Raw genomic sequence first — 144,179 nt, 5'->3', positions numbered from 1 at the left:
ATGAAGAACACAGAATATAGAATATGGAAAACAGAATAGAAAACCCAGAATTGAGAATATGGAATGCAGAACACAGAATTTAGAATATAGAAAACAGAATACTGAATATAGAATTTCGAATATAGAATGTTGAACACAGAATATAGAATAAAGAATAACGAATACTGAGTATAGAATTAAGAATATAGAATGTAAAACACAGAATAGAGAATATAGAATAGAGAATATAGAACCCAGAATTTAGAACATGGAATTTAGAACACAGAATTTAGAATATAGTATACAGAATACTGAGTATCGAACTTAGAATATAGAATGTAGAACTCAGAATATAGAATAGAGGATACGGAAGGTACAATATAGAAGAAAGAATATAGAATGTAGAACACAAAATATACAATAAGGAAAACAGAATACAGAACCCAAAATTTAGAACATGGAATGCAGAACACAGAATTTAGAGTATATACTACAGAATACTGAATATAAAATTTAGAATATCGAATGTAGAACACAGAATATGGAATGTAGAATACGGAATGAAGTATATTGAATACAGAATATAGAATGTAGAACACAGAATTTAGAATATTGAAAACAGGATATAGAACCCAGAATTTAGAACATGGAATGCAGAACACAGAATTTGGAATATAAAAAACAGTATACTGAATATAGAATTTAGAATATAGAATGAAGAACACAGATATAGTATATAGAGTATGGAATGCAGAATATAGAATATAGAATATAGAATAATGAGCACAAAATATAGAATAGAGAATATAGAACCCAGAATTTAGAACATAGAATGCAGAACACAGAATTTAGAATATTCAATACCGAATACTGAATATAGAATATGAATATACAATGTAGAACACAGAATTTAGAATATAGAATACAGAATACTGAATATAGAATTTAGAATATACAATGTAGAACACAGAATATAGAATACAGAATACGGAATGCAGAATATAGTATACAGAATATAGAATATAGAACACAGATTATAGAATATGGAAAACAGAATACAAAACACAGAATTGAGAACATGGAATGCAGAACACAGAATTTAGAATATAGAAAACAGAATACTGAATATAGAATTTCGAATATAGAATATAGAACACAGAATTTAGCATATAAAATACAGATACTAAAAATAGTAGTTAGAAAATATAATGTAGAACACAGAATATAGAATATAGAACGCAGAATTTAGAACATGGAATACAGAACACAGAATTTAGAATAAAGAAATCAGAATACTGAATACAGAATTTAGAATATAGAATGTAGAACACAGAATATTGAATATAGACTACGGAATGCAGAATATAGTGTATAGAATATAGAATGATGAACACAAAATATACAATATAGAATAGAGAATATAGAACCCAGAATTTAAAACATGGAATGCAGAACACAGAATTTGGAATATAAAAAACAGTATACTGAATATACAATTTAGAATATAGAATGAAGAACACAGATATAGAATATAGAGTATGGAATGCAGAATATGGAATATAGAATAGTGAGCACAAAATATAGAATAGAGAATATAGAACCCAGAATTTAGAACATGGAATGCAGAACACAGAATTTGGAATATAAAATACACAATACTGAATATAGAATTTCGAATATAGAATGTTGAAAACAGAATTTAGAATAAAGAATAAGGAATACTGATTATAGAATTTAGAATATAGAATGTAGAACACAGAATAGAGAATAGAGAATAGAGAACCCAGAATTAGGAACATGGAATGCAGAACACAGAATATAGAATATAGAATACAGAATACTGAGTATAGAATTTAGAATATAGTATGAAGAACACAGAATAAAGAATATAGACTATGGAATGCAGAAAATAGAATAAAGAATATAGAATGATGAACACAAAATATAGAATATAGAACAGAAAATATAGAACCCAGAATTAAGAACATGGAATGTAGAACACAGAATTTAGAATATAGAATACAGAATTCTGAATATCGAATTTAGAATATAGAATGTAGAACACACAAAATGGAATGTAGAATACGGAACGCAGAATATTGAATACAGAATATAGAAAGTAGAATTCAGTATATAGAATATAGAATTCGGAATGCAGAATATAGAATATAGAATATAGAATGATGAACACAGAATATAGAATACAGAGTAGAGAATATAGAACCCAGAATTTAGAACATGGAAAGCAGAATTCAGTATTTAGAATATAGAATACAGAATACTGAATATAGAATTTAGATTATAGAATGTAGGACACAGAATATAGAATAAAGAATACGGAATGGAGAATATTTAATACTGAATATAGAATGTAGAACACAGAATTTAGAATATTGAAAACAGGATATAGAACCCAGAATTAAGAACATGGAATGCAGAACACAGAATTTGGAATATAAAATACAGAATACTGAATATAGAATTTAGAATATAGAATGAAGAACACAGAATATAGAATATAGACTATGGAATGCAGAATATAGAATATAGAATATAGAATAATGAGCACAAAATATAGAATAGAGAATATAGAATCCAGAATTAAGAACATGGATTACAGAACACAGAATTTAGAATATTCAAAACCGAATACTTATTATAGAATATGAATATACAATGTAGAACACAGAATTTAGAGTATAGAATACAGAATACTGAATATAGAATTTAGAATATACAATGTAGAACACAGAATATAGAATATAGAATACGGAATGCATAATATAGAATACAGAATATAGAATGTAGAACACAGATTATAGAATATGGAAAACAGAATACAAAACCCAGAATTGAGAACATGGAAAGCAGAACACAGAATTCAGAATATAGAAAACAGAATACTGAAAATAGAATTTCGAATATAAAATATAGAACACAGAATTTAGCATATATTATACGGAATACTGAATATAGAATTTAGAATATAGAATGTAGAACACAGAATATATAATATAGAATAGAGAACCCAAAATTTAGAACATGGAATGCCGAACACAGAATTTACAATATTGAAATCAGAATACTGAATACAGAATTTAGAATATAGACTGTAGAACACAGAATATAGAATATAGACTACGGAATGCAGAATAAAGAATATAGAATATAGAATGATGAACACAAAATATACAATATAGAACAGAGAATATAGAACCCAGAATTTAGAACATGGAATGTAGAACACAGAATTTAGAATATAGAATTCAGAATACTGAATATCGAATTTAGAATATGAATGTAGAACACAGTATATGGAATGTAGAATACGGAATGCAGAATATTGAATACAGAATATAGAATGTAGAACACAGAATTTAGAATATTGAAAACAGAATATAGAACCCAGAATTTAGAACATGGAATGCAGAACACAGAATTTGGAATATAAAATACAGAATACTGAATATAGAATTTCGAATATAGAATGTTGAACACAGAATTTAGAATAAAGAATAAGGAATACTGAATATAAAATTTAGAATATAGAATGTAGAACACAGAGTATAGAATATAGAATACGGAATACTGAACATAGAATTTAGATTATACAATGTAGGACACAGAATATAGAATGTGGAATACGGAATACAAAATATAGAATACAGAATATAGAATGTAGAACACAGCATGTAGAATATGGAAAACAGAATACAGAACCGAGAACTTAGAATATGGAATGCAGAACACAGAGTTAAGAATATAGAATACATTGTACTGAATATAGAATTTAGTATATAGAATGTAGAACACAGAATTTAGAGTATAGAACACAGAATGCTGAATATAGTATTTAGAATATCGAATGTTGAACACAGAATATAGAAAATAGAAAAGAGAATATAGAACCCAGAATTTACAACATGGAATTTAGAACACAGAATTTAGAATATAGACTACAGAATACTGAGTATCGAACTTAGAATATAGAATGCAGAACTCAGAATATAGAATATAGAATACGGAATGTAGAATATAGAATAAAGAATATAGAATGTAGAACACAGAATTTAGAATATAGAACGTAGAATACTGATTGTAGAATTTAGAATATAGAATGTAGAACACAGAATATAGAATATACAACACAGAATATAGAACCCACAATTTAGAACATGGAATGGAGAACAGAGAAACTACAATATAGAATACCGAATACTGAATATACAATATGAATATACAATGTAGAACACAGAATTTAGAATGTAGAATACAGAATACTGAATATAGAATTTAGAATATAGAATGTAGAACACAGAATATAGAATAGAGAATAGAGAATATAGAACACAAAATTTAGAACTTGGAATGCAAAACACAGAATTTAGAATATAGAATACAGAATACTGAATATAGATTTTAGAATATAGAAAATAGAACACAGAATATAGAATATAGGACAAGGAATGTAGAATATAGAATACAGAATATAGAATATAGAACACAAAATATAGAATACGGAAAACAGAATACATAACTCAGAATTTAGAACATTGAATGCAGAACACAGAATCTAGAATATAGAATACAGAATACTGAATATAAAATTTAGAATATAGGATGTAAAACACAGAATAAAGTATATAGAATACGGAATGCAGAATATAGTATGTAGAATATAGAATGAAGAACACAAATATAGAATATAGAATGGAGAATATGGAACCCAGAATTTAGAAACGGAATGCATAACAGGGAATTTCGAATATAGAATACAGAATACTGAATAAAGATTTTAGAATATTGAATTTAGGAAACAGAATATAGAGTGTAGAATACGGAATGCAGAATAAAGCATGTAGAATATAGAATGAAGACCACAGAATTTAGAATATAGAATATAGAATACTGAATATAGGATTTAGAAAATGGAAAGCAGAACTCAGAATTAAAATATAGAGTACAGAATACTGAATATAGATTTTAGAACATGGAATGCAGAACCCAGAATATAGAATATAGAATACAGAATACTAAATATAGAATTTACAATATAGAATGTAGAACACAGAGTATAGAATATAGAATACGGAATACTGAATATAGAATTTAGAATATAGAATGTAGAACACAGAGTATAGAATATAGAATATGGAATACTGAATATAGAATTTAGAATATAGAATATAGGAAACAGAATATAGAATATAGAACCCAGAATATAGAATATAGAATACGGAATGCCAAATATACAATACAGAATATAGAATGTACAACACAGAATGAAGAATATGGAAAACAGTATACAGAACCGAGAATTTAGAACATGGAATGCAAAACACAGAGTTTTGAATATAGAATACAGAATACTGAATATAGAATATAGAATATACAATGTAGAACACAGAATATAGAATATAGTCTAGAGATTATAGAACCAAGAATTTGAACATGGAATGTAGAACACAGGATTTAGAATATAGAATAGACAATATAGAACCCAGAAATTAGAAGATGGAATGTAGAAACAGGATTTATAATATAGAATACAGAATACTGAATATCGAATTTAGAACATGGAATGCAGAACTCAGAATTTAGAATATAGAATACAGAATACTGAATATAGATTTTAGAACATGGAATGCAGAACCCAGAATATAGAATATAGAATGCGGAATACTGAATATAGAATTTAGAATATAGAATGAAGAACACAGAATACAGAATATAGACTATGGAATGCAGAATATAGAATATAGAATATAGAATAATGAGCACAAAATATAGAATAGTGTATATAGAACCCAGAATTTACAACATGGAATGCAGAACACAGAATTTAGAATATTCAAACCGAATACTGAATATAGAATATGAATATACAATGTAGAACACAGAATTTAGAATATAGAATACAGAACACTGAATATAGAATTTAGAATATACAATGTAGAACACAGAATACAGAATAAAGAATACGGAATGCAGAATATAGAATACAGAATATACAATGTAGAACACAGATTATAGAATATGGAAAACAGAATACAAAACACAGAATTGAGAACATGGAATGCAGAACAAAGAATTCAGAATATAGAAAACAGAATACTGAATATAGAACACAGAATTTAGCATATATAATACAGAATACTGAAAATAGTATTTAGAAAATAGAATGTAGATCACAGAATATAGAATATAGAATATAGAACCCAGAATTTAGAACATGGAATGCAGAACACAGAATTTAGAATATAGAAATCAGAATACTGAATACAGAATTTAGAATATAGAATGTAGAACACAGAATATAGAATATAGACTACGGAATGCAGAATATAGAATATAGAATATAGAATGATGAACACAAAATATACAATATAGAATAGAGAATATAGAACCCAGAATTTAGAACATGGAATGTAGAACACAGAATTTAGAATATAGAATTCAGAATACTGAATATAGAATTTAGAATATGGAATGTAGAACACAGAATATAGAATATGGAATACAGAATATAGAAAGCAAAATTTACAACATGGAATGCTGAACACAGAATTTAGCATATAGAATACCGAATACTGAATATAGAATATGAAAATACAATGTAGAACACAGAATTTAGAATATAGAATACAGAATACTGAGTATATAATTAGGAATATACAATGTAGAACACAGAATATAGAATATAGAATACGGAAAGCAGAATATAGTATACAGAATATACAATGAAGAACACAGAATATAGAATATGGAAACAGAATAGAAAACCCAGAATTGAGAACATGGAGTTCAGAACACAGAATTTAGAATATAGAACACAGAACACTGAATATAGAATTTTGAATATAGAATGTTGAACACAGTATTTAGAATAAAGAATAAGGAATACTGAATATAGAATTTTGAATATATAATGTAGAACACAAAATAGAGAAAATAGAATAGAGAATATAGAACCCAGAATTTAGAACATGGAATTTAGAACACAGAATTTAGAATATAGTATACAGAATACTTAGTATCAGACTTAGAATATAGAATGTAGAACTCAGAATATACAATATAAGATACGGAATGTAGAATAAAGAATAAAGAATATAGAATGTAGAACACAAAATATAGAATATGGAAAACAGAATACACAACCCAAAATTTAGAACATGGAATGCAGAGCACAGAATTTAGAGTATATACTACAGAATACTGAATATAAAATTTAGAATATAGAATGTAGAACACAGAATATGGAATGTAGAATACGGAATGCAGAATATTTAATACTGAATATAGAATGTAGAACACAGAATTTAGAATATTGGAAACAGGATATAGAACCCAGAATTTAGAACATGGAATGCAGAACACAGAATTTGGAATATAAAATACAGAATACTGAATATAGAATTTATAATATAGAATGAAGAACACAGAATATAGAATATAGACTATGGAATGCAGAATATAGAATATAGAATAATGAGCACAAAATATAGAATAGAGAATATAGAATCCAGAATTTAGAACATGGATTGCAGAACACAGAATTTAGAATATTCAATACCGAATACTTATTATAGAATATGAATATACAATGTAGAACACAGAATTTAGAATATAGAATACAGAATACTGAATATAGAATTTAGAATATACAATGTAGAACACAGAATATAGAATAAAGAATACGGAATGCAGAATATAGAATACAGAATATAGAATGTAGAACACAGATTATAGAATATGGAAAACAGAATACAAAATCCAGAATTGAGAATATGGAATGCAGAACACAGAATTCAGAATATAGAAAACAGAATACTGAAAATAGAATTTCGAATATAAAATATAGAACACAGAATTTAGCATATAGAATACTGAATACTGAATATAGTATTAAGAATATAGAATGTAGAACACAGAATATAGAATATAGAATATAGAAACCAAAATATAGAACATGGAATGCCGAACACAGAATTTAGAATATAGAAATCAGAATACTGAACACAGAAATTAGAATATAGAATGTAGAGAACAGAATATAGAATATAGACTACGGAATGCAGAATAAAGTATATAGAATAAAGAATGATGAACACAAAATATACAATATAGAACAGAGAATATAGAACCCAGAATTTAGAACATGGAATGTAGAACACAGAATTTAGAATATAGAATTTAGAATACTGAATATCGAATTTATAATATGAATGTAGAACACAGTATATGGAATGTAGAATACGGAATGCAGAATATTGAATACAGAATATAGAATGTAGAACACAGAATTTAGAATATTGAAAACAGAATATAGAAACCAGAATTTAGAACATGGAATGCAGAACACAGAATTTGGAATATAAATTACAGAATACTGAATATAGAATTTCGGATATAGAATGTTGAACACAGAATTTAGAATAAAGAATAAGGAATTCTGAATATAAAATTTAGAATATAGAACGTAGAACACAGAATAGAGAATATAGAATAGAGAATATAGAACCCAGAATTTAGAACATGGAATGCAGAACACAGAATTTAGAATATAGAATACAGAATACTGAGTATAGAATATAGAATATAGTATGTAGAACACAGAATATAGAATATAGACTACGGAATGCAGAATATAGAATAAAGAATATAGAATGATGAACACAAAATATAGAATATAGAATAGAAAATATTGAACCCAGAATTAAGAACATGGAATGTAGAACACAGAATTTAGAATATAGAATACAGAATTCTGGATATCGAATTTAGAATATAGAATGTGGAACACACCATATGGAATGTAGAATACGGAATGCAGAATATTGAATACAGAATATAGAATGTAGAAAACAGAATATAGAATATAGAATTCGGAATGCAGAATATAGAATATAGAATATAGAATGATGAACACAGGATATAGAATACAGAGTAGAGAATATAGAACCCAGAATTTAGAACATGGAAAGCAGAATTCAGTATTTAGAATATAGAATACAGAATACTGAATATAGATTTTAGAACATGGAATGCAGAACCCAGAATATACAATATAGAATATGGAATACTGAATATAGAATTTAGAATAAAGAATGTAGAACACAGAATAAAGAAAATAGAGTATAGAATATAGAACCCAGGATTTAGAACATGGAATTCAGAACACAGAATTTAGAATATAGAATACAGAATACTGAATATAGAAATTAGATTATAGAAAGTAGGACACAGAATATAGAATGTAGAATAAGGAATGCAAAATATAGAATACAGAATATAGAATGTAGAACACAGAATGTAGAATATGTAAAACAGAATACAGAACCGAGAATATAGAACATGGAATGCAGAACACAGAGTTTAGAATATATAATACAGAATACTGAATATAAAATTTTGAATATAGAATTAGAACACAGAATATGGAATGTAGAATACGGATTACAGAATAGAGAATACAGAATATAGAATGTAGAACACAGAATATAGAATATGGAAAACAGAATACAGAACCCAGAATTTAGATCATGGAAGGCAGAACACAGAATTTAGAATATAGAATACATAGAACTGAATATAGAATTTAGAATATAGAATGTAGAACACAGAATTTACAATATAGAACTCAGAATGCTGAATATAGTATTTAGAATATCGAATGTTGAACACAGAATATAGAAATTAGAATAGAGAATATAGAACCCAGAATTTAGAACATGGAATTTAGAACACAAAATTTAGAATATAGGAAACAGAATACTGAGTATCGAACTTAGAATATAGAATGTAGAACTCAGAATATAGAATATAGGATACGAAATGTAGAATATAGAATAAAGAATATAGAATGTTGAACACAAAATATAGAATATGGAAAACAGAATATAGAACGCTAAATTTAAAACATCGAATTCAGAACAAAGAATTTAGAGTATATACTACAGAATACTGAATATAAAATTTAGAATAAAGAATGCAGAACACAGAATATGGAATGTAGAATACGGAATGCAGAATATTGTATACAGAATATAGAATGTAGAACACAGGATTTATAATATTGAAAACAGAATATAGAACCCAGAATTTAGAACATGGAATGCAGAACAAAGAATTTGGAATATAAAATGCGGAATACTGAATATAGAATTTAGAATATAGAATGAAGAACACAGAATATAGGATATAGATTATGGAATGCAGAATATAGAATATAGAATGTAGAATAATGAGCACAAAATATAGAATAGAGAATGTAGAACACAGAATTTAGAACATGGAATGCAGAATACAGAATTTAGAATATTCAATACCGAATACTTAATATAGAATATGAATATAAAATTTAGAACACAGAATTTTGCATATAGAATTCAGAATACTGAATATAGTATTTAGAATATACAATGTAGAACACAGAATATAGAATATAGAATATGGAATGCAGAATATACAATTCAGAATATAGAAGGTAGAACACAGAATATAGAATATGGAAAACAGAATACAAAACTCATAATTGAGAACAAGGAATGCAGAACACAGAATTTAGAGTATAGAAAACAAAATACTGAATATAGAATTTCGAATATAGAATATAGAACACAGAATTTAGCATATAGAATACAGAATACTGAATATAGTATTTAGAATATAGAATGTAGAACACAGAATATAGAATATAGACTATGGAATGCAGAATAAAGAATATAGAATATAGAATGATGAACACAAAATATACAATATAGAATAGAGAATATAGAACCCCGAATTTAGTACATGGAATGTAGAACACAGAATTTAGAATATAGAATACAGAATACTGAATATAGAATTTAGAATATAGAATGTAGAACACAGTATATGGAATGTAGAATACGGAATAAAGAATATTGAATACAGAATATGGAATGTAGAACACAGAATTTAGAATATTGAAAACAGAATATAGAACCCAGAATTTAGAACATGGAATGCAGAACACAGAATTTGGAATATAAAATACAGAATACTGAATATAGAATTTAGAACATAGAATGCGGAACACAGAATTTACAATATAGAATACAGAATACTTAATATAGAATTTAGAATGTATAATATAGAACACAGAATATAGAATATAGAATAGAGAATATAGAACCCAGATTTTAGAACATGGAATGCAGAACACAGAATTTAGAATATAGAATACAGAATACTAAATATAGAATTTACAATATAGAATGTAGAACACAGAGTATAGAATATAGAATACGGAATACTGAATATAGAATTTAGAATGTAGAATGTAGAACACAGAGTATAGAATATAGAATATGGAATACTGAATATAGAATTTAGAATATAGAATATAGGAAACAGAATATAGAATATAGAACACAGAATATAGAATACGGAATGCAAAATATAGAATACAGAATATAGAATGTACAACACAGAATGAAGAATATGGAAAACAGAATACAGAACCGAGAATTTAGAACATGGAATTCAGAACACAGAGTTTTGAATATAGAATACAGAATACTGAATGTAGAATATAGAATATACAATGTAGAACACAGAATATAGAATATAGTCTAGAGATTATAGAACCCAGAATTTTGAACATTGAATGTAGAACACAGGATTTAGAATATAGAATAGACAATATAGAACCCAGAAATTAGAAGATGAAATGTAGAACACAGGATTTATAATATAGAATACAGAATACTGAATATCGAATTTAGAATATAGAATGTAGAACACAGAATATAGAATACAGGATAAGGAATGTAGAATATAGAATACAGAATATAGAATGTAGAACACAAAATATAGAATAAGGAAAACAGAATACATAACCCAGAATTTAGAACATGGAATGCAGAACACAGAATCTAGAATATAAAATACACAATACTGAATATAAAATTTAGAATATAGAATATAAAACACAGAATATAGAGTATAGAATACGGAATGCAGAATATAGTATGTAGAACATAGAATGAAAAACACATATATAGAATATAGAATGGAGAATATAGAACCCAGAATATTGAACATGGATTGCAGAACACAGAATTTAGAATATAGATTACAGAATACTGAATATAGAATTTAGAACATAGAATGCGGAACACAGCAATTAGAATATAGAATACAGAATACTGAATATAGAATTTAGAACATGGAAAGCAGAACTCACAATTTAGAATATAGAATATATAATACTGAATATAGATTTTAGAACATGGAATGCAGAAAACAGAATTTGGAATATAAAATACAGAATACTGAATATAGAATTTAGAATATAGAATGAAGAACACAGAATATAGAATATAGAGTATAGAATGCAGAATATAGAATATAGAATATAGAATAATGAGCACAAAATATAGAATAGAGAATATAGAACCCAGAATTTAGAACATGGAATGCAGAACAGAATTTAGAGTATAGAATACAGAATACTGGATATAGATTTTAGAATATAGAATGTAGAACACAGAATATAGAATAAGGCATGCAGAATACACAATAAAGTATATAGAAGGCAGAAATCCGAATATAGAACATGGAATGCAGAAAACAGAATTTAGAATATAGAATACAGAATGCTGAATTTAGAATTTAGAATATAGAATGTAGAACACAGAATTTAGAATATAGAATACCGAATACTGAGTATATAATTTAGAATATACAATGTAGAACACAGAATATAGAATATAGAATACGGAAAGCAGAATATAGTATACAGAATATACAATGAAGAACACAGAATATAGAATATGGAAAACAGAATAGAAAACCCAGAATTGAGAATATGGAATGCAGAACACAGAATTTAGAATATAGAAAACAGAATACTGAATATAGAATTTCGAATATAGAATGTTGAACACAGAATATAGAATAAAGAATAACGAATACTGAATATAGAATTTAGAATATAGAATGTAGAACACAGAATAGAGAATATAGAATAGAGAATAGAGAACCCAGAATATAGAACATGGAATGCAGAACACAGAATTTGGAATATGAAAAACACTATACTGAATATAGAATTTAGAATATAGAATGTAGAACACAGAATTTAGAATATAGTATACAGAATACTGAGTATCGAACTTAGAATATAGAATGTAGAACTCAGAATATAGAATATAGGATACGGAAGGTAGAATATAGAATAAAGAATATAGAATGTAGAACACAAAGTATACAATATGGAAAACAAAATACAGAACCCAAAATTTAGAACATGGAATGCAGAACACAGAATTTAGAGTATATACTACAGAATACTGAATATAAAATTTAGAATATAGACTGTAGAACACAGAATATGTAATGTAGAATACGGAATGAAGAATATTGAATACAAAATATAGAATATAGAACACAGAATTTAGAATATTGAAAACAGGATATAGAACCCAGAATTTAGAACATGGAATGCAGAACACAGAATTTGGAATATAAAATACAGTATACTGAATATAGAATTTAGAATATAGAATGAAGAACACAGATATAGAATATAGAGTATGGAATGCAGAATATAGAATATAGAATATAGAATAATGAGCACAAAATATAGAATAGAGAATATAGAACCCAGAATTTAGAACATGGAATGCAGAACACAGAATTTAGAATATTCAATACCGAATACTGAATATAGAATATGAATATACAATGTAGAACACAGAATTTAGAATATAGAAAACAGAATACTGAATATAGAATATCGAATATAGAATATAGAACACAGAATTTAGCATATAAAATACAGAATACTAAAAATAGTATTTAGAAAATAGAATGTAGAACACAGAATATAGAATATAGAATATAGAACCCAGAATTTAGAACATGGAATGCAGAACACAGAATTTAGAATATAGAAATCAGAATACTGAATACAGAATTTAGAATATAGAATGTAGAACACAGAATATTGAATATAGACTACGGAATGCAGAATATAGAGTATAGAATATAGAATGATGAACACAAAATATACAATATAGAGTAGAGAATATAGAACCCAGAATTTAAAACATGGAATGTAGAACACAGAATTTAGAATATAGAATACAGAATACTGAATATCGAATTAAGAATATGAACGTAGAATACAGTATATGGAATGTAGAATACGGATTGCAGAATATTGAATGCAGAATATAGAATGTAGAACACAGAATTTAGAATATTGAAAACAGAATATAGAACCCAGAATTTAGAACATGGAATGCAGAACACAGAATTTGGAATATAAAATACAGAATACTGAATATAGGATTTCGAATATAGAATGTTGAACACAGAATTTAGAATAAAGAATAAGGAATACTGAATATAGAATTTAGAATATAGAATGTAGAACACAGAATAGAGAATAAAGAATAGAGAATATAGAACCCAGAATTTAGAACATGGAATGCAGAACACAGAATTTAGAATATAGAATACAGAATACTGAGTATAGAATTTAGAATATAGTATGTAGAACACAGAATATAGAATATAGACTACGGAATGCAGAGTATAGAATAAAGAATATAGAATGATGAACACAAAATATAGAATATAGAATAGAAAATATAGAACCCAGAATTAAGAACATGGAATATAGAACACATTATTTAGAATAATGAATACAGAATTCTGAATATCGAATTTAGAATATAGAATGTAGAACACACAAAATGGAATGTAGAATACGGAACGCAGAATATTGAATACAGAATATAGAAAGTAGAATTCAGAATATAGAATATAGAATTCAGAATGCAGAATATAGAATATAGAATATAGAATGATGAACACAGAATATAGAATACAGAGTAGAGAATATAGAACCCAGAATTTAGAACATGGAAAGCAGAATTCAGTATTTAGAATATAAAATACCGAATACTGAATATAGAATTTAGATTATAGAATGTAGGACACAGAATATAGAATGTAGAATAAGGAATGCAAAATATAGAATACAGAATATAGAATGTAGAACACAGAATGTAGAATATGGAAAACAGAATACAGAACCGAGAATATAGGACATGGAATGCATAACACAGAATTTAGAATATATAATACAGAATACTGAATATAAAATTTTGAATATAGAATTAGAACACAAAATATGGAATGTAGAATACGGATTACAGAATAGAGAATACAGAATATAGAATGTAGAACACAGAATATAGAATATGGAAAACAGAATACAGAACCCAGAATTTAGATCATGGAATGCAGAACACAGAATTTAGAATATAGAATACATAGAACTGAATATAGAATTTAGAATATAGAATGTAGAACACAGAATTTAGAATATAGAACACAGAATGCTGAATATAGTATTTAGAATATCGAATGTTGAACACAGAATATAGAAAATAGAATACAGAATATAGAACCCAGAATTTACAACATGGAATTTAGAACACAAAATTTAGAATATAGAAAACAGAATACTGAGTATCGAACTTAGAATATAGAATGTAGAACTCAAAATATAGAATATAGGATACGAAATGTAGAATATAGAATAAAGAATATAGAATGTAGAACACAAACTATAGAATACAGAATACAGAACCGAGAATTTAGAACATTAAAGGCAGAACACAGAATATAGAATATAGAATGAAGAATATAGAATGCAGAACACAGAATATAGAATAGAGAATGCAGAATACAGATCCCAGAATTTAGAACATGCAATTCACTACATAGAATTTAGAATAAAGAGTATAGAATTCAAAATATAGAATGTAGAATATAGAATGTAGAACACAGAATATAGAATGTAGAATACAGAATACAGAATATAGAATGTAGTATACAGAATGCAGAACCCAGAATTTAGAACATGGAACGGAGAACAGAATTTAGAATATAGAATACAAAATACAGAATATAAATTGTAGAATATAGAATGAAGTACAGAGAATATAAAATATAGAATACGGAAAACCGAATATAAAATGTAGAACACAGAATGTAGAAATAAGAACGCAGAATACAGAACCCAGGATTTAGAACATGGAATTCAGAAAAAAGAGTTTAGAATATAGAGTACAGTATACAAAATATAGAATGTAGAATATTGAATGAAGAACACAGAATATAGAATTTAGAATACAGAATACAGAACCCAGAATTTAGAACATGGAATTCAGAACACATTATATAGAATATAGAATACAGAAATAAAATGTAGAATATAGAATGCAGAACACAGAATATAGAATATAGAATACAGAATATAGAATATAGTATGAAGAATTTAGAACACAGAATATAGAATATAGAATACAGAATACAGAACCCAGAACTTAGAACATGGAATTCAGAACAAAGTATTTAGAAATTAGAAAACAGAATCTAGAATATACAATGTAGAATACAGAATGTAGAACACAGTATATAGATATAGAATTCAGAATACAGAACCCAGAATTTAGAACATGGAATTTAGAGCACAGAACATAGAATATAGGATACAGAAATATAATGTAGAATATAGAATGCATAACACAGAAAATAGAATACTGAATACAGAACCCAGAATTTAGAACATGAAATTCACAACACAGAATTTAGTATATAGAATACAGAATACGGAATATATAATGTAGAACACAGATGGTAGAATATAGAATACAGGATTCATAACCCAGAATTTGGAACATGGAATGCAGAACACAGAATTTAGAATATAGAATAAAGAGTACAGAATATAGAATGAAGAATACAGAGTATAGAATATAGAATACAGAATGCAGAACCCAGAATTTAGAACATGGAATGCAGGACAGAATATAGAATATAGAATACAGAAATAGAATGTAGAATAAACAATGTAGAACACAGAATATAGAATGTAGATTACAGAATTTAGAACCCAGAATTTAGAACATGGAATTCAGAACACAGTATTTAGAATATAGAATACAGTATACAGAATATAGAATGTTGAATATAGAATGTAGAACAGAGAATACAGAATATAGAATACAGAATACAGAAGGCAGAATTTACAATATGGAATTCAGAACACAGTATATAGAATATAGGATTCAGAAATAAAATGTAGAATATAGAATGTAGAACACAGAATATAGAAAATAGAATTCTGAATACAGAATACAGAATGTAGAAAACAGATTGTATAACACAGAATATAGAATATAAAATACAGAATACAGAACCCAGAATTTAGAAGATGGAATTCAGAACACACAATTTAGAATATAGAATACAGAATACGGAACATAGAATGTAGAATATAGAATGTAGAACACAGAATATAGAATATAGAATACAGAATGAAGAACCCAGAAATAAGAACATGGAATGCAGAAAACATAATATAGAATATAGAATACAGAATACAGCAATGAAATGTAGAATTTAGAGTGTAGAGCACAGAATAGAAAATATAAAATGCAGAACACAGAACCCAGAATTTAGAACATGGAATTCCGAGCACAAAATACAGAATAAAGAATACAATACATAGAACACAGAATACAGAATATAGAATACAGAATACAGACCCCAGAATTTAAAACATGGAATTCAGTGCACAGAATTTAGAATATAGTATACAGTATATAGAATATCGAATTTAGAATGTAGAACACAGAATTTAGAATATAGAATACAGAAACCAGAATTTAGAACATGGAATGCAGAACACAGAGTATAGAATATAGAATACAGAAAACAATACCCAGAATTTAGAACATGGAATGCAGAACACAGAATATAGTATATAGTATGCAGAATATAGAATCTAGGATACAGAATGTAGAACACAGAATTTAGAATATAGAATACAGAATACAGAACACAAAATTAAGAACATGGAATGCAGAAAACAGAATATAGAATACAGAATACAGAACCCAGAAGTTAGAACATTGATTTTAGAATACAGAATTTAGAATATAGAGTACGGAATATAAAATGTAGTATACAGAATGTAGAACACAGTATATAGAATATAGAATACAGAATGCAGAAACCAGAATTTAGAACATGGAATTGAGAAAACGGAATTTAGAGTATACAATAAAGAATACAGAATATAGAATGAAGAATAAAGAATGTAGAACACAGAATATAGAATATAGAATTCAGAATACAGAACCCAGATTTTAGGACATGGAATTCAGAACACAGGATATAGAATATAGAATAAAGAAATAAATGTAGAATATAGAATATAGAACACAGAATATAGAATATAGAATACAGAATACAGAACATAGAATTAAAACATGGAATGCAGAACACAGAAAATAGAATAGAGAATTCAGAATATAGAATGTAGAATATTTAATGTAGAACACAGAATATAGAATATAGTATGGAGAATAAAAAACCCCGAATTTAGAACATGGAAATCAGAACATAGATTTCAGTATATAGAGTACAGAATACTGAATATAGAATGCAGAATATAGAATGCAGAACACGGGATTTAGAATATAGAATACAGAATATTGAATGTAGAAAACAGAATGTAGTACACAGAATATAGAATACAGAATACAGAATATAGAATGTAGAAAACAGTATGTAGAACACAGAATATAGAATTTAGAATACAGAATACAGAACCCAGAATTTAGAACATGGAATTCAGAAGACATTATATAGAATATAGAATACAGAAATAAAATGTAGAATATAGAATGCAGAACACAGAATATAGAATATAGAATACAGAATATAGAATATAGTATGAAGAATTTAGAACACAGAATATAGAATATAGAATACAGAATACAGAACCCAGAACTTAGAACATGGAATTCAGAACAAAGTATTTAGAAATTAGAATACAGAATCTAGAATATACAATGTAGAATACAGAATGTAGAACACAGTATATAGATATAGAATTCAGAATACAGAACCCAGAATTTAGAACATGGAATGCAGAACACAGAATGTAGAAAATAGAATACAGAGTACAGAATATAGAATGCACAAAATAGAATGTAAAACACAGAATATAGAATATAGAATACAGAAATAGAATGTATAATATAGAATATAGAATACAGAATGCAGACCCTAGATTTTAGAACATGGAATTCTGATCACCGAATTAAGAATATATAGAACAGAATACAGAATATAAAATATAGAATATAGATTGTAGAACACTGTATATAGAATATAGAATACATAATACAGAATAGAGAATGTAGAATACAGGATGTAGAACACAGAATTTAGAATAAAGTATAAAGAATACAGAAACCAGAATATAGAACATGAAATTCAGAACACAGAGTTCAGAATATAGAATAAAGAATACAGAATATAGAATGTACAATACAGAATGTAGTACACAGAATATAGAATACAGAATGCAGAACCCAGAATTTAGAACATGGAATTCAGAACACAGAATTTAAAATTAGAATACAGAATATAGAATGTTGAATGTAGAATGAAGAACACAGAATATAGAATATAGAAGACAGAATGCAGAACCCAGAATTTAGAACGTGGAATGCAGGACAGAATATAGAATATAGAATACAGAAATAGAATGTAGAATATAGAATGTAGAACACAGAATATAGAATGTAGAATACAGAATTTAGAACCCAGAATTTAGAACATTGAATGCAGAACCCAGAATTTTGAACATAGAATACAGAATATAGAATTTAGAATATAGAATACCGAATACAGAATATACAATGTAGAATATAGAATGTAGAACACAGAGTATACATTATAGAATGCAGAATATAAAATGTAGATTATAGAATTTAGAACACAGAATATAGAATTTAGAATGTAGAATACAGAACCCAGAATTTAGAACATGGAATTCAGAACAAAGAATTTAGAATATAGAGTACAGAATACAAAATAAAGAATGTAGAATATAGAATGTAGAACACAGAATATAGAATTTAGAATATAGTATACAGAACCCAGAATTTAGAACATGGAATTCAGAACAAAGAATTTAGAATGTAGAATACAGAATATAGAATATAGAATACTGAATACAGAATACAGAATGTAGAATACAGATTGTAGAACACAGAATATAGAATATAGAATACTGAATACAGAATACAGAATGTAGAATACAGATTGTAGAACACAGAATTTAGAATGTAAAATAAAGAATACAGAACTCAGAATTTAGAACATGGAATACAGAACACAGAATTTAGAATATAGAATACAGAATACGGAAAATAGAATGTAGAATATAGAATGTAGAACACAGAATATAGAATATAGAAAACAGAATGCAGAACCCAGAATTTAATCATGGAATGCAGAACACAAAATTTATAATATTGAATACAGAATACAGAATACAGAATGTAGAACACGGAATTTAGAATATTGAATACAGAATACAGAATATAGAATATAGAATACAGAATGTAGAATACAGAATGTAAAACACAGAATTTAGAATATAGAATTCAGAGTACAGAATATAGAATGTAGAATACAGAATGTAGAACACAGAATATTTAATATTGAATACAGAATACAGAACCCAGAGTTTAGAACATGGAATTCAGAACAGAGAATTTAGAATATAGAATACAAATAAAGAATATAGAATGTAAAATATAGAATGTAGAACACAGGATATAGAATATTGAATACAGAATACACAATATAGAATGTAGAATACAGAATGTAGAACACAGAATATTGAATATTGAATACAGAATACAGAACCCAGAATTTAGAACATGGAATTCAGAACACAGAATTTAGAAAATAGAATACAGAGTACAGAATATAGAATGTAGAATATAGAATGTAGAACACAGAATATAGAATATAGAATACAGAATACAGAACGCAGAATTTAGAACATGGAAATCATAACACAGAATATAGAATATAGAATACAGAAATGAAATGTAGAATTTAGAATGTAGAACACAGAATATAAAATATAAAATGCAGAATACAGAACCCAGACTTTAGAACATGGAATTCAGAGCACAGAATACAGAATAAAGAATACAGTATATAGAGCACAGTATATAGAATATAGAATACAGAATACAGAATACAGAACCCAGAATTTAAAACATGGAATTCAGAACACAGAATTTAGAATATAGAGTACAGTATATAGAATATCGAATATAGTATGTAGAACACAGAATATAGAATATAGAATACAGAACCCAGAATTAAGAACATGGAATGCAGAACACAGAGTATAGAATATAGAATACAGAATACAGAACCCAGAATTTAGAACATGGAATGCAGAACACAGAATATAGAATACAGAATTCAGAATATATAATGTAGAATATTGAATGTAGAACACAGAATGTAGAATATAGTATGCATAATACAGAACCCCGAATTTAGAACATGGAATTCTGAACATAGAATTTAGGATATAGAGTACAGAATACTGAATATAGAATGTAGAATATAGAATGTAGAACACAGAATATAGCTGTGCCTGCGCCGGCGAAAACCGCTCTGCCCTCCCCACTGGGACCCAATGAAGCTGCCCTGCCTGCAGCCGGAGGGGAATCAGGTGCTCCATAGAGCTGGAGCTTGGGTCTCTCTATTTTTAAAAAAATTTTTTGAAGATGTTTTTTGTCTTGCACCTCAACTTACCAGATATTTATTGAGAGTCTCTTTTACCCAGACACTGTTTTATTTATTTACTAAAAAAAAATTTTCTGTGGAGGAGGTAATTAAGTTTACTTATTTATTATTACTTTTTTTTCAGAGGGAGTACTGGGGATTGAACCCAGGACCTTGAGTATGCTGAGCATGTGCTCTACCACTTGAGCTATACTCTTCAGTTTTTTAAATTCTTAAAATTTTTTTTCCATTTTCTTTTATATTTAGGTCTTCATGAGACAAGGAAGATGGTTTTCAAGTCTAAACACTGGAGTAATCTCAATGACATTAATATTACAATCCTCATCTAACGGAAATGAAATGTTTGAATTGAAAAATAGTATTTGATATTTAGCTTTCAGAACATAGAAATGTCTCAGAAAAACTGACACCAGTGTATGTATATCTGAGGTAGTTCTTGTATAATTAACAACTCTCACAGTGATGGGAAACACTGCTTTTTGGATATATCACACATTAACTTTCTATGTCAGGAATTCCACATTGCTGTAAAATAATTTCAGTTCACTGCTATGGCAATTATGCAAATAGATGTAAACTCCATTCCTAGAAGAACTTTTAAAAAGCAGAATGCTTATGAATTATGTGTTAACACAAATGTCAACAAAAATCATCCAACAGGTGTAGAAGCACAGTAACAGAAATGCAATTATCAATATAGCTGCCCTATGAGAGTAAACTACAGCATTTCCCATCCTCTGGTCCATGAACAAAGGTTTTCTCTGCTACTGAACCTAATTCATCTCTTTCTGTTGGCTCCAATTATATCTAGCAGAAGGATCCTCGTTGGGGCCCGGCTCAGAGCGGTCCGTAACAATCGGACAATCCTGCTGCCTTCATGTCTTCTTGTCCTGGGCCTTGCTGATGTCCCCAGATTTTAAGAGGAATCAAATTGGCTGCCAGCCTGCAAATGAGTGGGAGAGAGAGCCTACCTCTAATGTTTTATTTCTGAACAACAAAATAAGAAATTAGGCAAATCGGGCAGGTTAAGAATGAACAGGACAAAGAGAACATTGGTGTTGCTTATGTTCTTCACTTTACTTTTCAGTGGGGTGAGATGTTTAACTAGCATAATACAAAAAAGAATATAACTTCCCTGTGTGGCAGGGAAGACTAGGTTTGCTCATCTGGTTGGAAGAGTGAAGGCTGGGAAAGCTGAACAGTGAGAATTGAGTTGGGGGAAATGTTGACTTCCTTATTTCACCAAAAGGAGAGTTAGAGGTTAATAACTGTGTACCTTTGATAATAGAGTAATTCATATGCATTTGTTCACTTTTCATTTTTATAAAAAATATATTCCCATGGAAGTAAAAGTTCAAACAGCGTGGAAGGATTTAAATGAAAGCAAATCGTGCAATTGTTAGAGCAGTAAAATCATATATTCTTTATAAATTGTCAATATCACTACTGATTTTTTATCTCCTTATTTTACCAGTTACTGACAGATATGTGTTACATTACCACATTATGATTGAGAATTTATTTCTCTGTTCAGTTTTGACAGTGTCTGCTTTCTGTATTTTGAAGTTTTGTTATTAAGTGAATTATAAATTCAGAACTTTCATATCTTTCTGGTAGATTAACCCTCATCATTATAAAATTTTGCTCTTCATTTGTAGCAATTCTTTCTGCCTTAAAGTCTCTTTTGTCTGATATTAATATAACAACACCAACTTTCTTTTGATTAGTGTTTGCATGATACATCTTTTTCCATACTCTTACTTTCTACTTTCTTGTGTCCTTTTAAAGTGCATCTCTCTCTTTCTCTCTCTCCTTTTTTTTTTTTTGGCGGTGGAGGTAATTAGGTTCACTTATTTTTGGAGGAGGTACTGGGGATTGAACCCAGGACCTCCTGCATGCTAAGCATGTGCTCTACCACTTGAGCTGTGCCCTCCCCCTAAAGTGCATCTCTTTTAAACAGAATAATTCTTTAAAAATCTAGTCTGACAATCTTTGACTTGAAGTATTTATTCTATTTATATCTCCTGTAATTACAGATGTATTTGAGTTTAAATCTACCTTCTTACTATTTGTTTCCTACTTGTCCCACCTAACTTATGCTTCTTTTTCTCTCCTTTCTCGCCTCTTTTTAGAAACAACCTGAATGTCTATCATTAAAGGACTAGTTGAATACACTCCGTCCAAACAATGATATGCATTGTAATGCAGTAATATGCAACTGTAAGAGGAGGAATGAGATCTATCTCTGTGATCTCCAGGGTATATTTTTATGTGGAAGACGTGGAGAGACATGTGTATAATAGGTTACAGTCTAAAAAAGGGTGGAGGGAATATACAGTTGACCCTGGAACAACATGGGTTTGAACTGTGTGTCCACTTACATGTGCATTTTTTCCATAAATATGTATTGCAGTACTGTGTGATCTGTGGTTGGTTGAATGGGCGGATGCTGAACAGAGGAGGAAGGGACTACTGTAAAGTTATACACGGCATTGCCCACAGGGTCGCTGCTCCTAACCCCCTCGTTGTTCAAGGCTCAACTACATATGCATACATTTTCTTATATTAAAAAAAAAGGAAGAACAAACTGTAAACTTTGTAAATGGTTAGTTTTAGGGGAGGGAGGAGATTGGGTAGACAGTACTTTGTTTTATAGATTTTACTTTCATAGCATGAAAAACTTTACCTAATTAAAATACAAAAATATAGTAAAGAAAAATAAAGCAATCCCTGAATTTTGTAAAGTGACATGAAACAAATGAAACTGTGTATATTAGTGTCTTGAAACCACTGTCTGGACTATGAGAAACGCTGCCAAACAGAAGACCCAGTTTCTCCAAGAAATACGTTAAAATAAATAAAATAGAAATGTCAGAGTGCCTTACAGATTGAAAAAGAGACTTAGGTGACGTATCAACTTAAAAGTGTGCAATCATCTAGGATCCTGAATCAAATGAACAGTGTAAAAAACCAAAAAAAAAAAAATCAAGCAGGGAAAGCTAAACATTTAATTGCTTTTTATAATACAAAGAGGATTTTTTTTGATGCAACAAGTATATGGCCCTATGTTTTAAAAGTCTCCATCTTCAGAAGTGTACGCTGAAATGCTTACAGGTAAAACACTATGAGGCTGAGATTTGCTACCAAATAACAGGCAGTGAGTGTCGGTGGCGGGCTCTGGACTGAGACCGAGACTGGCTGGCTATCCAGGCAGGTGCACAGGTACATGAGGTTCACCTGGAGACAGAAGAGGCGGCTGCACTCTTGGAGGGAGGCGATGGGAGCGGTTATAATGCGGCCGTCGCGGCTGCTCGACTAGCAGCGTCGACCAGCCGCTCGGTCCTTGAGGGCTGAGCTCAGGAAACAGCTGCAGGAGGTGTCGGGGTGCGCGCCTGGGGCCTGGGGCGGTGCGGGGACCCCGCTCCCTCCTGTTCCCCGCTGCTCCCCGACCGCCTCTGCACGGCCGGGAGCGCGCAAGCAGGTGCTCGGGGCCCGAGGGGCGGAGCCACGACGATGGAGGTGCGCCTGCGCCGGGAGGCACAGCCCACATTTCCCAGGAACACCTGCGTGCATGGCCCCGCCCAGCGTCCCAGAATCCCTTTCAAGCCAGAAGCTAGGTATCCGCATACGGGTGCCTGGTTTGTGGTCTTGAGGTCCTTGACGCTTGGTTCAGGGAGGGTCGCTCCGCACGAGCTTTATTTCGGACCCTCTCCTTGCAGATGGTGAGCTTGGCCTCTGGCCGTCCCTCCACTCACCTGACAGCGGGCCGTCCCCGGGCGGCGAGGGGTCACCCCCCGACTGGGTGGATCTGCAGCCCTCGGGGCGGGCGGAAGTTGGGCGCTGGCGGCGAGGGGGCCTACAAAGAGCTTCACGGTTAGGAGTGGAGGGGGCTCTCACTGCCAAGGAGCCACGCTCCCTGCTCGTGTGGTTGAGCGGCTGCAGTTAGAGCAGAGCTGGGGCGAGTTAACCCACGGCTCCTTTCGCAAGGCTGGCAAACGATTCCGTGAACACCGGCGCCTCCAGGAACACTCGGCTAACCCGCGGGCCTCCGCTCGCATTGGGAGGGGGCTTGTGGGCGCCGGTCAGGGGGTGGTCGGCTCGTGCGGGGCCTCGGCAGTCCTGGCCGCTGGCTCCCTGAGCAGACGCCTGTGCTTCCCTTGTTGGCCCGGACTTCTGGCGATGCCCGTCTAAACGCCTTTGCTTCTGAGCTCTCCTGACCTTTCCTAACTCTCACTCTCCTCCCTGCATCTCATGAGTGATGCTCTTTTTACTAATTTGCCTGGTGTCTGGCTTAGTCAGTAGACCTAAGCCCCTACCTTGCTGTGCAGACGCCGAATCAGTTGACTTGTTCAATAAAGGGTCAAAATTACTGATAGTTCTGGCTTTGCGGTCTCTTTATGTAATAAGAGTGTTGTCATAGAAATCTGAATTTCATGTGTCAGGAAATATTTTTTACCCAGCCATTTACATCTCATGTATTACACTCTAGTGCAAAGCATGATGCCCAAAACGAGATAAAGTATCCCAGGTGTATTCTGGGGGGCGGGGGTACCCAGGTGTAATTTTAAATCAGTGTACAGTGGTGTGAAATCATTACTCTTCAACCTCTGGGTATAGGTCTGATTTGGTATGACCTAAGATTTTTTTCAGGAAAAGACCTCTACTCTAGGCTTGAAACAGGCAATTTCATTTTGCTTCCTGTCTTCTTTACCTATAAGCCAGAACAGCCACCAAGTTCTCAGTGGGAGATTTCCAGTCTTAAACACTAGAAAGGACACTGTTGGCAGGGGCAGCATGCCATAGGCCCTGAGCATCCCTACCTATTTGTGCTGGGCATCCAGGAATGCCAGGTCTAACTGTCCTTTACCTGGGCCACGTTTGCTTACAGGTTTGCTTACAGCAGGCAGTGTCTCCCAGGACAGAACACACTTGCTTACAGTTCTCTGTAAAAGCAGCAATTCTCTCAAGTGTTGCTTTTCTGTAGTGCAGCCCACTGTTTGTGCTGAAATCCATCTAGGCCCACCAGGGTCACCCTCTTGTGACTGAGGGGTAGGGGAGGTAGTGCTCAAATGTGAAGTCTGGCTATTGCTTTTGCCATGAGTAATAAAGTCCTTTGTGACCCAGGAGTCTCGTGTCTTCAGCCAGCACCCATGAAATAACAGGCTAGTTTATTACCTTGGTAGGTTACAATCCCAGACCCTTTACTGTTCTGGATGGACAGGTGAGATAACTTTTCTGAGGAAATAATCTTGGTTATTGTGCAGAAGTTTCTGCAGAGACGCACTAATCAAACATTTATTGAGGGCCTGCTTCCTACCAGGTGCCGGGTGCTGTGCTGGGTACAGGCGGTAGAGAAATGAGGATGACATAGTCCCCCTTGTAAGAGCACATTCTCTAGTAACAGAGACAGTTGTCCCTGAGTCCTCTCTGTCTCACTTCCCAGTCCAACTCATCAGCAAGTCCTGTATTCTGTCTTCAAAACACACCCAGTGTTGGGTCACTTCCCATCACCCCTACTGTGACCTCTGCTATTTCTCCTCTTGTAAACATAGCTTCCTAACTGGTTTCCCTGCCTCTGCCCTAGCTCCACTTTAGAACATTAGGAACACCTGGGGAGTTAAGGCGTCCTGAAATTCAGGCCCCAAGCCAATGAAATGAATCAATATTCCTGGAGGGGCAGCCCTGGCACTGGTAATTTTAAAAGCTCCTCAGGTCATTCTAATGTGTAGCTGGGAGTCAGATCCACTGCTGTTGACAATGAAAAGGTGCTGAGGGCTTTAAGCAAATGGTGACTTGGTCACATGTACTAGTCAGTCTGCACAGCTGGACGTGCTGGTCCTAGTTAGATGTTTTCAGATGACTTTGGCAAACGTGGAAGATACACCGAAGGGAGCAAGATCAAGGGCAGGATGAACACTTACCTGGGTACGAGATAATCTAAACGAGACCTGATGAAAAGTCTGAAATGAGGTAGTGGCTGTGGGGACAGAGAAGAATGAGCTGAAACATAGGGGGGTAAAGCCTAAATCTGATAGTCCGGGTGGTCCCTGACCACATGGTTCTGAGCTGTGGGGGAAGATCTGGGTGGGAGGCCCAAACTGGAGCGGGGAGTGCAGAGTGCATCCTTTGTTGGGCTCATTCTCATTTAAAGATTTGAATCTAAGAAACTCTACGGGAGGGGAGACAAAACTTTCAGTGCTCTAATCTCATAAAAATACACAACTTTATAAAATTGTAGGTACATACCTTTTGTGTAATGAATTTTCATTTAACTCATTTTCAGGAAGAACTCAACTAAGTGCTGAAGCCAGGGGTTCCAACCCTTATTCTGTCGCTGTGTGTGGCTATGATGTCAAACAAGACACTCCAGCGTCCTGGGCTTCACGCCGCTCCCATACAGAGGACTCGATGCTGCTGACACGCTCACACGCACATTTATACACATCACCGTAGTGTGCATGCTTGCCATTTTTAATGGCTGTGTTCTAAGGGGGTAATCATTAGAGTGACATACAGAGCCATGAGGAAAATGACAGAGACAAAGGACTGGAGTACAATTAAAGTGAACTGATACCAGAAGATAGAGAAATGAAACCTAATGACTTTCACGTTTCAAAGACCAAACAAAAGTTTACCAGTACTTGGCATGAAATAGATGCTCAGAATTCAAATTTAGATCAGAAACCTGCCGTAAGGAAAGTGATGGGAAAGGAGTGTGATTAGCGTATCGATACAGTAAATCATCAAGACATGCAATAGGTAAGACACTACACAGTAGGAGCCATACATTTAGTTGCTCTTAATTGCTCTCCTTAACCCACTTGCCAGGTTAACCGACCAGCTCCCTTCCTCTGTAAACACACTGCTGATGGCCTTGGCACAGGACCTCTTGCAGTTGAGTGTGCTGCTTCCCTAGTACAGGTAACACTTGTGTTCTCTCCAGCTTCGCTGTTTGCTCCCAGAGTCGTGGGTCTGGGTGGGCCTCCCATGTTCCATAATTAGATATGATGTAACTGGTGAAACGAGTGTGGAGCTGCCTTTACGCAGACTCCGCTGAGTGGCTGGAAATGCTCGGCACACGTGCTCAGCACGCCTGCAGCAGTGAGCCTGCCTACTGCCCAGATCCTGGTTTCTAAATTGCTGCCTATTAAAAAGAGCCAGGGATTCCTGGAGAAATGGCTCATCCCACACCTGGGGGTACTTAGAGTGCAAGCTGAACCTGGGAGACCTTTGTCAGAAGGCAGTTAGCTGCCAAAAGCTTGGAGAGGAGGTGCCAAAGGACTGAAGAGCTACTTGAACGGCTCTAACTGGCTGAATGGGGGACCATTTGAGCCTCACAAACAATGATCATAGCTGCTTGTGACTGGTGAGCCACCTGTCACCACCGCCAGTAACTCCCTTCTCTGCAGACTGCTAACTCAAGAAGATCTGAGCGTGACCCTGCCCCTGGCGCATTCCCAGGTGACGGAAGAAAGCTCTTCCTTACAGAGTGCCAGTCAGTAACGGTAGGACGACAGGATTAGAAAACTGCCACTTTGCAAATCTTGATGAAATAATCGATTCTGGCAAGGATCACCACCCCCAAACCACCAGGTAAGTGGTAAGCGGGCTGTCCACACATGGCCAGTGTCAGGGCACAGATTATCTGTTAACCACAACAGCAAAAATGTCCCTTTATGTTGGAAAGACATGGTGATCGAATTTTGCATCCCAGTGAGTCAGCCAGATATTAGTGAGACTTCGGGCGTGATGCAGTATGAAATACATCTGACGTGTTAACGTTAAAAATGTTTACCCTGAATTCATGAAGCCTTTGGCCCTAACTGCTAATCTACAGAAACTACAGGAACAAGATAAACAAACCACACATAAAGAACCAGGTAAATCCTTAAAATGAGACATTCTACAACTGACTTGCTCTATTTAAGAAAAAAAATCCTGGAAAAAAGTTGAAGGCGGGAGACTCTTGGGTAGACAAAACAGAAATAATCACCTGTGCTGTGCAAAACGTGACTGGATTACAGGGAGAATGTAAACACAAACTGAGCACTAGGTATCAGGGAATTACTGATCAGTTTTTGAGGTATGTAATGGTACTGTGGTTGTTTTTACGAGATGCACCCGTTAGTGTTTAGGGGTGAAATGTCGTATCTGCAAGTTTCTTTCCAATTGTTCAGTAAAAAATATGGCAAAATGTTAATTTTTTACGCTAGGTGGTGGATATATAGTTTTATTATTCTTTAACTTTTCTGTATATTTGAACATTTTCATAACAAAAAGCTGTTAAAAACTTGAAAATGTGGGTCAGATACTGTGAAAGTGGGGAAAACAAAGAGATCTGGGGTTCTCTACTGTCACTTGTTATTTTATAAGGACATCAGGTGCCTCAGGGCTTCAGTGGAAGACCTCATGAATGCATATTTACATAAAACACACAAAGGCAGGAAACTCAGGTTAACGCAAAGAAAGGCGCTGTGGACTGCAACACGCCACACGTTCGTTCCAGGAGAAAACGTGTTGTGTAAGGTAAGAGGTGGTATTACAAAAATTGCATCTTAAATACAGTGGTTGTTTTTTTAACACGATACTATGGCATAAGTGTAATGTGAGTACTGTGCAACCTGGAGGAAGTCTGCACTTCATGAAAGGTGACTCCACGACAGCAAGGTTAACTATCATGAGGAGAAGGGGAAAGCAACTTCTTGAAGAAAACACTCAACAAGAAAGCCTTGAAGATGCCAGCAGCCCAGGTCCTTGCCCCCCCAGCTCCCCAGGTCTTACTGACATCCAGATGAAGCTGCATGGTCAGTACGTGTGCAAATTGATATTCACGGCACCAGAATTTCTATCAGCTTTTCTTCATCTAGCTCAGGAAAACTTCCTGTGCGAGGCTGTCCCGTGATTTTTTTAGGAATATCCCCAACGTTAAGATTTGGCGATTCTGAGCCTTCATTTTTAAGTAGCTCCTACTACCAACAAATGACCAGTATTTGTTAAGTACTTCGTTGCATGTGTGCACAAAAAAGTATTTTCAATTTTACCAATTTCACTCTGTATCAGTTACTTCTACCTTTTTACTCAAGTCTAACTTGACTACTTATTTATTCATTAATTCCACCAACATATACCAGCCACCTACCTACCATGTGCAAGGCACTGAAGAAAGAAACAAAGCAAGATGAAACATCAGCTCTCAGGATACGGTCTTAAATTCTGAGAGTGGAACGCTGTGGCCATTAAGTACAGTAGTATTCTCACCTGTTCCTATGTGCATTTCTACCAGTTGTCCTTGTATGCTGTTTGGGACCCCAGGAGCTCAGATCCTGTTCAGTAATTACTGCATCAGTGACGGTTTCCACACCGGCGTTTTTTCCAGTGAAGCTTCCCCCCATCATGGGAAGAGTAATCCCTGTTTTACTCATGTGTATGAGGAGGACCTATTTCAATCTTTCCTTTGAAACCGGTCATTTCAGTTCTAGTTTCTTCTTAAGAAATGACAGGCTGCATTTTGCTTTTTTGGTCAAGCCACTCGTATTTTCTTAGGTAAGCCAAGTCCAGTATCATTTCAGTTACAAATGTTACCTATGCATTCTCTTTCCTCACCCTTAAGTCTTGAATTTCCCCCCTGGACCACTCTGTGCACTGAACTCAAACCTACTGTCCACGACTTATTTTTTCCCATTACTTCCTTGTCTTAAGATACGGGGCTGCCCTTGGTGACCCACTTTAGCAGGTTCGGTCTGTGACACACTGGCTAAGATCATGCCCTTAACTTTGTTATCTTTCGTTACTTTAGAAAACCTTCTGTGGCTTAGATCAGCTGTGATTTTCAGCACTCTAGGTCCTGGGAGGATCCAAGTAGGCAGTTTGGGCCATGAGCACAGCAGCACTCAAGAAACATGCTTCAGTGGAAGCAGTGGACTTAATAGTGAAACAGTCCAGGGGGAACCTTCAGTTATGAATTTAGGAGTCAGGTGGTGGCAGGAGGAAAGGAACTGTGTTATTCCTTCCTTCCAGATGACAGCTGTCAAAACCTAGTGAAACTAAGACTAATGTGCTTTAAAGATAAAGCCTGAGTGTTTAATTTTTGCTTGTTTGATTAAATTTGTACACGTCTAAGGGTCATATACACAACATTAGTTTCTCTATCCTAACGTCATCTTTCATCAAGCCTCCTTTAATACTTCAGTATTTAAAGGAAAGTGTAATTAAACAGTGGTCACATAGAAATCTTTAAGATATTTTCAACTTTTCTTTTTTTTTTTTTTTGCAAACCTACTGGCTCCACGTGGCAGTCATGGCCTCATTGGAAAAGAGAAGCAAAGGTGGGGAGGGGACCCTTTACGTACTTAAGGCTTCAAGGCTGGGAAGAACCAAAGCCTGAAAGCAGCCTTTTCTTTTCTGTTACTCCCGGATTACTCTCTAGGGTGAAACCTCTACTGGGTGGAAGCTTTCCCAAGTTACACTCACAAGGCCTCATTAAGACGTACCTGAAATACAGGTACGACGAGTCGATGAGTTACGGGCTTTTGAGGACCCTTACTTCCCTAGGGTTTCTTTCTGGAGTGAATTAAACTGGTATCAAATAAAGGTTAAGCAGTAAATGTTTTCTTCTTAAATTTCACATTAAATTTATATAGGTTACATCCTCGTTATGAATTCTGATGCTTCTGCTGAGTGATAACTATCCTATATTGCACTTCTTTTGAATAATGTTTTTAACACATAGGACACAAAATAAAATCCAAGTGCTTAAGTTTTCAAACTTAGATGAAGTCTCCCGTATCCGTTAGTTTCGGTGTTTGGCACCTGTATGAACACGCTGGTGCTGAATGAGGTTTGTGCTCTGGGTGAAGATTTTACCACATATGCGGCATCCATAGGGCTTCTCTCCTGTGTGAATCCTCTGGTGTTGAATAAGGCATGTTCTCTGGCTAAAATCTTTATCACATTCGTTACACTTATAGGGCCTTTCTCCCGTGTGAGTTCTCTGATGCTGGTTAAGCGACGAGGAGTAAATAAAGGCTTTGCCACATTCATTACACTTATAGGGCTTCTCTCCAGTATGAATCCTTTGATGCTGAGTAAGGTTTGTGCCCTGTCTATATGCCTTCCCACATATATTGCATTTAAAGGGCTTCTCCCCATTATGAATCCTCTGGTGCTGAGTAAGGTGCACACTCTGGTTGAAGGCTTTCCCACACACACTGCACTTATACGGTTTCTCTCCAGTGTGCGTTCTGTGATGCTGGGTAAGGTTTGCACTCTGGCTGAAGGCTTTCCCGCATATGTTACAGACATAGGATTTCTCTCCCGTGTGAGTAGTCTGATGTTGAATGAGAGTGGAGGAATGAGCAAAGGCCTTCCCGCATTCGTTGCATTTGTAACACTTCTCTCCAGAATGAATTCTCTGATGTCGAATGAGGTAAGTACTCTGGCTAAACACTTTCCAGCACTCATTGCATTTATACGGTTTCTTTCCCGTGTGTATTTTTTGATGTTGAAGGAGGTGTGTGCTCTGACTGAAGGTTTTCCCGCACTTGTTGCATATGTAAGGTTTTTCTCCCGTGTGAACTCTCTGGTGATTAATCAGAGATGAGCTGTGGCTGAAGGTTTTACCACATTCTAAGCACCTGTACGGCTTCTCTCCGGTGTGTGTCCTCTGGTGGATGGTGATGTGTGCACGCTGGCTGAAGTCTTTGCCGCAGTCATCGCACTTGTAGGGCTTCTCGCCGGTGTAGATCCTCTGGTGGATGGTGAGGTGCGCGCGCTGGCTGAAGGCCTTCCCGCACTGGTGGCACTCGTACGGCTTCTCCCCAGTGTGCATCCTTTGGTGGGTGATGAGGGAGGAGATGTGTCTGAACTCCTTCCCGCACTCTTCGCACTCGTGGGACCTCTCTTTGGCGTGGCTGCTTTGGTGCTTGAGGAGGGATGGGTATTTCCTAAACTTTTTCCCGCACACGTTACACTTGTAAGGCTTGTCCCCAGGGTATATTTTTCCTTGCACGATACCGTACGAGACGTGACCGAAGGCTGCCTGGCCCTCGCTGTACACGGAAGTCTTATCATCTGACTGGGTACCAAACTGTATAATCAGGTTGGAATGCTTTTCAAAGTTACTTCGATATAGGTCATATTTACTCAGACACCCTCCTGCAGGAGCATCTTCCTGTGAAAAGACTGCCTTCAGACCGAAGTTCCTGCTGCTGGCGGGGATTCTCCTGAAGGCCGCTGGCCTCTCCGACCTGTCATACTCGTAGGGCTCTTCCAGCTTGACGGTCTTGGTTCCACCCTTTGTGAGTTTAGAAGTATTTTCCACTGAAGTACAGTCTTGGGCTTTTGCTTCCCATTCTGAAATTTAAAAGAATTATGTGTGTATATATACATATATGTTAAGTTTGCCTCTATTTGGAGAAAGGGAACTGCCAAAGCAGAAACAAAATAGTAACATGAATAAAATGCCTAAAGACTATGGCTCTGACAACCTCATAGCATGGTCCTTGAGGCTTGGGAAAGGAACACAAAGGGGCAGAACACAGGACTAGATTTGCAGAAGAGGGGAGGCCCCTCACTAGTCAACATGGGCACAGAGTTAACAGAGTAGCTCAGGTCAGGTGACAGAGCCAAGAAGAGAAAACAGACGGCAAGGCTGTGGGATGGTTTGAGGTGACTTATCACACAATCACGTACAATCGTATAAACTGTAATTCACATGATGGGTTCACAGAGCAGGCAGGCTACCCCACTCCTCCTCCCAACCTACTCTGCGCAACCCTATGTGATACTCTGAAGGCAATTTCATGGAGTGGGTTCCACGCTTAAATACATCCAGTAACTCCTACAGCCTAAAGCAATGATTCTCAAGAGAACAGTCCCCAGACCAATGGTGTGAGCACTGCTGTCACCTGTGAGTATGTCAGGTGACTGGGCCCCTCCCATACTGAGTCAGAAACTTCGGGGGTGGGGCTGAGTCCTCCAGGAGGTTTGGGATCAGTGACTTAAAGAATAAAAGTTGAAGAAAAGAAAAAGTTCAAAATACCTCCACTGGGTATCCAGTCCTCAAATAATCTAGTCTTTTCTATTCTACTCTGCCTTCTACCACACCTCACATTCAGCTAAAGTTCAAAGTTATCCACGTAACTTAAAACTACATCCTCATAATTGTCTAAATTGCCACTAACTCCAGACTCTGGGCCTTCTCCTATGATACGTTCTCCACGTATTAAAAAAATACTCATGGGGAGGAGGGTACAGCTCAGTGGTGGAGCGCATGCTTAGCATGCACGAGGTCCTGGGTTCAATCCCCAGCACTTCCATTAAAAAGTAATAATAACAATAATAAATAAATAAACATAATTACCTCCCCTCCAAAAAAAGAGAGGTACTTATGGCCCAGCTCACTTTTCTCCTCCTTAGAATCCTAAACTACAGACTAGGCTGAATCATACAAAATCGCCCTTGTTTTGTAGGCCTATATGGCTGAGTATCAGCAGTTTTATGTGGTTCAACCTAATATAATATTGGGCCCACAGCAGAACTTGGCCTTATGTTATTATTTCACAACTTTGTGTGTTTCTTCTATTTCCAGCTCAGATGCAAACTCTGGAAATGGCTTCTGCTTCCGCACTGCTTGCAGGTCTGGGTACGTATGCGCGTGAGGGGAGGGAGCCGTTCTTTCATTATGCTTCCGTGAACTGTCTGAATTTATGAACTACTTTTATTACTTTGATTCAAATAGAAAAATTAGACACTAGAAAATGCCTAGGAGGAGGAACGTTAAATGAGAAAAAGCAGTACCGTTAACTAGTGTGAAAACTCATTAGACTAGACTATGTTATGAAAATGCAACAATGAGATTACAAGTTTTAAAAGATATTTTCTGATTTTTGATAAATTGGCTGTATTTCTTTAATTGTTATTTAGTACTAGAAATGTTGTTATATTACTTTTTCTATAGGAAAAAAATTTAAAACAACTCTCTCAAACCAGGATTTATTACTCCTCCCACAAAAAAAAAGAGAATGCTAATGGACTGTGTGGGTGGGTGTGTATACACACAAAAATGACGAGACAGTACCAGAAGCTGAGCTTAACTTTCACATAATCAGAATCAGTCTGACAGAGGGGGATGGCTCAGTGGCAGAGTGCCTGCCTAGCATGCACAAGGTCCTGGGTTCAATCCCCAGCACCTTCATTAAAAAATAAATGAATAAACCTAATTACCTCCCCCTCCCAAAAAGCAAACAAGAATCAGTCTATTACAGAACCATCCATATACTTGAGAAGGAAGTACTGCAGTTATAATTAACGTGTTAAGTAGCAAGTCTGAATGATGACCACGAAGACATTGCTACCGTAAGCTTACATTTCTAAACCAAATCAGTTTATTGGTAATTCATGAACTGAGATGATTAAGCAGGGCTTAAATTTGTGTACATAACTAAGCAGAAAGGAGTGATTAGAAGAGTTAAGTATCTAACAGTGGTATGATATTTCTAACAGAAGAGATCAGTGCTGATCAGGTGGTCAAGGGATGCTGGATGAGGTGGGTAGGTCTGGTTTGGGCTGAACCTGAAAGAATGGCTGGGTCCCTATGACGGACAGGACCATATCAAGTTCTGACACAGGAACGGACACCAGAGACCAAGAATACTGCTCTGTCTGTGAGTCATGGGCTTCCGTCCCCCGAAGTATGACTGATGAGACGCCCCACCCAAAGGTTCAACTCATTGCATGTCTCTAAGCTGGTAAGAACATAACATCCCCGGAGGCCACAAATCAGGCAAAAGCAGGAAGACCGGACATAGGCAGAGCAGAAGGTGGCTGAGAACCTCCTCCCTCCTGCTGATGACCCTCAGCTTCCACTCGAGGGTGCAGGGGGCCTAGGAGAGGAGGCTGGCAGGAGTCCGCACACTGTGTTCAACCCCACATAAGGACAGGCTAGAGAACAAACCAAACCCCCCAAACCTCACCTCTGCGGGAGAAGAGGAACTTGCTTTTCTCAGTTCTGCTGCTCTTTGGTGGGAGCAGAATCTCCCCCCAAAATACATAACCATAAACTGCCCCGCTTGTGGGTTTACAGCCTTAATTTAACCTGAGTCATCTAAAAACTCAAGTGGTCCCCGGCGGGCAGCACCTCCAGGAAGCCGGTCCTGACCCCAGCGCAGGCTTGCTTCCACCATGCCATGTGTCTGCCTGGGGTTCAGGGTGTGCTGAACTTAGTGTGCTATGGGTGTATTTCGCATCACTCTGCCAACTAAAGCAAACAGACCATAAGTTATAAGAATTAGCTTTTCCAGTAGTATGACCCTTACAATACCTGATGACCAGATAAAGCTAACTTTTTAAAAAAGTGAAGCAATTCACTCTAAGGTAGCATATTACATGGTCATTATTGTTTAATTTACTGTTAATCCTGTATTCCAGCATCAGTGTTGGTAGATATACTAGAAGTCAGTGCCTTAAATTGAAAAAAAAAGGGAATAAAAAAAGCAAAATGCAAAAGAGTACTGGGTACTTCTTTCATATACAGGAGATAAAAGAATATATTTATGATTTATCTCTGCAGAGAGAAACACAGGAAGGACAAACCAGAAACAAAGGAACATGGTTACCTACAGGGAGTGGCTGGGGACAGGGCAGAGTGTAGACCTTTCTATACAGGTTTGACTTCTGAACCATGTTAATGTTTTTACATACTCAAAAATCTAAAATTAAATAATCAAGAAATAAGAAAATACTGAAACTGAACACAGATGGAATCAAACAAGCTTAACTGTCTATCAAACTGCTAAGATAACCAGAAGGGAAGAATTCAAGTAACTTCTGCACCCAGTATCCTGTGTGCCTTTAGTGGAATATATTCTAAGGACATGAAGAAATTCTGAACTTTGCCTAAGCAGTTTATTTGAGTGATAGTGCTATAATTCTGAGACCATTTTTGTGTGTATTATGTGACAGAGAAAATGAGTAAATATACTGATGTTGGGAACCAGGTGATTCACTGCGTGAGAAAGGAAATACAAGATGGATACGGGAAGGGACAAGATGGGCTCTTGCGGTGCTGGACCTGAACGAGAGCTGTCAGTATGAACTCGTGACTAAAGACGTCCACAGACACACACACACGTCACAGCTCTATCTACTGAACAGATGTTGGAGCCACGGTACCCAGAGCAGTGAGTGCCCTGTCTGCCCAGAGCCTGGTTTCTCATTGCTGATCCCCATTAATGAACCACTGTTCCCTAGAGAAATTCCAGCTCTAAGCTAGGTAAGAGGTGAGCCTAAAGACCATGCCCTGCCAGAAAGCAAGGAAATGCTACAAGACTAGAGGGACGTCTCAGAAGGACACAGGACTTGCTTTGAAAGGCTCCCCCTGCCCAAATTTGTGACACTTGAGCATCAAAAAAAAAACCCCCCAACACCTGGAATTAAAGCACTAATAACACATTGAATTTTAAAGAATTCCATGAGACCGCAGTGATACATACACATAAAAACGGGGGCAGAGGAGGGACAGCTACTCTTTACAGATTAATCACTTAGAAGAAATGGTGGAATTGAAATCACCATTTTGCAACCAGCAATGTAATAAAGCCAGGATCCTCAATGGACCTCACATGAAAGGTCATCGGGGAACAGAACAGTCACGTGGCCCTCAGGTGTCAACCCACAGATTACAACACAGGTGCAGGAACTGGGTGGATGGGGCACACAGCTGGGGGACTTGTCTGCATAAATCTGGCTTTACACAGTCTTACAATTTTTGATCTTGTGATCAAAAGATGTTATCTTGTTAAATAATTAGAAGATTTTAAAAAAGGAATGAGTTAGGAGAGTGGAGGCAGGGGGCTACAGGGTTTTGTCAGCAAACAGAATAAAGGAAACGCAAAAAGAAGTTAAGACGGTTTGAAATTTAGGATTTTAGGGGACACTCACGTATACTTAAAAATAGAGGGAACGAACACAGTGAAAGCCCCCAACAAAGTTCCAAGGGATGGAACCCCGGGGTTGAGGAGAAGCAGAAAAGGTGTAAAAATGATGTCTGGAATATCTCTTCCTGAAGACGGTCTCCGTGAGGAAGCAATGCCAAGCAGCTCAGTGTTCTCGACAGGCTCAGGCGTCTTTGTGCAAAGTGACCTGGCCACGTTTAAAACCGACTTCACCACACGGAGGCTAATACAGGCTCTTAACCACAAAGAATCCCACCTGCTGGCTGTTCTCTCACCTGGACTGGGGCCTTCTAAAATTTCTTTTATCACCATCCATGGTTCTTCCAATATGGGAATCACAGTTGGTCTGTACACTGTAAGTCCTGTTCAGGAGGAAGAGAATGAGTTTTGTCCTGGAGCTAAACAGTTGTTCAAATTTTATTACCTGACTTCTCATCCACGAGGATGCACGGACCTCTATGTGAAAAGAATGGCTCACGGACATGAGCTAATGGATTAGGTCACTGTCCTTTCCAGAGCTGGCACAAAAATTCCCTGCCACCCTGGAAGATATGTGCATAGAGACCATGGGATGGGGGGGCAGGGAACGGGTAAGGCACAGAGTCGGGGTGGCCCTGGGAGGCTGGTCATCATAGTTTCTGATGACCTTCCACTTAGAAACCTTTCATTTGGGAAAAGAGATTAGAACTTGGCCATTTCTGTGCCTGGACAGGAGATGCACGCTCACCTCTGTGCCAGCCCATTTTTAACAGCTGAGGAAAGAAATACTCTGGTGGGTTTGCTTGGGGGGTGGCACGGACGATGCTCACCCAGAGAAACCATGTTCCAGTAGTTCTGCAACGTGACGGTCTTGTACAGCTCCTTCTGCACAGGGCGCATGAGCTCCCAGTCCTCTGGGGTGATGTCCACGGCCACGTCTGTGAATGTCATAGATTCCTGTAACAGCAAACGTAACTTCACTTGGTTCAAGAACTAGCAGGAAGGGGACAGGGATGGCACAGGGGCGTGTGTGGTGAGGACCACAGAGCCTTGAGCTTGGGAAGGCCCCTAAAGTCTACCTAGTCAACACCTTCTCCCAACATATGGATGAGCAGAACTGAATGGGACATCCTAAAATGAAGCAGAATTTATCATTTCTAGTGCACGCATGGGTGGCTCCATCTTAAACAATGAACAGATTTAAACACAGATGACAGAGAGCTGAATGGCTCTGCTTTTCAAGTGCTGCCTGACGAATTAATTACATGCGTTATAATTTGAAATTTTAAGACATCCTGTGCACCCTGTGGTGGAATGCAGAGCCCCTCCTTCCCTCCTGAAATGAAACTGGTACCAATACCCACACTCAACTGCTGTCCTAGGTACATCTCAGTCTGGCAAAAGGTGCATCATTCTGCTCTTCTTCCCTTTGTTAAAAAACATTTCTTGATTATTCTCATGTTTTTCAAATTAAAAAAATTTTTTTTAATTAAAAAAATGATATTGGAATTTTGAAATCACATTCAAGTTTATAATTTAGGGAGAACTGACAGATTTACAATATTCAAGGCTTCTTTCATGTCCTATAGAATGACACAGGACTGCAAAATTTATACTATGTTTAGTTTTAGTTATTTTAAGCTTGGGGGCTAATACTGCGAGCGGAATCTTTTATTTCATTTTCCCATTGATGCGATTTTTATGTCTATGTAAGAAAGTGAAAACTTTTTGTACGTCATTTTCCATTGCAGTCACTTCACTCAAACTTTCTATTATTGTTCCTAACAGTTTTTCCCTCTTCTCAGGTTTTCTGGATAAACATTCATATCTATAAATAATAATTTTACTCTGGTTACCAATTTCAGACCATGTCTATTTTTTACAGTAAACTTTTAAGATGGCCTGAGTTGCTCTTCTTTAAAATAACACAGACTTGTAATCAACAGTAACACCAGTAACACATGGCCTTGAATTACCTGTTAACAAAGAAAAATGATGCTGCAACTAGTGTTTAATCTCACTGTGACTTTCCTGATCACCTCCTGAAATCCAGGCTCGCAGGTCTCACAATATTTAATCCTCACCCACCTAAGAGGAGTTGAGAGGTGAGTGGCTCAGGCTGCGAGCAGTTAAGTCTTGCCCCAAATCACAGTCTCAACAGCAGAACCAGGAACCAAACCTAGATGCACCTGGCTGTGGAGGGCAATCCCTCAGCCCCTCTGTGCTACTGCTGCTCACAGCCGCAAAGTGAGGAAAGGGACATCAGGGGAAGCAACGGACCCCGTTTCTTACGCAGGGTCTACACCCACCTGAACAGGCCAACATGACTTACGGGGGGAAAATGGAGGCTCGGGTGCCTATTAGGACTTCTGGGGCCAGAAGTTAAAGGGCCAGGTTAGAAAATGTCCTCACACATGAAGACGGAATTTTCAAGCCACAGAAGAAACTGACACTCACTTTGGTCACCAAGTCGTTCAGCCACCCTCCTGGTCTTCCTTTGGGGTCTTCCTCTGGGATCTCTTGCCAAAGGGTAGAGTTCTGCAGAGATGCTAGGGAAGAGAAAGAGTTCACAGTGGAGGTTAGCCCTTTCTGAAGAGCCGAGGAAACTCTTCACCAGTCGATGCCTACATTTTCTTAAAGTGAGGAGTCAGAAGAAAACCAGAAACAGCATACCCACTTCAAGGAACCAGAGGGAAGGGTCAATGGCTTATCCTAAAACATCAGCACAGGCTTCAAAAGCAAGCCTGCTCTGGGACTCTGAAGAGAATGTACCAAATTCACAACGTTCTTCTAAATCTTCACACAACAAAAATTCTGGGAGCTGTCTCTTAGTGGAAAAAAAAAATTTCTCTGGACACTTTTCTACCTGTTTGGAAGTATGTTACCATAAAATCCAAGTCAAAAAGCAAACAATGTATCAGCAGAATGGTTCAAACCTCTGTAGAGAAACTTCCTGAGGGCTCACCTGGGGGGAACTTGGTTGTGTCTGGTCCCAGTTTTGTGACACATGTGGCTGGGTTTAGAGAATGTGTGTTTGTTTCTAAGCACGCAGTAGGAGAAAGCCATGGGGGGGAGGTGCTCAGGTGAAGCCCGTTCTCACCCACTCACTGACCTCCATCCTCCTAACCCCTTCAAAGGGCTGCTCTCTGACATGATGGCTCTCTCCTCTGACCACCCAGGATTCCTCCCCTCTCTGCCTGACAAGCCTTAGCTTCTTCTTCCTCTAGAATCTGAGTCAAGTCCTCCACCAGAGTCACCACTTCCTCGCCGCTCCTCGGGTACTGGGACTTCACCCAAGTCCTGACCTCCCCGGGCAGGATGGTCAGGAATTGCTCCAGAACCAGCAGCTCCAAGATTTGCTCCTTGGAGTGAATCTCAGGTCTCAGCCACTTAAGGCAGAGCTCTTGGAGCTGATTCAGTGCCTTTCGAGGTCCAGCCAGGTCTGGGTACGGAAAATTCCTAAAATTCTGCCGACAGGTCTCAGTGTCCCGCAAGAGCCTTGAAGCGAGGGTTTCCTTATCCACACCACGGGGTCCGCTCTGAGCCCTGTCTGGCTTCCACATGAAAAGAACTTGGGCGCATGAAGAACTGGTCATCCTCTTACTCGGGGTGAACATTGCTACAGGCAGGAGGGTCAATCTGTCAATAGCCTTTATTTCTCTGGGAGTGAGCCAAGTGTGTGAAGTTGCATGCTAGAGTCATAGAGACACTTTTCAAGAGAACAGAGTCAAGGCAGGGTTGGCAGCAGCCTAACTTACAAATTCTGGGCCCAGAACTTGCCGGGATGGTGAATAGACCCTGAAACACAAGAACAGACCGCAAGGTCGAGAATTTCTGGCGCTCTCTGCCATACACACACACAAACAGAAGCAGACAACCCAGAGTGTACAGATAAACACAGACTTCACAGTGGTCTCCTTCCCTGAAATCCTCCGACTTGTAAGACAAATGCAACCTGCTGGGGCACAGGTTGGGACAGCCATAAAAGGTGGGGGTAGAAGCAAAGACTCGAACCCTGGGCAAAATGTCAGATAAAACTTCTAACTTGTTGAAACAGAAATTAAACATTCGTTTACACAAAATATTTTAGTCAACAGATTATACAGAAGCTTTAATGACTGAACTGGTTCTCAGAGACAACAGAGCAAATCTGTTACTCAGAACAAACTGGGAGGAGAATTTCTTCTCCTTTAAGTGCTCAAGGTTCCCAAGGGAAACGGTCAAGAACTGAGGGCGAGCCGCTGATGCTCTTTGGACATTAACGCCAGCCTGTCCCAGGTCTCCACTCCCTGAGAGCTTGGGCTGGAAACAGGCAGAAGAGACCGGTGCGGGGTGAAGTCTCTGAAGATCTTCTGCAGGACACAATTCCTCATGAATACATTTGAAAACAGGATTCCCAAAGAAAACCTCTTTTGCATGCCTGGTCTGGAGGAGAACCGACACCACTGGTCCAAGGGCTCCGGCTCCGATCCCTCCTCCACCCCGTCGAGTCCTCTGAAGCCGGCTGCTCCCCAGGCCTGCAGGGCGGACGCGCCCCTGCCTCCCCTGGGCCCTAGGCGGGTCTCCCTAACTCCGCAGCCGCAGGGCCGAGGGCCGCTGCGCCGGGACTGCCCCGCAGCGTCCACCCCGCAGGCCGCCCGCGACATCCTCACCTGCAGCCAGACCTACGGACGCGCAGCCGAGCGGCCCGAGAGGCCCCGGGCAACAATGGCGGCGGGCGCGGGGCCTGCGTGGCGGGCTCGCTCCCGCGCTGCCGCGGGGTCTCGGCCCCGCCACGTACCACCCCGGAGGGCACGGCGCCTCGGCCGGAGCCGGCTGTCCAGCCTGGTCCTGGGAAGCCCGGCCCGGGACCCACCGCGCCCCGGCTTCGCCGCGACCTCGCCTCGGCGCCACTGCGCATGTGCCCAGGCCTCCCCGCCCCAGCCGCGGACCGTGGACCCGTCTCCATGGCAACCTCCTCCACCCATCACGGGGATCTGCTTGCCAGCGGCTACGTTCTAAGGGAACCATAAAGTTTCCCTGGGCAGAAGCACGACTGGGGGGAGGTCGGGGAGCTACAGCATCTGGGAGACGGGGAGCCGGATAAGGGGCGGAGATGGAGCCTCGCGCTAATCAACCAGAGAAAACGCGGTGCCGGAGTTCCTAGAGGAAGGATGGGCAGGGAAGCTGCGGCTCTTAAGGCAGAAAGCTCCAAAGTGCTGGTTCGGGCTTTACTGCTCATAGCCATTCACTGCTCAAGGTTTTGAGTCCCTCCTCAGGAATCTGATCCTGACACTCTCAGATTGGAAAAAAGAACAACACCTAGCATCATGTTGTTTGTAAGAGACCCAAAACATACATAAAGTGCATGAAAATAAAAGGATAAAAAATTATTCCAGGTGTTCCCATTAGCTAATGCTGTCTTGGCAAACTGCCCCAAAACTTAATGATGTTAAAGAATAAGCATTTTGCTACTATGTTCTTGGATTCAGTGGGAAAGGAATTTGGAAGGGGAACCGTGGACGTGGCTCTCCTCTGCTCCATTGTGCCTGGAGGCTCAGTTGAGGTGATTAGATGGCAGGGAGGGCCCACTTCCAAGATGTCTTTTTCACTCATATGTCTCCTGGTTGGGCTGAGATGGCTTAAGGATGAGTGCCTCATGTGGCCTTTTCAGCATGAAGGGCTCAGCTGGCAGCTGAGAGGTGGCTCCCCGCTCCAAGAGCAGGTGTCCTATGAACTAGAGAAGCTCCATGGCTGACTATGACACAGCCTCAGACGTCGCATAGCGTCACTCCCGTCATACTCTTGGTCAAAACCGTCACTAGTCTGTGCAGAATCAAGTGGAGGCAGATGTAGACCCCTCCTCAGGATGAGTGGAGACTCAGAGTCTTAATATTACACCCTAGGCAAGTTTGAACAACAAGACAGTTGGGTAGCATGATGGTCTTTGATGTGTCAACCCCATCCCCTTCTATTCAATCAAATCCTAATCTAGGTCGTTTGTAAAGTTGTTTTGTAGGTGTGGTTAAAGTCCATAAACTCAGCTGAATTAATCAAAGGAGATTATCTTAGATAAGTTGGAGGGTCTGAATGAATCAGGTGAAAGGCCTTAAAAACAGAACTGAGGCTTCTTTGATGAAGAAGCAGCTCTGACACAGCCTCCAGCCCACCCTTCCTGACAGACTTCCCTACAGATTTGGACCTTGCCTAGTCAACATCCACAATCGAGTAAACCAATTCCTTCCAGGAAAATTCTCTTACAATCTACATTTCCCTCCCGTCCTCATCATTAGATCAGTAATGAGGGTCAAGTCACCACAAAACCCAACAAGGGAAGTGCTGGGCTTGATAAGGGAGGAAGGGGACTATTCAGGTGCTGCGGGCCCTGGCCAGTCTGTATCGGTAGGAACCAGGGGTACAGGGGTCTGAATCCCCAGAATGCTGGAGCAGGGAGTGTAGAACATACAGCTGAGTCCTGGAGAGTTTATTGAAAAGGTGCATGCTCCTGTGATAAGGATTCGAACACTCTGGCGAGCATGCCAGGAGATGCTAACACACTGCTAGATGGGCTTTTGGAGGCCTGGAGTAATAGATGGCTCCACCCTGAACAGAGATGCCAGAATTGCTTGGAAAGCAGTGAAAAAAAAGGTGTTAAGAGACTCAGAGAAGTGAGCAATCCAGGACAGGCAGAGGATGTAAGGCTGGAAAATGTACCAGCTCTGTTTCATTGGGAGGCCAGAAGACCCGCTGCTGGGATACAGAATGTGCTGGTGGGAGGGGCACCAGCATCCCAGGGAAGCACAGTGGGGGCTGTCCTCCGCAGGCTGAGGCTCATTTAACCTCGGAAACAAGGACCACATAACGGAGCAGTAAGGTCAAAGTGGAAGGGGTGTGGGAGACCGGAGGGAGCTCTTTACCTTCAGACAGCAATGGAGACAGTGGAACAAGACGCCTCGACAGGCACGACACGGGCAGGGCTCGGTCTGTACCATCAAAGGACATAAAGGCCGGATGATGGAGAAGTTGAGGTTAACATTTGCTGACCAAGAAAAAGAGGAAAAACACAAAGTAATCAAAATAGGATACAAAGTGAAGACATTGCTATAGATTCTACGCAAATAAAAGATGTTATAAGAGAGTGCTGTGGACAATGTACGCCCACAAGTTTAGATAATTTAGATAAAACGGAAAATTCAATTTCAGTGATTCAGCAGGCGGCCGTCTTCTGAGCACTGCTCGCCGCTGGCCACAAGAGGGCGCGCGAACCCGCCCTTTATGACGGCCTACCGCCACTCTGGAGCGCATGCGTACTTCGCCCGCGGAGGGGGCGCCGCGTCCACGTGGAAGAAAAAGCTTAGTGTCCGCTTCTCGGCAGAAGCTTCCACTTTCTAGACTGTGCCGGTGTGTCTCATTCTTTACTTTCTCATGTAATATTTTATCAGGACTTATTTTACATCCATAGCCGTTTGTTGAGGCGTTAGAACGTCGTTCTCATAACGTGAGGGAGTATTCCATAAAATTCAGAGAAAGGAGGCATAGACAGCAGTGAAGGAACGGACAGAATGTCGGCTCCTTCGATCCCAGTCCGAGCTGGAAGTGTAGGGGGAAACAAGCGCCTCCCGAGACGTGCTTTCATTAGATTTTTAATGTTTCATTTTACCTATAATGCTAAACTATTTGAAAACAGATTGAAAAATGGCATAGTAGGGGTGTTAAAAAATCTCATTAAATTTTAAGTTTACTTGATTCAAAAGAAGACTTACAAATTTACTGCCTGGCTTTAATGGACTCAAACTCATCAATAATACCTAAAAATATACTTCTTACCTCATCTTGTTTTCACTTGAAATAACTGACATGTTTGGCAATTTCTCACGACCCAGTAACAACCTTAAATAATTTTTCACTAATTTCAGTTTTTCTCTAGAAGGACTCCGTTGTGACTGCAGTGGGCTATTTATCCCCAAAGACTAATTAAGAAACTTTCTTCATTTTTATGGGTAGACAGCCCACATGTGAAAACATCTGTGTTAGATTTTTCAAATAAAGGAAAACGAACGCTTTAAACAGTTTATTGCAAGATGGGAGGCACGCTTACTTAAGTTGCTTCATAAAGAGCAACCCTGAGCCCAGCAAGTATTTTTTTTTTTTTTTGGCGGAGGTGGGGGGGCACTCTCCACAATTCCTGGGGGACAGCCCAAAGAGCCAGTCTGGTCTCTGGTCACCACTGTGAGACAAGTTCACTGGTAGTAAATCCTTTGGGTTGTTTCCCACAGAACTATCATGCCCCATTGGACCAAGGAGAAATTTTGTGCACTTTGCCACAGGAAAGAATGTGGTAGTGTTCTTCACAAAGACTCTCAGCCTCCGCGGGTTGCTGGGGGCTTTCTGGATTTAGTTTGTTAATCCAGCATTTCTCCCATAGCCTTGTCATTTAAAGAGTTATTTCCAGTCCATAGAGACAGAATGGACCTGAATAAAAATTACAAAACCAAGCCCTTTATTAGATACTTAACAAGTTAGCCTTAAAAATTTGAAAACATCTTGAAAAAATGTCACAATCCCATACCTGTGTTTAAAGTGGGAAGTCTCCCTGCCAGTCTCAATGATCTTCTTCTGCAACATGGCTCTGAGCTATGGGAGAAAAATACATCCACACCTGTCCTTCCTGGCTGACTTTACATAAAAGGAAAGACAAAATTGTATCCAGTGGTCACAATGTTTCTTCTCAAGAGAAGTGATCACAAGAAGACAACACATCAAAGAATATATTATCAGAGATTCCAAGGGCCATTATAACTGCCTCTGGGAGTGAAGAATTCTGCAAACTTCGGGCAGATAGAATGTTACTTGGTGTCAGAATGAGTGTCGTTTATCTTTGCCTGTGAGTTCCGACTGCTTTCATCAGCTAAATCACAGTACTGAACACAGTTCTAAATATTCTGACTATGTTGCCACTACCCTAGCAGCTAAACCCTAATGGGTAAGAAAGACTCTTATAAAACCAAGGAAAATGAAACAAAACAGTGGCAGAATTACTACTGTATGTTAATTTTATTGAAATGTTGTTCATAGGTATAAATGACTACTCATAAGTATTATATTGCTGAATAATGTTGGCCAAGCATTTAACTAAAGTTGCTGTTTAAAAGTTTGCTAAATGATTTGTCAGTTATACCTCAATGAAGCTAGGGGGGAAAACAAAAAAATTAAATTAAAACCTTTGTTAAGGGGGAGGGTATAGTTCAGTGGTAGTGTGCATGCTTAGCATGTACAAGGTCCTGGGTTCCATCCTCAGTATCTCGTTAAAAAATAAATAAACCTAATCACTGCCTCAAAAAACAAATAAAAACAAACAAACAAAAAAGAATATTTTTAAAAACCTAGTTAAATGTACCATCAATATGTTCTGTATTAAAGTATAACAAAATCACACATTTCAAATAATCCTCTGGCAATGGATGAACATCAAAGTGTTTCCCTACAAAGGACTTGCCCCCGGAGTACCCCCATGTGTCCTGAACATGAACCCCATAGAAGAGGTGAAGACTTGAATGACCTCTCAGCCTGTGTAAGGCTGGTGTCAGCCTCCCTTGCGTGGGACTCCTGAAGCGCCTCTTCCCATCCTAGCAGTTCTGCTGGATAAAGAAGGCTGCAGATGGTGAGGGGTAGGAAGCCTGGGTCAGCAGTCAGCGACTCCATCTAACCAGCCATCTGGGATGCTTCAGCAGTCCTGGGCCTGTGGAGCGCCGCTGTCTACACCAGGCGGAGGCTCCGATTGGGGTGCCACCAGCAGTAGTTGGAGCTGGACAAGGTCCCTCTGTGAAACTTCCGGGCTCCCAGGACAGGACCTTCGTCCAGCCCCCTGAGGACCGGTTCAGGCTTCCTGGGACACCCTCTCAAATTCCTTTTTCTTGACCAGGACTTGGTCTCCCTTCTGGTCCCACACTGATACCTTCCACTGCATGGGAGGTTCCTGGGCTATTGCAGGCCTGCTGCAAACCTGGGGGAGGGCAGAGGGCAAGTGAGGCGAAGGCTGGGTCATGGCCACGAGCCTCCATCTGGCTGTTCATTCTGGCGTCCCATCAGCCTTTCTTTTCTGAACCAGTCACTGTGCCTTCTTCGTGCCCCCAAGATCACTGCCATCCAGATTCTGCAAAATTCCAGGGCGTCCTTGTCATCTACACCCTCAAGAACGCCTGCCTGGACTTGGAGACAAGGGGTGCGAATGTCCACGCAGCTGGGAGTCACCCAGACTAGATGGGGAGGTGTCTTTAGTGCACAGAATGTGCATGTGAGGAAATTAGGGATTTTCTCGAGGCCTCTGGATAAGACTGTGTCCCTAGGAAGTGGGAGGAGCTCCCTTGGGGAAAGCCCCCACTCACAACTCACAGGAAAGGTTTGAGCCGACAGTGAAGACGTCTGGGGTGCGTGGCTTCCCACCTCTTTCCGGGAAGTGGACTAGGACTTCCTCTCTTGCTCACCTGTGAGTCTCTGACCAAGCCATTGGCCCTCTCTGGGCCTCCTCAGGGGAGATCGGACCTCCTGAGGAGGTTCACAGGCCTGGTAGTCGGTGGTCGGAAGGGCTGAGGCAGCAGAGCATCGCTGCGGATTCTTGGGCCCACGTGGCCCAGGTCTGGAGCGCGCACAGGCCGAGTGGAGATGGAGGCTGCTGAAGGCGGAGGTTCCACTGCCTTCAAGGGCGGAAAGAACCGAGGTGCTTCAGCACCGAGGTCTGGACAGCGCCCTTCTTGCGGGCGGGAGGCGCCCGAAAAGGAGGTGTCCCCATCCCCTCTCCCAGAGCTTGGGTCTGGAGGCGAGGGGGAGGGAGCCGGCCCCGCTGTGCTGACCCGACAGGGACAGACCACAGACAGTTGGAGACGGTGGACAAGCATGACCCCGGTAGAGCTATCCCAGAGCAGCATGCCAGGCCCGACCCTTGGGCAACCCCACTCCTGTGCAGGTAAGAGTGCAGCCTCATCTCCACTCCAATCCTGCCCTTCCACTGCTCAAGGGCAACACAATGTTAAAACTGGAATTTCTGCTAAGAATCTAAGACAGTAGACATCAGAAACGCGGGTGAGTTGTGAGGCAGGCCACCACGCAGAATTGGGAAAAAAAAAAAACTCAAAACAAAACCCCCCAAAAAACCGTAGGGCCAAGAACCTGCCAGAGGACTGCTAAGTCCCTCACCTATATCAAAGTGATCCTAGGAGCGACTGAAGACATTTCTATACTTTTGGAAAGAGCTTCACAGGAACGATGGTGAGGAGGTTACTTGTTCCATTGTTCAAACCTAGTGAGAGAGGTTTTCAGAGGCCAGGTGGACAGCTTGATATGTGTCCCCTGGGGTCTGGGGACTCAGTGGCCTAATGTATGTATTCGCTCAAAAAAACTAAGGAGCAAGAGAGGCCTGACTAGCTGCTCATGGTCAAGTTGAAAGAGGCATTTGTACACTTTTTAATGCACAAATTTGGGGGCAACAGACGCATGAATTCTTCCCATGGTCTGGACATGATCTGCATGCATGAGAGGTGGGGGAGGTCCTCTCAGGCACTCTCCGTCAGAGGGGCTGCCTGGAGGGCTGATCACGTCTCCCAGAAGACAGTTCTAGATGTTGCTCCAGGAGAGGGCAACCAGCTGAAGTAAGAATATTTTCACCAGGGCTAAGTGAAATTCAGGAGAGGGGTCCTCAGCATTGAGGGAGTCTCTCAAAATTCCACCAAAATTCCAGAGAGTAGGATGCCTGCTGATGACACTGCTGACCATGGAGACTTTCCCTGCACCCTTGTTTATCTTCCATCTGTGGGTGCAGACCCAGAAGTGCAAGGCCAGTCAATTCATGTTCAGAGATTTGACTATTACATAGGATGGCTGTCATAGTCACAGCCTGGGGGAGCATTTCTTATCTCAAAGTGACCAGAAAAGTAATGGAATTGCCCCTCACCCTATTCCCTCCCCTTCACTCTCTAGTCCATGAAAAGGAGAACTAGAAACTGAATATTCCTTTTAAAGAGATAATAGGAAACAAAGTCACTTTATGATCTCAGCTCAACTGTTGTACATACTCAGACCTTTCCAATCCAGATTCCTTGGAGACAAAATGTAGCTGGCTCTGCATCTGTCAGGAGAGCATCTCTCTGGCCAAGTGTTGGTCCCAGGGCCTACCTGGCTGGAGATAAGGAAACGTTGAGCGACAATGGGCCAACAAAATATATCAAATACTGTGTCTGCAGCAAGGCTGGTCTGTCTTTTAATTTTACCTTCCTTTTAAAATGAAGCAATACAACCAGTTTGGCGTGGAGCAGGAATGTACAAATAGAACAGAATAATCTATAGGAATTTTAAAAATTTAAAAATATCTGATGCATTGGCGCAGGTGGGCTAAACCTTTGAAATTAAGTGTAAGGCAATTTTTCTATCCTTTTCTTTCTCCTCATCCCTACTTTTTCTTTCTAAGAAGTGACACTTTGCCAACAAAAAATACTCTTGCCCCAGTTTTTCTAAAAATGTATGCTGCTTTTGTTTTCTCAGTATTGAGGGGAACAAGTGCTTATTAATCTGAAATAAATAAGCTGAGGGTTAAAACTGATGACTGATAAATCTGCTTTTATAACAAAAAGAGATTGTAATGATAAAATATTATCTGACAGTTTTATGACCTTTTACAATTTGATTTCTGAATATATGAAAAGAGGATTTATTAACTTACATAAGAAACTTGAAGGACATCAGTGAAAGTTCAAAATTAATAAAGTTTGCATAGAACTAATTCTTAGGCTAGAATATCTACAAAATAGGTTCTTGGAAGTAAAATTCTTGAAAGAAGAAGAATCTAAGGGATTTCATAGTATCTGCTTGACATTAAATTAATGTTACCTTTAGGAGATTTAAGTGAATAGAAAGGTGGTGTGTTTCTGCCTTAGCCAAGGAGGCAAGACTCATTTAAGACAGTTACATTGAAACTCATGCTGAAATGTGGATCTCTAGGGTTAAGTACTGATTTCACTGGTTCACTGTAGCAAGGGAAACTCACAGGAGAGGAGGTGGGTGGGTGCTGTGGCCCCAGCCTGTCCTCCAGCCAGTGGCTCTGAGAAAGGATTTGACCCCCACCAGTGAACAGAGAGCAGGACCACGTGTTAGCACAGCCCCGCCCGTTGCCGCACACTGAGCCTTACCAGATTGCAGAGGATGAGCAAGGCTGATTTCAGAGTAGGAGTAAGATAAAAGCAAGTGGTTTTTTGTTTGTTTGTTTTCGTTTTTGTTTTTGTTTGTTTGTTGTTTTAACTCTGCAGAACTAAGAAAAGAGAGTATAGGTCCCAACAGAAGGAAAACATACCACTGAAAGTGATGGGAAAAGGTTCAGATTTTTTTCCCTCAGAAAAACAGTATGAGGCTTCCTCCAAGATATGGCTTCTTCGAAATGAGGTGTGAAAAGCCTTATGGAGCAACTGACAGTTTAAAAGAGAAGAGAATGAAACAGAGGACCCCTTAAGGAAACTGAAGTGACAGTAGTGGAATCACAGTGCACTGTCTTTAAAGAGCAGAACACAAGTTGCAGAATATGGAAACCCAGATGGTGGACAGCACCTGAGAAGACAGCGCAAAGGGCAGAGAAAATGTAAAAACAGGAAATATTTTGAGAGATTATAGATGCAGGGGATAGAGAAGTATAATTATCCATCCATTTGCTGGTAATTATTCACCATATGGAAGGGTGACTGCACTCCTGGAAAAAGTCTAGAACAAAAGGAACAGAAGCAATGTTGAAAAATATACCGGAACACTTTTCCATACTGGCTGAAAAGTGTTCTTTTACAATTATTTTAATCTCCTCTGTTCCTGCCTATGTCCCTGTTCTTCACAGCTTTAAGGATGTGAGCAATGTAATTCAATACAAACTTTTTGATCATAGGTTAGCCAGTCTCACAGGTTAAAAACAACTCGCTGAACTTTATTTTGTATTTCTCTTACTGTGAAAAAAGTTATTTTCACTTGTTTAGGAATGACATTTCGTTTTTTTAACACTGTTTCGTTCTGTACCTGTTTTCTACTGTGCTGTAGCTCTTCTTTTTTTTCCTTCTTCTTAACCGTAGCTTTTCGGATGACAGGGAGAGCTGTCGGCAGAGCGTGATTCCGGGGGAAGTGCCCAGGGGACCTCAGATGCGAAAACGCCGCTCATCTCGGCCTTCCTGGAGTTGCAGGATAAAACCCCAAGGAGCTCAGACTCCCTGGTTCGTTTGTGGGAAAAAGCAGGCGGTCATGACCTCGACGTGACTTGAACACGCAACCTTCTGATCTGGAGTCAGACGCGCTACCATTGCGCCACGAGATCGCGAGGGAAAGCTGACTTTTGATCTTTTAAGGCTCTTCCCTCCTGCACATCCCAGTCGCTTTCCTATTATTGCTCCTTCGTTTTTCGGGTGAACTTCAGGTCAAACGATAGGAAAGGAGAGAGGGGCAGGCCCTCGGCGCGGCTGCGCGAGCCCCGGGACCCTCAACCCAGGCTGCAAGACTGCAAAACCCGAATCCGGGTCCGCGGAAGGATGGAGGGAGTGATGGTGCAGGAAAGGGTTAAAGGCGGAAACCAAACCCGGACTCTGCAGGCACACCTGGGAAGCGACTTGGCAACTTATTATAAAAATAGCGCTCTCGAGTCCACCCCTCCGGCCCCGCCCCTACTCCCACCCCTTCCCAAATGTAAAGCTAAAAGTCGTTTTTGAAAATTTGAACACTATAGAAGAGTGTAATAAAAATCAAAACCTATAACCCCATCTCCCGCTGTGAAGCATTCTGTTGTATTTCTCTCCAGGTTTCCTTCCTCCCAGGTATACACAGGTGTCCACCCGTGTTTGCTAAACCTTCTTCACTGTAGAATATAGCAAAGCTGCAGAAAACGGCACAGTGCAGGGGTAACAGGCTGAGCTCACCTGCCCCACCAGACCGGCCAGCCCCCGCAGAGCATGAAACTGCCTTCCTCTCCCACCAGCAACCAGTCGTGACGTTTACTGAAAGCTTCTTTGCTTTTCTTTACAGTTCATTACCCAAATGTGCATCCAAACACACTATAGTTGTGTTCTGTCTGATGTACATGTTACTTTTAATTCGCCCCTTTCTCCTCACACCCTCCCCTCACCCCAGCGAAATGACATGGTGACCCTCTTGGCTCAGGGTTTCCGGACGTTTGCGTTGTCACCGTGTCTCCTGACCCGGGATGCTAACTTGGATAATTTAGTTAGCACGCTTTCGCCTGTGGTCCTCCACTATATACTACTATTTCCCTCTTGGTAATTAATAAATATTTGGGGGTAAATGCTTTCAGACTATGCAAATACCCTGTTTCTTCTCACACTTGCACCCACTAATTTTAGCATCCGTCTTGACTGCAACAACTAATACTATGGTGTTTGTCTCATGGTGATTTTCTTTTTCCCCTTTTCCTTCTACATTGATCATAATTCTTCTATGAGAAAGAATGGTTCTACTCTCCCATTTACTTATTATATACTATATATTCAATTATTTGTTTGCATCAATACAGATTCATGGATATTGTCAAATTCCATCTGTTTAATCCATAGAACATAATTTATTATATTGTTTCTGAATATTTCTCAGCTTTGTCTATTGTAAGCTCCTTCAGGTTGGCTCCTTTTGACCTCTGCCACCCTATTTTTAGCACTTCCATAGTTTCTGGCACAAGATGTTCCAGGCTTGTCTTGTAGTTTCCCTACACCAGCCCTGGAATCAACCATTTCTCCAAGGAGTCCTGGTTCCTGTTGCTGGAGAATGGTGCTTAGAAATTCAGATCTGGGTGTTAGATGTGCTCATTGCAATGTGATGTCATTCTCCTTTTCATTCTTTGTAACTTCTCTGACACTGAGAAGCCCAGATCTCATTAGCAATATGTATTTATTATAAATACACGTACAGGTATACACACATGTGTGCATTTATGTATGTTTCAGAATCACTAACCTGTGCACCTGTAAGAAAAGATTGACTAAGAGGATTTACTTTGTATGTGTACAGTTTTTTGTCTTTAGCTTTACAGTCAAAATATTGTTTTGCACAGTTATTTAGGTTAGTTCTTCTCTTCCCCAAGCTCTTCACTCTTGGTTCGATTATTTCTCCATAGTACAGTTATTATTTTTGTATTCCATTTCAGGTTCATGCAGGCACATACTGCTTGATAGTTTATTATTTTCTATAAATGTTTGCATTTGTAAAACATTACCACAGTTCTAAGTGCCAGAGCTGTATGAAAGGTACCAGAAACTGTGTCACTCTCTTGTCATCTCTATTTCCCAGACCCACTGCCCCTTTCTTTCCACCCACCCCGTAGGTAACTAATCTCTTCAGTTTCTAGTTGATCCTTCCTGCATTCTTTTGCACAAATGGGCAGGTATATGCTTATTTTATTACATCTCCTCCTTTCTTAGATAAAGGATAGCATACTATAATGATTATTTTTGCACTTGGCTTTTTTTTTAGCTCAGTAGTTTTTTCCTGGTAATCACTCCATGTCAGCTCATTGAGATCTTTATTTATTTTTTTACAGCTACATAGTACTTCCTGGTGTGGATGTAAGCATAGCTTATTTAAACACTTTCCCATAGTTTTTGCATGATATTTTCAAGGTTCATCCATGTTAAAGCATGTATCAATACTTCATTCTTTTTATTGCCAGATAATATTCCATTGTATGGATATACAAATTTGGTAGAATTACAATCTACCAAAAATCAAGTGGGAATCAGATTCTCCTCCACCACAGGTTTTGTTGTTTTCTGGTTGTTAAAGGCTGTAGTAGTCCATTTGTTTAGTGACTTTAGCAAATTACTTTGGCAAAGGCTATATTCCTTGTTGTGTGTGGTTACTTTAGCATCTCTGTTCCTTAGCTTGTTTTCAGCTAGTTTTCTGACAGAGATTTCCTTGAATTCCAGGTGCTTTATTTAAAAAAAAGAACAGCAACAGCAAAACTCTCCCATTTTTTTTTCAGACTGGCTCCATGCTGGCCCACCTTTAACATTTAGCCAGGCTCACACTAAGCCTAGAAATAACATGAGGTGAAACCTTAGCGTCTTCTCAGATCTGTTCTGAGTTTGTGTCTTTCTCTCTGCATGCACGAGGCTTTCTAACCTCCCCCACATATGTAGTACTTTGGAATGCCCTAATTTCCCAAAGAAACTCTTCCCAGCTTTTGCTCCTGGGCCTTAGGTGGTCCAGGGATGGGATGGGGCACAGGCAAGGAAAAATGCCACAAAGCTTTCCTTCTGCTTTGAAGTCATCCCTTTCTTGATTCAATGTTCACTTGGTTGCTGAAAACCTTTGACTGTTTTCCAGAGTTTCTGACAAACTTAATTTTGGCAGTTCCTGTGTTTTTGATGCTTCTGTGTGGGGAGGAGAACTTGAAGCTTCCTACTCTGCCATTTGGCTGATGTTACCCATCTGCCTTTAAATAACTTTTTCTCTGCCTATAGAATGCTGGCTTGACAGTTATTTATTCTTTTACATTTTAGAGACACTATTCCTTGGTCATCTACCTTCCTTAAGTTTTTCATTGGTAATATAATGCCTTTTTCCTTTTCCTTTTCAGCAGATCACTATGTGCCAAGTATACTGACCTTTCTAGTTAAGCTTTTGGGGGATGGCTGAACTTGTTGAACTTTGTGAGTTGACATCTTTCAATAAACTTGGAAAGTTCTCGATATTTTTTTTTTTGCAAATACCGCATCTGCCCACCGTCTCTCACCTGTCTTTCTTGGACAGCAATTACACGTAGATCCCTTGATCGTGTCCCACAACTTTCTTACTTCTGCTCCTTCTAGTCTTATTGCTGTCTGTTGTTCAGTTTAGATTATTTTCTACCTGTTTACAAGTTTAGTTATGGTCTGTTTTCCATTGTGCGAAGTCTGCCTCTAAAGTCATCCAATGAATTTCAAGTATCTTACTTTGCAGTTTTAAAATTTCTGCTTGATTTTTGGCAGAATTTTAATTGTTTTTAAATACTCAATCCCGTATTTAAAAAAAATCAGTTGTCACCCTCTTGTCTTCTACTTTTTTAAACATATAAATTATAGCAATTTTGACTGCTCACTCCACGCCTGGATTGCTTCTTTAAAAATTTTTATTTAAGTCGTTTATGATTTTTTAAAATTAGGGGGAGGGGGGAGGTGATTAGGTTTCATTTACTTACTTTAATGGGGGTATGGAGACTGAACCCAGAGCCCTGTGCGTGCTAAGCAAGCGCTCTGCCACTTGAGCTACAAGCTCCCCTGGGATTTGTTTCTAGGACTGTTCTGTTACCAGTCACCTGTTTTTCTCTTCTGTGTGTGTTAACTTTGTTTTTTTTCCTGGGCAGTGTGGATGATACAAATTTTAGAAGCCCTGGCTTGATTACACTAACTTCCTTCCCTTCTGCTTTTTAAAGCCATGAGCACTGGCCCCATAGAAAAGCCACTGAGGGAGATGGCAGCTTCTCTCTCAGAAAACACAAGTCCAGAACCTCCCCAGGAGCTTCCCACTCAAGGGAAAGAGCAACTGTCACATCAATCCTCTTCTCACATTTCCAGATATACCAGGGTTTCCCTGGCATACCTACTGCCTGGGGATGTGGAACACCAGGATTTTCCATGGCGATAATATCACCTTAAGTGACAGTGTGGTGCTCTGCTCACATGAAGGATTCAGAGGAATTCCTGGTGCAGATCAATGGCAGGAGTTGAAAGTTTTCTCTCAAAGATATGGATCCTGGTCTCCTCAATTATTTTGCTATTCTCAAAAGCTCATTTCTTTCTTCTAGATATTTTATATGGAAAAAACAAGGCTCCTTTTCTGGTTTGTATGGGATGCAAAAATTCTCAAACTTAGTGAAGGCAATGTCAAAACAGCAGTTATTATAAAGGATGTGACTGTGACGCTGGCAAAGATGTCGGGGCAGGATGCACTCTTGTACACAGCTGGTGAGTCCAGAGATTCTGGAAGGCATTGGGCATGTGTATGAAAAGGCCTTATGAATATGTGTACTTTGCCCCAGAAATTCCACATAAAGGTAGCTGATTTTAAGGTGTACACTGCACCCTGAGGATGGTGCCCCATCCTTGTAAAGTACTGCCTCTACGCTGGCACTTGGGGTGTACCTTCAACAGGCCATTTCCATCTCTAAAATCTATCAGCCTGGTAGCTTCTAGGGATGTGTGTGCTATGACCAGTGGATCCCATGATAATATGCACGCTCCTTTACCTCCTCTGCTGTAAAGTAGGTTCTGTGGTTTGATGTGATGTCACATGGGTGAATCAAATATTCCACAGTCCCCCAGATAGTGAGTGGCTTTGTCTGAGGCCTTGCAAGCAGGAAAGGCAAATACCAAGAGTATGGGTTGATTCAGTCATATGAATTACTTTTGCTTCCAGAACAAAAGGGTCCAGCATAGCCAACTTGCCACCAAGTGTCTGACTGGCCTCCTTATGGGATGGTAACCATACTAGGGACCCAGCATTGGAGACCCTGTTGCTGGACGGTTGGATGGTCAGGAGTTGCAGTAGCTAAATAAGTCTTGCGAAGGGGCAGCCTATGATACTGGGCATACACAGAGCTTCTATCTCTGTCACCGTGGCTCCTCCATTCATGCTTGTACTGCAGCCCTGGGTGACTAGACAAAAGCCGACTGGCATTAGCTGAGATTTTTGATAGTATAAGAGTGTAAGTATCAGGTAAGACAGTGTAAGTACAGAAAGCCTTCAGAGAGACCTGGACTATGGGGAAAAGTCTGACTTGTACACAATTAGAATCCTGGAATAAGGGAGGAAGCAAATGGGGAAGAAGCACTATTTGAAGAAACACTGGCTGAGAATTTCCCCATACTGAAGGGAGACATCATAGCACAGTCTCAGGCTAGAAGTGTTACAAACTCTAAATATGATTTAAAAACAAAAACCTCTACACCTAGGCAAATCACATAAAAAAATTAATGAAAACCAATGGCAAAAAAAAAATCTTAAAAGCAGCTGGAGGAAAAATAAAAAGAACGCATACGTGAATTTCAGAGAAACTCTGGAAACCAAAGACAATGGAATGCCATTTTATTTTAGGTGATGAAAGGAAAAAACAGCAACAATAATGAAAAACAAATGCCAGCCTAGAACCCTTATCCCAGTGGAAATTCCCTTCCTAATTGAAGGCAAAATAAAGGTATTTCAGACAAAAGCTGAGATAAGCCACTGGAATGCTATGATAAATGCCCGAAAGGAATTAACCAGGCGAAAGGAAAATGATCCCAGTGGAACACGGGATTTCAGGGAAGAGTGCACACTAGAGTAGGTAAATACGTGAGTAAGTATAAATAAACGTTGCTTAAAACAAGTGATAATATCCTTTAGAAGTTAAAACCTGTAGAAATAAAATATATGACAACCATGGAACAAAAGGCAAAGAGTAAATGGAATTAAACTGTTAGTATTTTCAATGCTTTCAAATGCTGAAATGTTAATTTCAGGAGTGCTCCAATAAGCCGAAGAAATTTTAATTAAGAGCAATAATTTCCAGACATTTCAGTATCAGGATAATGCTACAATTTTGTCGTCGTTTGTTTTTTTGGGGGGTAATTGTTTGTTTGTTTGTTTGTCTATTTATTTACTGGAGGGACTGGGGATTGAACCTAGAACCTCATGCATGCTAGGCACGGGCTCTACCACTGAGCTAGACCGTCCCCTTAGGACAATGCTACAATTTTAAAAATTATTGAGCAAACTAACATGTTCTATTTATGTGGGTTATATCTATTGATATTTATTGTATTTGAAGTTAAAATGGGAAATTTTTGAAATGTTTAATTTATTAAAAATAACTATTAACTACATATTTAAAATATTTTTAATAAAATGTCTTCAAAACAAAAGATCAGTACAAAGAGTGGTATTGATTTAAATATCTGCAAATCTCTTTACTGTCTGACCATATTAAGTTTGCCAGGGCTGCCATAACAAAGTGCCACAGACTAGGTGGCTTAAACAACAGAAATTTATTTACTTACAGTTCTGGAGGGCAGAAGTCCAAGATCAAGGCGTCTGCAAGGCTGATTTCTCCTGAGGCCTCTCCTTGGCTTGTTGGTAGCTACCCTCTTGCTGCCTCTTCACATGGTTGTCCCTTTGTAAGTGTGGTGACCCTCTGTGCATCCAAATTTCCTCTTCTCATAAGGACACCAGTCAGATTGTATTAGGATCCACACTAATAGCCCCATTGTAACTTACCACCTTGTTAGAGGCCCCTTCTCCAAATACAGTCATATTCCAGGGTACTGGGAGCTAGAGTTTCAACATATGGACTTGAGGGGGACACAATTCAGTTGATAACAATGGCTCAACTGAAGATAGCTGAATTCTGAGATCTTCTTTTGCATTAAATCTTTTGCAATATCACATGGCATGCAGCTTCTGAAAAACACCACTCTATACCCATGAGAAAAATGAGAGTGAAAAAGGCAAATAATGTCTTAAAATTATTATGAAAATAATTCTGAGAACCACTGCTCTAGAGTAACAACCAAAATAATATATGAACATAAAAAATTAAACTGAATGGAGCAGATAATGAGATAATGAAACATATCTGATTAACTGAAGGAAATGCAAGAAAGGAAAAAGAAAAGAAACAGGTAAAACACATAGACTTACACCCAAATATATTAGTAATTACATTAAATGAAAATGGATTACATTCATCAAATAAAATATAAAGATTGTTACATAGGTAAAAATAAGACCCCAAGTATATACTGCTTACAGGAGGCATACTTTAAATATAATGATACAGTTAAAAGTTAAAAAAATGATGAAAAGACATGTACCATGTATTTGTTTGCTTCTGCTGCATAACACATAATGTAAACAGTAGCTTAAAACAACAACTACTTTTTAGTTTAGAGTTCAGTAGATCAGAAGTCGAAGCACAGAATGGTTGGGTTCTCTGCTCAGGTCTTAAAGGCCAAAATCAAGGAGTCAACTGGGTTGAGTCTAATCTGAAGCTGAGGAAGAGGCCATTTCCAAGCTGAATCAACTTGTTAGTAAAATTCAGTTCCTTGAAGTTAAAGGGCTGAGGTTCCTGTTTCCTTGCTGGCTGTCAGTCACAAACTGCTCTCAGCTCCTAAGTGATGCCCACCTTCCTTGTCACATAGCTCCTCTACCTCCAAAGCCAGCGATGGAGAATGTCATCTCATGCCAACTCATGTTGACTCCCTCTCATATGCCAAATCTCTTTCACTAGGAAGAGCTCCATACTTCTTAAGGTCTCAACTGATTTGGTCTGGCCCTCTGAACGTAATTCCACTATTTTGAGTCCACTGATTTGGGAGCTTAATCATATTTGCAAAATTCCTTCACAAAAGCACCTAGTGTTTGATTGAATAACTGGGAACTGCATGTATACTAGGGGCTGGGAATCTAGGGACCAATTTAGAATTCTACCTATCACACCATGTAGACCCTAACCAAAAGAAAATTGTTTTGGCTATATTAATATCAGAAAAAACAGAATTTATGACAAAAAACATTACCAGAGATAGAGGATACTTGACATTGATAAAAGTGTCAACTCAACAAGAAGATATAACAACCCTAAATTTATATTCACTGAATAATCTACCTTCAAGATATGTAAAACAAATATTAATAAAAATAAAAGACTGATCCACAATTATCGTTGGAGATTTGAAGACACCATCCTTAGCAGCTTATAGCTTATTTAAGAACGTATATGAAAATGCCAAGGATCTAGAATTACAGCAACAATTTTGAAGAACAAAAGTAGAAGACATGTACCATCAGATGCCAAGATTCACTATAAATCCACTTTCACTACGAGTATTTGGTGTTCAATGGAACAATGGAATAGGATAGATAGTCTAGTAATAGACTCTCAAATAATCTGACCTTCTGATTTATCACAAGGGTACCACCGCAATCCAAGGGGGAGGGGAAAAGATGGTCTTTTTAATAAATGATGTTGGATAGATTGTATACCTGCATGGAAAATGTTAATTTTGACCTCTACCCCCGCCACCACATATAAAAACAAGTTTCAGATGGATTGTAGCTCCAAAGTGAAAAGTAAAAGAGCAGCTGTGCAGAAGTAAATGCAGGAAAATATCCTTATGACTGAGTTAGTAAAATACTTCTCAAACTGGGAACAGAAGAGCAGTAATCATAAAAGGAAAGATTGATGAGATACTCATCAAAGTTAAAGACTTCTATTCATCAGAAGACATCATTCAGAGAACTAAAAGGCAAGCTGCTGATGGGGAGATGATATTTGTAATAGAAATACCTAAAAAAATCTTGTATCCAGAATATATAAAGAATTCTACAAATAAACAGAAATGTATCAATTAAAAAATGGGCAAAGTCTTGAACAGGCATTTCTCAAAAGAGGATATTCAAAAAAGCCAATAAACACCTAAAAGGGGACTCAACATCATTAGAAAGCAAGGAAATGCAAATTAAACCTGTAATGAGGTACCACTGCACACTGGAACCAGGCTTTGGCACTCTACCAGTCCATGGAAACTGCTCTAGTAAAGGTGCCCCGTGTCATCCCCATCCCCTGACCCAGTGGACACTTTTCAGTTCTTACGTCATTTGAACCTGCTGACCATCCTGTCTTGAAATGCTTGGCTCTAATGCAGGGCTGGAAGACAGGGTTTAGGTGTGGTGAGAATTTGAAGGTTGAAAGGAGCAGTCAGTAGAGTTGGCATCGAGTCATGTAGACTGACAGTAGAGTTTTTTAAGGGTAGTATTTCAAGGTCAGATCCTCAAATTTTCCCATCAGAAAGTGGTACATTTTGTCCAAAAAAGATACCTCTCTTGGTAATAGTTAATAAATTTCACTATTAAAATTCAACCAGAAACAGTAATTTTAACCACACTATCAAATTATTCATTTAAAAATGGGAGACGGCTCACATAATTTATCCAATACCCACTTCCCAATATTAAATACTTATCCTAGCATTGTGGGAGGGGTATTTAATTTTCTTCCCTTCCATCTCCACTGAAGTGTAGCTCATCATACCTTGTCCTTTTCAGGTATCAGGCCGTCAGTCTGTTAGGGCCTTCTGGTATCAGGATCATAGCCTCTGGGTTCCCATTTTGACTCCAGACTTTTAGTGTTTCCAGAACTTCCAAGCCTGGGGAGTCCTTGGCTGCTTCTCGCTCTATACTCCATTATGCAATGTCCTGTGGGGCTGGACAGAGATCTTTTCATCATTGTGATCTTTCCTTTGGTGCCATGTTGAAAGTGGAACTTATCTCTGAGAACTACACATCTTCTGGTCAATAACCTGGACACAAATTCCAGATATTCTTGGATACATTTTTCATCTACCTGACATTTCTATTACCTCCTCCAAATGAAACTGAGAGGGTCAGGGTGGTAAGGTGCTGGATAACTTCTTTGGAATCTAGGTGGCATCAAAGCCAGTTCCCATGCTGTTAGATCCATGATCACTCCTGCCCTGCCAATGTATATCCAGAACCTACAGTAATTCCTGGAACATAACAGGTATCCATAAAAGTCTCACAAGGTTTTTCATGTTTATATAAATATGACACACTCACTGGAAAGAAAAAGTAAAAAACAGAAAAGCACAGAAAAGTAAAACAAACAAAAAACACTAGATTCTCCAACAAATCTAAAATAACTGCCATCAACTTTCTGGAAACCATCCCTTCATTCACGGTGATCAAAAGTTCACACAAATACATAGTTTTACAACATTCATACTGCACTTACATTTTCCTATTTTCCTAGCTTTCCCTCTGCCCCTTAGCTCACCACTTCTCCTTTTCTCCCTCCCTTCAAGGTACCCAGTATTTACAGCCTGGTGTATATTCTTCCATACTTGTTTCCATGCTCATTTAACTACATACACACATATATACATAGAGGATGTGGTCATTACTTTAACAAAAATGAAATTTTCTACATATACATGTATGTAATAAAGCAATTATGTATCAAAAATTGTGGAAATATCTTGAAGTCAACGTGTGCAGGTACAATTCATCTAAAAAATTACTCTCATGTTTCATGGTATGGCTCTATCAACTTATTCACCCACTCCCCTATTATTTGGCATTTACTTTGTCTCCAGTTGGGCTTGTCTCTATAAGCAGTACTTTAATAAACATCCTTATTTATGCATTTTTTTTGCATTGATGCTGTTATTTCTGTGGGGCAGACTCCAAAAAGTGAGACTGCTGTGTCAAAGGTTTTTAAAATTTTTATTAATAAATTTAAAATATATATTGCTGAATTGCTGATGGAAATATAAGTTAATATAACCATTTTGCAAGAGTACATGGTCTGCCAAACTCCACTAGCAAAAGATCTCTTAAATTTTTGCCAACTCCTTAAAGTGGAAGTAACATCTCACTGGTTGTTTTAATTTGCATTTTCCTGAGTACTATTTAGGTTCATAATAATTTCATAGGTTAATACATTTGAAGTTGCTCTTCTGTGAATAGCCATCCAGTCCAGATGGATTAAAAACTTCAATGTAAAAAAATAAAATTATCAAAATCTTAGAAGCAAGTTTAGGAGACTATGTATAACCCTTTTAACTAAAAGGGTAAATCAAGAATATAAAAAATAAAAGATGTAAATATTTTGCTATAAAAATTAAAGACAAAAATCTTTTACTATATAAAAAAGTATAAAGAAAAATACTAGGTTGAAAAAAATTTGTAACACACATGACAAAGGATTACTATTTCAAGCATATAAAGAGCACATCCAGATTTATAAGAAACATAGACAAACCAATAGGAAAACAGGCAAAAATATATATAGGCAATGCATTGAAGATAATTTGTTAAATGAATAAAATATGAAACTTGTATGAAGGCTTTCACGTGTATTTTACTTTTCTTTATTAAGAATTTTCTTATAACTTCTAAAATTTAAAATGACCAATTGCTTTTCCATATTCTTGTATCTCTTTAGTGTGTTATTTCCTGGCAAATTGCTCCTGAATGTTTCCCCAAATGCATAAAACAGTTTATAAGATTCTTGTGGAGTCCACCTCTGGATGACAATTTATTATTCTCTATATTAACTGAGTTTCTCGCTGATGTATTCTTTGATGTACAGTAAGGCTTGAGCTACTCCTAAAGGCTTTTGCACATTCATTACATTTATAAGGTTTTTCTCCTGTGTGCATCCTCAGATGTACAGTAAAGTCTGAATTAGTTCTAAAGGCTTTCCCACATTCTTCACACCTATAGGGCCTCTCCCCAGTATGAATCCTCTGATGCAGAGTTACCTGTGATAGAGTAATACAACCTTTTCCACATTCCTTACATGTGTAGGGTTTTTCTCCAGTATGTGTTCTCCAATGCACTGTAAGGTACGAACCCCTCCTGAAGGCTTTTCCACAGACATCACATTTATAGGGTTTCTCTCCACTATGGATTTTCTGATGTTCCGTGACATGTACCATCTGGCTAAATGCTTTGCCACAGTCATTACATTTAAATGGTTTCTCCCCAGTATATGTCCTTTGATGAGTATTAAAGCCTGAGTTACTTGTGAAAACCTTCCCACATTCATTACATTTATAGGGTTTTTCTCCAGTATGCCTTCTTTGGTGGACAGTAAGCTGTGATGTGTTAGTGAAAGCTTTCTCACACTCATTACATTTGTATGGTTTTTCTCCAGTATGGGTCCTCTGATGTACAATAAGGTATGACTTAGTCCTGAAGGATTTTCCACAATCATAGCAGTTGTAGGGTTTCACACCAGTATGAATTTTCTGATGCTCTTTGAGATTTACCATTTTGGTAAATGCCCTCTCACAGTCAGTACACTTATATGGTTTCTCCCCAGTATGAATCCTCTGATGTACAGTTAAGTGTGATTTTATTCTGAAAGATTCCCCACATTCATTACAGAGATAAGGTTTCTCTTCAGTATGAATTTGCTGATGTATAATTAGAGATGAAGAACGCATGAAGGCCTTTCCACATTCGTTACATTCATATGGTTTCTCTCCTGTATGCATTCTGTGGTATACAGTAAGACATGAATAATTAATGAATGCTTTCCCACATTCATTACATTTATAGGGTTTTTCTCCTGTGTGAATCCTCTGATGTTCTGTGAAATTTGCTATACGATTGAAAGCTTTCCCACATTCATTACATTCATAGGGTTTTTCCCCAATATGAGTTCTTATATGTACAATAAGGCTTGAATTACTTCTATAGGCTTTTCCACATTCATTACATCTAAAGGGTTTCTCTCCAGTATGAATTCTCTGATGAACATTAAAAATTGTGGTATTCTTGAAAGATTTCCCACACTCATTGCATTTATATGGTTTCTCCTCAGTATGGGTCTTCTGATGTACACTAAGATATGACTTATTCCTAAAAGCTTTCCCACAATCATTACATTTGTAGGGTTTCTCTCCATTGTGAGTTTCCTGATGTCGTGCAAGTTTTGATTTATCACTAAAAGCTTTCCCACACTCGCTACATTTACAGGGTTTCTCTCCAGTTTGAATTCTCTGGTGTTGATTAAGGTGGGCACACTGGCTAAAAGATTTTCCACAGACATTGCACTGATAAGGTTTCTCCTTAGTATGAATTCTCTGATGTACCATAAGTGATGAAGAGGCAATGAAGGCCTTTCCACATTCATTACATTTATAGGGTTTTTCTCCAGTGTGGATTTTTTTATGTTGACTAAGATATGAAGGCTGGCTGAACATTTTCCCACATTCACTACATTCATAAGGTTTTTCTTTAGTGTGAGTTCTCTGATGTTGAATGAGTAATGACCTGTAACGGAAGGCCTTTTCACATGTACTACACGTGTAGGGTTTTGCTTTATTACTGGTCTTTTCCCCTAAAGTGAGTTCTGAAGCAGGGCTTACAACTTTGCTGCCTTCTGTATCCTTGAAAATTTTCACCCCCAAATGGGTATCTGTAATCAAATCTAAATTACTCATAAATTTTTCCTCACTTATTTGGTATTTGCTGTGGGGTTCTTCTGTGACACCTCCTGGTTCTGGAAAGAGAACAGATTCAAATCTAAAGCCTTTCTGAATAGTGGGAATTTTCTTGTGCGTAATTATTCTTTGACTCAAATGACTCTCCTGACTATTTTGCAATCTCAATACCCTGTCGTTCCATTTCCATAATCCTCCAATTCTGGTGTCGCATAGACCATTCTCTGTCAGTTTCTCTCCTATGGTCTCCAGTGGTAAGTGTTCTTCGGACACATCCTCTGTTGGAATAGCATTCTTGGTTATAGGTTTGGTCTCCAACTCTAGGAGGGAAAAAAAAAATTCAAATGACTTCTATTTCCTAAGTTGAGGAGACCTCACTAAATAGGATAACAAAAGGGAAGCCTGAGTTGATAATACAGGTTTTTAACTGCTTGCAAATTGGCTTTGTTTTCTAGGAAGAAGGAGGCAGGGTTAAGGAAGTCTGGTTGAGCAAAGAACCAGAGTAGTAAATTCAAGGAGTTTTTTTCCTATTAAAAAATTTCATTTGTGGTAATTCTTCTACCATCTAAATATTTTTCCCCTTTCTCAAATATTTCTCCCTTTTCTCATTCTTTTAGAGTCAACTTCTTTAGAGAGCATTCTTCATAAGTTGCGATTACTTCCTTGCTTCCCATTTACTCCACAAACCAAACATTCATCCCCAACGATACTTCCTATTTGTTCTCATTCTTTGTTCACTAGCTTTTCTGTGAGCGCTTTCTCAAATGTCCCTGCCAGAGTAGTTTTTTTCAAGTCTTTGTATATACTTTTTTATAGAACATTTATAGAATAAGACACTTTGATTTTTAATAAATAGGTTGAATAAGCTAGCCAGAATTAACATACTTGTGAATATTACAAATAGTGATTATGTTTATCAAGGGTAGTTTTGCAACCCCTTAATGGATCTTAAGAACATTTCTGACAGTTTGAAAATTTTCTTAAAAATTATACTGTGGGATGGTGGTCTTACAACTTGTTTATACATGCAACTTAATATTTTACTTTTTTTATGTTTTTAATGAATAATACATTTTATTTTGATATTGATAGAATTCAAACCTACGGAAAATTTACAGAAGTAGTACAATAAACGCTTAGATACTGTTCACCTTAATGGGCACTATATGGCCTTTTGTGTCTGGCTTATTTTATTTTTTATTTTTATTTTTTTACATTTTTTATTGATTCATAATCATTTTACAGTGTTGTGTCAAATTCCAGTGTTCAGCACAATTTTTCAGTCATTCATGGACATATACACACTCATTGTCACATTTTTTCTCTGTGATTTATCATAACATTTTGTGTATATTTCCCTGTGCTATACAGTGTAATCTTGTTTATCTATTCTACAATTTTGAAATCCCAGTCTATCCCTTCCCACCCTCTACCCCCCCATTAATATTTTACTTTTAAAAACACTTTTAAACTTCTTATAAATTTCTAATTTATTTCCAGGTAATTATATCTAAATGTTTAAAAACAAACTGAATCAAAATCTTCTGTGGGTAGTAAAATGGTTTTATGACTTTAAAATTCAAGGTAAGTAAAACTTTCAATGGACTCATAGGGCTAGACAAATATCTGAATTCAGGGCCACCAAAGAAGACAACTCTAGAATCCAAGGACTAAAATCCAGCTCATTTAAATGTCTATTTGAATGAAGGTGACAGGATTGTTAAAGCCCCTGTGTGCACAGCCCACCAAAGTTAATCCTCTGTGGAAAAAGATAATACAATCCAGAGCCTCAAAATATTGTTATAGGTTTTCATAGCAATGTCTGGCAATGAAAAATTATAGACAAAAGTCAAATGGGAAAAAAATTAAGAGAAAAAATGGATAACAGAAACAGGTCTAAACGAGATCCAAATAATTGAGGTTTCAGACATAAACCTTTAAAATAATCATAATTAGTATATTCAAGAAAGTAAGACAAGATTAACAATTTCACCAAATAACTGCAAAGTATAAAATAAGAATCAAATAGTAATTCTAGAACTGGGAAATAAATTACAAACTCTAAGGACAGGCTAAAAGCACAGCAGATATGGCACATGAGTGTATGTCTGCAAAAAGGAAAATAAGTCAATAGAAAATATCCACACTGAAGCAGAGAATGATGAAAAACTTGAAAACATTGCTTTAAAAAACATAAGAGCTATACAGGATAGGGAGAAAAGGTCTATCACAGATGTAAGAAGAGTCCTAGCAGCCTGGAAAGAGAAGTGAGGGAAAATGGAACAAAAACAAATTAAAAGAAATAATGCCCAAGAATTTTCCAAAACAAATAAAAAATATTAAGCCACAGATTTTAGAAGCCAAATGAATCCCAAGCAAGAGAAATACAAAGGAAATTATACTAAGGTACACAGTAGTAAAACTGTTGAAAAGTAAAATCTTAAAAGCAGCCAGAGGGAAAAAAATGACAGATTTCCTTCAAAGAATGAGAATTACATCAGAGGTTGCAAACTACAGCCAAATCTGGCTCACTACATGCTTCTGTATGTCCAGCAAGAGAAGAATGGTTTTTACATTTTAAATGGCTGAAAATCCATTAAAAGAAAATACATTGTGACACATTAAAATTGTATGAAATTCAAGTTGCAGTGACCAAAATTGAAGTTTTGGTGGAACACAGCCACACTCTGGTTAACATGTTAAAGGGGTGTTTTTGTTCTATATTGGCAGAGTGGAGCAGTTGCAGCAGAAACATTACAACTCTCAGCCTAAAATATCTACTCTCTTGCCTTTTACAGAAAAAGTTGCTGACTCCTGAATTAGATGGTTGACTTCTCAACGGATTCTATGCAAAACAGAAAGCAATGAAATGATACCTTCCAAATGCTGAAAAACAGTAACTGTCAACCTAGAATTCTAGAATTCTAAACTTACCAAAATATTCTTCAAAAATGAAGGTTAAACACATTTTTAGGAAAAAGAAAAATGGAGAGACTATGACACCAGAATATCTGAATAAAAGAAAAATATTAAAGGGCATTCTTTATGTAGAAGAAAATTAATCCCAGGAAGAAGTTCAGAAATGAAGAAAAATGAAGAGAAAGAGAAGGTAAACTATCTAAATGAATCCAGACTGCATACAACATTAATAATAATGTCTTATGAAATTTCACATATATAGAAATAAAACACAGAACTCCAATAATATATAATTGAGGTCAAAATGAATAAGCTGTTCTAAGTTCTTGGCATCATTTGGGAAGAGGGAAAATTTATCTTACACTGTTGAATCAAGGATGAACGCTTTAAGGGGGAGGGTATAGCTCAAGTGGTAGAGCGCATGCTTAGCATGCATAAGGTCCTGGGTTCAATCCCCAGTACCTTCATCAAAAAACTAACTAACTAACTAAATAAAACTAATTACCTTTGCTCTCCCCTGCAAAAAAATAAATAAATAAATAAAGGAAGAATGTTTTAACCTCAAAGTTAACTACTAAATAAATAACTTTAAAATTTATAATTACTAAGTGATTAGGGGGGAAATAAAAAAATGAAAGATGATAAATTTAACAGAGGGCATAAATGGGGAGAAAAAGAATACAGAACAGGCAAGATACCTTCACAGAGGGTAGATTTAAACATTATGTAATTGTATTATGTACAAATGGACTAAAAACTCCAGAAGATACAGACTGTCAGGTTAGTTAAAACAAAAATCTACCAAAATGCTAATCATAAGAGAAACAAAATACAAAGATATATGAAAGATGACAGTGAGCAGATGAAAAAAAAAAGTATGATATTACTAATAACCAAAAGAATGATGCTATAGTAATATTAATATCAGGCAAAATAGACTTTAAAGCAAAAACAGAGATAAAAAAGATACTTCATAATGATAAAAGGTCCAATTTACCAGAAAGATGTAACAATTCTAACTTTGTATTTACCTAAAAACACAGCTTCAAAACACATAAATAAAAAACTAAAGGAACTAAAATAAGACACAGATAGATCTACAGACATAGTGGGAACTTCAAAAAATATTTCTTACTAACTGTTAGAATAAGCTGACAATCAGCAAGTAGATAGATTTTAGGAACATAATTAAGAGCTGACATATCTAGAATAGCAATCAAAACCTATAGACTACACATTTTTCCAAGTGTACACAAAGTGTTTACAAAAATTGGCCAGGTGGCAAAGCAAATTCCAAGAAGCCTGCAAAGACTTAAATTATATAGAACATGTTCTCTGACCACAGTAGAACTTAAAGCAACAAGACTACCAGAAAATTCCCATATGGTACAACATTAAGGAAAAAAACCTCTAAATAACCCGGGGGCCAAACACATCACAATGGAAATGATCAAATACTTTAAACCCAATAATTATGAAGGTGCTACATAAAAAAACATGACATTGCCTCGATAGCCTTCAACACATTAGAAAAAATGGCTAAAAGTTAATGATACAACTATTTAACAAGTTAGAAAAGTCATCAAATTAAACCTTAGGAAAGTAAAAATAATGAAATAAGAGAAGGTAATGAAACAGAAATCAAACATACAGTAGAAAGGATTAAAAATTATTTTTTAAAAGCCAAATAAGATTGACAAACTCCAGCAAGATAGATTAAGATAAAAGAGAAGACTCAAAAAATTTAATATCAGGAATGAAAAGGGAGACATCACTTCAGATCCACATAGGCATTTAAAAGCTAAACAGAGGATAGCACGCCCCCAATTTTAAATTGTTTATTAGATGGATCAATTCCAAGACAAACACAACTTACTCAAGTGAAACAAAAAGTGGAAAATACGGATAGTCCTGTAACTACAAAAGAATAGAGCCATAATTAAACACCTTCCTCAATAAAAGTTTCAGGTCAACATGGCTTCCCTGGTGAAGTCCATACAATTTGTAACTTTCCATCTCACAACTCGTTCTTGTCCTCACTGTAAGTTGATGGCCTTGCTTCATATTTTACTGAGAATATACACATCATTGTGAAAGAATGCCTTGAACTTCCCATCACCAGTTGACCATATCTGCTCCCATTTTCTCCATCTTGCCTAGTGTTACAGCAGAGGAGGTGGCCCCCCTGCCTATCCAGGGTAAATCCTCCTTTTCCATTCTAGATTTTATCCCTTTTAACCTTCTCAGACACTTCAGTTCTTCAGTCTTTAGTTCTTTGTCTTGCAAGATCAATTTCTCCCTCTTCAGTGGGGCATCATTCTTCTTAGCATTAAAGCATGCCAGAAAAGCTCCCATCTCAAAAATAAGTTTTTTTTTTATTCCTTTCTTTCGTCCAGCCACTTCCCCATTTCTCTTTCCCTCTGCATATGGAGTGGGGGCTTTCTCTAAAGAGTCATCTCAACTATCTCCAATGTCTACTTTTCATTCACTCTCTAAAAAACTGTAACATTTGAGATATAGAAAGAATATATGTAACACATATGCAACTCATGGATGGCAACATAATAGTATGAATATGCAAATATTCTAGAATCCATTCATTCCTTTCCATTTCCACCAACACCCTAATCAAAGTTATTACCCTCTTTTGTCTAGAATATTTTAACAACTTCTTCACTGATTATCTGCTTTATGCCGTTAAGTTCAATTTTCATACACAGGGTTATATCCTAAAAATCCTTGACTAAAACCTTTCAGTGCCTTTGCACTCACTTTGTTTAAAATCCACACTCCTTACTTTGGTCTATGGAGCCCTGAACAGGAGACAGTCTCCTGCCTGACTCTTTCTGATTTTATACCAGTCTCCCTCTCCCTGTACTTCAGTCATGCAGCCTCCTTTGATTTCTAGAACATACTGCATTCCTTTCTGTTGGCATGCTCCTCTTCTCCTCTTCCCTTGGCTGGCTTCTTCTGATCCTTCAAGCTTCACCTTAAATGTCACCTCCTCAGAAGCCTTCCCCAATCACACTATCTGAAGGAGACATCCTCATCCCCAACCCAGTTCCTCTTTCATATCCTCATAGCTAAGTTATTACAACCATTACTTAGCTTGTTTTTGTTTATTTACTTGTTAATTACCTATTTCTCAAAACTTAATCTTCATGAGGGCAGGAACCTGGTCCACCTTACTCACTACTGTAGACATAGTACCTAACCCAGTTCACAGTATACAGATAAATATTAAATATTGATTATTTAATATTAATAAATATCGATTAAACACATAAATACTGTGTTTTTATTGTCAAGAGATATACTGTTTGTGTTCTCAGGTAGTTAAAACTCTAGGGGAGAGGAGGAGAGTCCCCTGAAGTTGCAGGTGAAGAAAGCTAAACAATCAGTCAAAAGGTTTAGCTTAGAAGAAATCAGTGGTGATCCTTCAGAATGCACTTTCAGGAGAATTGATGAAGGGAGAGATACCAGATAATGGTTAAACAAATGAGAAAAACGTGAAGTTAACTGGAGAGGATACAACTCAAAGGGGTATTTTATACATGTTTGAATGACGAAGGAATGAAGGAACAATTATGAAAATCATGTTCCCAAGAAAGTAAAGTAGGATGGGATGGGAACTAAAAGTAGAGGACAGAGAGGGGGAGAGGGAAAAGGAGAGGGAAACAGGGAGGCAGGGAGAGAGGAAGAGAGGGGGAGAATCTTCTCCTCTGAGATAGCTTTAAGCAAAGACACCCTCCAAAATATTTCAGATGTTCTACTCCAACCAAGACCTATTAGCTTCAAATAAATACCATCCTTCTCATTCTTATTAACTCACCTGGGTAGGGGATTCTTGAAATTTCTCTCACTATCACCCATGGTCCTTTTCCATCTTCCAAATGAGATATCATGTCTGGTTTGGAAACTGCAAGCCCTGTTCAGAGAAAAAGGAATAGGATTTGACTGTGCCTATCAGCAAGAGCTAGTGTCAGATTCAGTCTCAGCTCTGGCTCTTCTGTGCAGAGGTGCCCCTGTAAGAAGTTCTAGAAGTGCACTGTCCAATACAGCTGCCAACAGCTACATGCGGCCATTTAACTTTAAATTTAGATTAGCTAAAATTATATACAATTTAAAATTCAGTTTTTCAGTTGGATTAGTCAGATTTCAAGTTCTCAACAGCCACAGTGTGGTGGCTGCCATACTGGACACACAGACACAGAACATTCCCACACCAGAACATTCCATCATACAGCAGCGTTACAGTATATACCTTACACAAAGGTAGCTCAAGGAAGCTCAACACTATGATCCAACGCTTGCTGGGTAACAGATCATGGGAATAATCTCAGTTTAGAAAGAAAATAAACATTTGTTCCTTTCTTTTTAAAATTTTTTTATTGACGTATAGTCAGTTTATAATACCGGGTTAATTTCTGGTGTACAGCATAGTGATTTAATTATACATATATATTCCTTTTCATATTCTTTTTCATGATAGGCTATTATAAGTTATTGAATATAGTTTCCTGTGCTATACAGTATGGCCTTGTTTTTACATGGTTTCATGAAAATTTTCCTTGTAGTTTCAATTGTACAAGATCTTCTGCCAAAGTTCGGTAGGTATTCTGTGAGAATTGCTCCGCATGTGGGTATGATTTGATGTACTCATGGGAGAGGCTGAGCTCCGTGTCCTTCTACTCTGCCGTCCCAAAGCCCCTCCTGTTCCTTTCTTTCTAGAGGCAGTGATAATTCTCATTTATAGAAGTGACTGAAAAAACTTCAGTCTTAAATCTCACGGACTGCCAACAATCTCCAAGATTCCAATGAAATATGTATTTCTTACTCTATAATGGGTGGACTATTTCGTTAAGAGCCAGGAATAGCATGACTGCCAACAATATGCCCCTAAAATTATGAAATTTTAATGCCTAGATTCTCACCCTAAATTCAGTTAAGTACTTTAAAGGGTCTATATTTTCAGTACACCTGGTCCAATGGGCAGACACATAAACACAGAAGTTATCCTTACCCAAGGAAACAAGATTCCTATAATTCTCTAGCATCACATCCCTGTGCAAGTTCCTCTGTGTTGGATCCATCAACCGCCACTCTTCCAACGTGAAGTCTATAGCCACATCTTTAAATGTCACTAATTCCTAAAACAAATACAGAGATCACCCACGGAGTGTACAATTAGATGTGATAGGCAGAGTAACACATACAAAACTGGGGAAGAAAATTAGAAAACTAGCAGTTTCCACCCAAATCATCTCTTCTCCCTCAAAATCCTGCCTTACCTATAATATCAGCTCTTTTTCAGTCCTATTCTATAAGATATAACTTAATAAAAGACATAGTCTATCATGCAGATTGTAGACAGAGGAACTATTTTGAGTGTATTTAAAACACAGAAATTTTTCTGTATATCCCTTATGAGATATATTGTGAGGGGAAAAAGAACTGCAAAAAATAAAAATAACATATTTTCAGTAAATGATCATATTGTTGGTGGCAGTGATGGAAATGCTATTTTATAACTATGGTGTGTGTAGTGTTGGACAAAGCAAATTAGTATCCTGACATCACTGAGAGCTAGTAAATCTGACATGGAAGAAAGAAAATATAAATGTATTATCAATGAGACTATGCACAAACTCCATAGATCCAAAACTGAATTGGAAGTATCGGTATAAACTTATGAAGTATTTTATTTTTAAGGAAAACACCCCACATACACCAAGCTTCATCTACTGATGAGGCCCAGAAACAATAACCAAAAAGGCAGCATTATACTGTCTGGACTGCGGCCCCTACATATTACTTTACACTACAAGAAACCAAGGCCGGGAACTTTCTGTTATACTAAAAGGCAAGGAAACTGTCAAAGATTACTAGAATCACACCTAAGACACGGGAGACAACTTGAAGAGGCTTCCATTGGCCATTGATGGGAAAATTTAAACACCAATAAGAATAATAATCGTAATGAATTTCAAAAATATCTAGTACATTTAAAGTTATGATTTCATTATAAAACCTTAAGGATACTCATTGATCATCTTTGGAGGATGCCTGGAAACTGGTAAATAAAGAGAAAGAATCAACCCTTTGCCCTTCTTTTCCTATGCAATATATATATATAGCTTGTTCAGTAATAAAATGTACTCAGGAAGTTGACGAGGGGAGGTTTCTCTTCATGGAAGTACTCCAGCTAATACACGAAGAAGGAACGAAAGAATTAGAACATTGCCATTTACAACCTCTAATGAATTAAAGGATTGTCAGTGGGTGCTGACACACCAAAAAGGCCTTAACTGGGCTTTATGTAGCTTCTGGTGGAAGATACCAGAAATATGAAATACCAATGGCAAAAACATTCAAAAAAATCAAAATCTGAATCTGATCAAGCCTCTAGATTTAACTAACAATATAAAGGGAATACAGGGGAAGGAATAGCATCTTAAAAAAAACTCCACAGGGATGAAATCAGTAAAATCTATACTGTGTAAAATTCAATTAACATTAAGAATTAGGAGCAGTAAAAGAGGTGCTTTCTCTTTACTCCCCTTAGACACAAGGCTAAGGATTACCTTTACCAGTTCTGGTTCTTCTGTCTGAAGGTGAAGATCTTCATCTGGCTGGGAAACTTCAGGACTCTGAGGGGATACAGGACGAAATCACTCAGTAACAGGTTGCCTGCTACCTACAGCAGAGCCTCAACAAGCACCATCAGCCCACTGTGGACGTGGTATATGAGATAACCTCTTTCACTGTTTTATTTAGGGATGAAATTAAGGTCCCATAGCAACATCCAATCATAATCTTCTTTCACCTTGTTTGAGACAATAACAAACATACACAAGGCTGAGATACAACTCCATAATTTCTAAAGGAGACTTTTAACAAAGAACCTACCAAAATAAAACTAAACTTACAATAAGGGGTCTCAGATGCTACATAATTCTCCTTTTTCATAAGAGGATGAAATCTGTTTCTTGGAAATTACCTATCTTGCTCAAGAATAATATTCAAAACCTACTAAAACTATCTGTTTCTATAGTTGGAAAATCATTACAGTGTCTAGGGGTGGAAGCATGTTTTAATGTTCATTCAAGAAATATGCCAGGGACCTCTCACAATATTGTTTTCTTCAAAACCTTACACACTATATGCCTACAAGGGCTTGATTTTATAAATGAAGGGAAATTTTAGTATACCTTTCAGTAGTACTTATTGATTTTAGGTTTTGTGCCATTTTAAAAAGTTATGGGTAATAGAACTATTTACTTAAATTTCACTGAGAAATATGTCATCTTAGTTCTCCCCTCTCAAGTTCTTATCGTAAATAATACATATATTCAGCTTCCAGAAAATTTAAGATGATGTGAATCTCAAACTCTGATAATTAGAGATGGGTTTGATCAGGGCCTGTATTACACAAATACTTAGATCTTTTCAAGGGTGTGTCTTAAGGACCATACACCTGTTATGCATTCTTGCTACAAAGACTAAAGGATCACTACTCTAGGTTATTATGGGTCATTACCATAACAAATTCTATGTTGGTACACCTTTCTTCTGCATCTCCTATTTCAAAAAGTCACTGCTAAAACACAGCTTTAATCACATTAATACCCACCTCAAACACACCCAATCACACACACTTACATACACACACTTAAATATTTTCAGGGAAACATTAAAAGATTCAGCTTAAATCTCCAACAACCAGTCCTACCATTCACAAATTTCGATCTTGAATCACTAACTCACTCACTGTTCTCTGCCTCAGAGCCTTGCCTTCTCACCTGAAGTATCCTCACAAATAATTTAGGACAATTTAAATCCCACTGGTAATCAGGTACCAGCTTAAATCTAACCATCCTCACGAGCTTTCCATGACCAATGTAGCCCATGCTAATAACCCATTTCTTTCCTTACATAGCCCTCATCAACTTTATCATACTGCTCAGCAACTATCATTCACCTAAATAAATTATGTAACTATTTCTTTCGTATGCCTTACCTCAATGAGACTGTAAGCTCCCTACAGCCAAGCACTGTGTCTTAAACATCTTCTTTCTCTCCATGTCATCTATTAAGCTTGATCACTTCTTAATGGGTAGAAAAGAGGAGAACACTAAGAGTGGGCACAAGGGGAATGGTCCCTATGAATTAAGTGGGTGTGTGTGTGTACATGTATTTTTTTTCAATTTCCTAAAAAAAATTTTCCAATTGGAAAATACTGCATTCTACTACCCCATATCTAACTGAAATTTCCTAGGAACAATAAAAATTTAACATCATAAGTAAATTTCCCAGACTGCCTATCATATCTAAAGATAGCCTAGATATTTTTTGCAAGGCCATGCATCTTGGTATTTAGTTCAATATGCATAGTGGATCTTCCTATAGATTACAAGCTTTACTATGATGAACTCAACTTTCATGAATCAAACAATTTGATTCAGTTACCCAAAGGGATGTGGGTGAGGTAGAGAAGTCACATGACTTAAGGAAAAGTAGACATGCTCTCAAATCAGGACAATAGGTCAGAACCAGAGGAAACCCTAACTTACCAGAGGTCCAACTGAAAAAACCACAGCAGCCATAATCTCTTCCTTGGGGCTCCCCTCTCTGGAAAGAGTGGAGTCCTGCAAAGACATATCTAAGAAAGAGAAATAAGCCATGAAAACCAATCCTGCCTTGAAAATCTCAGACTCAAAGTTTGCAAGGCTGGTTCAACATCTGCAAATCAATAAATGTGACACACCACATTAACAAACTGAAGGATAAGAATTATATGATCCTCTAAATAGAGGCAGAAAAAAAGCATCTGATAAAATTCAACACCCATTTATGATAAAAACTCTCAACAAAGTAGGTATGGAGAAAATATACCTCAAGATAATAAAGGCCACATATGACAAGCCTGCACAGTACTGGAAGTTCTAGACAGAGCAATTAGGCAAGAAAAAGATACAGAAGGCATCCATATCAGAAAGAAAGAAGTAAAACTTTCACTGCAGATGATATAATTTTATATATAGAAGCCCCTAAAAGACCCTTCCAAAAACTGTAAGAATTAGTAAACAAATTCAGTAAAGTTGCAGGATATAAAATCAATATACAAAAGTCTATGTGTTTCTATACACTAATAATGAACTATCACAAAGAGAAATTAAGAAATCAATATTTACAACTGTTTAAAAAAAGGATTAAATACCTAGGAATAAATTTAACCAAGGAAATGATAGACCTATACATTGAAAACTTTGAGCAAATGGAAAGATTTTCTGTGCTCACAGATTGGAAGAATTAATGTTGTTAAAATGTCCATATGACCCAAAGCGATCTACAGATTCAATGCAATATCCATCAAAATCCCTAAGGCATTTTTCACAGAAGTAGAACAAATAATCCTAAAATTTGTATAGAACCAGCAAAAAAAATCCCAAATTGTCAATGCAATCTTGGGAAAGAAGAACAAGGCTGGAGGCATCATGCTCCCTGATTTCAAACTATATTTCAAAGCTATAGTAATCAAAACAGTATGGTATTGGGAAAAGAAGATACAGATCAATGCACTAGAGTACAGAAATAAACCCACACATATATAGGCAAGTAATTTATAGCAAAGGAGCCAAGAATATACAACAGAGAAAAAACCCAATCTATTAAAAACATAGTGTTGGGAAAACTGGACAGCCACCTGCAAAAAATGAAACTGAACCAGTAACCTACATCATATACAAAAATTAACTCAAAACTGATTAAAAGATTTGAATGTAAGACCTGAAATCATAAGACTCCTAGAAGAAAAAATAGACATTGGTCTTGATGATGACTTCTTGGACATCAAAAGTAAAGACAACAAAAGCCCAAACAAGTGGGACTACATCAAACTTAAATGTTTCTGCACAGCAAAGTCAACAAAGAAAAGGCAACCTATGGAATGGGAGAAAATATTTGCAAATTACATACCTGATAAGGGGTTAATAGCCAAAATATATAAAGAACTCACACACATCTCAACAGCAAAAAACAAACAAAAAAACCCGATGTAAAACATGGGCAGAGATGAACAGACATTTTTCCAAGGAAAACATACAGCTGGCCAACAGCTACACGAACAGGTGCTCAACAACACTATCACCAAAAAATGCAAATCAGAACCACTTTGAGATCTCAACTCACACTTGTAAGAACGACTATTATCAAAAAGACAAGAAATAACAACTGTTGGCAAAAATGTGGAGACAAGGGAACATTTTTGCACCACTGGTGGAAATGTAAACTGCTGCAGCCACTACGGAAAACAGTATGGAGCTCCTCAAAAAATTAAAAATACAACTGTCATATGATTCTGCTATTCCACTTCTGGCTATTTATCTGAAGGAAAAGGAAACACTAACTTGAAAAGACAACTGCACCCCCACGTTCACTGCAGCATTATTTACAGCAGCCAAGACATGGAAACAACTTCTGTGTCCACGGATGCATGAATGCATGAATGCATAAACAAAATGTGGTATACGCCTACAGTGTAATATTAGCCACAAAAAAAGGAGGAAATCCCGCCATTTGTGACATGGATGGACCTTGAGGGCCTTATGAAAGTCAGAGAAAGACAAAAACCTATCATCTCATTTATATGCGTAATCTAAAAACAAACACCCCAGACTCAGAGACACAGAACAGACTGATGGTTGGGGGGCGGTGCTGAAATGGGTGAAGGTGGTCAAAAGGTACAGACCTCCAGTCATAAGTAAGTCGTGGGGATGTGATACAGCTTCGTGACTATAGTAGCAACAGTGTATTGCGTATCTGACAATTGAGCCAGTCAGGAAAAAATGCCTCGGTCACCCAAAGGCAGAACAGGCACCTGTCAGGGACCCGCTACTTAAAGCCCAGGACCGAGGATCTCCCTCCCCCAGCCGCCCCGTTTCCCGGACTGCCCTTCTCTGGACCCTCGGGGTCCCCCTCCTCCCTCCACCGAGGCGCGGCTCCGGGAAGGCGGGAAGGTCCAGCCGTGCTCCCGCCCCGCCCCAGTCCCGCGTCGCGACCCAGCGCCTCCAGGCCGCCGCCTCCTGAGGGAGGCCGGGCCCGGTCGCCTGTGAGGTGGGCCGGTCAGCTCGGGGCCAGGAGCACAGCCGAGAGCGGCCCCGCCCCAGACGCCGCGGGAGCCCAGCGCCGGGGGAGGGGCGGCGGGAACCGGGCCGGGTGCCCGGGGCGACGAGTACCTGGCGGCCGACTGGGGACCGGGCGCTCCCAGAGCAGGGCGGGAACGCTTCCAGCAATGGCGTCGGCGGCGGGCGGCCGCACACGCGCAGTGCGCCTGCGCAGCCGCGGGGAACTACGGCGCCCAGAATCCTCCGCGCGGGCCCTGCGCTCTCCCCGCCCCTTCGTCGGCGCTGGGGGCGGAGTTGGCAGGTCGTCCCCGGACCTAAAATTCCGTCAGATCGAGAGGCCGGGGCTGGGCGTCAGGCTCAGGCACTAGAGACACAAGGAAGAACGAATGACACAGCCCTTGCCTCGGGACACTTCCGTGTGATTAAAGAAATAAAGCCACTGCGAGAACAGAAAGGGAGCCTCTGGCAACTTGGGACCCCAGACGCGGGGGCGTCGGTGGGTGCGTGTCCCCGCTGCCGCCGCCAAGTTCCCTTTCCGCGAAAATACCGTGAAAAGTAGAGTTCCTTACGCAGCTGTGGTGCCTGCTGCCAGCTGGTCTGCTTTCGGTCCATGGACAGTGTTTATTTCCGTGTGCTTTGGAGGAAGTCATTCTGGGAAGAGGGTTTACTGCGTTAGGGAGCCAGTACTAAATTAAAAAGATTGCCCAGCCTGAAGTGGAAAAGCGCACCTGTGTGAGGAAGACTCTCGCACTTGAGAATCTTGGCAAGTATTTATCCACCTTAACATTATTAAATCTATAATTTAAAAAACGTTTAGATGCCGTCTCCTTTTGAAGGAAAGAGTGCTTTTTATTATTGCATAAAGCACTGTCTCATGTATTTTGAAATGCCATTGTTAGAATTTCCACCTTTAGCTGCTACTTACTATCTCAAATATCCTAATCTTGGAAGTTTAGCATGCCTGAGAGATTTCTGGAAAGGACATCGTTTTCCCCTAGGGAATGATCAAAATAACAATGTTTGGTTTATTGTGCAGAGTTATGAATACTTTTGTCTAGGTTTCATTTCTGCTCTTTATTGAAACAAACTCATTTGCCAAAAAGAAAACATTATAAGAACATTCTTTGACAAGAGTGTCATTTAATATTTTGGCCTGTACGGTTTCTATAGTAGGTACTCTGATTGAGCTAATTGTTCAATTTCTATGTTGCTGCATAGATATACTGCCTAATCTGTACAAAACTTCAAAAGTCCCACATTGAAATAAACTAGTCGTTGTTTTGACAGGGCTTATGTTTCACAGACTTGCCATTTGATATGCTCTTTTATCTAATTTTTCAAGTTCGAAAATCAGTGTGTTATATGGATGAAATAAAGAAAACGTGAATTGAAAAAAATCAAGGTAACAAGCTGTTTAATAAAATACAGTACGTTTTCCTGCTTTCTAGGCATGTATTTTTGTACCTCCTCAGAGTTTTGTGCCAAAACCTGGTGGTGTAGGGAGACCACACCACAGCCCACTCAGTTATGTTACCCTAACAGTGGCTCATACTTCAAAAGCCCTGCATTTCCAAACTGAGTCCAGATGCCCCATGAAAAACTGCCCCTTTTCAGTGCCTCAGGCTTACAGGTGTGTAAGCTGAAGGCAAGTCTCCCTCCTGTGGAGAAGGTCCTGAGGTGCTGGGTACCAGAGCATTATGTAGAAAGAGGAAGAAGTAGCTCCAGACCACAGACGTCTCAGCCCAGGGAGATGCTACAGCTGGAGGAGGGCCCGAGGGGAGCCCTTGCAAGGCTCAGGGCTCAGACAGGAGCCCTTCTCCCCAGACACAGACGTAGTGCCACCTAGAAGAGTACAGAACAGGTTATGATCAAAGTAGGACACAAATATGTCTGATAGAGTTTTGGTAACATTCTTACTTCATGTGCTAGGTGAACTTTTCATGAGTGTCTGTTTTCAAATCATTTTTTAAATTCAGCACATCTTGTGTACTTTTCTGTACAAATACTTTCCATTAAAACTATTTAAAAACTGGAGCATATGGAGATGCCAATTTCCCACTTACATAAAACATTTGCCTTTTGTCTCTAGTCCAGATCTCAGTCCCATTTTGAGTTGTGCTTTAGGTTCCTCTTGCTTACCCATGACACTTACACAACTATCATTACTATAACAATGACAACATTATCACAGAATGCAGGGGAAAAAAATCAACCAACTAGTTTGTATGGGACTGAGTTGTTATGACAAAGTAGAAGACAATAAAAAGTCCCCAAGGAGTACTGGATGTGCTATAAGTTTATATGCAATTGTGACACATCCATAACCTAACTACTCACATAGCTATGAAACTAGGGGCACTCAGGAAAATACTGCACAGATGCAATAATACTGAAAATTGTGTGTATCTAGCATATGGAAAGTTACTGAAAGATACAAGAAATGAACAAATGCAAAGACATACTATGTTCCCATATAGAAAGGCTAACACAAAACAAAAACAAAAAAAGGCTAATAGAGATATAAGAGGGGAAAAAAACTTACTGACAATAAAAAGCCAAACACCAGCCTATGAAAAATATTTGTATTGAATGTTATATGGTTAATACCTTTATCATAAACAATTGAACAAATTAAGAAAAGTACTAATACCTGAATACTTAGGGAACCACTGAGAGCAAATGAAAATTCAGGCAAACGGGACTTCTCCCCCGCCTGCTAACTCTCCCCAGAGAAACCTGACCTTCTCATATCAGCCTTGCTCCCCACAGTGGCTAGTTCTATGTTTCCACAAAAGCAAACCACCTCAAAGTGCCCAGCTTTGCTTTACTTTTGAGGAATTGACTGGTTTCATCAGCTCCAGGACCTCTCTTGGGTTGGATACCCCTAGGCCTGGTGACAGTGGACGGAACAGACAAAGAGTCTATGGAAGTAAAATCTGCAGGTTAAGAGCGACTATGAAAGTGTGGAAGTATGGGCAGGTGACTGAGAAGCACAGGCAGGCAGGGGTTCTCAGGGGACAGGGGTCTCCAGTAACTTAGACACAGCGCCCATTCCAGGGGCTGTGTTGGTACATGAAGGTGTTTAAAAAATTCAACTGAATACATACAAAGATCTAATTGGCTTTATTAAATGATTCACGAATCAGGCAGCATCCTGTGCAGCAGAGAGTTCCCTGAGGAGCTGGACAAATGGATGGTTTTATAGGCAGAAGGAGGAGGGGGTAAGGAAAGGGCGGATGACATCATCTTCCTTAGTCGGGTGGAAGGGGCCTGTGTGGCAGGTGACCTCACTGGTGCTGACCAGAAAATTTCCAAACTGACAGGTTAAGACCACACTCCTGGGGTAGACTGAAACTGCAGTTAGGTTAGGCATGAAGGTTTGAGGTGGGCTTTGCACAAGTGACTCCATTTGGGACCCACTGTCTTTGTCAGCAATGGCCATTCCTTTGCCAGCGTTCCCTTTGGATCCTAGAATGAAAAACCAACCCTGCCCTCATCCTGTGCTTCTGCAGTAGGACTTCCTTCCTTGGCTGTTCAGTCAAATATTCCTCCTTGTGCTGCCCCAGTTCTGTGCACAACGCCCAGAACGGTATCTTCCATCTTGTTGGTCAATTTGCTAGTCACGTTAAACCTGCTGGTTTTCTCACTCTACTGCCTTCTGGGTTTGCAGAAGGCAGGATGCCCTCACTCTGTACTCTGTCAGCAGGCAAGTCTCTGACCCTTGGCTGGTGGACACAGATCCTGAGATGTTACTTTCTTCCTATTTCTGGTAACAGAATCCTTGTAGGAGACCCATTCTACACGGTTTGGATAAGGCTAAAACTACTCCTCTGCCTCTCTCCATGTCAGAGCACCCAGTTCCCTTGGCCGCGGCAACATGTGCAAGGATAGATGTGTAATCCACACCAGTCACTCCAAAGCCACCTGTGCCTTTAATGGCACCAAGGACACAAAACCCTCTCTTCTCTGGAATCAGCAGCCTGCAGAATAACTGAAGTCAAGAGCTGCCAACGCAAGATAGACAAGCAACCTAAATGTCCATCAACAGATGATTGGATAAAGAAGATGTGGTACCTGTATACAAGGGACTATTACTCAGCCTTAAAAAAGAATGAAATACTGCCATTTGCAGCAACATGGATGGACCTAGAAATTAACATAAGTGAAGTCAGTCAAAGACAAATATATGATATCACTTATATGCAGAATCTAAAAAAATGATACAAGTGAACTTATTTACAAAACTCTCACCACACTGAATCTGCCAGCACCTTGATCTTGGACTTCCCAGTCTCCAGAACTGGGAGATGGCTGTTTACAAATAAGCCATTTAGTCAATGATATTTTGTTATAGCGGCTCAAACAGACTAAGACATCACTTCATTAAAATATGTAACAGTTGACCCTTGAACAACATGGGTGTCTACTGTGCAGGTCCACTTATATGTGGATTTTTTTTTCAATAGTCAGCCCTCTGTATTCAATGGTTTTGTATCCGTAGATGCAACTAATTGTGGATGTCCATAGTTGGTTGAATCTGCGGATGCAAAAGCTTCAGATACAGATGGCCAACTGTACTACAGCACTTTATATAAGGGACTTGAGTATCTGTGGATTTTAGTACACATGGGGGCACCTGGAAACCAATGAGAGAGAGAGAGAGACAGAAATAGAGAGAGAGAGAGAGAGAGAGAGAGAGAGAGATTCTCAACATAATTCAGTTTGCCAGGTTCTTCATCACATGATTTAATCCTCTACAACCCTGTGAGAGGAATGATCTATTCCCATTTTACAGATAAGGAAACTGAGGCAGAGAAAGAGTAAGCACATAATTGCCAAGTGGAGGTGGTGGAACTCAAACCCATTGATCTTACTGCATAAGTCAAATGTTGGCCCTTGGATGATGAATTTCTTCTCACTCGAGCATGTGGCATATTGAGAAATAGCCAGTGTTTTAGGCTCTTGGGGACGTACAACCTCTGCTGCTGTAGCACAAAAACAGCCAAACACAATGTGTGAATGATGATGTAATAATGTAAACATTATTTACAGAGACAGGCAGTGGCACAGGCCTGGTCTGGGGCCAAGGGCCCTGCTCATCAGTTCCCTCTCAAGGAGGTGAAAGGGTCAGCTCCTCTGCCTTTACTTTGTTCCCAGGTAGACCAGTCTCCTACCCTGACTTCAGAGCTGGGCCCCCTTCAACGTGGTTTTTTTTTAAAAGAATTATTTCCAAAACCTCTTTCCAGTCCTTTCCATTCCATTTCCTACTGTTTTCTTTGCTTTCCATCACTGCTGGGTTTATACTTGAGCTTGACGTCTACTACCACCACTTCTTCACAGTCTATTCCTCTACTTCTCCCCAGTAATAGAACTCAGGCCTGCAGAGGGGGTTATAGGAATCAATGACGATGAAAAAGACGGTCTCTGCGCTTCCCTGAGGAAGCATGATAGTTCTGGTGAACCAGTCCCACGAGGCTGCATAACCGCCGCGTCCAGAGCTGAAAAGCTGGCGGCTGTTTTGAAAAATCAAGATTATACTATTAAACTTTGGTAAAACTTTCTAACTTACAAAATAAGAAGTAAAGGAGATCATGTGGAGGGGGCAAGAGCACAGTCTGGCTGCTGAATGTTCAAAACACGATAGGATTTAGGAGAGAAAGAAGAAACCTGTAACTAACTACTGTTTCCTCTCCATCTTTTCTACAATCTTTCCACACAATATAGCAGAAAAAACCCTGACGTGTGTAAAGTGTTTTGCTAAATATTTATTTGAACTTTTGCTTCTGTGTTTCTGATCCCACCACACGGGTCTTTGGTCACCCACGTAACTGATGCCAATAGACCACCATGGCTTCAAGCCTCTGCTACCTTCCTGGGGGCTCTGGGGTACAGCTACAACCAACAACGTACAGAGGACAGCCACCAAAACTGGGAAGGCGTGAGGCCCGAGAGACGGCGACTTCTTCACAGCGGGGAGCTGCCTGTCCTCCAGCAGTCACTGTCCCATATGCCGTGTTCCGTACGTGACACGAAGGTGTGTCCTTGTGCCTCATGGCTGCCTCAGCTCTTCTCGATGGGGGCCCTAGGGATAACAACACACCAGACCCGTCAACTTTTCAGACTCCCAGCATCCCGGGGGCTTTTTCTCAAAGTGGCACAGCGGAGTTTACAGAGAACAGAGTAAGCTAAGGACATGAAATCTCCCTAATACTGATTGTAGAAAATTCACCCCATGCCAGAGGTGAGAGAAGGGGGACTTGATCAAAAATGACAGTTAAGACTCCGGCCCATCCTCTGCCTCGGGGTCACTTCCAAGCAAGTGTAAAGTGAAGCCGCACACGGCAGAGGGACGACAGGGACCTAAGTCTGCGACCAGCACAAACCATGGGAACATGATTAGAGCCCACGTTTTATGTCCGTCAAATGGGATAGTAGCCTGCACGGCTGGGGAGGGAATCCAAAGCACATTCCAACCGCTGAATCTTTTGGTTTTTGTAGCTCGTGGAAAAGAAAGGACACTCTTCCTGTGTCTAGGTCTCCACTTGGGACCAAAGGGGAACAACTCTGCGTCTTCCCGATGACAAGAGTGTGAGCCTAACCGACCGAGTGATGTCCTTCAAAGTGAGATGCCGTGGCAGGCATGGGTGTGGCCAAGACGGGGCCCTGGGTTTCACAGGATGTACTGCTACCCAGTCCCAGGGATTTACTGAATTTCCACAGAAGGGTACGTTGGGGGCTGCAGGGGTTGGGTGAGAGATCAACATTTGAGATTTCTAGCTGGAAGAGTTCAGAATGATCAAATCAACGGATATAAGACACAGGCTGTTCATGGCTCAAAACTATGTATTATGCAAATAGAGACAGACACCACAGAACTGGTCCTCAAGTTGCATCTACACGTCTTCTACCTAAACACTCAGGGATCGAACACAGAGACAAGACCAACTTACATTTTCTCACATTCAGGAACTTCTCAGGGCTACCCTTCAGTGTGAATCCTCTGATGTCTGATGAGGGATGAGCTGCACTTAAAGCTTTTCCCACACTCACTGCATCTGTAGGGTTTCTCTCCAGTGTGAGTTCTCTGGTGTTGAATAAGAGCTGACGAATGAATGAAGGCTTTTCCGCATTCATTACATTTGTACGGCTTCTTTCCAATGTGAATTCGTTGATGTTTGGCAAAATTTGAGCTCCGGCTGAAGGTTTTCCCACACTCATTACACTCGTAGGGTTTCTCTCCAGTATGGATTCTCTGATGCTGAACAAGATGTGTGCTCTGGCTAAAGGTTTTCCCACATTCGCTGCATTCATATGGTTTTTCCCCGGTGTGAACTCTCTGATGTTTAGTAAGGGAAGAGCAATGGCTGAAGGCTTTCCCACACTCCTGACACTTGTAGGGTTTCTCTCCCGTGTGAGTTCTTTGATGTTTGATGAGAGCTGACGAATGGATGAAGGCTTTGTCACACTCGTTGCATTCGTACGGCTTCACCCCTGTGTGGAGTAACTGGTGCTGCACAAAATGGGTGCTTCGATTGAAGCCTTTCCCACACTCACTGCACTCGTAAGGCCTCTCTCCAACGTGAATCCTCTGATGTATCGCGAGGGATGAGCTTTCCGTGAAGGCCTTCTTGCATTCACTGCACTCGAAAAGGATTCTCGTGTGAGTCCTCTGATGTTTGGTTAAGTTGGCCCTGTGGCTGAAAGACTCGCCACACTCACCGCAGCTGTAGGGCTTCTCCCCGGTGTGGACCCTCTGGTGTCTGACGAGCACCGAGTGGTAAGTGAAGAGCTCACCACAGTCATTACACTTATGAGGCTTTTTCTCTTTATAGGTCCTCTGCTTTTTCATTAGGGTTGATTTCTGTTTCATTCTTTTTTCAAGGGTATGAAAGGCATACGATCCTTTGGGAACTCTGTCTTGAGGGAGGAGGACTGACTTCTGCCCGAAGTTTTTCCAGTAAACATCATGCTCACGAGCCCTCTCTTCGGAGAGTGAATTCACGTGGGAGAGCATTTCTCTCAAGTGTCTCTCCTGATCTCCTTGCTGGTTCTCTACCCAGTTTTCACACTCGAGAGCTGTTTCCAAGTCGGAGTCATAGACGCTGCTCCTTGTCAGCCTGTCTATTACTGCAACCTGGCATGACTCCTCTTTGGAAAAATCTTGCACTGAAGTGGAATCTTTGCTCTCGGGTCTAGTCTCCAAGTCTGAAAGAAATTGGAAACGCAAATTTCCTTCATTTTCTGAGTTCAACAAAAGGGCAGTTCTGTAATGGATAAGAGTTAATGAAGGTGAAAAGCATAACTTCGACGGGTAGTGGATTTGACTCTTGTAAGATGATTTGCAAAGAGAAGCAGATGGAGGGAGACACATGCACAGTATATGCAAAGATCAGAAGAGCTTATCCAGGAGTCAGAACAGGGGAAGGATGATCAGGAAAGACAGGAGGAGGGATGCAGATGAAGCACCATGTCACCAGGTGGACAGGAAGTAAGTTCCTAGATCAGGACGGGGAGGAACAAGCTCTCATAGAAGACCCAGTGCTGTGGTAAATACCCCAGCGGCTATCACCTTAGTGTAGAGTGCAACTTCGACTTCTAAGTTTCCAGTCAACAAACTCTACTCCAAATATGCATTCCATTTAGTTTAACCTTCCCTAACAATACTTTCATAATATGTCCCTGTTCAAAAATCTCCTATGAGCTCCCAAAGGCACAATGGCAAATGTATTAAACTATACATGCACAAGGTTATTACTCATTACAACACCGAGGTAGCAAAAGACTGGTAACATCGCAAATATCCTAGTATAGAGAACTGATTAAAATGTGGTGTATGCACACAACGGAGTACGTGCAACTTAAAAAAATAGGAGAATGACCTCTACATATCGCTATGATGCGATCTTCAGGAGATATTAAATAAACTTAAAAAACACAGCAAGCTGCAAAGGAAAGCGTATAGTTTACTATCTTTTGTGCAGGGAAAAAAGGGGGAGGGAAACAAATACACAGACATATTTGGTTCTATCTTCCAAAACCAAAGACGGACAAATGAAATACTAATAAAAATGGTCACCTATGGAGAACAGAGGAGACAGGACAGGGAGGGAAGCTAACTTCTCTGAATATATCTGATATCAAGCTATCAGAATTTTTATATCCAATATGAAGCTACTTTATAAAACTAAAATAACTTCAAGAATGTGGTTCAAAAGAAGACATAAATAGACCAGGGAAATAGAAGAGCAATTTCAGAAATAAAGCCAAATCTATATAGGAATTAGGGACAATACAAAGGTGGTATTTCAGTCAGTGAACTAGAGATAATTTGTTTTACCAATACATGGTGCTCTGATTTAGAAAATTAAGTTAGACCTGCCCCTCATTCCATATAGCCAAATGAACTCTGTTCATTCATCTACTCTCCCACCCATTTATTCAACGATGACCTCCTGAATGTCTGTCCTACACGACGCTAGTGCTAGGCACTGCGGGAAAACACACACACACAGCCCCTATGTGCACGAGGGGAGAGGAAATTTAGTCTAACACTTACAAATACACGTAAGAGTGCACCTGCAGTAAGTGCTAAGAAATAAAAGGTGAACGATGCTGTGAAAGAACATAGAGGGGTGAGGGGAGGCTTCCCTGAGGAGGTAAATCATGGAGCTGCCATCAAAGTGGAGTTGGGGTTCAGGTGGGGGTCCCAGGTAATGGGAACAAAAGCAGGAGGTGAGCGTTCCAGGTGGAGGGGATGATATGTACCGAAGCCCCAAGGTGAGGGGGACATTCAAGAAAAGCACAGCAGCTGAGAGCACGGGCTCCACGATCAGAATGCATGAGTTCCACCCCAGCTCTGCCACTCCCTCGCCGTTGTGACCTGGGGCAATTCACTCTGACTCTACTTCAGTTTCCTCATCTGTAAGACAGGGCAACGACACTACCTACTTCATGAGGAATGAAAACAGTACCTACCTGAATGAGCAGTAAATGAGAATATTTACAAAACACTTAAAAACAATGACACAGCACAGGCCCTATGTAAGTGCTTGCTGAATCACGAGAACATGAACTGAGATAAGCTAGCGCTGGTGCACGGAGGCAGCGGTCTCACAGCGCGGTCTGCGGGCCCCTGGGAGGCTGTAGCTTCAAAACTACTTTCAGAACAATGCTTAGATGTTATTTGCCTTTTTTGCTGTCTTGACATTTGCACTGATGTTGCAAAAGTAATGGTGGTAAAACTGCCCACAATTTCTGTACAAATTAGGATAAGACACCAAATATACTAGGAGTTGTTCCATTTTTCCCCACCAGGTACTCAGTTAAAAAAAAAAAACAAAAAGCCAGTTTCATGGAAAAATGTCTGAGGAAACAACAGGAAACATTATTAATATAATAAAATTAATTTATTAAATTTCAAACCTTGACCACATGACCTTTGAATATTCTGGATGATGGACCAGGAAATATTCATAAAGCAAGTCTGCTCATATCAAAGTAGGATGGTTGTCTTGAGGAAAACCACTTGTGTGATGGTTTGAGAGCTGAACTAGCCACTTTTTCCACGGACCACCATTTTTACTAGAAAGAATGACTGACCAACTGTTATCTTTGTTGGATATTTGGTGGGTATTTTCTCAAAGCTGACAAAAGAATGTGCCTTCTTGCAGAAATTAGAATTTTAGAAAACTTTTATCTACCACTGAGAACTTGATAGCTTCCTAAAACTTTCTTTTCTGATACCGTCAGTGGTGATACAGAAAATTGTGTGTGTGTGTTTTTTTTAAAACGTGATGTGTCAATATTTGGAAGATCTGCATAACTCAATGAACCAGTATTTTACAAAAGATCAACAGATTTTAATGTAAGAGTATGAAAAACTCATGGATACGGTTTCAGGTGCACACTGGATCTGATCTGTAAGAAACTAACACTTGCCTAGTCTTGGTGTGGTGTCAGGAGACTAGCCAAAATCATCTGAAAAGGCTATAAAAATACTCCCCCCTTTTCCAATTAAATATTGGTGTGAGGCTGGATTTTCTTCATACAGGTCAATGAAAACGCCACATCACAAGAAACTGCGTCAGAAGCAGGTGAGAATACAGCTGTCTCCCACCGAGCCATCCATCAGAGACACTTGCAAAACTGCAGAAAGGAGCCCTTCTTTTCAGTACCCTTTTTTTTGTTGTTGGAGAAAAGTTGTTTTTTATTAGAATTGTGTTGTGTTAACACGTAATGGGTTTCTAATTGTTGTTTAAAAATTAAATATCCAGTAGTTTAAAATCTTTCTCACTTTTAATTTCTAATATAGTGACTATTGGTACATACAACACACATAAACAGTAGCTCTTCAGGGTCCTCAATGATTTTGGGAGTTAAATTACGTCCTGCGATGCTAAAACCATTAAGAGTTGCTAAGAAAGGGTATAAAAATGGAGGGAGAGTAGGTATGAGATAATGCTGGAATAATGAGTAAAGGACAGATTTTTGCAAGGTGGTGTAGGCCTCAAAGATTTTGGCTGTTATCCTAAGAGCAATGAGAAGCCACTGACATGTAAGCAAAAGGGTGATAGCATCTGACCTGTATTTTGAAAACATCACTCACTGCGATATAAAGAATGGAGCTTAGGGACGAGGGTATGGCTCAGCGGTAGAGCGCCTGCCTAGCGTGCAGGAGGTTCGGGTTCAATCCCCAGTACCTCCATCAGAAAATAAATAAGCCTAATTACCTGCCCCTCAACAAAATTTTTAAAAAAGTAAATTAAAAAAAAAAGGGAGTTTATGGGGGTAAAGGTGGAATCAGGGAGATTATCACAGGAGTCCAGGCAAAGGAAAGGGAGATGGAGGGATGTTAACAGTGAAGAAATATTTAGACCTTGAGCAGATGAACACAGTGATGAACTGGATAAAGGAGGGAGGGGCAGTTGAAGGACTGTCCATAGATTTCTGGCTTATGCAGTCTGATAAGGTGGTGAGTGTCATTAAGACAATTACTAGAAAAAGATCCTGTTGGGAGGATGGAGAATGTGGGCATATATCTGGCATTCAGTTTTAAATATGCTGAGAACAGGAGCCCCAAGGGGAGGTCTGGGGTGGAAACACCGACCTGGGATTCACCCAGGGAGAGAGGGTAATTGGGTTGTGGGAGTGGACGAGTCGCCCAAGGAGGAGGCAGAGGCTGCACACAGCTGGCCAGCTGGACTAACTGACCCTCAGGTATGTCTTGTCTGGCCCACACTGTTTATACAATTTTTGAGACCAATTGCCAACACTTAAAAATAGCAAGATTTCACACAGAAATTCAAATTTTGAGCTTCTTAAAAAAAAAAACTGGAAGCATGCAGAGTGATGCCCAATTAGAGCAGAGGCTGCCAACTACTGCCCACTACCCAGGTCTAAATAAAGTTTTATTGGAACACAGCCACGCTCCCCACAGAGCCCACAGGGCTTACTACCTCCGCTTCCTGTGGCTGCCAGCCTAGAGCAGGAGGGACCCCTTTCCGTCGAGGCATGTGCTATTCCAGCTTCCGAGGCCCCCCCGACCCCCTCCACCCCAGTCCTGTTACCTCCTGACCCGGGCAGCCACTCAAGGCCATGGTTCCAGGTACTGAGGGGAGGGGGATTCCAACCAAACCTTGAGTAGCTCAAATATTTAATGGTTCAGAAGAGACAGCCAAGCAGATAGAACCAGAGAAGTAAGAGGCAATTCCAAACGGATTAAAGGTTTAAAAGGGGGAAAGAAAATGAAAGGACAAAAGAAGAGAACAGAAGCAAGTATTTTTGTAATTGCGGCATGAGAAAGGACTTTCTAAGTGCTAACAAAAGACAGGAAACACAAGATTGTGATACATTAAGTCTGTATGTTAAGAAACACAGCCAGATGGAAAGGCAAAAACTACAAGGTGCATCTGTAACATAAAGATTAATGACCTCATACATGACGAGTTATTGTAGATCACTAAGAAAATGACAGTATTTCCCACAAAAAAAAGAAGGGTGGTGAACACGCAAGTCACGAAACAGACAGGTCTCCAAGGGGAAACACATCTCTGTCCACAGGGGCGGATGTAATAACTCTGTATTCAAAAGGACAAGAAGATTTAAAAAACAGAATATTAAGGGAAGATTTTCTTTATGAGAGACACATACTACAAAGTGTAGTAATTACAACAATAGGTTATCACAGCACAGACAGCCACGTAACCAGGGACTCCAGAAATAGACCCAAGTATGCATGGGACCTGGGTTTACCTAAGAGTTAGCACAAATCAGTGATGAAAGATACATTTTCAATAAATGACATTGGACTATTGGCTTTAAGCAGGAAAAACAGATAAAATTAGTTCCCTATTTCACATCATATACAAAAAAAAATACTATCTTTAAAACAAAGCTCAAGCATTTTAGAATAAAGTACAGATTATCTTCCTGACATTCGAATAAGGAAGACAATTCACAAAAAGCAAAAACTATTAAAAAAAAGATAAATCTTCTAACATTAAAAATGTTAAATTATGCTTGTATAATACACCATAAAATAAAATAAGCCACAGACTAAGAGAACCAATTTTTTCTCACTGATTTGTAATGGTACCTTTGCCATCTATTAGTATTTAAAATATATAAAGAACTCTAAGAAATCAAGAAAAAGATGTGAATGGCCCACTTTCTAAAGCACGCAAAGGGTAACTGCAGGTAATTTATAAAAGAGGAAATGTGAATAGCTAACACAGGAAATACTCAAACCCACTCATAACCAGAGAAATGTAAATTAAAAAAACATAAAACATCATTTCATATCCATCAGACTGACAAAAATTACTACATCTAAGAGCATCAATTATTGGCCAGGATTGTGGTGGGGCCTTGGCTGATCATGTGATACTTCAAGGTCCAGTGCTGCGTATTCTGGTTATCTACCCTAACCCAGCTCTCGAGGTGAACGTAAGGAGTCAGTAAAAGGATGATCATTGCAATTCTTTTACTAATTAATGTCAAAGAAGTGAAAATAAACTTCACAGTTTACTCACACAACTGGACTTCTTTCATAGTAGTTAAAGTGCATAAACACAAATTATATGTGTTAATAGCGATTAATATCAAAATACAATGTGAGGGTTAAAAAATTGGGTTGTAAAAGAAAAAGTACACTGTATGTACATATTGTTTTTGGCGTGTGTGTGTCTACACACACACAGACATTAGAATGACTCACACCAACTGCACCAACCAGTTATTTCCAGGGGGAAAGAGAATGTAAGAACTCTAAATCTGTAACCTTTTTTTATTTCTTAAAAACTGGAAAACACCAGACATTTATAAGAATGGCTAAAATGTAGGAGACAATCAAGTGCTGGTGAGGATGCAGAATAAGGGGAACCCACCCACTTCTCCCACCTGCTAGTGGGAACGTGGTTGGTACAGTGACTCTGGAAATCTGTTTGGTGAGATTTACCAGAAGTGAACAGCACCTGCCCCGATCCAACAATCCTACTCGTACGCACGTGTCCGACAGACGGGCGTGCCTGCGTCCACCGAGGGACGTGGGAAACAGCGCACACAGCAGCGCTACTCAGACAGCCCAAACCCGGAGACGCCCGCGAGCCACCTCGGGAGAAGGGATAAACAAGCGGGCAGGGTGACACGATGGAAGACTGGACGACACTGAGAATGGGCAGACTGCAGCCACATGCAACAGCACGGACGGATGTCACATCAACATTCCGGGAAGGAGGCCAGACACAAGAGCACACACAACGTGACTGTCTAAATAATAAAGGTCAAGAACAGGTAAAACTGATCTGGTGTCAGAAGTTAAGCAAATCTTGGAAGGAGGGAGGTAACTTAAAGGGGCCACAGAGATGCTTTCTGGGGTGCTGGGAAGTTTGTTTCTTGATCTGGGTGATAGTTTCATGAATGTGTTTAATTTGTGAAAATTCACAGAACCGTACATCTATTTCACATTACAAAAAAGGGTGAAAAAAGAGAAAAGGCAAAAGGAAGCAAACATTAGCATGTGTTTGATCTGGTGTTATTTCCTTGACCTTCATATGTATTTAAAACGCGACATAATTTAACATAAGACATTTAGAAAATAAAAGCACGTCGGCACTCCTAGCGTTCTCTCTCAGGCACTGAGAAGCGCCACTTCCTCAGTGTCCCGCAGGGCTCTTCCTCTTGAAGCCCCCGTCTACCTAACTCACCTGAACAGCTGCTTTTGGGCGCTTTTCTCTCAAGCACCAAGGGATCTTTTCCATTCTCCAAATCGTAGTGCTCAGCTTTGGAAACTGGAAGCCCTGCTTGTTAAAAAGAAAGGGAGAGAGAGAAAAAAAGGGACTTAGCTATGTGTGATGGGCACCAAGGTCGATCCTAGAGCGCAGCCCCACACCCTGGAGCTACAGAGAAGACAGGCTGTTACAGGAACACCTGGGACGAGGGAGGGCAGGCCTCTGAGTGAAGCTTCAAACAGGTGCGGCCAGAGTCTGGGCCTGGTAAGGAAGTCTACATGCACTTGAGTAGACAAATCTTTGCACCTGTAGAAATAGAAGAGCCTTTCTCTTTATTTCTTTATTGCAGGAGTTCCAGCAAGACCTCGCAGGTTAGACCTCAGCTTGGACTGAGGAAGGAGTTGGGCAAAGGGGGACTTCAGTGGCACCACCATGTGGCTGGGACTGTGGAATCCAGTGGTTGTCTTCTGATGGTTTTCCTTTCTTCCTTCTTAGTTACTGGAACCAATGCTCGTAGGGAATGTATTACATGAGGTTTGGGAGGAGCCAACTTCGCTCCCTCCACCCCTCATGTAAACACGTACATGTACCTGCACATGTGCTATGCACGTGCGCATGCCCACATGCACAAGCGCGCACGTACACACACACACGTGGGCAAAGGGTCCAAACTGGCCAGAGCATACTTCACCTCCCCGATTCAAGTAATTGTTTCACTGATGGACACATGGCCCAATTTCCTGAATCTCCAGAACAGAAGCACTAGCTTTTTTGCCTCAGTGCTCTAACTGGAAGAATCATGGAATCCCAGAGCGGCCAGGGGCCATCTAGCCATCCGGGGAGATCCTAAGATAAAGCCAACAAGGGGCAAAGCCAAGCCATGTGACTGAAAAATAAATAAACAAAAGAGATTCCTGACAGTATCCCTGGGTCCCTTTTCAACTAGTGTAAGTCTGGTTTCTGCCACTCAAATCCAAAGACTCCTGACCCAAAGCAAGCACAGGCATTTCACCAAGAACCTAGAGCAGAAAGAGATTTCCTCTGGGCCCAAAGGGATCAACACGTTCCGACCCCCGGATGCCAGAGTGAAGGTTCTGCTCAGCTACTTCATTTTCAATAAAGTGCTGATGCCCTCCCCAGCGTGTTGCAGGTCGCGGGGAGAGCCCGTCCTTACACAGTGAGACCAGGCTCCTGTAGTTCTCCAGCATCACGTCCCTGTGTGCCGGGTCCAACCTCCCCCACTCCTCTGGGGTAAAGTCCATGGCCACGTCCTTGAACGTCACAGGTGCCTAGGACACAAAACATGCTTTTGTTCACCGTCTCTCACTCAGTCATCTTCTTCTCACCCCCTTGTTTCTGTTGGCCCTGGAGCAGAGGCACAGATAAATTCAAACAGGAGAAATGACTGTGATAAATGACAAGCATCCGAACATGTTCAGATTCTGAACATTCTGCATAAAGTCACTGGGTATCAATTATGTGCCATGTCCACTGTCAACATGACAACTGTAAGAAGGAAGAGCAGTGTTTCTCCATGGAGAGACTGCAATTTTTCTGGGGAATAAAGACTTAAAACATGAACCACTGAGTCAACAATGTAGTCTGGCAAAGTAAGCAAAATGTAGGTGGAGGGGAAAAAAGGCATGCATGAATAATTCTCCTTGTGAGTCCTCAAGAAAAATCAATCTCTACAGAACCTGTGACTGGAGAAGTCATGGAATGAACAGACTGACAGCGGGCATCTCTGGTGAAGCGCGGAATCAGGTCAAGGCACAGAGCATTAAATCGGAAAATGACAGCAACAAATTAATTAAGGGTACAGATAGACCAAATAAATGTTTACATGTAAATACCACAGAATTAAGTTTATATAACAGAAAAAGTACAAAAACTATATGGACATAGATACATGTCAGCACTGAACGCTTCTCTTTCCATAAAGCCAAAGAGAATGGGAACAACATTCCAGGTTGTTGAAATAAATATACACCAAATGCTACAGAAACATCTTCTATTTAAATATTCATGAAGCATTTGCAAAAGTGACAAAGTAAATGTTAATAAATTCTAAAACAGAAATGGAACAGAGCAGTAACTGATACTGAAAAAATATATCAAAATTTCAAAATAATAATGAAATAAAATACAAAAATCAAAGCCAAATGGCTGAAATTGTACTCAAAGGAAATGTTTCCATTTCATTAAAAAAAATGTCATTAAATGAACAAAGCATACAAGTCAAATTAGAGAAAGAACCTAACAACTAAGGAAAGCAGAAAGAATTATAGGATAAAAACAGAAATTAAGGGGAAGAAAAATAAGAAACTATGACACCTGGGAAATCTGAATAAGAGCAGTAGGTTATAGCACTGTGCCAATGATAACTTCCTGATTTGGGGGAAAAAATAATAAAGCGAGGTAAAATGCTAAATTTTGAAGAATTTGGAGAGCATATGAGAAATCTTTCTACCATTTGCTACATTTCTATAAGTCTAAAATTATTTCAAAGTAAAGTTTCCAAAAATGGAAATAATCTGAGACTTAAAAAATAAGAAATATCCTTGTAAAATAATATAAAATGTAAAAATCAGTAAGTAGCAACTAAGTAGACAAGATATTATGAGAAAAAATGACTTTGATCCTACAAGCTGCATATCTAGAACTAAACCGACACTCAGTGGGAATCAGCTTCCAAATCATCAAAAAAAATAGAATAACAAAAATGCAAGCTACTGCTCAAAAGGCTGAAAAAAATACAAAAGAATAAACAAAGCATAATAAGCAGAATTATAAAAATCACATGACAGGAAAAATGTGAAACATACACGGAATCATATTAATGTGAATAAATTAATTTCCCTTATAAAAAGGTTTCTTAAAATAGCCACGTCCTCTTTACGGAAAGGAGACCCAAACAAAATCTCCAAAGTTGGGGCTGGGGGAATGGAAGGAAATACAGTATACCACATGTCTAAATACAGTAGTACAAACTCAACAAAAACATGTGGAAAAATATACACCCAACTGTCATCCTCAGTAGGCAGAGGGGACTGAATTTGGGGAGGTAAGTATGAGTAATACACTTTTATATTTATAGGTGTCTATGCCATTTACCCGGTTACAATGAGAAAGAATTAAAACTTTAATATTTTTAAAAATCTAGTAAGTAAAAGATAAATAGCCCAGGCAAATTCGAGTAAGAAAAAAGTTGGAATATTAGCAAAAACAAAATCTAATGCAATGCAAAAAGGACAGTTTTAAAAATTTCCGTAAAAGGTTTAACCCATCCTGAAGCTGTGACAAGTCTTGAATCTAATATCAAAGTGCTGAAATGCATAAAGCATTCCCCCTTCTTCTGGGACCTGCACCCTGATTTTCCTGGGGCTGCTGCGCCTGGCCGCCTTTAGTCCACACAGTTCAGGGAGCACTAACTCCATCTCTGACCCATGGGTGGGATGTGCATGTGTCTGTGCAGGTTATTTCCCTACTCTGATCATTACACCCAGATTCGGCCAACAATGGTCCAAGAACGGGGCTAATGCCTGTTAAAGAGCTAACCTCAGGACTTCTGAAATGACCAGGAGCGAAGATGCCCTTTCTCCCTGATCTTCAGTATTGGAAGATGTGAGCCTAAATTTGTCTGGGGCCAGCCTGCACTAGGAGAAGAGCCTGCTTGAGAGCAAAACCCACAGGGAGAAAAGGAAAGGTCCGTGAGACGGGGAGAACAGGTTGTTAGGTTGCTGCTGGAGCTCAGTTTTAGCCAGACCTGTAGTTTTCAGTTATATTAGTCCATAAATACCTCCTTAAAATTTTATTTTATTTTATTTTATTATTTTTGGGGGAGGGCAGGTAATTAGGTTTGTTTGTTTATTTATTTATTTTTAATGGAGGTACTGGGGATTGAGTCCAGGACCTCATGCATGCTAAGTACATGCTCTACCACTGAGCTACACCCTTTCCCAGTAAATACCTCTTTTTGCTTAAGCTAGTCTGAGTTGAGTTTCCATCAGCTGCAGCTTAAAGCTTCCTGACTAATAAAGTCTTCAATATTAACATATGGCCTTCGAGAACCCAGTGGAGGCACATAAGTACAGAAGCATCCTGAGAAACCACTCTTACAAACAGCAGCAATGTGCAATGTGTACTTTTTACACTTTCGGTTAAACTGTAGCGAAGAGAGAGGCCAGCTGAGGAATCTTTGGGTTGTGGTATGACACACATCACAGGGAGCTCTTGCCTCCTACCCAGCTTCTTTTAATAAAAATCTTCAGACATACAAAAAGTGGAAAGATGGATGTACTAATCACCCACAGACTACAACTACCGCTTCAATTCAACAAGCCTTAATACTTGCCCTGGGGGAAGGGGGAGTTTGCAAAGTAAAGCTGCAATTTGGTAACAGTCCACCTCTTAAATACTTCAGCATTCATCATCTCAGAGGGCTGGATTCTAGCTCTTTAAATTAAGCCTTGCCTAGGCTTCCTTTTCCAGCATTTCTTTGAACCACCTGAGCACTGAGTATGTTCATAATTCACTCCAGTACTTAAGGCACTTTCTTAAACTCCTACTTAACAGTCATGTGCATGCTGTTTCCCCAACCGAAAAATAAATTCTAAGGGGTATGAACCACACTGTCTTTTAAATTAGTTTCCCAAGATACCAAGCACAGAAACTAGCTTCCATGCCTGTTTAGTGACAGTAAACACTAGATGGAGAAGGTACCAAGAGGAAGTAGAAAACATTTTCCACTGAGTCCATTATTCACTTGCGTGGTCTCTTAGCAGCAGAACTCAGCTCTCTAGGTGGGCTCCAGCAGACACAGAAGCTCTGCATCAGAAAGCAGGGAGCATGCCTGTACTCCAGAAACGAGGTGTTTCAATAATCAGCAGAGACTCTCTCACCTGGGACCTGGCTGTGAGGTGCAGAGCTGCCACTTCTTCCTCTTCTGTGCTCTTCTCTTGGGAGAATGGAGACTCCTGGGAAGACAGAGCTAAGGGCAAGAAAGCAGTAATGATGGGGCTTGGATCTATCTTGTGACTCAGATTTACACATTTAAAATTCCCGCCATCACACTAATGGTGCTCCCTACAAACACTGCGACTGCAAGGAGCCTGAAACAACCCAGGATCATGGAGAACGTCCAGGAGTGTTGCTACGTGGGGCTTAAATTCATCCAGTTGCCAGAATCATAACACATCCTGGAAGACGACACTCTCTGGTCTGGACATTTTTTTTCTGAGCTTAATTTACATTAAATTAAAACGGGAAAAACAGGCTCAATGATTCTGAAAAAAATCACCCTGCATGCTTAGTTCCAATGTAGGTTGCTGGATCCCAGCCACAGATAATTATCATTAGTTGAGCCTGGGGTACAATCTAGAAATCTAACAAGCCCAGGTCGGGGCAGGGTGTGGATTCTGGTGCAGGAGGTCACAGACCAAACTTCCAGAAAGGCTGGTCTAGGAGAGCCTGTGTCAGTCAGGGACTCCTCTGTCTGTTTTCTCCTACGGAAAACAAAAATATCTGCTCTACTGAAACCATAGGGTTATTGTGCAAAGGGGAATAACAGGTGGAAGATACTTTTGCCAACCAAAAAGCTAAATTCTCAGACCCACTGACAAAGGTTAAGATGGTTATAATCACCCGGGAGGAGAAAGGTGTGAGGAAAAGTGAGGCTATGCTCAAGTCTCGGAAGCTAACGTTTCGCTTACATTTTGGGGTGGCTTTGGAGGGCCCACTGTGCACCCAGCCGGCGTGGAAAGGGAGGTGATCCCACACTAAGCCCTCCACTCTCTCTGAGAGCCCGGCCATCCCCAGACAAAGACGGCAGCGCTCTGCCCAGAGCCCTCTCCACCGACTCCCGCACAGGAGGCAGAACCTGGTCCGGCCCACAGCTCAAGTTCGGCACCAGCACCTCTCACCTCTCTTCCCGGGCATTTCGGCCACATCTGTCTCCATGGTGACCACCTCCTCCCGGCCCCCCCCGGGCAGAAGAGTGGAAAGCCCCGAGGCCTGGTGGTCCTCCTTCCTGCCTCCCCTCTGCGGGCTCCTCCGAAAGGCTTCGCTCCGGTCCCGAGCTTGAACCTGGAAACCCGGGACAGCATCCCTGAGGCCGGGTGCTCACACGCCTGGCGCTGCCGCTCGGAGCTGCTCGGGGACCGGGCGGCGGGAGAAGCCGGCGTCGGGGCTGCAGCCTAGGGGCGGGCGCGCAGACGCAGCCCCCGGCCCGCGCCCGCCCACCGCCCGGACTCGGACCCGCGCCCCCCGGGGCCTCGGGGGTGGGGCTCGTGTCTGCCCTCGACGCCCCTTCCTCCAGCGCGCACTCCAGCCCGGCTCGGCGCGGACTGACGCCCCGGGGCCGCCGCCGAGGTCGAGCGCAAGCAGTCGCACCGGAGGAACAACTCACCTCCCACCGCGGGCCTGACAAAAGCTGCCAACTTCTCGGGCCAGCGGACCCGCGCATGCGCAAGAGCGGGGGCACGGCAGGCGGGCCGCGTCCGGCTCGGAACTACGTTTCCCAGAAGGCCCCGGGCGTGGCCCGACTCCGCTCCTCAGCAGGTGGGAGCGCGAGTGGCGCGCCTCGGAGACTCGGGGGAGCCGCGGTCTCCGTCCCTCTCGAAGGAGCGGTCGCTTCGCTTGTGCGGGGTCCCGCGGACAAGCGAGAGCGCGAGCCGCGGAACCGCGTCTTTGTCGGCCCCGCGCTTGGTCGGCACGTGGGGCTGTGAGGCGTCCTACTCAGATCACTCCAGTGTAAGAGTTACAGCACACGGCTTTCCTCGTATCCTTGCCCTCCCCAAACTCATCCTTTGCCTTCAAACAATGTGAGAGGCGTGCTGTGCAAACCGATGTTCATGCGGCCGCAGACTACCGGTGACACTGAAGATTCACGTGCGAGACAGGTGAGTTGAAGAAGATTCAACCAGTTGCAACACATCTGAGCAACAGGTTCTTTGCAAACGTAAAACTGAAATTTATCAAGAGATACTCTCTCAAGGGAACAAGATTAATCTAATTCTGTTTTGGACAAACGTACCCACTTCAAACAGTATGTTTAAACCGCCCCCTCGTCTCAGCGAATGATGTCATTGTCCACAAACGCATTCGTAAAGCCAGAGCTGGAGTATCCTCAACCCTCACTGTCCATTTATCATCTAATCCTATTCATTGTATTTCTTGAAAAACTCTCCAATTTGTCCTTCTTTTTCTTTTCGCATCAGCATCACCTTAGTTCTAGCCACCAACATTTCACTAGGATTACGGAACCAGCCTCTTAACTGATTTCCCAGACTCAGATTTTCTTTCCCTCCAATTACCCCCCACATTTCTGGCCGGCAATCATTCTAAAGCAAGAATGAGATGTCACTTTACCGTTTAAAACTCTTCAATGGTTTTCACACACTTTGGGAAAAGACGATTTTTAGTTTCCAAAAGAAAGCACCCCTTATGCAGTTCCCATTATCCTATGTGGTATGCACACATTTGTGTAACCCCCTCCCTCCCCTGGAGTGTGGGTAGGACCTGTGACTTACTTTTAACCAGTAGAACACAACAAAGATGACATGATTCTAATGCTTGTTTTGATAGAGAAGTCCTCCTTGCTGACATTGAGGAAGCAAGTATGATGTTGGGAAGACCCAGATGACAAGTAACTGTCAGTCAACAAGAACCTAACCCCTGCCAACAAGCCCCAGGTGCTTGGCAGTGGATCATTCCTAGTGGAGTTTTCCTTCACATGAGAACCCAGTCCCGGCTGACACTCTGGCAGCCAGCTGCGGAGGACCTAGCTAACCTGTACCCAGCCCGTCACCCACAGATACTGTGAGTTAATAGGTGTGTGCTGTTTTGAGCCAGTAAGTGTATAGTTATATTGTTACACAGAAAAAGATAAATAACACAGCATCCTAACATAAATGGCCAGCTCCTTGCCCCAAACGCCGGATGCCTCTGGAAGGAGGGAGGTTGTTGGGTTGAGAAAGTATTGAAAAATTGATTGGAAACCCTCCGGGAGACAGATGACGACAGTGGGTCCTAGGGGTGTGTGTGTGTAGGTGGGGAGGGAGTGGCAGCAGCGATGGAAGCCTCCAGATGCCACAAGAGGGCTGCAGGGGACGCTATAGGGAGTGGGGGTGCTTTCTGGTGCTTTGTGTGCTCCTTTCTGTTCACTGCCACGTTCCCCCGGGGAGATCTTTGCCCATTCGTTCACCTCTGCACTGGGTAGCCTCAGAGCTGGGCTGGGAGAGGAGTGGGTACTAACAGACACAAGAAGATGCATCTCAAAGGGTTTTATCCACCCTTCTCCCACCCTGATACACACAAACACCCAAACACACACATACACATGCAGGTACACAGGCAGTGAGCCAGATGGTTCCTGCAAAGAAGAGATGGAGGTAGAGAGGTTCCTTGTGGGATAAGATCACCTGGTAGGGAGGAAGGTGGTAAATGGACAGTGATCTTGCCCCAATTTTAACACCATAGATTCTCTGCTTTGAAAATAACTCAAATTTCCCTAAGCCCTGCTCCCTTCCCCACATACATACAGATATTTCATCCACAGCTTGTGCCCTTCCTGGTGAGTTGAAGGAGGTATAGGAAACACCCCAGGATTTTGGTTCCCTTCCCTCCCTACATTACCAGCTTATAACCTGGGCTTGGGGAATATAGACCCACAGGGGGAAAATAAGATATCTGATGTATTCTATTGCTATAAAAGAAAAACAATGGTCTGAATGACCTGTAACAGATAACACAAAATTAGTGGGCCACTTAGAATAAAAAAAAAATTTTTTTTTACTGAAACTGCTTTACTGCTATTTATCAAGGGGTTCTCCCCTTTGTTTTTGAGTCTCTGTGTACAACTGCCCTTAGTCAATCAAGACTCAAAGACAGGTGTTGTATCTCATTTTAATGGCTATTCTGAAAGCTTTTGCTCTTAAATCTAGCCATCTCTTCCATCACCGAGTATCCAGTAAGCACCTCCTTACTGTTTCCTACTCCTCTATCCCAGAAAGCTCAAGATGTATGTATTTTAAAAAAGATACCCTAAAAGAGTTAAAGGAGGACGTAAGAAATATTAAGCAGGAACCCATCATAGTGGCCAATACTTGATTGGCTAGCAGAATGTGTGAAACTGAACAGGGAATTGAAAGCTGGGCTATCAGGTTGAGGAACTCTACTCTTCCATAAGAGATCAGGAAGGGAGAGAACCTTGAAAAAATGTGAAAGAAACGTTAAGCAGTATGGAGACTGACTAGATATTCATATAATGAGAGTCCTAGAAAGAAAGAAGAAATAACCAGGGAGAGGAAAATATTTTAAGAAATAACAACCAAGAATTATGGAGAAATAAAAGTTACAGAACTTAGATTGACAGTGCTTGTAGAAAGTCAAATGGGAAAAGCATGAAAAGACACCACATGTTATAATAAAATCTAACAACGTAAATGTGGGTTTGCAACCTCAGGCGTTCCCGATGAGCAGCAATAGTCTCTAGGAATGAAGCAGCTGAAGGGGTCTCTCTGCACGAGTGGTAGCTCAGCCAGACTCAGTGGTTTGGTACATTAATAGTACGTATATTTCCCTCCAGCAGATGACAATCCCCTTCTCAATTTGACAGAATATAGTGAACGTATCACAGGATTTGTCAACTAAATGGTACTGGGCTCTTGGCTCAAACATCACTTTTCCTTTGGTGTGACTTTGGGCTATTTACTGCAACTCTCTAAGCTGCCACTTGTTTGTCTTTAAAAAGAGATGATTCCACATGTGAGTGATATCATATGGTATTTTTCTTTCTCTTTCCGGCTTGCTTCACTTAGAATGATGATCTCTAGGTCCATTCATTTTCCTGCAAATGGCATTATGTTATTCTTTGTTATGGCCGAGTAGTATTCCATTGTATAAATATACCACAACTTCTTTGTCCAGTCATCTGTCAATGGACATTTAGGTTGCTTCCATGGAACATCGTGTAGACTTTGCGTGAATGTGGGAGTGCATGAATGGCCAAGACCCATGCGTCTGCATTGTGAGAAACTGGTCTTGCTCAGGAATGTGGCCATGGGCAAGTTGCTGAACTCTGCACCTCCTGTTCGTTATCTGTTGAATGAAGTTTATTGTCCCTACCTTGAATGATTGTTGTGAGCATTAAGTGGAATTTTCATATGGAACATCAGAAAACAGATACTGGAGAGAAGTCTTATGAAGATAGGAAAATGTGTAGCTGGAACTCATACCATCAGAGTGTTCACAGCAGGAGGGATTATAAAGTGCATGAAGGAGCCTTAATTTGGAATACACCATTTACTCAACACCAGAGAATCCCAAACGCAGGGAAGCCTTATGAATGTGGTGACTAGAAAAATGTTCCATGATTATTTGGGTGATGCACAGCCCTTACAGTGCATCAGAGAATTCGTGCTGGAGAGAAACCCTACGAATGCAATGAATGTGGGGAAGCTTTTGTTCAGATAACTTCATTCAACCCCAGCTAATGCCCACTGGAGAGAAACCTTATGAATGTCATGAATGTGGTAAAGCCTTCAGTCACAATTCATCCCGTATCAAGCATCAGTTTGTTCACACTGGAGAGAAGCCCTGTGAATGTCACAAGTGCGGGAAGGCGTTTAGTGACCGGTCAGTCTTCATTCAACATCAGAGAACTCATACTGGAGAAAAGCCTTACATGTGCGGACAGTGTGGCAAAGCCATCAGTCAGAGCTCAGATCTCATAAAACATACATGAGGCCACACTGGAGAGAAACCCTACCCCTTCAGCCAGAGTTCATCCCTTACTCCGCATCGGAGGGTCCATGCTGGAGAGAAACCATCTGAGTGTCGTGGGTGCGGGGGATCCTTCAGTTGAAGCGCCCGACCTCCTCCACTCAGAGGATTCACACCCGACAAGCCCTGTGAGGTCAGGCATGCGGCCGCCCCTTCCGGTGTAGCTCAGCCCTCATCAGGCATCAGAGACTTCACAGTGGAAACTTCCTCTGAATGTGTGGACACTTCACTCTGTTAGATACCAAAGACTCATCCTTCCACAGGTTGTTACAGTTGTGGTACTTTTATCCTGAGGACAAAATCTCTTTTGCTTTGTCATCTCCTCTTTCCTAGAATCTTCGTTCTTTATCCTTCTCCCAAAGCTGCAGTTATGACTGTCACATCTCAGAAAGTAAACATTATTTACTCTGGAATCTGGCAGCCTAATCCAGTATCCTGTTTCATACAGTTCTGACAGGGGAGTTGGGACGGTGGCGGGGGGAGGCAACTGAGCCAGTATTTTTAGAAAATATTTTAGGAAAAAATGTAGCCTACGAAGCATACCCTCATCAGATGAGATTACCTGGGGCTGTCTGATGAAAATTATATGGCCTTAAGAAATTTTACATGTACTTAATGAAAACACGTATTATTTTTTGGTCACACCGTGACTTTATGCATATGCGAAGCGATTTTCTTTGTTTCGACCCTTCCTAAGCTTAAGCTGATCTTAAGGTCCCTTTTTAGGTTTCCATGAATTATTTCCCCTTCCTTTCTTCCCTCTGTTGGAGGCGTTTTTCAGTTACCCAAGAGGATTGTTGCATAGGATTGGAGTCTCTTGACTTCCCCGTATCTTTACAGATTTACCAGCCATAACTTGAGATTTCCCTGCTGTATATTTTTTCTCATGAAAAGGGCTATTCTGAACTCGCCATTCTCACTGAATTTCTCGCCTTTCCCTTCGATTTAAAGCAACTACGGTGTCAGATACCGCTTGAAGTTCAGCAGGGCTTGAGTTTCAAGCTGAAGAGCAGAACTGGAGGGAGAGAAGGATTTGTGTTCTGAAAATGAGCTGTGAGACAGAGGACTCTGAAGGAACGGGGACTTCTGGAAATAATCTCCGACATGCCCAGAATCCTTAGTAATTTTTAGAAATGTAAAGGGGGCAAAAGAGTAATCTGAGTGTCCATCATTAGACTCAGACCTCTTAAAATACGTTTGTTAATGTAAGAAAGTCATGTCACAGATGTTTCCTCCTGGGAGCCCACTGGCTTCGTTTGAGGATAGACCTTTGCCCTGCCTTCAAGGCCCAGTCTGGCAGAGCCTGGTTTAGAGCTGAAAACTCAGGGCAGGTGTCCTTGAACAAAAGGCCTGTCCTTGAACGGGTGGATCGCATGAATTTGTGTGTTTAAACACACACACACACATGTGCACACACTGCATTAGCGTGGGCTGCCCCCCAAACGGACTCTGAGGCAAGAGTTTGGGTGCACGCAGTTACTTCGCAGTTGATCCTAAGACGCATGGTGAGGGAGTTGGGGAGTGAAACGGAGGGAAGGGGGAGAGTCATTAGGAGGCAGTTAATGAGCAGGTGACCACTGAGGCTCCGTGTCCCTGAGGACCCCCTGAGACTCTGTAGGACACATCCCTGACTTCTCCCAGTGAGGGCCCGGGAACCTGCGTATTTATTCACCACCTCCCTTTCTCTTGGTTGAGGTTTACTCTTGGAGTGTTAACTGCCTGGCACTTCGGTACATCTTTGATTGTATCTTTAAGACACAGTTGCAGAAGTGGAATTTCTGGGTCAAATAGTATGCATGTTTTAAATACATATCATCAAATTGCCGCCGCCGCCCCCGCCCCCGTTTGCCTTCCCCAGAGCGGGTGTTGCTCCCCCCGCAGTGGAAGGGCTATTTGTGACAAGGGGGCCTCCGAGCATAAACCAGCAACTGTGAGGCTGGGGGGCTGTGCTGGGGTGGGGGAGAGGCTTTTCACCTCCTACTGTTCGCAGAGGGCAGAGATGGTGAGCTGTGATAAAGTCAATGGCAGTCTTCTTTCCCCCTATTTAGACACTGATGGACAAACATCTGGATTTTTTAAAGGAACAATATGGCGAGTATAATTCCCATTTAAAAGGGGATGTGACCTCTTTCCCTTGCAGGGATGCAGCCTCCCTCTGGGAGAGGCACAGGTGGAACTTGGGGTACCCAGTGGTGTGCTGGTGAATTTTCAGCAGCTGGCTCTCTGGGGTGGGGTGGGGTGGGGCGGCGGGGGCTCAATTTGTAGTATTTGCCGTTGTCTGTGGTGTAAATACTCCCACCATGGCTGACTTCAGGCTGCCAGCAGCACTGACTGCAGACTGGGGAGGAAAGGGCACGCCTGGCTGTCATGAGTGGTGAGGATCCTCCCACACACCACTGGGGACTTCTCTGTTTTATTGGAGAAATAGCTGTTAGTCCCGTTCTGTCCATTCCATCTATTTACCATGACAAAAATAGGACACTTCGTAGGCATTTCAAGTACCTTGAAATTTTCCTGAGTGTCTCCATAACCCAGACTCTCAAAGATCAATTTTCTAGCTCCAGCTGATCCTGTTAGCAGGACCGCTATTAAAGGATTCCCAGTGACATGTGCACCATAGTTTGTGTGAATAGCGCCCCGTGAAGTCACATGGAGGACAGCCTCCAAATAGCAGTGGAAAGATCTCCAGGGAACGTCTCTTTGGGCTCCCCATTTGGAAAAGACTGTGGAGATAACTGGTTAGAAGTGCATAACAACAGTCTAGGACAGATGCAGAGAAGTCTTGTCCAAGAGGCAGGTTGCAGGTGATGGACAGTCCTCATGAAAACCCCTAAGTTGGATACGTGCCAGAAATATAATTTTAACATTAAATTTAAAATCTCACAACATTGTAAAATGACTATAACTCAGTTTTAAAAAATGAAAAAAAGGCTATTCCTCTCCTAAAAAATCAAATGTCACAACATTGTAAATCAACTATACTTTAATTAAAAAAAATCAGATACTACTGCTTAGCTCCTAAATAGGAGGGAGCACTCAGCTGTTATGTATTAAGGACATTACGTGTAACGTAATGTATGTGTGTTTGTAGAGATCTCAGGCATTTCATGTAGATGAGATATCTCAGCATCAGAAGTTAAACTAGAAAGAAGCCATGCAATGCAGTAAGTGTGGGAGGGCCTTCAGTAATCCCTGACACTAATTTGATATAAAACAGTCTATACTGGAAAGAAAGCCTCTGATTATCTTAAATGTGGGAGCACCTTGGCGGTGACAGGCCCCGTGCAATAAGATTATCTCTCTGCAAATGGCCATGGTGCCAAGGTTGGGAAACCCTCAGAGAAGCAGTCGGTCACGGCGGCATGTGACCAACAGGTGGCAGTCATGTCTGCTGCCGAGCTGTTAACTCAAAGGCGTTCACCAGCCGCACAGTTAACAGTCCATCACTCTTACTGCAACACACATGCACACAAGTTATTTTTAAGTTGTCAAAGTGAAATATTCTTTGCAACAGATTCAAATAATATAGGAATATATAAAATAAAATGGAAGGGTTCCTCTGTTCCCCCTTCAAGTCTTACTGTTAATTAAAGAATTAGGTTTGAATCTGTGTTATCAATCCAGATTCTTTTCTTAGGCATGTGTTTGTGTGTATGTATATCTGTGTGTGTGTGTGTGTGTGTGTCTGTACACACATGTAACTGGGATTGTACTATTTCTTTTGTTTTGCAGCTCACTTTTAGTTCTCAACGTGATACAGTGAACGTCTTTACAAGGAATTTGGAGCCACCTGACTTTTTAAATGGATGCATAGTGTCGTGGTGTATGGATGTGCCATGATTTATTTATATATCTTTTTACTGATGGGCGTTTGAGTTCGTTCCAGTTTTCTTGCTGATACAAGCAGCTCTGTGGTCATGCTGCTATTTCTGTAGGATAGATTCCTGGAAATGTGATGGGTCAGGGTGTATGAACATCAGAATTGTGGTGAATCGGCTGTACTAATTCATGCTCTAACAGTTTCCCCACACTCTCAGCTACACGGGACACCATCAATATTTTACTATTTTTAGTTTATATCTTACTATATTTCATCCTTAATGGGGTTAGATGTCTTTTTGTATGTTTACATTTTCACATGCTTTTAAGTCCATGAATTGTCCATTCATTTCCCTTTCTCATTTTTATATTAGGTTTTCTTTTTATCAACTTGAAGTAGCTCTTTATATATTTTTCTTATTAATGCTTTGTCTGAATTTTGAGTTTGAATAAAGGATGAGTTAGGGATAAAACTTTATATTTTCTCAAATAGCTAGCCAATTGAACTAACAGCCTTTATTAAATAATTCCTTCCTTTCTTGTTGTAATGAAATGCATGCATACCTGGGCCCAGTGTTAGACACTGTTCTGTCTAATCTTGAGCTGGGTTCCCATTGCTTTACTCACTGTCTTGTGGCTGGTGCAGAAGGAGGGGGGATGTTAGCTGTGTACTGAGATGTACAAAAGCCACGAGGGAGGAGAAAACATGGCAAGGGATTGGAAGAGCCAGAGACTAAAGAAGGAGTGTGGGTGAGAGGAGACGGGGTGGCGTTGGGTTGCGAGTGGGCTCAGAGTGGTCAAGGCACTGCAGGGTGCTTACAACTGGATCTTTATTCTTAGAGCTAGGGAGCCAGGGAAGGATTTTAACTAGAGGAATAATACGATCAGATTTATATCTTACTCTGCTTTCTCTGGGCTTCTGTTTCCACCTACGATGGAGTAACTGGTACCAGACTAGTCCTCCCACTGCAAACTTGTGTAAAATTTGACAAAACATAAGCGGTAACTATTTTCAGGTGGTGAGTGACAGGCAGCACGAAGGGCCTGATCCCTGACAGCAGGAGGAGCTCTCGCGGTGTGCCCCATGGCCACCCACCTGCCTGTCAAGGAGCCATTCCCCAACCATGACACATGGTGCTGGAGTCTGGCAGAGCCCGGTGGGCCCACTAAGCTGAGTGTCCAGAAGAAATCAGGGTCCCAAGCAGCTGAGGCAGCTAGAAACTGTGGGGCGAGGCACACAGAGGAGGGAGTTGTGTAGAGGAGCCCAGTGCCCCATGCATGTGCATGACGGCTCAGTAAGGCTGGTTCAGAAAAGCTTTCCCCGGATGCGCCGTGGAGGAAGGATTGGAGGGAACAGTGATGGGGTGGATGCAGGAATTCCAATTTGGAGGCTGTTACTGTAATGCAAGCGAGAGACAGTGGTGGCTCTGACTGCAGTCATGGGACACAAAGGGTGAAGGTTCCTGAGATCCTTGGGATGGAAGATGGTGATGGAATGGATTCAGGGGTGAGGGAAAGGCATGCTGCCCGGGTTTCTGGTTTGTAGTCTGGTTGGATGCCGGCAGCAATCTCAGAGGAAAGAACCACGAAGAGGGCCAGCTTTGTTGGGTCAGGATCCGGAAAGGTCCTAGGTTTAATTCTGGATGTATTCGGTTTGAGGTGACTGTGAAAGTGAAGTTTTAATATTTAGAATGTAGTTGCAGACAGAGCTCTGAAAGTCTGAGCTGGAGACATCAACGTGTGCCAGTGGTAACTGGAGTCCTGGGAAGGGAAGAGCTCATCTGTGGAGAGAGAATAGCTTGGGAAGAGGACGTGGTCTTGGCTTGAGCTTCAAAGAGCATCTCATCTTTTTTTTTTTCAATTTTTCCAGGGAAGGGTAATTAGGTTTATTTATTTTAATAGAGGTACTGAGGACTGAACCCAGGACCTCGTGCATGCCAAGCACATGCTCTGCCACTGAGCTGTACCCTCCCCACAAAGAGCGTCTCATCTTTACCAGCCAGAGACGTGTCCAGTTTCCCACTACATTATCTTGTTGAATAATGTAGAATCTTACAATAACCCTGAAAGTGAGACAAAGCAAGTACTCTCTAATCTTATAGGTGGAGGAACTAGAGACTCAGAGGGCAAACGGCATCTGACAGTGGCTAATTGATGGCTGAGTGGAGGCGCAAACCCGCCTTCTGACTCCTGAACCCTGGGCGTCTCTGCTCGGAAGCCGACCACTGGGCTCCCTTAGGACTCCCGCCCACAAACACGTTTACTTTTTAAAGTTCCTGTTTTATGATTTTTGTACACTGTTAAGTTGTTATTTTAAAAAGTTGGAAAACATGGGAAAGCACAAAAAAGTCACTACGTGCAGTAATTTCATGCAGCTGTCCTCTGGCTGTCTGCATACATTCACACTTGGACACCTAAAGCTGTTCCTTTTGATATAATTTGTCTTACAGTGTACAATCCATTTTATGACCTGCTTTGAGAAGCTTAATGTATGGTGACCCTTTCCTCATGCCATTAAATAATGAGTAACTGGTTTTGAGTGAGCTGTTGGTCTGAGTCTTAGAAAAGCAAATAGAACAACTTGCCAGAAGCAAACAAGCCTTGTTGGGTGGATGACTTGCAGTACCACCCAGTGGCCTTTTCTCTTCTTACACACTTTTCATTGACCATATTTTCCTGCTTTTTGGAATGAATGGTGATGCAGGAACTAAAGTCTCGAGGTTTCCTGGCAATTTGCATTCCTTCCTGAAAAAAGGCCAGTAGCAGCTGGAGGTGCAGCTTGGCCTAAAGTTCTCATGGCAGAAGAGTTCAAGCTGGTCTCAAGGCATGTGATTTTGAAAAGTGTTCCTTTGTCAGGGAGGATGTTTCAGGTTACTTGCAGGCCAACCCAAACATTTTAAAATCACAATGAAACATACAGAAAGTGGACCAGCTGGATCCTGCAGCTCAGTGATGCCGAGGGCCAGGTCCTCTGGGTCTCTCTGCCTTGCCACGGTGAGGGCAGCATCCTAAGCTGGTCTCTTCATGTCATGGATGGTTGCCAGCATCCATGCTTCATTGTCCACCTCCAGAGGGAAGGAGATCTGTTTCCCAAGTGTCTCTCTTAAGAGCCAGGAAGACCCCAGCAAACTAATTCTCGAATATCATTGGCCTCAATTTGCATAGACCCCCCCAATCCCTAGTGTGACCAACACCGGCCAACAGGCTGGAGTGACCACGTCTGGTGTAGATGAACCCAATCAGGTGTAAGGAAATACAGAACATTCTTCAACCTTCTAGTTTGCAACAGTGAGGTGGGAGTCAAAACCATATGAGCAAATGGGTGTCGGCAGTGAGGAAGTGGAAGTAAGACTGCAGCTTCCATGGTTCCTGTAACACAGCATCTTCCTTTGGCGGGGACTTCGATGAGGAAGAGAGTATATTGTGTATTGAGAAAATGACCCATTGTCCTCTGGCCTGGCCACAAATAATCCCTGGGGAGGGGGGCAGATTTTGGCTCTCAGATGGAAAATGTTTTTTCCTCCCTTTGTTCAGGAATCTAGGTCACTAGTCCATACTTATTATTAAAAAAAAATAAGTAATTAACCAAGAGGAGCCCATTCCAAGATGGCTGGAGGAGCATTAACACCGTGCGGTGTGGTCACGCGCATTGTAATAGAACCTGTAGCTGTGTCCCGGTTAGCGTTGTTGAGGAGGAAGGTATTTCCCTCTACCCTTCCAGGTTCTTCGGGCTGGCCTAAGAATTAAATTGACATGAGACAGATTAACAGGAGGAAGTTAAAAGTTTAATAACATGCACGTGCAAGAGACTCAGGAAAACTGAGAAACTCACCCAAATGGTCAAAACCCTCTTCTTAAATACCACCTTCAGTAAAGACAAAAGAGGATGTTGGGGGCAGTGGTTTGGGACTTCAAAGGGGAGGAAGGCAATTCACATAAAGATGGAAAAGCAGATTTTGGTAAACAAATGTTTGCTGGGCCAGCAGAGACAATGGGACTTGGAGAGGAATCTTAACAGACAAACAAATGTTTGCTGGGTTCCTCCCTGTCTGCTACACCAGTTGGCACAATAGTTATCTCTGGTGAGAGCTCCTCTCCTGGAGCAGGTCCCCATTCTACATTCTTTTAGGCAGTCTGGGGAGATAAACAGAAAGACTTCCTGAGACTTCTTAAAAATAATCGGCCTAAACTAATCCGCATGCCAAAGAGACACACTTTAGGGTCTAGTTTTGCTCCCCTACAGCATCAAGAGTCAGCCTCCTGGGTTCAAACTCCAGCTGGTTCGGAACCCAGGATCTCTGGGCAAGGTCTTTAACCTCGGAAGGCTTGTTTTCCCCTTCTGCTAAACAGGAATAGTGACAGCACCTGTCTCAGGGTTGTTGCAAAGACTCGCCCATGGAGTGCATGCAGTGCCCTCAGCATTGATGCTGGTGTTTGTGTTATCAGCCGTGCACCCCTTTGAGCTTCACCAAACTCCACGTGCAGAGATGCTCGAACCATAGTTACTCCACTTAGATTTTTTTTAAGATGCATTCTTTTCTTCCATGGCTAAAGCAGATAGATATACAGTGTATGCTGGACAGGCCACAGAACAGCTGTTGTGATTAGCATAAAGTTTAAGTCAAATCATGTATGAGCCAGAATGACTTGCCCTTACCTCAGTATGTGAAAGCTTCCTCTGTCATCCTCTTTTAATGGCAAATATTTTGATAAAAAATACTGATGATCAGAATATTTGTCCCTCAATGCCAGAGTGGTTGCTGCCTGCCCTGGGCCCATCGTGTCCCTTGGTGCTAGGCAGGACAAATTGCAGCAATATGTTTTTGGTTCTGTCCCCTAAGGCAAAAGAAATAGAAGCAAAAACAAACAAATGGGACATAATTAAACTTAAAAGCTTCTGCACAGCAACAGAAACCATTGACGAAATGAAAAGACAACCTACTAAATGGGAGAAAATGTTTGCAAATGATGTGACTGATAAGGGGTTAATTTATAAAATTATATATATAATTATATATATAAAAATATATAAACAGCTCATACAACTCAGCATCAAAACAAACAAACCAAACAACCAACCAATTGAAAAATGGGCAGAAGACCTGAAAACAGCATGGAGTTTCCAGAAATCCTCCTTTGGGTGTTTGTACGCATATTTCTTAGCGTTGTTATGGAGGTTGGACAGAGCACAGTTCCAGGGGTGTGTTCAGCACAGGCCACATAACATGTCATGTCTTTGGGTCTGGAATTTATGAGAGTAACTGGACAGTTCGGTCGGGTTCCTGAGTTCTGCCTTTCCAGGGCACAGAAGGACCCCCAGAGGTTCCTGGGAGGCCCAGCTGCTAGTTCTGGCCCTGGGAGCCTGGCTGGCTGGAGGAGGGCTGACTGAGGGTGGACCAGGGCCACACCTGTGGGCAAACAAGGGGGACTGGGGAACGAGCCAAAGCCAGACCGGCTGTGGCTCAGGGAGGAGATGACCCCAGGGGCTCCCTGCAGGTGCTGCTCACAGGCAAGACAGACCCTACTGGAACTCCCAGTCTTGTTTTCTGAACCAGTGTGTGTGTCCCAGTCTTTGTGAAGAGAAGGCTCGGGCAGCACCCGGGGACGGCCCCTCCTGCCAGCCTCGACCCACGGCGACAGGGCTCGGGGGCGGGGCGGGGTGGGGTGGTTCCGAGTCTCGGACCGAGTCTCCTCTGGGTTGGTTCTCCTCTCCTTCAGTTTGGTCTCTTGTCTGGCAGTTGTTAATCACCAAAACGGCCCATGAGGCTGTCTTCTCATTTTATGAGAGAAGCAAGGCTGGGGACCAGTTTGCTGATAGTGACCCTGGCCAGAATGGTCCCTGGGCCCACCCCCTGGGTGAACCAGGAGAAGCCTGGGCCAGTTTCTGGAAGAGTGATGCAGCTTCCAGCTCTGGGTCTCGGACTCTGGGTTTTACCAGGAAAGCTGGACGGTGAATTTGGAGGACGAGCTTAGGTGGGGCTCTCCCAGGTGACTCCACCCTCACTGCTCTCACCGTGGTCTCCTAAACGTGAAGACTTTCCATTCCAGACAAGGGTGAAGGACACAGTCTCAATAAAGTATCGTCCCTTAAAATTGATCAAATTTAGATATATGACTTGTTAATTTTGTTATTCTTATTTTCCACACAGTCTGATTGCCTGCTTTTTCTTAATTTCTGCAGGCTGGCGGACAAATACCACCTACGTTTGTGGATCACAGCTCTGCACGGCTTCACAGAGACGCAGATGAAAACTGCTCAGTGAGAATTTTGAAGCTATTTACTTAGGAGGAAAACTTAGGGGCTTCCTTTAACCTGAAATGGCCAGATAGAGTCTTTGGATTAAGAAAGCTCTACTTGAGGTCTTCCATATTCCTCAAGGTGATGGCGTGAAACCCACAAATTGGGAGGGGAGTTGCAGTCACTGTTCACGGGCCCTTCGGGAGTTTGTCAGCTTGTGGGATAGTTCATCACAGAATCCACTGGGTGAAGGATGAACGATTACCTGCCTGCCTGCCTGCAGTTACCTCCCACATGGTTCAGTAGAGTTTGAGTTCTCAGAATGCCGGGTGGGAAACCTCCCTCAGTTCCGGAAAGGAATCCCAAACCACGGTGTGGCCCTGGTGTCTGTGGCGGCAGGTTTGATTCAGGAAAGCAGGAAATTACATCCATTTTGCGAAATAGACACTTGCTTCATGCAAGGCTGCGTGCAGGGAGGCTGGCCTGGAGGGGAGGAGAGAGTGGTGTTGGGGGGCCGTATGACATCAGAGGGGCAGGTCTGATCTTGTCTTAACTGAGGTTAAGAGAGGACAAATGATTTTCCCAGGTCAGGCTGGGACCGAAAATTCAGCTTTCCTGTTTTCCACGCTGTTGTGGAACGTCTGCTAGTTCAGGGCTCCAGTGGGCCACCGGCTGGGCTGAGCGAGCCCTGTGGGGTTAGCGGGAGAGAATGGCGGGCAGGGGAACCATTCATGAAGGAGGGGAGGGTGGGCATGAGATGGTGGGGGGAAGAACAGGAGATGAGTGAGAGGCTGGCTCAGTACCCCCAGTGGGAACCTGAGGTTGTGGAACCGGTCAGGCAGGGCGGCCAGGCCACCTTCCCTCACCTTCCCTCTCCTTCCCCCAAAAGATTAAAGGCTCTGTGGCACTTGGTTGGACCAGTTCAGCCTCCAGAACCAGAGCATTCTGAAAAGCAACCCTATTCATGGACGTTGGCGAAAGCCCCGGACCGGTAGGGGCCAGGACAAGCCGGCTCCTTTCTCTCCTGGCCGGAGGTGTAAAACCGTGAAATGAAATGCGGGAGGCCCCTTCTGGGCGCCTCCAGCAGTGGGGTTGGGGGTACTCAGGAAACTTCGCATTGCTGAAAGGGCCGAGTGAGGCGATCACGATGTGCGTGTTCGGGGCAGGTGGACAAGCAGGCCTGTATCTGGATAGACTATTACAGTCCCCCATGCCATCCAACGCCATGCAGCATTTCTTGGATTTCTGAAATGCCTTGGTCAGTGACAAGAATCGCGCCTTGGTTTATCCGGTTTAATCCGGATCCCGCAGAACCCAACCAGGAGTGGACAGCCATGGGGAGGGGGATGTCTTGGAGACACCCCAACCCCCAATCTCAGGGGCGAGCTGGACCAGCACCCTCACCCCCCGGTTCCCTCTCTGTTCCAATAGCTTTCCAAATCCACTTGAGCATATCTGAAGAAATCCTGGGGGGAAGCTATAGACCCTCTCTAGGACACAGAAGTTGGGGGCCAGGTATCCTGGAATAATCCTGGGTCCTTTGGTGCCCGTCTGGCAAATGCAAAGTGTGCTGTGTCCCCCTACCCAGCGAGGGGGTCTGGGAGCACTGTTCTTCGAAGTAGGTAGATGCTTATCTCATCCTCTGGCCATTGATTATGAGCTGGATTGTGCCCCCCATTCATACACTGAAGCCCTAACCTCCTCTGCCTGGGACTGTGGCTGTATTTGGAGACTGCGCTTTTTAAAGAAGTCGTTCAAGTAAGATGAGTTCATTAGGGTGGTCCCTAATCCACATCTGACTGGTGTCCTTATGAAAAGAGGAGATTAGGGCACAGACGTGCACAGAGGAGAGACCATGTGAAGACACGGGGGGAGGACAACCGTCTACAAGCCAATGAGAGAGGCCTCAGAAGAGACCATCGCTGCTGACACCTCGATCTTGGACTTCCAGCCTCAGGACTGGGAGAAGACACGTTTCTTTATTTAACGCAGTCTGTGGTGCTTTGACCCACACACCATGTCTAGGAACACCTTAGTAAGTGGGCAGGGCCCCCCCATCCCCCCACGAGCCCCTGGGCAGGTGTTCAGGTGTCGGAATGGAGCTTTATGTGGAAGGAGACAAGGTCTTCCTGACTCTCCCGATCGCCACTGAAAACCCACCTGTAGCCTGTCTCCTGGAGATGGGAAAGGATGAAAGCCTGTCCTGTGGCTGAAGTCCTTACATTTTGGGTCCCTTTGAAACCTGAAAACAAAAAATGGAGCCAGTCAGGCCACGCAAAGCAGAGTGAACTTCTGCCCGCAGAGCTCAGGAATCTCTGGTCTTTTCAGAGCGGGCCTGGTGGCAGGGCTGAGTCTGTGGGGGACTGACTAACACAGGAGTCGGAGTTCTGGTTCTGGGCAGGAGGAGGGGCAGGGCTGGCCACCCTGAGCCTGAGCAGTCGGTCGGCCTGTGTCACCGCCGCTGGCTGGTGTCCAAGCTCGAGCGGGGTAATGACTGCGTGAGCTCCCCAGGGGGAGGAAACAGTTAAAACTCTGCAGCAGCTGCAGTCATCTGGGCATGGTTCCCTTGTCTGACTCGCAGCGGGATCCTGGGCCAAGGGGCAGACAGATGGACAGACAGCGAGCCTTCCACATGGCCGAGCTGGATCTGATGGCTCCAGGGCCACTGCCCGGGGTCCCCGCTCACCCGCTGACCACGCTCAGCCCAGACTCTGGGTTGGCCAGCCCGGGGGAAGGAGAGGACATGGGTCCCCTGGGGACACCCCCGGAGGGAACAGTCTCTGCGTGGCCGGGCAGGCCCGGGGTGGAGGCGGAGGAGGAGGTCCTGTGTGACTTCTGCCTCGGGGCCAGCAGGGTGAGGGCCGTGAAGTCCTGCCTGACCTGCATGGTCAACTACTGCCCGGAACACCTGCGGCCGCACCAGGAGAACAGCAGGCTGCATGGCCACCAGCTGGCCAAGCCCGTCAAGGACCAGGACCTGCACGTCTGCCTGGCCCACCGCCGCCCGCTGGTCACCTTCTGCTGCCCCGATGGGCAGTGCATCTGCCAGGAGTGTGGCCAGGGTGAGCACCGGGGTCATGCTGCGGTCTCCTTGGACGCTGCCTGCAGGGACAAGGAGGTGAGTGCTGGGGTCCACCCAAAAGAGAGAGGTGGGGAGACCCTGTGCCCAGGGAAACTGGAGTGGGTCACTCTGTCCCAGCTCGGTCCTGCTGTCCCTGTGCCCGCTCTGTCCGTGTCTGTTGCTCCTCTTCCTGGCAGTCTCCTGCTGTTTCTCACTTAGCTTTCGGTGACTGACCCGTGCTTGGGTGCGGGGCTGAGGGCAGAGGTGTTTCCCTCTGGCTGGATCTGGGTGGCAATGAATGAAATGCAAACTTCGGCAGAAATTCAAGAGCAAAAAACAAAACTTCCCCCTAATTTCTCTTCCCCACTTTACCTGAAATGAGAGATCAGTAGACAGGGCCCCTCTGAGATACCGGGCGTGACATCCAAGGGCTTGAACAGTGTCGAGGTAACAGAGAATGGGAAACTTCCCTCCAGGTACAATGTCAAGGTTGGCTTACCTGGGGAAGTAAACCTCATCAGACAGATGTACCAGAAGAGACTGAGAAACACTGTTCTCCGAGCCTGTGACTTTATTCCCATCAGATAGGGAAACTGTTTCCAGAACAACTGGCTTTCCTTTGCCCAAAAGCCGAGAGCCTGAAGAAGCTCCCGGGCTCGGAGTCACTGGCTGTTTCTCATACGTTGACTTTCCAGGAGCACTTCTTTCTCAGTGGGGAGTGCAGTTGACTTTTGTCCCACGCATCTTGTGTTCACACTCCCTGCAGCTCCCTGTTGGCACTGACCATGGCCGCCGGGGCCCGAGGCAGCTTCTGGGCCCAGGGACCCTGGGCCGCTGAGGAAGGAGCTTTCCAAGGACAGGCTACTTGCCAGGGTCCCTCCTCCATGCCCTCCCTTGGATTTCATCCAGTGTTAGTGGGAATTCTTCTGGAAAGCTCTGTGTTCCAGGTGCCAATGAGTCACGTTTTCCAGCTCTACAGTCCCCTTGCTAACTGTTCCCAGCACCTCCAAGGTCGGGGAATGTCCGGTCAGGAGAGCAGGTCACTGCCACCCACCCCCCACACTCACAGCCGAGATGAGACTCTGGGTCATCAGACAGGTGAGAGGACAGCAGCCCGGTTCCTTGAGGAAATCCGCCTTCGTGGAGCATTGCCAGCTGCTAAACGCTTTCCGTGGGTTTCCCCATCCAGTCCTCAAATGACTCAGTGAGGTGGTGACTCCTCATCTTCACTGCGTTTGTCCAAACTCCTGCAAACGGCTAAGTCAGGAAGTGAGGGATGGAAGCTTCTGGAAAGCCGCCCACTGGAGGAACACAGGCAAAGACCCCAAGATCACGGTATTATAGCCTTACTTTTTGTTTGTTCTTTTGCACACAAAACCTGCCACTCTTAGAGTAGCAAGATAAAGGCAAAGTGTACTGCTCTTCCCTTATTCAGGGTGTAATATCTGAATTCTATGATATGTAACTGGAAAAGGGATGTGTGCACACATTGAGAAACTATCTCTGTGAAATCCTGCAATGGATTTTACCCAGAAAAGGTCCCCCTCCTGCCCTGGGTGTCCCATCCCCCTCCTCAGAGGCAAATGCCACCATTTACAGTTTCTTCTGTCTCTCAGAAATTCTGTGCCTGTGGTGGCACAGGTACAACGTGAATTTGAAACGTAGTGGAAGCTGGTGCATGACGGAGACTGAGGGTAACTGTAACTTTGAACAGGGGGACTTGTGTGGAACCCCAAACTCAGACATCTTAGGAGAGCTGTGTGTGGGGAAGCACAGACAACTGGGTACCGGCCCTCGGACGGTTTGGTGCTGAACGCACTCGAGGTTATAGGTTCAATGCAGCAGCTCTGTGCCCCAGGTCCCTGGAGCTGGCCCAGGTCACAGCCTCTGCTCGCTGGTCTGCCTGTGAGAGTTCGTGCCTTTCCATCCTGTCTCCTTGCTTTCTATGCGGGGAGTAGGTACGCTCTGTAAGTATAGCCAGGCTCTAGATGGCCCTGCCCCATCTTTGGAGCCCGAGAGACCAGCTCAGAAGACACAGTAGATGTATGCGACAAGGCTACACCTGCCACCAGGGCTATTTTGCAAGTTTTGTTAGACATCAGTAAGGCTCCAGAAACTCAGTCTTTCCTCCAGCCAGCCCAGACCTGCTGGAGCTGCTTGCTGAAGGTCACTGTGGACCGCGTTAAGGGCTGGTTACTCAGGCAGGCCTGTCGTGCAGCGGGGACTGAGACTGGAGGGGTCAGCCGTGAGGACACGAGCAGCTGGGACCCTGCATCCGGTCCGCAGAGCAGCCGATCACTCAGCTCGCCGACTGAGCCCCTTCAGAAGCCCCACGCTGTCTCACGGGGCCAGTGGGCAGACCCTCTGTTTGGATCTGGGCGTTCTGGGTGTTCTTTGCTTGTTTGTTCTGTCTGCTGGGCTTCCAGAGCCCAGCTCTCCCCAGTGGGGACTCAGCTCTTCCTCCTGCCTAGGCCAGCTTCCTGGGGCCTCTTAGCATTTTTTGTTAATTGAAATACAGTTGATTTACAATGTTGTGTTAGTTTCAGGTGTACAGCATAGTGACTCAATTATACACACACATATATTCTTTTTCAGATTCTTTTCCGTTGTAGGTTATTACAAAATATTGACTATAGTTCCCTGTGCTGTACAGTAGGACCTTGTTGTTTATCTATTTTATAGTGGATCATATGGTAACTCTATTTTTAGTTCTTTAAGGCACCTCCATACTCTTCTTACTGGCTGGGGTCCCTTAGCTTTTAAGAGTGGCTGGTCTTAACTCCTCTCGCCTTCCCTGACCTCAGGCTCACTGCCGTGGAAGTGAGGCTGTGTGTGTGCGTGTGCATGTGCTTTGGGAAATTTGCACTCCTTCTGTGACTGCCTTTCTGTTTATTCTGACCCATGAATTGCATGTGACTCATTCCTGTTCCTCGTCAAGTTTTTCAAACATCATCGAGCATTTCCCACGGGCTAAGTGTGAGGCTTCCCTGCCTGTCTCAGGGAGTGTGGGCTCGAACCAGGAAGGCCGGGCAGGTCCCTGGTTCCCGGGGTTCCACAGGGCTGGGGACACAACTGTCCTGCCGCGTGTTCCGAGGAGGGAGGCCCCACAGTCAGGCCAGGGCGGGGATCTTGGAGAGGGAAGACGTGAGCTGGGCCCTATCTGAGATCTTGACGTCCATGTGTGGCAGGTCATTGTATCCAACCTCAGCATTCGTTCCAGAAGGTTCGGGACTGGGTGCTGACTGCAGACCCAGTCCCCAGACAGAGCAGGGGCCAAGTTCTGAGAGCCACAAGGCATCAGGGTTCGGGGAGCAGCTAACCAGCACTGTTCATGGCCCATTGGCTGCCAAAAGGCGGGTGCTCTGAGGCCATTCAGGAAAAGGATTTCCCCTAGAATTTCTGAGGAATGCCTTGGACTCAGTGTTATGTAACCTTGTTTTTCTCTTCTTTCTTTTTTTTTAAACATTTTTTTTATTTATAATGATTTTACAATGTTGTGTCAAATTCCAGTGTAGAGCACAATTTTTCAGTTATACATGAACATATATATATTCATTGTCACATTTTTTTCTCTGTGAGCTACCATAAGATCTTGTATATATTTCCCTGTGTTGTACAGTATAATCTTATTTTTCTATTCTACAATTTTGAAATCCCAGACTATCTCTTCCCACCCTCCGCCCCCCTGGCAACCACAAGTTTGTATTCTATGTCTGTCAGTCTATTTCTGTTTTGTATCTATGCTTTGTTTTTTTTGTTTGTTTGTTTTGTTTTGTTTTGTTTTGGTTTTAGATTCCACATATGAGCGATCTCATATGGTATTTTTCTTTCTCTTTCTGGCTTACTTCACTTGGAATGACATTCTCCAGGAGCATCCATGTTGCTGCAAATGGCGTTATGTTGTTGGTTTTTATGTCTGAGTAGTATTCCATTGTATAAATATACCACATCTTCTTTTAACCTTGTTTTTCTTACACATTCTCCTGGGCTGTAAGTGTTTCAAGAGCAGGGAGGGTCTTATATACTGGACTGGCACATAGTGGGTTCTGACCAGTGACCGAGGAACAGAGTCGGCCCGGGGAGGGGGAACTCTAGCGTTCCCAGAGCAGGCTCTCCAGAAGGGAAACACAAAGGAAGTGACACCAACTGGGATTTCCTCTCTTCTCACTCCCTTTGCTGTTCCTGACCTGGCCACCAACCTCCGGGTGCCCCTCTGCCCTGGAGGTAGAAGCAAAAACGATTCTGCTGACATACCTTGTGGCACCAGAGGAGACTCTACACAGTGTGATGAGGGTCATAAAGCCAGCGGGTGGCAGGTGTTTGGACCTCGATGCCATGGCTTTTATACAACATCTGTTGTTACCCTGCTGACGCAGGCAGGACTCTCCATGCCCTTCGATGTGGAGCCATCCCCACTCATTGGCACTGCTGTCCTTTGGTGCAGGGCCCACCCTGGCCTGAGGTGTGTGCACTGCTGAAGTCCTGGGAAACCCCAGAGCCAGGGTCGGAGACACCCCGTCATTTTCTGGGAACAGGAATAACTGGAGATACTGATCTCCCAAAGCGGCCCCACCTATTGTGGTAATGGGGAGTGCCTGCTCTTGGGGTGACTCACTCAGAGGTCCCCATCAGACTCCGGAGTCCTTTTCTCCTTTTATGGCATCTGCAGACAGAGGGGAGATGCCCCCTCACTGGACACTGTCTGGGGGTCCCTGGATCATGCTGGGCCGGTCGCTTCAACATGCTCTCACAGCCACGCTTGCTGCTGCTGGGGTTCTGCTGTGTCTTCCATCTCCTTCGAACAAGAGTTCATGTTTTCCCACTACCATGAAGCAGGTCACTGGGCGGGCCTTTTAGACAGACCAAGACCCCACGATTGCCCCCTAATAGGCCAGGCCCTGCTGCCTCCCCTGCCACCCACTTCTGGGCACCAAACCTCAGGTCTCTAGGTGGGAGGTCACCCGGGCTCTCTCTGCCCTGATTCAGTGCCCCAGGGCCTGAGCAAGAGTTACCTGCCTTCTGCAGGGTGAGGCAGATCCGCGCCTGCCTGGGCTCCCTCCAGAGCCTGGGATTCCTGCAGGCTCCAGGGGGAGGAGGGGAGCAGCCCTCGAGTTAGGGCTGCTCGTGCACAGCGACTCACAGTCGAGCGCACGTGCACGCTGCTGTTAAAGGGGTGAAAGCTCTGCTCTGTGCTGCTGCGGCCTTGTGTCCTCCGCAGCCAGGAAGGTGACGGGGCCTGAAAGTCTGCAGAGGCTTGGGTTTCGTGCCTTGGCAGGCTTCAGAAAGTGCTCAGGGAGCCCTAGGAGGCAAGACAGGAGATGGGTGGTGGGGTCCGAGCAGGTGAACCCAAGGTTCTCGGCAGACACTGGCCTCGGCCGGGAGGGTTCGCTCCGCCGGCCTCCAGGAGAGAGAGGGTCCCTGATGGAAAGCAGCCAGGGGATGCCGGTGACAGTGTCGATGCGATAAGGGCACCGCTGATGTTGATTACACTTACAACATGCCCGCCACTGTCCAGAGTTCCTGTAAACACGCATGGTCTCATCCCGTCCCCAGTGACCCCGTAAATTAGGCCCTTTAGCGTCTCCCCATTTCATGGTTGGAGAAATGGAAGTGTGGAGGCGTTAAGGTGATTTTTGCAAAGTCTCAGCTGCCAAGCGGAACCTGTGTGATCCTTCGCCCCAGTTCCACGCCTGCGCTGTTCTGAGGCTGGAAGGCCGGGGCTCAACTCCACTGACAACTGCGTGACCTTGGATAGGTGGCCCCATTTCATCACCCGTGAAATGGAGGTGATGGATTTACGCACCCTGGGCATGGTTGGGATGATACATGGTAATGCACAGAGATGTCTAGTGATGACCAGCGCAGCGCAACAGCTGGTGCAGCCGAGCTCAGCCCCGGAGGGGACCCTCTGTGCCTCTGCTGAGGGCTCTCCAAGCTGCCTTCTGAGAGCAGCTTCTGAGGCAGACTAAGATGGACAAGGGGCGATGGTGCTGTTGCCCCTGGGATCCCTCCCCGTGCCCTGGGCTCCCTCCTCTGTAACGCTGTCCTTTCCTCTTCCCAGGTGGAGCTTCGGGGCACCCAGTTAGACCTGGAGCAGAAGCTCCAGCTGAATGAAAATGCCATCGCCAGGCTCCAAGCCAACCATAAATCCGTCTTGGTAAGGCTGGCCGGGCTCCCCTGTTGGGCTTCAGCACACCTGACTGCTGCTGCGCACTCAGCCAGGCGCCCCCGGGTTGGGTCGTAGGACGGGGCGCAGCCGTGGGGATCCCTGCCTCACCCCTGCTGAGGGACCGGGTAGAATGAAGGTTAAAAGAGCAGGCTCTGGAGACAAGAACTGGGCCCAGCTGTGTGGTCTGGGGCAAAGCACTTAACTCAGTGGTGCTTCAGCTTCCTTACCTAAGAAATGGGGCCCATGATGGTGCAGTCGTCCCTTGGTCTCCACGGGGACTGGTTCCAGGACAACCCCAGCCTCCACCATGGTGCCAAAATCCACGGATGCACGGGTTCCTTATATAAAGCGGCCTCGTATTTTCATGGAACCTGTCACATCCTCCCAGATACTTTAAACCACCTCTGGGTTGCTTATAATAGCTGATCTAATGTAGATACTGTGTAAATAATTGTTGGCTTGGCAAGTTTGAGTTTTGCTTTTTGGAACTTTCTGGTATATTTTCCCCCAAATATTTTCCAGTGGTTGGTTGAATTTGTGACTGTGGAACCCAGAGATACAGAGGGCCATCTGTACCTACCTTTTTGAGGTTGCCATGAGATAATATGTATGCAGTGCTCAGAACAGTGCCTGGCACATGATACACACTGTGTGGCTGTTATTTGTTACTATTTTATGTAATTAAAAAAGTGACTAGACAGGCAGCAGGACTCCAAGAGGAACAGAAAACGGCACCTGGAGGGGCCGTTCAGAGAGCTTTCGGATGGAATGGGCGCGGGGGGCAGTGCGGGAGACTGAGGCAGGCCGAGAACGGGCCCTGGGCTGTGGAGCGGGGTGGAGGGAGTGCGAGCACAGGAGATGGTACCCAGGACCTTGCCATGAAGCTTAACAATGTCATTTCGAACTGGACACTGTCGGGGGAGCTGTCAGCACCAGGACTTAAAGCCGCCACAGAGAGAAGGAAACCGTTTAAAACTCGGATTGATGATCTAAATATGATATGCCTGAAAGCATTTACAAGGGATGTTCACCCTGTGAAAGGGCTGAATCCCACATGCACAGGTGCCGTTGCGCGGACCCTCAGTATGGATCACGTGGAGCTTGTTTTATACACTTTTGAATGTAGCAGTCCATTCTGCACAGGTGTGCTCGGTCTGAAATCCTCAGGTACTGTGGTCACCTGCACACGCCCTAAACATTTTGTGCCTGGCCCGGACACCGTAAGATTAGACGTGCTTTTGGCACAGATAGACCCAGTGGGCAGTTTAACCGGGCATAATGAAATGCAGAGATAGGCGAATTCGTGCTGCTGATTGGTACAGAGAAGCCAGATTATTAATGTACCACAAGAAATATAACTATAAAGTATACTGCATGCACACCTTGCCCCGGTAGGAAAATCAATTTCAGAAACTCAAAGAGCAGCCCGACTGTCAGAGCTGGACCCAGAGGTCAGATAACTCACTCTCCCCTCAGATGGATGAGGGACTAAGTTAATGATTGGTAAAGAGTTACTTACAGCCTGGAGAGTCCATCCTCTTTTCCTGGGAACCCAGGATTCATATGAACATGAAGTCTTCCATTTATGATAGAAAATTGCTCCCCAATATGCAGGTTTCTCAGGTTTGCTTTGAGACAGCTGGATGCCTGGCTCACAGGCTTTTCCCTGCCCGCCATCCCCCAGGTATCAGTGTCCGAGGTGAAGGCCGTGGCTGAGGAGCAGTTTGGGGAGCTCCTTGCTGCCATGAGGAAGGCCCAGGGCGACGTGATGCTTTTCTTGGAGGAGAAGGAGCAAGCGGCTCTGGGCCAGGCCAACGGCATCAAGACCCACCTGGAGCACAGGAGCACGGAGATGGAGAGGACCAGGCAGGAGCTGGAGCGGATTTCTGCCATCGGCAACACTGTGCTGTTCCTGGAGGTACTGTCAGCCATACCGCGGACGCCAGGGGACACCCTCTGCTTGGAAGGGGACTGCTCCTTGATAAATGGGGTGCACAGGGAGTTCTGGGACAGAGGGAAGCAGGTCTTGACTCAGCAGAGGACAGGAGGACCGGAGGGAAGGCTTCCCAGAGTGGGGCGGCAGGAACCGGGTCGTGGAAGATGAGTCACGTCCCAGGAGAAGGAACCGCGTGTGCAGAACCAAGGCAGAGAGGTTTGTGAAAGCACAGCCAATCTGGGGAGCTAAGTGACTTTCACAGAATGGGGTGGGGGGTGCCGGGCACAGAGTGAAGGGAGGTGAGGCTGGCAGGGCCAGGCAGGTGTCTGGCTGCGAGAGAAGTTTGTTCATCCTGAAATGAAGCTGCAGCAGCTGGGGGAGGACGTCAGATGAAGAATGATGAGCTCAGGTCTGTGTGCTCCACAGACCACCCCGACTGCTGGGCAGAGGCTGGCCTGGCTGGGGTGAGAATAGTCCTGCTGCCTTTCAGAGAGGGCTGCGTGTGCTGGGTGACTGAGGAGTGACTGAGGACAGCCCAGCAGAGGAGACGGGGCCTTTCATTACACGTGCTGTTCGTTGTAGGTTAAGCCACATGCCCTCAGAACCAGACCCGAAGGACACGAACCTGCAGGGAAGGAAACTAGGTTGTGAATTCCATCATCCTGGGTCCATCGGTAGAGCGCTGTGTAGTTTTTGGCAAGACGCTTAACCTCTCTGGGTCTCAAATTCCTCATTTATCAAACAACCAAGGCAGAGTCAATCATTTCCGAGGCTCCTTCAGCTCTAATATTCCTAAACACAAATAATTTTGGATTGTATGTTCGAAAAAATTCCCTTCTAGTTACAACAAAATGTTTGTTGTGAAAAAAACACTTGGAAAATACAGAAAAATATGAAGGACCACAATCCACACTCCCGCCACCCAAAAATAAGCATCGTTAACCTTGTAATGACTAGGAGAAAGAGCAGCAGGCAGAAAGGGAGACGGAAACACTGAAGGATGTCCTGTTCCTTCAGCTTTCAATATCAAAGCAAAGGAAATATGTCATGCATTTCCGCAAAGAGTATATAAATAATTTCTCCTTATTTTTTCATCTTTTGTAACTTTAACATAAAAAATCTAACAAAAACATATTTTAGTACAGGATAACTTAGTTCAATTAAACATAACTTCTTTTTCCCTCAATTTGCAGCCATTGGAAATGACCACATGTATTGTCCACCAGAAATTTGAAGTGTTACTTTTATCATATACGGTGCTAAATCTATATACAGCCTTAAAATGTTTATTTTTCTATCACGTCTCTGCCTTGGACTTTTTCTTCCATTAATCTAACCATTTTAGTACAACTGTTTCCATCACTAAGTTTTCTGCTGTATCCAGTCTGCAATTCAGTGCTTCAATTGCCTTTGAATTTTGATAACATGTTACATCTAAAAGCAGACTATCCTGATCACTGCCGAGTTTTGAAGCATAAACAGCTTAGTATGAAAAAGCATTTCAAACTCCAAAGCACAGAACAAGAATTGGGGAAAACTCTGTATCAGATTGAGCCTGGAAGAAAAAGTCAGCAAACTTTCTTGTCTGAGGATTTGTCTGCGATCTTCCAAGTGCTGCACCAGCTCCTCCATCCCAACCATGGCTTGTGTTTAAGTTATTACAAAAAAAGTACTGAAGGAATGAATGTTGCAGGACTGCTCCCTGCATCTGGGCTGTTGGCATAGCATTTTGTTCTTTGGTTCCCTGTCTGGGTTGTGTGTTGCAGCTGTTCTTGGTGTCTAGTATCCTTTGATTTTTATTTATCTATCTATCTATCTATCTATCTATCTATCTATCTATCTATCTATCTATCTACTTTTGGGGCTTGTCTGATATTTTTTCATTCTTATTTTTAATTGAAGTGTAGTCGATTTACAATGTTAGTTTCAGGCGTACAGCAAAGTCTCCTGATTTTTAAAAGCCCGCTTTCCCAGTTTAAAAAAACAAATAAATGCTTCCTATGTTGTCAGACACTGAACTGGACACATAACCTGCACTCTCTTTGTGAAGCGCATGTTACCAGGAGCCCATTTTACAGATGTGGGAGGTTAACATTGAGGAGGGCTGCCTGGATTAAGGAATGCAGATGCCAGGGCAAGTGCTGCTGTGTTTCCTTCCCCGCAGGAGTACTGCAAGTTCAAGAACGCGGAGGACTGCGCCTTCCTGAGTGTTTACATCGGACTCAAGGACAAGCTCTCCGGCATGCGCAAGGTCATCGTGGACTCCACCGCGCACTTGATCCAGCTGCCCAGAGCTACAAGGAGAAGCTCCAGGAGAGCTCCAGGGAGGGTGAGGAGCCATGCTCTGTGGTGTCTCCGAGCGGTCCACGGGGGAAGTGAGAGAGTCGGGGCAGGGCAGAATTGGGGCGGGGGCCTCATCTTCAAAGCCATCCTTCTGCTAGACCGTGGTGCTAACAGACACTTACCTTGATGATTTTATTTTACCATGGAGACCCAGAGAACGTGATTTAGTCACATCATGCGATTGGCCGGCATCTCCAGGACTAGTTTCTGAGGTTGCTAATGCCTGTCCTTTCAAGTGAAGTCCAGGTCAGGCTGGCACCTTTCCTCAGCGCGTGTTACTTCATGGGCCACTGAGCAGGGTTCTCTGAGACATGACTGGTCTCCAGCCCCGTCTTCCCACTGGAAGCCCAGGGAAGAGTGGTGGTGGTGGGGCCCGGCTTCTTCAAGTCCCCTGCCCACCTGGACAGGTGTGCACACACAGCTCTTGATTTTCTAGAGGAGTACGACATCAGGACTTAGGTGTTGGCTGTCACTGAGCACAGACATCGGACCTCGAAGCCCAAGCCCCTCACCAGACAGCAGTTCCTGCAGTGTAAGTTGTGAGCAGCCCCTCCCCAGGCTGGCGGTCCGAGTGACGCTTTGGAAGCCAGCACGCCCCCCTCACGTAGCTTTCAGGCTCTTGCAGCCTCAGGTCCAGCCTTAAGTGGCACACTAAGACAACACTAATTTAAACAGATTTTGAACTTTTTATCTTGAGACAGTTTCAAACTTACAGAAACACTGCCAAAGCAGCACCAAGAGCTCCCATACACCTTTCACCCAGCGTCTCCAAACATTGGCACTTTATGTAACTACAAGGTGTGGCCCCAAACCAGGAAGTGAATAGCACTGCTGCAGGGGTGTTACCCCCACCCGTGGAATTGAGTCAGGTTTCAACATGTGTTCTTACTAATGTCCTTTTTCTGGCCAGAAGTCCGATCCAGGGTCAGAGATGTTTCCTTGTCTCCTTGGCCTCCTCCAGTCTGGGTCCGGTCCCTTTGTCAGTCTTGGCCCTTTTGAAGATCCTGGCTAGTTACCAAATGGCTCCCTTGTAAGTCTGAAGTGGCCAGAATCGCCCAGCCCATTGTCCTGTCATTGTGTGGGCTTGTCCCAGTCCGTTAGCATTTTAAAAAAGGCTGTGTTTCTAATCAGCACTTTGTTATGGTTAACAAGGCGGGAGGTTCAGTTCCTCGTGGAAGGATGGCATCTCTGCGGCCAAGGCCATTTTTGGGCCACGTGGCTACATTGTCTCTTCGGCATGTGCCACTGAGCCCTGCTTCTGCTTGTTTTCGGGGGGTGACCGCTGACGGGCTGACCCCTGAACCCCCTCTGCTCCGGTTATGACGTGATGGCCACTTCCTGTTCTTGCCACAGCTCTGCATTTTCCCCAGGACCTCTGGGCTTCTCCACAGTTTTTAAAAACATTTATCCTTTCCTGCTTCCTGACAGACGCACATCTATGTTTTGCAAACAGATAACAGTTAACACGAGGAGCTAGACACCCCTTATTCTTAACATTAAAATAAAAATGAAACACAGCCTTTTTCAAACATGATGGTAACTTTTCTTCTTTGAGTATTGCTACGGACTTTTAGCCTCTTTTGGACTCAGAGTGTTTCACGGGTCCAAGTTCCATCAAATTGTCAACGTGACCAGTGGGGAGCCACTTGTCAGCCGCCTCTTTGTCCTCTGAGCGTTGACATTCTGCCCTTGGCATTCTTCAAAGTATCATGGCGTTCTGGCACTAACCGAGTGTCCCCGACTCATTCTGGTTTTCTCGACCCAGGGCATGGCATCACATACTCTGTAAGGAGTCCTGAGTCCCCTTAGATGTGAGAGTATTCTTGTGCTGACTCACAGGGCCAGTGTTCACTGAGCATCTTCCTGGAGCTAGAAGCCCAGGGTAGAGTCCTGGATAGAATGTGGAGCTTACAGAGTAGAAGGAGGACACGTGTGAAACACATGAATAAGTAATTACACATCGTGACGAGTACCACGCAGTTCAGAGGGCGGGGTGCTCTGCGACGCAGTGATGGGGTGGTGGCCTCCGAGGAGTGACTCACAGCAGCAACCTGAACGGATCAGTTGGGATCTCTCAGACTCGGTTGGGGCGATGGCCCCATCATGGAGGGAAGAGTCTGTGCCAAAGCCCGGAGCCGGTTCAGGGTTGGGTGTGTCTGAGGTCAGGGGGCTGGAGCGTGGAGGTCAAGGGGGAGAGGGCAGGAGACGAGGCTGGAGATGCAGGCAAGGGCCAGTCCCCAGGGCTGTGCAGGCCAGAGTTGGGGGTCACTGCTTTATCCCAAGGGCAGGGGCACCATCAGAGGCGACATGTAGGCCGGGTGACATGATTTAGCCCACAGCACCCTGCTCCACCAGGGAGAAGGTGTGGGGTGCAGGAGATGGAGCTGCTGTGCTGGCTGGACGAGACTTGGCAGCGGCTTGGATGGGGGTGAAGTGGTCTGCTGAGTGGGTGGGACCCAGGGCTCAGCTGCTTGTGTATGTGGCAGGGAGGGACCAAATGAGGGAGGATTAGGACAAAAGAAATGTCAAAACTGACTTCGAGGGTGGCTTGAGCAGCTGGGTGCACGGGGGTGCTAATGTCCTCTGGGACCAGGAAGAGAATATGTTGGGGGGACTGTTTGAGGGGAGGGACTGTGTGTGGGGGAGTCTGCCCCATGCCAAGCAGTTCTCCACCAGCTGGTCGTCCTACAGTCGAGCTCAGTTCTGACACCGTCTCCCTGGACATGGACCCCACTAGACCCCCCCAACCCCCTCAGATGCCAGTCCCAAGCAGTAGGTCCCCAGGTGGCCCACACCTTCTGCCTGACTTGGCTGAAGTCAGAAGTCCCCAGGGCCCACCTGGAAGCTCTCCAAAGCCCTGCTGTTGGGGTTTTGTGGCGGCTTCCTCACGCAGGCACCAGTGGCCATTAATGCCAGTCCCAGCCCTTTTCCTTTCTCAAGAGAGTAAGTGTTAGGACTGGGGACCCAAGTTTCTAGTCATGACTTGGTCTTTCTGGTGACCAGCCAACCCCTCCAGGAGCCCGCCTGGAGTTGCCTCAGTAGAACAAAAGACACTTTTATGACCCAGGAAATGGCAAGGGTTTCAGGAGCTCCGTGTCAGGAACTGAGGTCAAAGACCAAATATTAGATGCTCCCAGGGGTCTTGTCACTCAGGAATGAATTGCAAGGTGCTCTGTGCTGGGAACGGGCTGCAGAGACCAGATACGTGTTTCTCGTTGTCAATCACAACATCACACTTGTGTTCTGTTTTCTGGTTTTCACTCGCCTCTTGCCCGGGGCGGGGACCGCGGCTGGGTAGACGGGGACCAGGAGATGGATGTGTTCACGGGCTCTGGAGGCCGGCTGGCTTCGAAGGGCTCAGTCCGAGCTGGCCGTCGGTCCCTGACCTTCTGTATGCCCTCAGATGCCTGTGACGTCACCTTCGACCCTGACACGGCACACAGGTACCTCCGGCTGCAGGAGGACAACCGCAAGGTGACCAACACCACGCCCTGGGAGCACCCCTACCCGGACCTCCCCAGCAGGTTCTCGCACTGGCGGCAGGTGCTGTCCCAGCACAGCCTGTACCTGCACAGGTACTACTTCGAGCTGGAGCTCTCCGGGGCCGGCATCTACGTGGGCCTCACCTACAAGGGCATCGACCGCAAGGGCGAGGAGCCCAACAGCTGCATTTCTGGAAACAGCTTCTCCTGGAGCCTCCACTGGGATGGGAAGGAGTTCAGGGCCTGGCACAGAGACACGGAGACCCCGCTCAAGGCCAGCCCTTTCCAGAGGCTGGAAGTCTACGTGGACTTCCTGAGAGGGGTCCTCTCCTTTTACGGCGTGGAGCCCGACGCCATGACTCTGGTCCACAGGTTTGACTGTAAGTTTTCCAAGCCCGTCTACCCCGCCTTCTGGCTTTCCAAGAAGGAAAATGCCGTCCGGATCGTGGATCTGGGAGAGGAGCCCAGGAAGCCAGTGCCGGCCTCGCTGGAGGCTGCACCCTAGACTCCATGTCCCAGACTCAAGCTGACCACAAAGACGGGGTGGCAGCTTGGCTTTTATGGCTGGCTGGGGGTACAAAGTCCCGGCCAGCTGGTGGTAGCTGGCTTTAGAAGTCATGGGGGTCCCAGAGCGAGGGGAGGGGTCTCTGGCCACTGCCCTGGGCTCCACGCTTCACTGTCTTCTGTGTCGGTTGTAACCCTCGGGGCCCCAAGTCCTCCCATCCTTTTCCAGCGATGCTCTCCTGCCTGCTCACATGAGTGGCACACTGTGCCCAGAGCTGGCAGCCGGGCATCTTCACAGCCATCAGACACCGCAGAGGAGGCACAATAAATCGCTCACTTCACCTCTCATTCTCCACGTCCCAGACTCTGTTCTGAGTACTTCCCCTGCATCCGCGGGCGGAACCCCCACAGTGGCCCCCCCGGGGTGGGGTAGATGTTCGCATGTCCCCACTCTGTGGATGAGGAAGCTGTGGTCTGGTGTGCGCAGGGAGGGGGGTGGTTTACCTGCTCAGGGTCACTGTGGTCACACAATGAGTGAGCGGCAGAGCTGGGATTCAAACCCGGGGGAACTTTAACTACCACTCACCCTGCCCTTCCCCTCAGGTCACGGGCATTACGTGTAGGGGATGATCACATCATGAACCACAGATGTGGGGGTGGGGTGTCTCACACCCTCGATCTCTGTGCGCCCCTGCAGGGCGTCCACGATCACGTGCCTCCCACAGATGAGGAGCAGTGGGGGCTCAGAGGGTCTCAGGGCTTGCCCAAGGCCACAGCCCTAGCACCAAACTGATGGGATTCCATCTCTCTCTGACTCCCAAGGCTGGGGCCTCCTGTGTGCAGTCAAGGCTAAGCTGGATTGTGTAACTGCTTCCTTGCTGTCTGTCAGCCTCACGGGATTAACAATCCTAATTTATTTGGACCTTTCGGAACCGGCCCCTCTCAGTTTGTAGCATCTCTGGGGGTAACGTGCCCCTCGTATCCTCAGACACTTTGGGCCTCCTTCCTCCGGGTGCCCCTCCTTGGCCTGGCCTTCCTGCTGGGTTAGATGCTAAGCCACTGTCACCTTTTCTCCAAGTGTCTCAGAAGGGCTTGTCCTGTTAGAAGTGGTCGCCTTCCCAGCCTGATTCCTGTCCCCACCCCAACCTTTTATGGGACCGTCACTGCCAACCAGCCCGGTGATGACTTTGGTCACCTTTCTCTAACAGTTGCGGGTCTCTGGCGTGGGCGCTGGAAATGCTCACAGTATTGCAAACCTTTTGGTTGAATTGAGGGTAGTAACAGTAACAGCAGCAGAGACACGGGTCTCACATACTTGATCTAATTCTGAAAGGCAGCTGTAACTTTTACTATCTGGCTTCATCTCTGCTGTCCTCATAATCAGTAAGATGGAGAAGTGGAGGCTCAGAGAAGCCAGGCAGCTCACTCGAGATCCTACAGCTCCCAGGTACCAGGATCAGTGTGTGAGCTAGTCCTGTCTAAAGGAGACTTGTCCCAGTGTATCCTCAAAGCTCTTTTCTGGGCTGCCCAGCATGTGCAAGGGCCCTGTGGTTGCAGTGGTGAGCTGGGGGCTGTCTTCAGGGTGTAGTCTGTTACAGTCATTTTTCCTATCTTAGCAGTGTGTTTTTATTAGTTACTGTGAAAAGTGTCAAATCTATGAAAAGCTGAAGGAATTGAAAAGTGAACACTCATATGCTCTTCACCCGTGTTTGCCAGTTATCAGCATCTTGTTACATTTACGCACTATACACATACACAGTATGTGTGTGTGTATTGTGTGTGTGTGTGTGTGTGTGTGTGTGTACGCATTTATTTTTCTGGCTGAAACTTCCAGGAATGGAGAAGCACAGACACTTCATCCTGAATACGCCAGCATTTAGGAGTGATTTCAAACTGTTTTCTCTGGAAGCTGGGTTCTCTGGAGCAGCTACTAATTTAAATTTTGTGCAGTTTGAAGCCTGTGTAAGACAGTCTCTGTCGTCTTTATCCTCATTCAAAAGGTCTTGTTGCCAGGAGAGCTCCGTTGTCCTCAACGATCACCTTCCTAACAAGGCAACATTTGAACTTACAAGTTTTCACTAAAAGAATATCACTATGTCTATGTTACATAATGTGCTTTCACAGAAGATATGACTTGCAAACAGGTTTTGCTCTAAAAAAGTTTTGGAAAGCCCAGTGAGCTCTGGGCTCCTTCTGGGCCAGCGCTGCCAGCACTGCCTGCAGAGGCTTCGGCTGGGGACCCCGGGGGCCTTGCGCACTCACAGGTTTGGCTGTCATGGCCTGTCATCACTCGTGAGTGGATCATAAGCTAGGGCCAAAGGGTAAAGACCCCATGAATCATCAAGGAAGTCGTTTTCATGTCATTTTTCCTTTAAAGAACTATGTGCATACTCGTTTCTTCACGTGCAGCTCAGTGTATGTACGTGCGCACACATAAACATTGTAGTGGACGTTGGTTATTTGGCCACCCAGAATAATGATCCGCATGACAATAACATTGATGAGGACACTGCAACAGAAGTTGGCGTTTATTGAGGGCTAAATATGCACCAGGCAGTCTTCTGAGGGCTTTGCATGTCATACCTCATTTAATCCTCACATTGACTCTGAAGTAGGGACCACTGTCATCCCCATTTTACAGACAGGAACACTGGAGCATAAAGGATTAAGTTGTGAATGAAAAAAAAATATTGCAGCCATATCAGTAAACAAAGGATGCTGTGCCCATCAAGTCATCAGCTGCTACCACCGCCCCCAACAGTGAGCGGGGGAACTCGGTGCAGACAAGCAGGCAGCCCGGCCTCTGCTGCCACCCCTAGCCTTGCCCACTGAGGGCACTCAGGATGTGGAAGAACAGGACACAGGCCCTAAGTATCTAGGTGCTGGGCAAAGGAATGATTTCAGCGAGCCCAGACCTTTGCACCTTCCCATACATAGAAAATCACTGAATTCCTTCACTTGAGATGTCTGGTTTTCTTTAATCAACAGTAATCCCTTAATGTTCTGATTAGCTGGTCTTGGTTGCAAAAACTCCTGTATATCCTGGCTTCTCTCGTGCCTCTTTGAAACACATAGAGCGATCGGAGAGGTTGCCTCCCGGGCTCGAGTCCTCAGGCCTGAATCCCCAGAAAGACCACCAAATAAAACAGAATTCTCAACATTCAGGTTGTGCATTTTATTTCAGTGACAAAGTAATGTGCCTGTATTCACAGAGCTAGTAAGTAGCTGGGCTGGGCTCTGAGCCCAGGAGTCCAACTGCAGACCCCACACTCCCCACTGCTCAGCTGTGCCGTCTCCCAGACACCTGGGTGGGCGTGTGATTGAGGCTGGAAGTTCCCAGACATGTTCTCAGGCCCACTTAAATTTTTTCTACCAAGAATTTTCCCTGCAGGGGTTTCTGGTTAGCATTCAAAAGCAGTCAAGTAACTTAAATATATACAAAACATTTGTGTTTCCACTCTGATGATGAGTTAAGAAGATGGTTAGAAACATACTCAGGATCACTGGGACAGCCACCGTATAACCCAAATCTCCAGACCGAAGAAGGTACCATCTAATTGTGTATTCACAAATGTTTAAAAGTCATTAACAGCAGCACAGTGGAAGCTCAACACCAGGCTCCACCACTTTTTTTTCCTGTTCAAAGGGATCTGGACTAACTCTATTTCTATTGTTCTAGAAATGAGATGACCAGCTCTTTCAGAATATACAGCAACTGCCTCCACCTAAGCAGCGCCAGGCTTAGGAGTTTTACGGTAAAGCCATGTTTCCAAGGAGGTCAGTACAGAAAGCCAGAGTCTACCGGCAGTTTCTGGGAGAGAGAAGCTTTCCATCCATCGCAGAGGTTAACTTTTCCTTTGGGAGATGTTTATAATAGCAAAGGCTCAACTGGGATATTTATCAGCCACTCCTGTTCCTCTCGGGTTTGGTGGTGTTGACAACGGGCAGGGATAAAATGAGCCGGTCATCTCAGGACCATGGAAAACCTGGAATCGAGGCTCAGGAATGCCCCCTATTTTTGGTGTGAGAAGGGGAAAGACTCTGTCCCCGTGTGCCAGAAGTGTGAGGCGTGCGTCCTGGCCTGGAAGGTCTTCTCCACCAAAGAGTGGTTCCGACGGGTGGGCGAGGTGTCCCGGAGGAGGTTTCTGGTCAGCGTCCTGGCGCAGCTGGATAGCTTGTATTTGTTGCACTATTTCCAAAACATCCTTCAGACCACTCAGGGGAAGGATTTCATCTACCACAGGTCCCGGGTCAACGTCAGCAAGAAGGAGGGGAGAGTTGTCAAGTCCTCCTTGAACCAGATGCTGGACAAGACGGTGGAACAGGAGATGAGGGAGATCTTGCGCTGGTTTGGGAACAGCTCCCACCGGACGAAGGCCAGTTACACGCTCTTGCTGCTGAAGATGTGCGACCCCAAGTTACTGCTGCTGCCACCAACGTCATCGGAGCCCTGTTGCTGAGAGAGCAGGACACCGCCTCAGGTAAGCACGGCCACAGGTGGAGAGGGGAGCCCCTGGAGACCAGAAGGCCTGACCTCAGAAGCCTGTAAAGGGGCAGGAGGGGCAGACAGGCCTAGGTAGATGGGGGTTTTCCAGGTTGCGGAACAGACTTCTTTGTCCTGACACCTGATCCTGTTTGCCAAAGGCGAACCTGCTGAGTATGTCTTCCTTCTGGAAAATTATGAAATGACAAATGCAGGAGGAACTTTCAGCTGGCCTCTAGGATGGACGTCTGCATCCCTTACACCCAGAAATGGCTGCTTTGTGCGTTTGCTACTTATGCTGGTGTGGGTCCTGCCTCAGCTGGTTTGAGATTGAAGCTGGTGAGGGACTGAAGTGGGTTTGTGGGGATGCAAAGGGGACACTGCTGAATTGTTTTGTCCTTCCATTTGCACCGTACAGAGACCAGGCAAAGAGGTCAAAACCCGGGGCTTTTCTTCATTCGTTCCACTGTATTCCTTGCTTGTGCATGAAATCCAGCCTTGAAGTGGAGTTTATCCGAGGCTGGAGGTGCAGAGGGGCCGCGTGTGGACATTAGGAACCCCCGCCCGACCGCCGGGGCAGCTGTTCTCAGTGGTGCATGTGTCAGAGTCGTTGCAAGGGCTTGTAACACACAGGTGCCCGGGGCCCTCCCCAGCAGGTGTGATGTGGGCCGAGAGCCTGCGTTTCTCACCAGTTCCCAGCAGACACGGATGCTGGTCTGAGGACCTCACTCAGGTAGGACAATGGCCTAGGGTGTCGGTGAGAAGGTCTTGGAAATGTTGCGCCAGCTGGACCAGGGCAGCAAAAGCAATCATAAAGGAGCCAAGGGCCTGGGGACTGCAGGGGGTCCGGGAGGGGAGTCCAGCACGGGAGGCAGAGGCGTGGCAGGGTGAGAGGGGCTGGTTGGGACGTCAGACAGAGTTTGAGCTCTTGAGGGCGGGGGATTCCTAATGTCCATGAGACCTGATCTGCGGACTAATAGCAATCCAAGGGAGTTTAAAGTTACCTGACTTTGGGGGCAGCTAGATCCTGATCTATGCACCTGATGTCTTTGGTGTGTCTTTGGAGGTAAAGGAATGATCGTCTGGAATGCAGAAATGGTGGGAAAACCAGAGAATCTTCTTAGTTAGATTAGAGATTGACCGGGTCCGACTCCTTCACGTTATAGGTAAATAAGCCAAAGTTCAGGGACCCTGAGGGACTTGGCCATGGTCACCCTGTCAGGGGCTTGGAAACCAGGCCTCCTTTCCTGAGCATCTCCTGCGAGCGATGCTACCCTCCCGACAGGGCGTCTGCCGCGCACCTGCCGTGGGCTGTGGTTCTCCCCACCCAGGAATCAGCTCCTGGTGTTAAAGGTTGTGTAAGTCCAGTTACAGACTGGGGTAACCTTCCCCTTTCCCTGGGAGAGCTTGTCTCTTAAAAAGTTCACTTTTCTAATTTGGTTCAAGGGTGTTTATTCATATTGTTGCAAAACATTAAGCAAGAGCTTCAGGAAAGCAGCCCCTCGTCCAGCGCCTTCCTTCCACCTGCAGGGCTGGCTCCTTCTCTCCCCCCCGCCCCCCCGCCCCGTGTATTGGAGCTCTGATCAGTCTTGCACGCAGGTGGGCTGGCAGAGACTAATAGGCTTTCTGCGATTCTTGTGCATTTTGTGTCACTGGCCTGGTCCATTCTGTGTAGACTTGAAAGAACCCGGTAGAAGTAAAACCACCTCTCTCCACCACTTTCTCTCCACACACCTCCTTAAAGAGCCCCTCGTCCTGCTCTTTTGTTTTTCAGGGTTCGATCATGATGCCAGCAAAGTGTTTTTCTTCCCTGAGAAAGGCTGTAGCCCCACCCCGCTGTGTGAGGCCTCACAAGTCTGCGGGGCGGGCAGAACCAGGAACACAGACTTCCCATTGTCCACCAAAACCTCAGGAAAAGCAGGCTTGCAGGAGATCATGCCGGGGGGAGCAGCCACTGCAGGTAAGCCAGCTTGCCGCAAGGACGCTGCTGGAGGTGACACGGGGGTCCCAGTGGAGTTGGGGGTGGCAGTGCAGTAGCCTCTGGGGAGGACAGATTTGGGCAACGAACATTCACTTGGGGTTACAGTGGGCTTGTTTAACCGCACACATGGTCGGGGAGAAGCAACGATTAAAATCAGTTGGTGTGACCCTAAATCTCTGTCTGCCCCGGGCCATGCTCCCTCACCCAGCCCCTGACCTCTGGCACCCAGGAGGGGGAACACCTCCAGAATCCAACCCACCAGCATCTGTTTTTGCAGCACTGGATTCAGTCCTGAGGTGGAAATGGAAGCAGTGGGGGATGGGCCCTGACCTCAAGGCCATCCTCGGTTGGTGTTTGAAGTAAGATGTATACGTGAAATGATTACAAAAAACACAAGGCACCGATTTTAAAACGCTTTTTATATGGAGAATTTCAGATGCTCACCATCACCCATGTAACCCTCATCCTCAGCCTCAGTGATTATCAACATCTTATATCTTATTTCAGCCATCCCTCTCTTAAAAAAATTTTTTTTATTGACGTGTAGTTGATTCAGTGTTAGTTTCAGGTGTACAGCAGTGTGATTCAGTTACACATTTACATTGACATATATATTTTCTTTTCAGATTCTGTTCCATTATAGGTTATTATAAGAAATTGAATATAGTTCCCTGTGCTGGACAGTAGAACCTTGTTGTTTATATATTTTATATGAAGTAATGTGTGTCTGTTAAGCCCCAAACCCTAATTTATCCCTCCCCACCCTCCCCTCTTTGGTAACCAGTTTGTCCTCTATGTCCGTGAGTCTGTTTTTGGTTTGTGAATAGAATTTTTATCTTTTTTTTTAAGATTCCACATATAAGCGACATCACGTGATACTTGTCTTTCTCTGTATGACTTACTTCACTCAATGTGATAACCTCTAGGTGCATCCATGCTGCTGCAAATCATCCCCCTCTTTTCAAATTAAGCCTTTTTCTGGTTGGGATCGTTTAAAGAGAGCTGCAGACACAGCCGTTTCACCAGCAGGGCAGTCGGCACGGCAGAGACGGCCTTGAGCTGGGAAGGCTGAAGACGGCTCGTGCGTTTGGTTCGGGAAGTTCTGTTTCCATTTTGGCAGAAGAAACGAGCAAACTCCAGTGGCCTGAGGGTTGACCCTGATGAGCTCTATTTTGGGGAGAGCTTCTGGCGAGGACTCGCTCTTGCCCTGGAGTCTCACGAAGCCACCCCAACGGTGCCCCTTTCTCCGGCTTCCCTCTAGAAGGGCAGTGGAAGAGTTTGCTCCAGTGCACTTCCAAGATGAACAGACTGTTTTCTGGAAAAGCAAGGGTGTCCAAAGCAGGGTCGGCCCCTGACGGCCTGCCAGTGGACCTCCATGCTGTCCGGGAGCTATCGTCCGGGGTCAGCCGGTACCAGGACTTCATCCGTCACCTGCCTGTCCACCTCTCCAAGCATATCCTAAGTATGCGGGGCCTTTTGGGGGATTTCTCAAGAGACCTCCCATCCCCAGTGGGGGGAGGTTCCCAGGTCCCCGTCCTGTTTTCCAGGCATGCTGGATAAGAACAGCTTGAACAGGTGTGCGTCTGTGAGCCAGCACTGGGCGGTGCTGGTGCAGCAGGTCAAGGCGGACCTGTCAACGCACAACTTCATCCAGCACCAGATCGCCTTCCTACAGGTACTTCCTGTCTGGGAGGCGACAGCCTTGGACCAGCCTCACTGCCTCGCCGAGGCCAGCCTGGCTGTGAGCCTTTCCACCTGCTGTGGACGCTGAGCTGGCCTCCTGCTCCACGTTGGTGCTTCCTCACTGTCTTTTTGTTCCATTTGCCCTCCCACTGTCAGTGCACCTGGCAGGGACCACACGTGCAGAAACCTTGCGGGAAGAGAGACACAGAGCCTTTCTGAGACCTCACAAAGCAGGGACTTTCCGCAGGGAGCCACATCGTGGCTCATGCAGTAAGAGAGCCTCGTGTGGTACACGGACGTTCACAAGGCCACGAAGTCTACTTTTAGGTTAAAATGCAATTTTCCCCAGATATTAACCATCTCTGGCAATTGTACTTCTGTTTCTTGCCTGAAGCCTGAGCCTAAATCATGGGTTCTCGGTAGCCTGGAGTTTTCCCAGCAGAGAGAGCTAACAGGAGACAGAGGAGGCAGGCCAGGCTCGGGAAGCTGGGAACCGCCCGCCACCTCTCACACACCCCCCCAGACCTTTGGTGTCGTTGTCCTCCTGAGGCCTGTCTGCACGCACCACTGGCCTAACTGGCCGGGCCCAGGCCTTCCTTGGCCAGACCTTACCCGTCTTTCAGATCCTGCCAAGCACCGGTGTTTCCTCTCTCAGAGTGTAAGAACTAAGAGTAGCCGTGTTCTGTTATTCCCCGCCCAGGGGTCCTACACCAGGGGAATAGACCCTCATTATGCCAACAAAGTCTCCATCCCGGTTCCTAAAGTGGTGGACAATGGGAAGCACCTGAGAGTGAAAAATCAGAAATGGAAACTGAGAATGAAGGTGGGTTCCAGTGGCATCTGGGGCAGGCGATTGTGAGTGTCCATTCTTATTGGGCACTGAAGGCTGAAGTCCGGCCCTGGCCCTCACTTAACCATGCAGGGTGTGGGAGGACATGGCTATAGCATGTGGGTGTGTTTTTGGCTTCCTGCTAGCATGGCTGCTAGTTCCTGTATTTTGAGGTTTAAAAGTGTGGCTGGGAAGAAAATTGGAAGTCTGGTTGAGTCAGCTGTGCCAGAATTTAGCACTCCTGGGGGCCACAGCTACTCAGGAAGTGAGTGATGGAAGGAGGGAGGGAGGGAGGAGGAAGGAAGGGAGGAAAGATGGAAGGAATATTGGAAAAGAATGAGGAGCATGCTGTTTAGACTTGACAAAATTGGCTTCCCCTCTCTGAGGCTCAGACAGCTTGTCTATAAAATGATGAGAACACTTTGGGGGCATGTGATGTGCTTTGTGAGGCTGCTTTGTGAGGCTGCTGCAGGGGGAAGTGAAGGCTGCAGGTGTGCAGAAACTTAGCCATACAAGTGCCTGGGGTGTGTAGGCGTAATTTCACGTGTGACTTGAGTCTCTCCGGACCGTCACGAATACACGATGTGACTGTGAAGCTGCGGTGAAACAGCCAGTCAGGGGGCACCTGCAGCTTTATTGTGCATGCATCCTGATTTCCTGGTTGTGAGCTCATCTTTGGAAAAGTTGTGCTGTTGCTGACATCACAAGTTCCTGAAACCGGAGGTGGAAGAATTAGGACCCCTGACTCAAAATTTTCTCCTTTGTGGGTTCCTTGTGCTTGCCGGCCCCTCCCCATCACCATGCAGCAGCGTCCACAGCCTTAAGAAGAGGAGTCGTGGGCCCCTGGCCCCTTGCCAGGGGAGGCTCTCGGGGATGTGTGTCTGGGCCCTAGGTCAAGCTGCCGCTGTACTTTGACTGCAGATTTTCCCTTGTTAGAGTGACTACAACCTGTGGACCACATACCAGAGCCAGGAAACTCAGCAGGTCCAGATGGAGGAGAGGAATGTCTTCTGCGGGACT

General features: G+C 42.3%; 2 protein-coding genes, 1 non-coding gene and 3 pseudogenes across 3 annotated transcripts; 3 read left to right on the top strand and 3 right to left on the bottom strand.

Annotated features, from left to right (window-relative positions):
- Window positions 1-32,360: 32,360 nt before the first annotated feature.
- LOC140692696 (uncharacterized) lies at window positions 32,361-45,562 on the bottom strand. The gene is made up of 7 exons (XM_072957024.1): window positions 45,488-45,562; window positions 42,350-42,389; window positions 41,794-42,210; window positions 41,049-41,140; window positions 39,422-39,548; window positions 38,888-38,974; window positions 32,361-34,011 (listed from the first exon to the last, which is right to left on the bottom strand). Exons 1-7 carry the CDS (start codon window positions 45,560-45,562, stop codon window positions 32,450-32,452), a joined length of 2,400 nt encoding a protein of 799 aa, XP_072813125.1. The 3' UTR covers window positions 32,361-32,449.
- Window positions 45,563-52,833: 7,271 nt separating this feature from the next.
- Window positions 52,834-52,905, bottom strand: TRNAW-CCA (transfer RNA tryptophan (anticodon CCA)). The gene has a single exon. It is a non-coding gene; the product is annotated as a tRNA-Trp (tRNA).
- A 5,733-nt stretch (window positions 52,906-58,638) lies between these two features.
- LOC140692703 (uncharacterized) lies at window positions 58,639-102,060 on the bottom strand. The gene is made up of 11 exons (XM_072957027.1): window positions 101,771-102,060; window positions 100,751-100,839; window positions 97,024-97,138; window positions 95,826-95,918; window positions 87,606-88,827; window positions 80,734-80,936; window positions 78,070-78,158; window positions 76,081-76,146; window positions 74,520-74,646; window positions 73,329-73,424; window positions 58,639-66,897 (listed from the first exon to the last, which is right to left on the bottom strand). Exons 1-11 carry the CDS (start codon window positions 101,805-101,807, stop codon window positions 64,673-64,675), a joined length of 4,362 nt encoding a protein of 1,453 aa, XP_072813128.1. The 5' UTR covers window positions 101,808-102,060; the 3' UTR covers window positions 58,639-64,672.
- A 4,177-nt stretch (window positions 102,061-106,237) lies between these two features.
- On the top strand, window positions 106,238-106,844 carry LOC140692705 (uncharacterized; annotated as a pseudogene).
- Window positions 106,845-119,100: 12,256 nt separating this feature from the next.
- LOC140692697 (tripartite motif-containing protein 16-like) lies at window positions 119,101-134,520 on the top strand (annotated as a pseudogene).
- Window positions 134,521-137,943: 3,423 nt separating this feature from the next.
- Window positions 137,944-144,179, top strand: part of LOC140692702 (F-box/WD repeat-containing protein 10-like) — a 22,706-nt pseudogene continuing 16,470 nt past the window's right edge.

The sequence above is a fragment of the Vicugna pacos genome, unplaced genomic scaffold (assembly GCF_048564905.1).
Source record: "Vicugna pacos unplaced genomic scaffold, VicPac4 scaffold_15, whole genome shotgun sequence".
Taxonomy (NCBI): Eukaryota; Metazoa; Chordata; class Mammalia; order Artiodactyla; family Camelidae; genus Vicugna; species Vicugna pacos.
Note: the sequence above shows the minus strand (reverse complement) of the source record. Positions and strands in the feature narration are given on the sequence as shown.

Coding starts and splice junctions, on each gene's coding strand:
- LOC140692696 (XM_072957024.1), bottom strand. CDS start 45,562: ATGGTACAGACCGAGCCCTGCCCGTGTCGTGCCTGTCGAGGCGTCTTG. Junction 39,549..41,048: donor TGAACGACTTGGTGACCAAA/GTGAGTGTCAGT, acceptor TTGCTGTTACAG/GAATCTATGACATTCACAGA. Junction 34,012..38,887: donor TTTAGAAGGCCCCAGTCCAG/GTGAGAGAACAG, acceptor TTTAAATTTCAG/AATGGGAAGCAAAAGCCCAA.
- LOC140692703 (XM_072957027.1), bottom strand. CDS start 101,807: ATGGAGACAGATGTGGCCGAAATGCCCGGGAAGAGAG. Junction 88,828..95,825: donor GCCCAAAAGCAGCTGTTCAG/GTGAGTTAGGTA, acceptor AATTTCTTTCAG/ACTTGGAGACTAGACCCGAG. Junction 80,937..87,605: donor CAGAGGATTCACACTGAAGG/GTAGCCCTGAGA, acceptor ACGGAATTTTAG/GTCCGGGGACGACCTGCCAA.